At 32.2% G+C, this 127,320-nt stretch overlaps 6 protein-coding genes across 7 annotated transcripts in view; 2 read left to right on the top strand and 4 right to left on the bottom strand.

The window, feature by feature from the left end:
- The first annotated feature begins 4,338 nt into the window (after window positions 1–4,338).
- Window positions 4,339–11,375, top strand: LOC140051329 (phosphatidylinositol-glycan biosynthesis class W protein-like). The gene is made up of 9 exons (XM_072096511.1): window positions 4,339–4,482; window positions 6,261–6,434; window positions 6,895–7,022; window positions 7,564–7,822; window positions 8,064–8,229; window positions 8,734–8,984; window positions 9,570–9,711; window positions 9,968–10,058; window positions 10,615–11,375. Exons 2-9 carry the CDS (start codon window positions 6,265–6,267, stop codon window positions 10,851–10,853), a joined length of 1,446 nt encoding a protein of 481 aa, XP_071952612.1. The 5' UTR covers window positions 4,339–4,482; window positions 6,261–6,264; the 3' UTR covers window positions 10,854–11,375.
- A 3,442-nt stretch (window positions 11,376–14,817) lies between these two features.
- LOC140051307 (alpha-N-acetyl-neuraminyl-2,3-beta-galactosyl-1,3-N-acetyl-galactosaminide alpha-2,6-sialyltransferase-like) lies at window positions 14,818–22,408 on the bottom strand. The gene is made up of 6 exons (XM_072096476.1): window positions 22,317–22,408; window positions 21,422–21,482; window positions 20,505–20,708; window positions 19,951–20,375; window positions 18,149–18,256; window positions 14,818–16,890 (listed from the first exon to the last, which is right to left on the bottom strand). Exons 3-6 carry the CDS (start codon window positions 20,691–20,693, stop codon window positions 16,491–16,493), a joined length of 1,122 nt encoding a protein of 373 aa, XP_071952577.1. The 5' UTR covers window positions 20,694–20,708; window positions 21,422–21,482; window positions 22,317–22,408; the 3' UTR covers window positions 14,818–16,490.
- An 846-nt stretch (window positions 22,409–23,254) lies between these two features.
- Window positions 23,255–102,799, top strand: LOC140052379 (uncharacterized). 2 transcript variants are annotated; one of them, XM_072097966.1, is made up of 36 exons: window positions 23,255–23,354; window positions 30,190–30,331; window positions 33,165–33,297; window positions 34,776–34,904; window positions 41,600–41,829; window positions 47,485–47,594; window positions 49,177–49,437; window positions 57,790–57,972; window positions 59,326–60,561; window positions 65,066–65,292; window positions 68,260–68,573; window positions 72,256–72,433; window positions 78,572–78,791; window positions 80,815–81,011; window positions 81,671–81,897; window positions 82,651–82,806; window positions 84,865–85,098; window positions 86,926–88,740; window positions 89,343–89,542; window positions 90,547–90,685; window positions 91,088–92,451; window positions 93,099–93,393; window positions 93,581–93,644; window positions 94,046–94,276; window positions 94,516–94,655; window positions 94,984–95,267; window positions 95,380–95,533; window positions 95,924–96,144; window positions 96,346–96,513; window positions 96,904–97,171; window positions 97,536–97,588; window positions 97,868–98,526; window positions 98,787–98,939; window positions 99,652–99,927; window positions 100,051–100,244; window positions 100,679–102,799. In XM_072097966.1, exons 2-36 carry the CDS (start codon window positions 30,248–30,250, stop codon window positions 100,859–100,861), a joined length of 10,980 nt encoding a protein of 3,659 aa, XP_071954067.1. In that variant the 5' UTR covers window positions 23,255–23,354; window positions 30,190–30,247; the 3' UTR covers window positions 100,862–102,799. The 2 variants fall into 2 exon arrangements, with proteins under 2 accessions (XP_071954067.1, XP_071954068.1); XM_072097967.1 differs by lacking the exon at window positions 23,255–23,354 and adding an exon at window positions 25,922–26,201.
- LOC140052380 (uncharacterized) lies at window positions 72,789–76,046 on the bottom strand. Its single transcript, XM_072097969.1, has 2 exons — window positions 74,876–76,046; window positions 72,789–73,132 (listed from the first exon to the last, which is right to left on the bottom strand). The coding sequence occupies exon 1, from the start codon at window positions 75,892–75,894 to the stop codon at window positions 74,935–74,937; it is 960 nt and encodes a 319-aa protein (XP_071954070.1). The 5' UTR covers window positions 75,895–76,046; the 3' UTR covers window positions 72,789–73,132; window positions 74,876–74,934.
- Window positions 102,800–106,767: 3,968 nt separating the features above from the next.
- LOC140051569 (uncharacterized) lies at window positions 106,768–119,214 on the bottom strand. Its single transcript, XM_072096823.1, has 7 exons — window positions 119,032–119,214; window positions 117,451–117,565; window positions 115,061–116,382; window positions 114,510–114,588; window positions 112,190–112,485; window positions 111,465–111,590; window positions 106,768–110,092 (listed from the first exon to the last, which is right to left on the bottom strand). The coding sequence occupies exons 2-7, from the start codon at window positions 117,542–117,544 to the stop codon at window positions 110,048–110,050; spliced, it is 1,962 nt and encodes a 653-aa protein (XP_071952924.1). The 5' UTR covers window positions 117,545–117,565; window positions 119,032–119,214; the 3' UTR covers window positions 106,768–110,047.
- A 3,989-nt stretch (window positions 119,215–123,203) lies between these two features.
- Window positions 123,204–127,320, bottom strand: part of LOC140051136 (uncharacterized) — a 10,042-nt gene continuing 5,925 nt past the window's right edge. The window contains exon 2 of the mRNA XM_072096257.1: window positions 123,204–124,639. Coding sequence (XP_071952358.1) covers window positions 123,421–124,578 — 1,158 coding nt within the window. The 5' untranslated portion in view covers window positions 124,579–124,639 and the 3' untranslated portion in view covers window positions 123,204–123,420. The remainder of the gene's footprint in view (window positions 124,640–127,320) is intronic.

The following is a 127,320-nucleotide window of genomic DNA, read 5'->3' as shown; positions in this document are numbered from 1 at the left end:
TTTTTACTGTATATATATTCCCCGACAAAAAGTACCCGTGTTCCCCGACGGGGGGGCTAGGCTCCCCGACGAGGGGGCTAGCGCCCCCGTAGCCCCCCCGCTGGCGCCACCACTGCATTGTAAACAAAGTTTACTAAAAAATATAGGCCTAAATAGGCCATTTGGAATAAAAATAAAACTCTCATCTGCAGCGCACACACATCCACGCAGCCTGGCGCCGCCGATAGGAATTCTCTGTCCTCGTTTCGATAGATATATCTTTGACAACAGAGTCTATGAGGTAAACAAAGTTCTGAAATCAACGTTTGAAGGAAAATATATTGACAACTCAAATGCTTTTATCATGGGAAGTAAGTATGACACAAGAAAATTTACACAACACGGTCTCCATCTAAACCAACTAGGCACTGCTGCTCTTCTAAAAAGCATCAACAAGCAAATTGAAATACTGCCAACACGTAGAGTCACTGATAGTTCTTATGTTCATCAAGGAGCAAAATCCCGACGATGCCACTTCTGTGGGGAAACTGGACACAATGGAAGAGTTTGTCGACATGGCCATTCTATTGTCTGCTGGGACTGTAACACACCAGGACACAAATCAAAATACTGTGATATGAAATTCAACAGAAACTGAAAAGTAGGCGATGAAGAGAATGCCACAGATAATACAAACGATACGAACTCTTCTACAATCAACTCAGAAAATGAAATTGACTCTGTTAAGGATAATTTGCTTACAGATATTGGTAATGTATTTAATGGAAAAGGGCTTAATATTTTAGGTTTAAACATCGTTACCCTCCCTGGAAAATTTGATGAAATCAAATACTTAATGGAAAATAACAATGTTGACATTGTAGCTTTAAATGAAACACGTCTTGATAATACTATAAGCGACAATGAAATTAAGATTAATGGTTTTAATGTTGTTAGAAAGGATAGAAACCGAGAAGGAGGGGGTGTAGCAGTATATATAAGTCAAAACTGTTCTTTTAATTATGAAATTTTAGAAAATTTAATGAGTCCTAATCTTGAAGCAATTGTTATCAAATTAACTAAACCGAAGAGAAAACCTATTTTAATTATTGCATGGTATCGCCCACCTAATTCATGTACTGATACATTTGATGAATTTGAAAAAAATTCTTAAACAAATTGAAAGAGATAATACTGATAATGAAATTATTTTAATTGGGGACATAAACTGTGACCTTCTATCATCAACTCCATCTTACTATACTTTAAAATTAAAAGAATTAACAAATAACTATCACTTAACACAATTAATTTCTGAAGCTACGCGAATTACAGATCACTCTAGTACTTTAATTGATCATATTTATGTTTCATCGCCAGAAAAAATAACTAACAGTGGTGTACTTCATACTGGTCTTAGTGACCACTCCGCTATCTACATCAAATTTGGAAAAGCATACAAAGAGAAAAGTAACCATAGATTTAAAACAAATAGGAACTATAAACATTTTGATGAAAATAAATTTAAAACTGACTTACTTAATACAAATTGGGCTGAAATTAAGAATTATACTGATGTTGATGATGCTGTTGATTTCTTTCAAAAAACCTTTCTTAATATTGCAAATAAAAATGCACCCATTAAACGTAAAAGAGTTCGCCAAAAAAACAGTCCATGGCTAACTAAAAATGTAATACTTCTCATCAGAAAAAGAGATGCATTAAAAAGACGAATAAATAAGAAAAATAGGCTTCAGCTTTGGCCTGAATATAGAAAATTAAGAAATCAAGTAAATTATGAACTTCGAAAAAGTAAGAAGAACTATTTTTCTGAACAACTCAATACTAAAGATCAGAAAAAGATATGGGAAAATATTAAATTAATTATTCCTGGCAAAACTAAAAGCATGAATATAACAAGTATTAAAACCACAAATGATGAAGAAAATGATGAAGTAACTAATTCTAAAGATATTGCAAATGTATTAAATAAATATTTTGCCAATGTGGGTCCAACATTAGCTCAAAGTATTCAATCTACTAATCAACTTTCTAACTTTACTAATGATTTAAATAATACTAACGACAAATTAACTTTTAAATATGTTAATAAACAAGACATACATAAAATTCTTAACTCACTTTCATCAAAAAAAGCAACTGGAACTGATGAAATACCAGCTAATCTTCTAAAAATCGCTATTGACGAAATTGTTTACCCAATAACATATATAATTAATTTATCTTTAAAAAATTTAACTTTTCCAAAACAATGGAAAAGGGCCAAGATCTGCCCTCTTCATAAAGGTGGAAATAAAAATGAATGTAATAATTATAGGCCAATTTCAATTCTCCCAATATTATCTAAAGTTCTTGAAAAAGTTGTATTTGAACAAGTTTATGATTTCCTAAATCTAAACAAAATGCTATATGAAAATCAGTCTGGGTTTAGACCAGGCTACTCAACTACGACTGCATTGCTTAATATCACAGAGACCTGGCTAGAAGCCATTGACAAAGGAAATTATATTGGGTTAGTAATGATAGACTTGAAAAAGGCTTTTGATACAGTAAATCACAGTATTCTTATCAATAAACTAAGATCTTTCAATTTTCATTCAAATGTTATTCAGTGGTTTGAAAACTACCTGCAAAATCGTGTACATATAACCAATGTAAATGGTGATTCTTCTGATGAAAGTCACAGTATATGTGGAATTCCTCAGGGGTCCATCCTTGGACCATTAATGTTTCTCCTTTATGTTAATGACTTGCCTAATGCTGTAAATAAATGCTCTGTTTCTATGTATGCTGATGACACTGCCATATACTACACTTCCAATAATATTAATAACCTTACTGAAACAATAAATTCTGACTTATTGTGTCTTAAAAGATGGCTCATATGCAACAAACTTAGCCTAAATGTTAAAAAAACTGAATTTATGTTAATTGGAACGAGTCAGAGGTTAAGTAAACTATCTGACTTACAAGTCAACATTAACATAGATGGAGAACCAATCTCTCGTGTAAATAAATGTAAACACCTTGGTGTGATATTAGATAATAATCTTTCTTGGTGCTCACAAATCGATAATGTTAAATCTAAGGTTTTGCAGAGCTTGTACTACTTAAAAAAGACTAATAATATATTTCCAAAAGAAATTCAATGCAAACTATACAAATCACTTATGGCTCCTCATCTTGAGTATTGCCATGTTGTTTGGGGACGTTCAAATATAACTCAAAGTAAAACACTACAAGTTCTTCAAAATCGCGCAGCAAAAGTTATTACAAACAAATCTCAAACCGACTCTAGTACTCAAGCTCTACAAAGTCTAAATTGGATGAACTTAGATGAAAGATTATATATAAATGAAGCTATTGTTATGTTTAAGATTATGAATAACCTTGCACCTCCATATTTATTAAATAAGTTCAATATCAAAAACAATTACTATGATATTAGAACTAAGCCAAATTTAATTGTACCAAAACCAAACACAAACTACAAAAAACGTAGCTTATCATATAGAGGTGCCAAGGTTTGGAATGAGCTACATGAAGATATTAAAAATGTGAACTCTGTCTCTCTTTTTAAGAAACTGTTAACTGCTAATTTCATGTAGCTTTATTTAAATGTAGTGTATTATTTAATTTTATAGTTAGTAAGTGTATCCTTGTTTTATTTTATTGTAATTGTTTTATTATCTGCTTTTGTTTTTTTGCTTCTGTAATTGTTTTATTACTTGATTTGATATTTGCTTTTTACATTTATTTTTGTTGGTGTTTTCCTTTGAGCACGGTCTTACTGAAAAACAACTTTTAGTTGAGTTAAGTATCCGTGATTAAATAAAGCTTATTATTATTATTATTATTATTATACAACAGACGCGATATGAAAAAAAGTCCTTATACGATGACGTCACACACGTACCAGCACTCCATTGGCTGATTATGACGTAATGCCATTTTACCGTACCTTTAGTAAACAAAAGTTAGAATACGGTACCGTATCTTTAGCCACGGCGTAAACTTTACCTGTATTAATTGTCGTATTCAATTTAGACTTCCACCGTTGAGTACAGTTTTTCCGTTGAGTACTTCTTTAACGGAGTATTTTGAGCGTTGAGCTTTCGTTGTCAACGTTTTCTATTCGAATGACTTTTCTGTTGAGCACAAATTTACAATTCGAATGCAAAAAGTACTCAACGAAATCTTTACGTTGACAACGAAAGTTCCCAATCGAATACGACAAATATGTCTGTGTTTGTCGCCCTCTTTTCGTTTTTTACGACGCGCGACCGACGGTCGTCAAACTTCTGTGTGTGTGTTTGTGATTGTGTCCTCCATCATGCTTCTAGCAGCATACAGCAAAGATTGTATCGCCACGTAGCGGCGCTATATAATCTTTGCTTCTAGACCTTCTTTCTGGGTGACTACTTCTGCCGCTGCTGCTGGCCGGCTGGACCCGATCGTCTGTACATCTGCCACCTAGGCTAGGTAGGCCTATCTAATACTAATAGTCATATTCATAACCTTTCTTATGCACTTTTTACTCTAAGGGCATAGGCTAGGCCCTGCCTAGGCTAGCCTCTAGGCCTAGTTAGTAGCTAGTAGTATGCAGGCCTACTAACTAGGGCTAGCTAGGCTAGGGCCTACTAGGGCCTAGGCCTAGGCCTAGCTAGCTAGTAGGGCCTAAACCCTAGCCTAGCCTAGCTAGGCCCAGGGCCTATAGGCCTAGTAGGCCTCTAATAACTAATAAGTACTACTTTGTGATCGGGCGACTTTGCGATGGGGCGACTGTGCCGGGGCGACTTTGCGATGGGGCGACTATGTATTGGGCGACTTTGGTATGGGGCGACTTTGCGATGGGGCGACTTTGCGATGGGGCGACTTGACTGGAGCCCCCTACTACTACTACTCTAGGCTAACCCTAGACTAAGACCTAGCCTAGCTAGGCCCACCCAGGACCAGGTGTAGCTAGGAAGGAGATAGGCCTAAGAAGGGCCGGCTAGTAGTAGAATAGTTAGGACTTGGTAACCATGGTATTAAGAAAGGAAGACCGCTAGGCCTATAGGCTATAGTATACTATTAGGAAATATTTACAATACATGCACGATCAATTGTGACGATAGCCTCATTCAACCTTTTTTTTAGAGGACCTCAAAATAGTAGACATTAGTTAGCCAATAATCCAGATTATTAATTGTTAATTTTACCTTAAAAAACCACATCATGCATGATAGTCTTCAAACTATATACATATGTTATGCGCGATTTGAACGATTTGCGCAATTTGAAATTGCGCAAAAAATTCCTTGCGCAATTTCAAATTGCGCAAAGAATTCTTGCGCAATTTCAAATTGCGCACGGATTTTCTTGCGCAATATTAAATTGCGCAATCAACTTGCGCAATATAAAATTGCGCAAGAAAATCCTTGCGCAATTTCAAATTGCGCTGCAAAAATTGTCAAATTGCGCAGCAGAATTCTACCAGAATGTGTGCTAACGTCGACGATCGGTTAACAATAATAATAATTTATTCGAAACTAATAACTCAAAATGAAACATAATAAATGCGAAGATAACATGTGTATAATACACAACATAAATGGCATACACAATTAAATAATATTATCACTCATTGTAACTTAAAATAAATCAAAATAAATGTAAAAATAAACAAAATTAATGTAGTAATACACAACATAGTCTACCGCCACCAACGTTTAGACTTGCTATCAAAACATAGCCAGTAGTAGGCTAGAGTAGTATTAGCCGCCCGCCGTGCATGTGCCCGCCGGGAACACCACCTTTGTGGTCCTTTGTCGGGTCTTCGACGGTATGCTAACAATAACAATATTTTCACTACTACAAAAAATAAGGAAATGCGATATTATCTTTAATTTTGAATCATTCTTAGAAATTACTATAAAAATATGGGTGTGCATGATTTCACAATCTGTCGAAAAAAACCTTGCGCAATTTGCAGATTTGATTACTTGCGCAATTTAATACGTTGCTTGCGCAATTTGAAACAGATGTTTCAATTCAAATTGCGCAAGGAATTCTTTTGCGCAATTTTAAATTGCGCAAATCGTTCAAATCGCGCATAACACATACACTTCAGGCAGCTTATCCAGTTTATAATGTATCGGAATGATGATAAATATATATTATGTTTAATGTATCGAATGATGATAAAAATATATATTATGTTTAATGTATCGGAATGATGATAAAGACATCTATATTATGTTTGTTTACTCTAATTACAGAAAAATGGCAGATAAAGAAGAAAAGGAATTATTTTACAGTAACCTAATTGGTACAAGTGCAGTAGAAGTTGCTTCTCTGACACTTGTTGGTACATTGGTTGTATTTCTGAGGTCACAGTTGCAACCATGGCTCATTGTGACAAAACCTCCAACCAAAAAACACTCATGTTTTGTGTATGTATGATTTGGTCTTATTATCCATGTAACTTGTGTTGTAGTGCTACAGTACTCCATATTTAGTGTAAGTTGGTGACTAACTTGAATACATAATAATAAAATAGTGTGCTTTGTGTGCAACTGTTACTGTTGGATTGGAGGTAATATAATATTAATTGAATTTCAAAATTATAATGGTACAGGATTTGTGATGATGTGTATCTAAAGCTTTGTCTACACTATCCAACTTTATGTGACAATAAAATATTATGTCATATCACTACTACATATTTGGGCATATCACTAGCACCATATATTTGGGCACACAACCCTCCCCTGTAGACAGAGCTTTATCAGGAGTAGATCCCAAATATTATACCTGCCTTAGACACTATATTTCCTCTTTTTATTATAGGGGAGAGAGCCACCTCAATCTGCCTAAATGAAAAAAAATAAAATATATTTTTCTTGTTTACAGATTTGTTATAGATTTTCTTACTATGATCTTACCAATGGTTACGTGTTGTACCTATGGCAGTGATCATATACAACATGTATTGGTCTTGTTGTTAGTGGCTGCAATCACCTTGCACCTAATTCAACCTGGTAAGTGGGTCAAGCTGTCACAAACATATCCAGCCTTAAAAAATAATAGTAATCCAAATTTGCATTTCTATTTTGTAGTTACTCTACTACAGTTGAAGATTTTTAATTCAGCAACTTTTTTGTTTCAAACTTTGGTACTGTGGAAAATACAGCTGTTAAGAGTGTTTCACACCCTTTCCGGTGCTGGCAAATCAAATTGAACGTCAATGTTTCGTTTTCACGCCATTACACGCATATCAAATGGTGCATAACCGAGTGAAGTGTTGTAAAACGAAACATCAACATTTGATTTACCGGAATCATACCGGAACAGGTGTGAAAGACCCTTTAAACTTGTTTTCAACTAGGTGAATCTATTCCCACAAATACAAAAAATCCTGATCTCTGATTGGTCGAGCATTTTTTCGAATAATAAAAATATGCAAATTAACCAACTTTTTGATTTCCTTTAATTTTGTGGAAAACAGTCAACAGTACATCCTCTTTGTTGCATCACATTATGTGAATTAGAATAACTGCATTCATTATTTTATTTCCCCAGGAGATTTAAAACCATCAGTGCATTCATATTTAGAATCAAGTGTGTCGTCTGCCAAACTGCCATTTGTATCGTCTTTACGACTCTGCGTTCTTTTCTCAACAACTATCTCGATACTGGCCGTTGATTTTCACATATTTCCAAGGCGTTTCGCTAAAACAGAAACATTTGGCGTTAGTCTTATGGATGGTGGTGTCGGCATGTTTATATTCATTAATGGCTTGGTGTCTTCAGAAGCTAGAACTAAGCAATTGCCTTCTGGGTAAGATTATACTGTATTTTAAATACAAGAAATATAAATCCTATAGTTGTAATGTAAGAAAGTAGAGAGTGGAATATAAATCCTATAGTGGAATAATAATATTATTCAAATAGTTATAACAAGGAGTTAAATGTTTTTACTTCCATCTGTTTTATGAGTGATGTGATTTTCTTTGTTCTCCTTCAAGAGTCAAAATTAAAATGTTTTTTCATCAAACTTAAGAATAACTTTTTTCTTGTAGGTTGGTTAGCAAATTATCTAAAGTTCAAAGCAACATGATGACAAGCTTGCCTCTTCTGTTACTAGGGTTGATGCGATTATTGTCCGTGAGACTGGCTGATTATCATCAACATGTATCTGAGTATGGTGTCCATTGGAACTTCTTTCTTTCATTATTTTTTGTTAGGGTAAGTCAAATTTTATATTTGTAGTTTTTACAATTTTGCTTATTTACAGATTTCAGTTAAAACCTGAAGATATACAACAGTGATGTAGTGTTAGTAGTATGCCAACACATAACTGTCACACTAAAGCACTGTCTACACTCAAACTAGTTTGAAAAAAAAAGGGTGATATGCCCAAATATGGTAGTAATATATCCAAATATAGTAGAGATATACTGTACACAAATATCGTAGTGATATACACAAATATGGTAGTGATATGTCATCATGTCCATACATGAACACATCACATTTTTTGTCGCATAAAGCTTGATAGTGTAAACTGAGCTGAACTGTCCTGATGTTGACATATTAACGTGTCAACATATCTAATTCTATTGTGATGCTGTGTATAGTATTCATGTATTACATTATTTTTGTTCTCTTACAGTAATTTAATATGTAGTGTTTAGATAACCATTTGAAAACTATTATTTGAATGTCACACTTTTAACTTTGTTTTTGTAGATTATATCAAGTCTGTTGTTTGTAATTATACCCATCAGCTTTAGTGGAATGCTGTTGCTATTGGTAACTTTTACATATCAACATTTATTGACCAATTGCGGACTTCAAGAGTATATTTTAAATGGACCTGATGGTACAGGGAGCAGGATTGGTTGGATATCAGCCAATCGGGAAGGAATATTCTCATGCATAGGATTTACTTCAATCTACTTAGGAGGTGTATCTATTGGACGTTTACTTTTTAGGAAAAGGTACATTTATAAAAACACATGATAATGGTAATAATGTGTCTAACATGATATACACAGTTGTTTGCAGGGTGGCCATGTGTACTAATCCTAATGTTTAACTTCAAATCAGCAGGTCACTTTCTTTTAAATAATTATTATGCCTCCAGATTCCCAGTGCTGTATCTCCACACACTATCTATTTCCAAAGTATCATAGAAAATATTTGGTAGTACAGCATATCATTTATATCACATGTGGCGCCTGTATCATGTATACTACTAGATACATGTGAAACATATGTGATGTTGTATTACCAAATATTCCCAAGATACTTTGGCAATTCTCCAAACTGTATTTGTATTGTGATGTACTTGTGTTCAACTGTATACAGTTATTGGAGAATCTTTATAATAGCCTAAATAGTCTGCCCCATCCCTCTATCAGTTTACTGCATATTATCTATCATTGAGTAGGCTTACATAATAAATTCAAACAAATGTAATAACCTAAGATATAAAATACATTTCTTTGCTGTATTGTTGTACTCTTTTATAATACAATATCAACTACTAATCATTTGACAATCTTCTGAATTGTACCTTACAGCTGGTCATTCTCTGGCAGTGTTCGTTTACTTGGATGTCTCTGGGGTTTTACCATTCTCTTCTGGTGTATCTTGAATCAACTGCCATCTTATACTGGAGAGGTTTCTAGACGTTTAGGAAATGCATCCTACATTGTCTGGATTGTAAGTAAATATATGCACACAAATTTGTGTATTAAATGAACATTAAAAAATACCACAGCCTGTCTAGACACAAGCATATTACACTGTATATTACACTATATATTATACTTTTGCAGTTGGTAATATTTCATGCTACAGTTTCCAAAGTTCCATCTTGTCCCAGAATACATAAAGTCCAAAATCAGATTTAGCTCTTTCTATCAAACATTTCTTATTATTCTTAAGTTGACTAAATATTGTTTTCTTTTTGTTACAGCTTGCTCAAGGTGTATTTTCACTGGCAACGTTCCTTTTAGTAGATATTGTGCTTGCATGGCAACAAGATACTGCAACCAAATCAGATACAGGTAACCAACTGCCACTTAAAATAATCAGATCTCCACCTGAAAGATATGACTGTGTTTCTATCTAAAAAATCTCGACCTCAGTCACTGTTAGAGTAAAAATGATTGAAATTTGAGTTACAAAATCAAAGCGAAAATAAGAGTTAATTATACGCATTAGTGAAGACACTTTGATGTCTCAAGATGTTGGGAGGTTTCGACCAATGACCAACGTAGGGCAGATCAATCGATGTCATCGGTCGTTGCCTGGACCTAGAATCCATCAAACCTGTGTCAGAGTGAGAGGTGGGGAGTGAGGACACACACAATAGTATTCCTGCATGTGCACAATGTACAAACATGACATTTTGGTTGCAGTCGTCGCAAATTGATACCTCCCTCTCTAAAAAGCTCTGCAATTTTGGCTTTTTGCTTATTTTCTCCATTAAGATCCAGCCACTGATACCCACAGCATTGCCATTTTCTTAGTTAACTGCCTTTGAACTTAATTAATTAATTATATAAACAATTTATCTTTATTTTATATAAATTATTGTTTTCTATATTCTTATGGCTTTAGATATGTTCTTGCATCTGAAACACCCGGCAAATCAAAGTAATCTTTTACATGGAGTCAATGCTCATCAACTCCTCTTCTTCTTGCTTGGTAATCTTCTAACTGGACTGGTCAATTTGACCATCAACACGCTAACGGTCAGCAATTTGTTTTCATTTTTAATTATTGTTTTCTATATGGCATTGTTGTGCTCTGTGACAACTGTTATGCAATATAAAGGTATCAAGTTTAAATTCTTATGATAAATACACGGTTTTTCATATGTATATTTATACATTCTAATTTGGGGAAAATCACTAACAATCTTAAAATGATGGGGACTATGATGTACAAATTTAATTTATTTAATCAGTGCAAGAAAAGTGGGAGAAAGGAAATTTAAATTTTTATATTTTTGAGGTTAAGTATCTCACATTTTGCTGAACAACAAGAAGATATTTAGCCCTGTCTACACTATCAAACTTTATGTGACAAAAAAATGTGATGTACCCATATATGGACATGATGATGTCATATCAGAGCAATACCATATTTGGGCACATCACACTGTTATTGTCAAACTAGTTTGATAGTGTAGACAGAGCTCAAGAAGATTCTACTGAATAGTCACTATAAAATATTTACATTTTATTCTGAGTAAATGATTTATTATTTGTAATAATACAGTTTCATTCATGTTTCTATACTATATTATATATTTTGTATTTTTTATTTTCAATTTTATATGAATAAATTTCATAAAGTAGCAAAACAGGCGACTGTATTTTGGTGTGGAGCTGTGTTTTCATTGAAATAAGCTGTTGCATTTAACACCATAATGAGTTATGTTCCCCTAATCTGTATCCACTAAATCTTAACATCAATTCTTGCCTGCCACTCCTCAACTCTAGGATCAAAAACCACAATCTAACTTTGTATCATTATGTTATGGTCACAGGTACATTCGGTACATCATAAATACAAAATAAACACAAGAAGTATGTTTTAGTACTCTGGCCAACCCCTACTACTTTGTTGGGTCGGAAAGCGGCTATATTGTATAGAATACAGTTTACTTTAACTAGAATATAAGAGGATTTAAGAGTATAGTTCATTTGTAAGATGTTTCGATTCATGTTATTAGATATGCATGGATAAAGTGTAACTGGATCCTTCACAGCGTTCACATTTTAAACTTCCTATCATATTACATCCCAGAGGAATCCTTATTAGCTGTAGTCTAGCATAATGAGTACATTGATAAAAAGTACTTTTAATGTCCATCTGGCGGAGGAAGAGTGTCTGGTTACTCTATTTACTACCAGTTTGGTTTAATATAAAGTACTTACTTAAAATAAGCAATTTATATATTGATAAAAAGGATGGTATTATTATTAGCCTGGTAGAGTCTCTGTTATTAGCACCGATTAATACCAGGTTCATAAATGACATGAAGTACTTAAACATTTTAGAGGCACAGGATTGGTTGTTTGAATATGTGATTGCTTTTGTCTGTGTGGCATACTGCATGCCTAAATGTAGCTTATTGTGCTGCTGTATTGATGAAGGAGAGGTTTTATTATTAACAGGGAAGGATCACTGTTGATTAACTCTTATTACCAGGTTCATTCAGATTCAGATTCAGATTCAGATAATATTTATTTAGATAATAATGAATGAATATATACAAAATAGAAAAAAGATATTAAAGTGAACATAGATAAAGCAGTAATTGGTAGTCATTATTATCATGGATCCCTTCTAGAAGTTAAAAACTTGTCTCGTAGGGACCCATAACAAAACACATTACTAAAAAAATAAAATTAAATGCCTCTGTTGATACGAAAAAGAACCTACTTCAAAATGTGCAACCTTAGTATTGATGAGGAGTCTACTTGGTTTTATCATTAGTAGAGGAGAGCTTGTTTCTATTTATTACCTTTGGACTATAAACCGTAGGTCCAGTTTACACATCACTTTAAAGAACCTAGTACATCTTTCGAGACGACTGTAGTGTTACCCCGGTGTACTAGTATTCATACTACCACTGTCACACTCATCAAGAGAGGGCCCCGCTGTTTAGGGGCACCCTCTATAAATAAGATAAAATAAAATAAATATAAAAGACGTAAAAATGGTAATTGGTAATGATATAGATGGAATCTGACAATATGGACGTGTTTTTAAACAGTATAAAAGCTGTCTAAACGGATGATAATTGCAATTATCGCCATATAAACATATTGTATAACTGGCAAGCAACATTTGTACCCTACAGTACAGTTAATGATTTAGAAATTATACTGATGTCATTAAGAAACATAAACGTTAGGATAACAAATAGTGATTTATTGATAAATATATGGATTAACATTGTATGAAATATATCATGGCCTTCACTGGCAAAGTTTACTGAATGAAGCTAAATTCTTGTCTAAAATCTTGTCTAAAATCAATGCATGTTGATGCTTCAGCATTTAAAACTTATTGATTTTACAATTTTGTTGAATTAGTAAGCTTATGGTATAATACAGCCTATGGCTAATATCGTGAGTTATGTCTATTAATCAAATATATTTGATCTTTTGAATTGACTGTACCAAATATTTTGTAGCTGACAACTGCTGGGGAAAAGTCAATTATACTGAATTCAATTAGAAAGTTGATATGACATAGCACGAGTCATAATGAATGTTCGTCTCACTATTCATATCATGCTTTATGGTTATTTTGTATTCTGTATTCTAGCTATAGAAGATTCTTATTCTTACGTGCGTGTGTGTGACCCGTATTCGCATTATTGATCTGTGAAAGTAAAGAAAGGGAGGATGGACAGGGCATGGATGGGAGGGAGAGAGAAAGAGAGCAGGAAAGAGCATAAACTAACTTTTAATAACATAGACTAATACGTATAGTAACTGATCCGAAATTAATAATAGCAGAAACTAGTGGTTGTAGCAGTGCAGTATAACTGCTACTAATAATGAATGGATATAACCTAGCTTATACTGTGTCATGATATAGTAACAGGGTATGCATAATTGTAAATTAGTATTCATTTAATTTTCCTTTAGTAAAGTAAGGCAGATCTACTGAAAACACTTCTTTTTAAAGTTCCGTCTACAATATCAATATAGTTTGACAAAATAAATGTGATGTGCCCAAATATGGTAGTGACATGCCCAAATATGGTAGTGACATGCCCAAATATGGTAGTGATATGTCCAAATATGGTAGTGATATGACATCATCATGTCAATATATAGGCACATCATATTTTGTGGTCACATAAAGTTTGATAGTGAGCTTTAGGCATATGGAAGTGTAACAAACAATTAAAACGATTAAAAGATCGCGGATGTAATATTATCGTTTGAATCGATAATCATCTAAATTGCGGAACAGCATCTTCCGTCGTTTGCGAACCTCACGATTGGTTTACTACAAGATAGACAGCCAAGTAGGCTACAGTATAGTAATAAGGCATGTTATTATTATAGCCTGTTAAATGAGTATCGTAATCTACCACGCGCTGCAAACATGTTTTCTTTATCACCATGTGGTACTTCATCAAATGAAGTATATAATAGCTCTCTTAGTATACCATTCAGCTTGAGAGCCATACTTACCATTTATGCAACTGTACGAACGTGAGGGCCAGACCAGGGACGAGTGACATTACGTGTCATTTCATTCTTTCCTATGCCATACTTACCTTGTATGCAACTTTAAGAACGTGAGGGTGAGACATATCTTTGCTTTAGACGTTGGTCTACGTAGGTTATTACAGTAAATTGTGCAACTAATTATCAATCAATCAATTATCAATCAATCAATTATCAATCAATCAAGTTAACATTTATTTCTTTCAAATCTAAATAACAATAAAAAACATTTCTGTAAATTGACAAATAATTTACAGACTGGAAAAGAAAAATGTCTAAAAAATGGTAATAAATTAAATGAATTAATTACACGATATATAAACACAACCGACTTCTGTCGTACGCTATGGAGGAATTCCTCAATGTTATAACTACGTTGGAGAATTATGTACTGTTTAACATTTTATTTTTATTTTATTTCACATTTACACCCAACAAGGCCAATGTCTTAAACACAATATAAATATATTTTTAAAAAAACACAGAAACAACAAGAACAACAAGTCGAAAACAACAGACAGAAAGACAAAGGTTACGACGAATAAAAACGGTTAACATTTTAAATATTAACATAACATAACATTTTCTGTTCTTTGGATGATGACTTGGAGATAAAAGTCATTTCTGTGTGTACGAACGTTTTTACCGCATTATGCAGCCTAACATTATACGCCCCACCATACCGATGGTGTATATATTATTACATCTTTCATCACATTAATCAGAAGCAAAACCCGTCGATAGTAATACGGCAAGAAATGATACTTAATATCAAATAAAAAAGCAATTATCAGTCTAATTGTCCCTAGGCTGAAAACAATATATTGTTGAAATGCGATCTATCAAAATACTTTATTGATGAGTAAAGATCGATATTAATATTGACAAGGTCTTTTAATGTATTATGGATTTTAAAAATGTAATGTATGCCAACATTGATAGAAGATGGTATTGCAGATCGAGTACCGTAATGGCTTGAATGAAAACAAAAATAGCAGCTCAGAACAGTGGCTATGGGTGGAGAAGATTATGGCATCTGTAAATTGGTTTGCGATGAAAAGATTAGAAAGTTGAATTGATTTCAGTACCGTTTGATATTAATTAGAACATAGAAGAATTTGTTGGTGATAATAAGAAGGTTTTTAAAAGGTGCTTACAGTATGTTTGTATTTATACAGCTGTCTGTTTTAGCAACTATGTCTTAGTACCCCGATAGCATAATTTCTTAATGGGGGTTTTTATCTGAGAAAACACCGAAACTGATAAAACGCATCGCGTTTATTTTTGTTTCCTGTGCTTATTCAAGCCTTACTTAGACGTAATATTGATTAATAAGAAAGATCCTCCAACATTGTTAGCCTAATGATTTGTATCATAAGTAGACATACATACTTGTGTTGAATAAATAGTACACATATTATCACAGGCAATACAGATTTATAGAAAAATATCGGAGGATAGCTGGAATGTCATCACGTGACATTACTGTCGTGATACTTCTTTTCCCTGATTGATTCGCATAACATTACCATAACACACAATTTCGTCAAACAGATTCGTAGCTCTTTTATTTTATAAGATTGAGTTTGAGACAATACATAAAATTGACATTTATAATTATCTATTTTCCTGTAGTATTTCAGTATTTTGTACAAGAAAAGGCAAAACATTAAAATACTTATATGTACATTGATTGCATATTTCGCGAGACATTAATTTTATTTAAGTTATAAAACTCTGTCATTCACTAAAACGAAAATTCGTTGGTTTATTGATATCACAGTTATACAATATTTTTTGCTGATGATGATCACGCTATCTGTTGAATATTTATGCTTATTTTATCTTGAGATATATATAGTACAATTAATCTGACCAACTGCACATTGCATCATCATCATCATCATCATCATCATCATCATCTTTTTAAAAAATCCGAATTTTTAAATGATAATGGACCACGCATGTGCGACAGAAACCTGTAATGAGCCATTGATTACCTCACTATTCTCAATGGAATTCAATTCATTTTTGGGATCGATTAGATTAAATTGATACATCACAATGTCCATAGATACAAGTCATTTCTGTCGATGATGTATAACCAGGAAGATGTAAACATAATTGCATCTCCAAAGTTTGACAAATTAATTGATTAGCCAGACAAAAATCTCATAAAGAAAATATTAATAATTCAGTCATGCAAACATTGAATTTATACTTGATCCAACGTTATTAAAAGCAGCATATGCAAGCCATAAGGAATAAGAATGGTAAACAGAAGACGATAAGTATTACTTTCATTTGAAAAGCTCCTGATTGTGAAGTTATGTGCGCATGCGTATGCAAATTTGGTATTGTGCCTAGTTTGGAAAATCTCTGAAAATGTTTATAACGATAACGATACTTAGTTATAAAAGGAGTGTCTAATAAACTCGAAGATGTTCCGCTGATGTTCCAAAATGGATGATGGAAAGTAATAGGTGCTTGCTTGGCCCAGTTTTCGAAGATTGCCTTTTCAGTGATGAATAAATGGCCCCATGCTAAACTTTCCTCGCTTCGTTTGTAGTATTGACATTCTTTTCCGTCTTTTGGATTGTAATAATGATATAAAGTTGGATCGTTCATATGATTTCTGCAAGGAAACATAAAACAGGTCAGAATGTACTGGCACATTACATTACTTCCACTACATCGTTCCTCCATTTAATGACATATTACACAACATATAGATAATCAGTAGTAACTTATAATTCTTCTTTCCCGCATTTACCTGACCCTGATACCAATAATTGTGGTGGTCAAACAAATCAAGAAGTTAACTGAACAAATCAAGCAGTTAAATGAACAAATCAAGCAGTTAACTGAACAAATCAAGCAGTTAACTAATCACATGCAATTGAACAAATTAGAATACTTAGATGTTGATAAAAAAAAAACCAACATTATACGTTGTTCGTTTTTCTTGTAGAATTGGGCTTCTTCAACTAATGAGATTACGAAAATAACGACGTAATGCAACAAAACTCTACTTACTCTCGTTATTTGAAAATTATGTTAGTTTATGATAATTAGCCTTTTTACGATCTCTTTTGCAAACTACTTTAAGGCATTACGTTTGGATTTTGTATAATAAAGCTTGCTTCTAGGACGTAACGCAAGGACGTACGCGCAACGTGAGTAATCTGACCAATCACAAGCGATGGATTATTCGAACTGTCATTGGTCAAATCACTTGTGTTGCGCTTACGTCCTTGCGCTGCCTCCTTGTGGGAACAAAGCTTAATGACGGTATATGAAGGTCTCCTCAATAGGCCTACTTATACAGATTACACAAACGCAGCTAAACGTTCCGCTAAATGGTTATACTTTGATATAAGGTTTAAAGTCTAAAATTAATATGTTAGATTTTCTCATTCATCATCCTCACAGATCGCCCTAATTTATTATAATAACAATTAAAGTAGCAAAGTTCAAACTTCACAGGCTACGCCTTTCATCACCATATACTTGAACTCTTTCAAGACATTGAAGACTTTCCTTTTCAAACAAGTTTTTCATTAATTTAGATTATTGCCACTTCTCGTCTTTTTTAATTTATGTACAGCGCATTGAGAGCTTGCTTATATGCGCTATATAAGAATTAACTATTATTACTATTATTATATAAATCTTCAATTATTCTTATGATTTATAAAATTTAATTTTGATTCGCTTTAACTGTATTCTGTGTCTTTTATGTGTAAACTGACTTTGTGGTTGGGCCAACCGGCTCAGCTACAGTGATTAAGGTCACTTAGGTTGACCTTGGTCTCCCCAATTTCATTTTTTATGTATATATTGAAATAGACCGAATAAATAATGATATTAAAAACTGTAATAGCAATACGCACTGACAATGATGGTGTTCTAACATTCCATAGACAGCGATGTTCTTGCATGTTGCAATAGCCAGTAGCATCGTTAACCATCCTGTCGTAAACCACGTCTTTGCATTCTTCCTAAATGCATGAAAAAGAAGAAATGTGAATACATTTTATGAGCAAATTCATATTTTTAAACTGGATAAATCAACATTTATAGATTTTTAATAAAATGAATCAAAGTACGTGCTTATGCAATTTGAAATATGTTTAGATTTCATAAACTGTTTTTCTAAAAATGTTTAATCGTTTTACCTTAGGCGAATTCTCAATCAGTTAAGATAGACAAGTCGGATTGTATAAATCATGATTTTATTTCACTGTCAAGTTTTTTTTGCGTTTTGATGCAAAATCATTTGTGCATACATACAATAATAAATGGACATGATTAAGAGTAACGTACAGTATATATGTTTTTTATATTTGATGCTATTACCATGGAGTAAAGAATACTATTACCTAGATGCTGTTTTTTGTTTAACTATAGGTAATTCCCAATGTATGCAGTGAACAAGTCCAATTGTATAAATCAAAGTATACCATACAGTGATTTCTTTCTGTCGATTCCTTGTAAGTTCGAAAGTGTGTGACAATAATGATGCTCGTAAATGAACACGATTAAGAGAAGTTACTGCACGTGTGTAATATTTCGTGCTATTTGTTTGCAATCTCTTGACCATTGCAACATGATGTAGACATACAGCTAAACGAGTTTTATTGTCATTACGTGTATTATAAGACCTGTTCATACATAGGCCCTATCAGATTAATTGAAATAGCAGCTGATTCTCGGTGCTGTATCCGTTTCCGAGGTATCGTAGGAATTTTTGGTAATACAACATCCCATGTGTTTCTGAATCTGAATCTGGTAGCTACCGTACAAACGCCATCATATAGGCTATCACATACAGGTTACGCTCTCCCATGGGCCTAGCTAGTTGCAATTAAATTTTGTGGGCAAGCTTAGCGTAGCTTAGTTTCATGTATCTATAGTAGTAGGCTAACCCTTAACCTAACCTTACATGATACAGGCACCACATGTGATATAAATGAGATGCTGTACAAAATATTCCTATGAGACTTCGGAAATAGATAGTATGTGGAAGAACTACACAAATAGTATAATTTGTATGTTTATGTGAATGTGACGCAATCTTACTTACTTACAATCTTTGCATTCGGTGTTGAACGTGCATTAACAACGTCTTTTCGTTAGTATTATTTGTAGGTATTACATCATTTATAAATGGAATTCCATATATAGGCCTAACGGTAGATACGAGAACCCGATAGTTTAGGTTAAAGAAAATCATGCATTTACATTACACTAATAATTCATGGAGCGACAAATGCTTTTTCCACAGAGTATGACCTGTTTACGACGGACCATTAAGCCGATGTTATGTCTTAAACGCATTTATACCGTAATGTATTGACGTGTCTGTATCCGTTGACTAAGTACGAAACAGGCTTTGGTTTTGTATAATAATTAATCTATTCGTATTCTAAAATCTCCGAAAACGGAACTGACAGACAGTTTTTCAAGAAATTCATTTAAAAAATAAATCATACTGGATTATAAAGAAAACACTAACAATTCATAATATAAAATCATTTTAATAAATTTAATTTAAAACAATTTTATTTTTATTGTGTTTCTTTTTATTCATAAATATTACATTCATATTTTAGACCTGTTACTTTTGTGTTTACACAATGTCGGAATCTCTGGTTCATACAAAATAAATAAAAGGTGTATTATTGAAACTTACCTTGTTATACCTGTTTCTTTTTTAAATATAAGCTCAGCCTTTTGCATTGACTCCAATGTAGGAACATAAAAAGATATACTAGGATACATCTTTGATAATATTCGTGTTGCTTTATAATGAGGATTTGAAGTTTTATTCACATGTGTCATGTATAACCATGCCACGATTAAGTGTTTCGTTTTTGTTTTTGGAACTCTAAAAAATTCCTCTAAAATGGCGGGCATGGATTGTAGTTTCTTCAGGTTGGCGTGTCCAATAACCCGGATGGTAGTCTTTGAACCGACATCTTGTTCAAAACCTTTGGTTGGTGACGTGTTCATTCGTATCACACATTCGGTTTCATCAATTTCACGTCCTGCTCCTGTTTTCAAAAGTCGTCCAGAATTAGAAATGATAGCACATTTGTTACATCTTAATGCAAACATCTAAAACAAGAAATATATTAAAACGATAATTATTATTATTATCACTAGGATCGTGGAAGAAGTCTGGCGATGGTGCAATTTATGAAAAGGACAAACAAAACAAAAATGTCTGTTTACAATTTACCGTACCTCTTCCTGATCAATTGTTACATATTTATCAATGCCTTCCAATTTTTGAATTTTTTGTTTGTTTTCTTGCCGTAGATTTGCTTTAACTGGTACTGGTGAACCTAATTGCTTTCCGTATCTGTTAATGTAGTAAAACGTGAAACACGTACATAGTGCTCCTACTGTCAATAGGATATAGAATCGTCTCATTCTCGACAATTATCCCTGAAATTAAACAAAAATATTTAGTAATTTACATATATTCAACGTACAGTAAGCTTGCTTTCTCTGACATTTCCTTACGTCCAGTACAGAACAGTACACGTCTACATCCTCCTCATTATTAGTGATAGGGATGTCCCATCCAAAACGATTGACTTCGCTTTAGGAGTCCCCCGGGTCTAAAATGTGTGATGTATGTGTTATTGTTTTTATTGTAAAATCCGCAATAATTTGGATTGAATATTTTTTTCTGTAATTCGGTATAGGCTTTAAATAATAATGTGTTTGTTTATTGAAAGAATCCTCAGCCTTATACCTGCAGTTTGGTTGCATATTATCTTAGGAAACAATATTTTATATCACACGATTTTCAGTGACACTTTATTGACAAGTTATGAAAAAAATGATTATTCTGATGAACGCAATTACAGATGATGTTATTGATACTTTGTAAGAGATGAAATTAATATCTGTATCATCACTCAAAGTCTGACGGCAAAACGTAGTTCCCTTTGGCGGAAAGTAATTTTGCGTGCAAGTAAAATAATTGATGTGAACACAGAGAAAAATTATCACATAATTCAACATGTTAAAAGTGCTGCTGGATGGTAGAGATGTTTAGACTATAGCTACTGCGTACGAATAATGTTTGAACATCTTGTCATCCATTATCAATGTCTCGTTAATATTTCGTTTAAATAAAAGTTATTACTTACTTGCTCACACTCAAAAACACATGTCTAAGGGTAAGGCTTCCATCTTTATAATCTATTAGGCCTAAATTATTTATAGAAAATGTAGAAAAAGGACAAGAAGTTAAAAGACAAATATCTGATCCGTTTCATAAATACCATTCATAAATAAATTAAAAATACGTATTTAAACAACTATTATGTTAGGTCAGTCCTCGTTTTGAAAATAAATCGGCCCTTAAATAAATAGAAAACAAAATTAATTGTGTCCATTTATTTTATCATTAACACATAATGATACATGTGATTTTATAAGCTACCTTACATACTGCAGGTAGCAACTATTTTGTACCATTTAAAGATCAACAGATTCTCGGAATTTGAGAGGTTACAGAGGAAGTTTTCATATGCAAATTTTGAAATGAAATTGAAATCTTTTTCTTATTTAACAAATAAAATAGATATTAGTTTATTGTCTATTATTTATAACACAAATAGGCCTATCGACATAATAACAAACTCTGTGAATGGTACAGCAGGACTGTCTGATGACATTACATGTATCCTTCTTATCTTTCGTCGAGATATTAATCATGAAAGGATTAATAGCATCGCACATCAAAGAAATATGATCTAACTAACCCTTTAATCATGAATATCTTTCTTTTCAAATGTTTAGGTATCGTAATGTTCTCACTTTCTTTCCAGTAGTTTCAGACAACATAGTATCACCAGCACTCCTCACGGTAACGCATTTCATTTTCCTTAATGTAATTTTGTTATGTCCTTGCCCGTGTATTCTTACAATAGTATACTTTGAATGATAATACTATTATTCATTATAAACACGTCGAATGATCACGATTCCTTCTTGATGAAATGGTATGTAAGATTTACGAAATAAGTATCATCTACTTACCTACAATTACCAAAGCGAACATCATCAGTATTATTATTATTAATATCCAAACAACGTCGTATAGGTTCACTGTCTCTCATTTATTTCCTCAGTCGCCATGCAATACTGTAAGGTCTAGCATTTATTAATGATAATACATGGAAACAGTCATACAGACTGACACAAACGGGAGGGCGCTAACATGACTTGAAATAATCAGATTGATGGTTTAATGTTCAGACAAAATGGCGGACATAGAGCGTAGCCTAAATAAAACACTGCACTCAGTCCATTTACAGTTAACAAATGTATTCATAAATTAATATAAGTATTAAAATAATGATATTCATTCCTAAATTGTTCAAACGCAAGATTGGTATTTCACAAACGCACCCAGCAGAGACATTTGTAAACTCGACAAGAACATTCTATTTGACCATCCTCCAATTTAATAAATGCTTCCTTTTGTTTTTTGTTGGGAAAACTATAAGTAACCAACCAAATAAAATGATATTTCACTTACTTAATTATTATGCTGTATATTGTTTTAAATGATTGATATAAGAATGTATTTTCGGTTAAGCGCGTTTGGCTGTTAAAACCTAAAGAGGTTTAAGCCCACCAGATAAACTACGATACAGATTTTGTGTTTCATTTTTAAAACTTCGTAATCACTATTGAATTCCAAACAAATATCATAATTAAAAAGATTGTCTCTGTAGCACAATTAGTTAGAGCGTTCTCCTATTAACCGAAAGGTAATGGTTCAAATCCACCTAGTCATGTTTTGCCATTTAGTTCAAATAATGTGAGAGGGCAAAAAAAAAATACGTTTCCATCATATCTGGAAAAAAAAAGTTTCCTGAATCATTAATGTAGAGAGGGCGTTCTACGTTGAAATAACTCGAGCGACTCGGCGGCAAACAATTCCTCTAGTTGAATTCTTTTGATGTAAACGTAAACACAGAGAGCGAAGACAAAAAGTGTGATCGTTTTTGTCTATAAATGTGCTACTACTATTGTTTTAGAAATTGTGTTGGTTATCGATTGCACTATTAGGTAACATTTATAATATTTAGTAGCCTAATCTTTAAATAATTTATATTTAGAATCACTAGGCAGGCATCACAAGCTAGCATATGGCACCAGATCCCACTCTCTCACACCACCAACAACAAGGGCGCTAACAACAAGTAGACAGGCATGTCGAAGTATCACGGCCTAGGCCTAGGGTAAACTTCTGTAAAAGTAATGTATCCTAGTCTCATTCTTAATTTAACCATTAAGATGATATGAAGTAAACAAATAAATTAAATCAACATCAATAATGTATTATATGCTATATAAGCCTAGTACTAGTAGTAGTACTCTAGCCTAGCTAGGCCTAGCTAGAGGCCTAGAGTACTGTATTTATATATGTAATGATAAATCTCAAATTCTTTTTTATTTTAATATTAATAAGATACCCAGTTTGTGGTGTTATTATTGACTTCCTTGTACAGTCGTCTGCTTCTGCTGCACAATAACAACATTATTCAGATGCAAATAAATATCTAGGTGAGATTTTTACTCTTCTCTTTACAATACTATAGGCCTATGTCATTTTGTCAACATACTGATGATGCCATTTTCCTTTGTAATTGGAGAATTAGAGTGAGAAAGGTAATTATTTTTTCTGATAAATGTTTTGATGTTGTTTTTTTATTTTTAATTCAACAGATTACATAAAAAATGATAAATATATTATGTTTATTGGTAGAATTTAAACGAGGCAATAATCTATAGAAACAAAAATACAGAACAGGATACTGTACAATTATTTGTACAATTAATTTAGCTTTTCAAAGTTTAATTAAACATCCTATTTAATTGGATCACATGTATTCACAATCTATTCTGCATCTTTTCTCATATATAAAAAAAAACCTGATACGTATTACTCAAATTATACAATAGAATGTATTACAGGGATTCACATGCCTTAGAACACAATACGATGCCACATGCCTTAGAACGTGATACGATGTCACATGCCTTAGGACACGATACGATGTCACACCATGCCTTAGAACGTGATACGATGTCACACCATGCCTTAGAACACAATACGATGTCACATGCCTTAGGACATGATACGATGTCACACCATGCCTTAGAACACAATACGATGTCACATGCCTTAGGACATGATACGATGTCACACCATGCCTTAGAACACAATATGATGTCACATGCCTTAGGACATGATACGATGTCACACCATGCCTTAGAACACAATACGATGTCACATGCCTTAGGACATGATACGATGTCACACCATGCCTTAGAACACAATACGATGTCACATGCCTTAGGACACGATACGATGTCACACCATGCCTTAGAACACAATACGATGTCACATGCCTTTAGGACACGATTCGATGTCACACCATGCCTTAGAACATGATACGATGTCACATGTCTATTTAACCAATTTCATAGAGGATGATATAAATATATTATCTTACAATTTGACTTTTTAAATTGTGATTAGTTTCATTATTCATTAGTTATCATTAAAGAGAGCCCTCTGGAGTCCAAGTAGACAGCATAGCAGGTAAGTTTTTGCCTCGAAAGCTTACGTCTATTCTTGACTTATAGTTACCATAACAACCAGACTCAAAAGGTCAAGAGTAAACTTGTTTACAGGAAGTCTACCAATTAATGAAAAAGTTTGATTAAGTAAATCATGATTTAGAAGAAACATCTAGTAAAATTGTTATTTTAAAATTAGTAAAATTATTATTTAATTTTTTTTTATGTTCTCTGATTAAAAATATCCCTATATAAATTTTACAAATTGTAAACAACAATATATCAGGCTCAGGGCTGAGTTCAATATACATTTTTTTTTTAATCGTGAAAAACATTTCATAGGTGTGTTCAGATTCAATCATATTCTATCTAATATCTCTTGATCTGATGCAACAGTTTGTTGCTTAAATTAATACAAATAAAAAGACCCAGTAAAATAATATTGGAAAACAAATACAAGAAAATATCCTAATTAGCATCATGCATAATGCATACTTGTGGTTTGAAATCTTTGTTTACTTTCGATCGTGAAGATTTTCCAGACTAAATGTAATCAAAATAATTTACCTGTTAATTACGTAAACTTGTTGTTTTTGCCTCGAATTTTCGACTTAAAGTGAATAACTATAATATTACTTTGATATGGCTAATTTAAATTTAGAATATTTTATTTTTCATTTTTTGTGTTTCAAGGGACAATACATTTTTAAGACAAATAAAAAGACCCAGTAAAATAATATTGGAAAAAAAATATTAGAAGCAAAAACACTATAAAATCAAACTAGCTAATAAAAGTTGGAATATTAGTAGCAATTAAATATTATTTTAGTAAATTGATAATTGTTAATTAATATTATATAATTGACATGATAATAAGTACTTCAGTTGAGACTGAAGGTCAACAGGAAGGAGATGTAATTATGAGATTGATGATCAGAAACCGCAAGTAAATAATAAGCTTTTAAAATAGAACATTTACATACAAGTTTCATTGTTTAATAGTTGCTGAAAATGATTGGTTTAAATCTGTAAAATTGTTGCAAGTGAATATCGTCGTCAGGCTCATGTGAGTCATCTTTACTGTTTGAAATTGAGGTGTCTTATCATTGGTTGAAAGAGTTTAACATGTGCAGCAGCAATATTTAGGCAGTATTTACGTATTTGTGAATCCATAGGAGGAAATGTGGTTAAAACGGTTAGATTGAGTTTTGGGTACAGTGGTGAAGTCGGTCTTTGTGATAATCAGTCACGCTCAATATATCATTTTAATATATTAGGATACTAAGCATTCTGGGATATTTAATCATACATTTGGATTCTTTTCTTCAAGTAAGTATTTTTTTTTTATTTAACAAATTCTTTTATGTAATATTTGCAATATCGTTATATAATATAAATCCAAATTACTTAAAAAATGACAATGCTGTGGGTATCAGTGGCTGGATCTCAATGGATACAAAATAAAATAAGCAAAAAGCTAAATCAAAATGATAAAAGTAAAACAGCCAGAAAAATTAGCAATTAGCAACATCGTTTATATATTTTTTTAAATTTAACATTTTTTCCATTTTAATATTGGTAATTTACACTTTTATATTAACACCAAATAATATAAAATGATAAAATTGTTCCCCAAAACATAAACAAATAAAAATGAATAAAAATTAAAATCAAACTTTAGGCCATTCAATATTTTTACTAACAAATATTACAAAACTAATGATTTAATAAACAGAACTTAAATTTAACCAGAAAACAGTGATGTCCAGTTCCAGATACTGTAGTTTTCTCAGGTAAATAAATAATAATAATAATTTCTAAATCCATCTTGTTGTCAAAGTGAATAATGTGACATTAAATTAACATATTCTTCAACAAAAAAATGTTAAAGGGGAGGCGACAATATTTTAAAACCTAATCACATAATTAGAAGTAAAGTGTTATTCAAATTTGTAATACGTAAAAATCAAATATTTAAAGAAAACAGTGTTATGTATCAGTTATCAGTGTATCACTATATTTTGTGTTTGAACAATTTTTTCTTGTAAATATTTCTACATGATGCACCAACAAGCTTCTAGTTGGAACACTTCAAAATACACAATTTATTCTCATTTTTTTATGACTCAGTTCAATTTGAAGAACAATACACATAAAAATGGAGTTAAAATAAATAAATGGTATAAAACTGCAATAAAAAGCAGAAAGTGTAAGTTCAAATTTAAAAAAAATACAGTCATCTCATATAGATTATAGTAAAATACGTTTAAAAATGTATAAAAATACATTGAAAATTGAATATATACAATACAAAAAAAAAAATATCTTTATTATTAAGCTAAAGTTAATTGAGTGGCAGGAAGGCTTGTCTGTTTAACTGCTTCCTGGGTAGGGCACTGAATCGACATAGTGTCTGTCCACACATATATGAATTATCAATTGTTAACTAGCCAGAGCACTGTATCGACATAGTGTCTGTCCACACAGTAATTATCAATTGTTAACTAGCCAGAGCACTGTATCGACATAGTGTCTGTCCACACAGTAATTACCAGTTGGATGTATGGGGGTACAGTAGGCTGTAGAATAGTGTAAATTGGTCTAAAGTTATTGAGTTTTCATATTGTATGTGATATTATTACATCCATATTTTAATAATAACAGTTTAGGTTGAAAACTATATCCATATCCTATTAAATACTAAATTCACAACCAAACTCTAACAAGGTAATTTTATCTATTAATGTTGAGCATATTTTCTATTGAAAATCTAGATAAGAATAGATACAACAATAACCCGAGGCTCTGTTGTTTAGCCAACCATACTTAGTATTTATTTTGGTGTAATTGGCTGAATACTGCGCCGTGTTGTTCTGACATTTAATAATAAAACAATATTTACATTACAAAATTGTCCATAATTATACAATATTAAGGTAGGCCTCAGTATTTCAGTGTCATTATTGTGATGATACTTCAAGTTGCTGTAGGAATGAAAACTCAATTTTTTAAATATTAGCAGTAATTTTAGATTCAAATCTGGAGCCATGTATTTGTAATCTACGGTAATTAGATTTTCAAAGGTTCCGGAACTTCCTCGATTCTTGTTATTACAACAAAATATTAATTAAATTAGATTAAAAAACGTTAAACAGCTATGTTTTAAAATTCATAACCTCTTGAGACTTTGTTTTGGGGTCAAAATCGACCATGCCTGCAGGATATTGTTTTTTTTTTTTAATTTCAATCATCTTTAAAGAGGTTTAAACCCTTCAAGAAATCCATCCATACTTAATTACAGAAAAAAAAAAAGTGTTTAGTATACAATTAAATGCTAGTTGTTGCCGAACAAACATAGAAAATATTATTAAAGAATAAAATCATTTGGTTCCGAATATAATTAACTGGAAAATTATTACTTCTTAGTTGAACCAAAAAAATACATACATCAAAAAGGTGTTTATACCAATTGTGTATGTGTGTATGTATTTTTTTGTTTCAACAAAAAAGTAATAATTTTCCAGTTAGTGTAGAAAGTAGTTTTTAACTGTATACCATTGGTTTTATTCGTATACATATTTTATTACTAGTAGTAAAGGGTAAAATGTGTAACCCTCTCATTTTTGAGCTTGTAATGTAAGCAATTGTAGGTCCTACAGGTACTTTCAGTTCTTTCATTAAAATTACGCTCTCATTATAAAACGTGATGTTTTGTTTGAATCAGTGTACTTATAGGCATTTCTCCTGTCATGTAACAATGTGTACTCAATTAAGGTATGTATCCATACAATGTAAGCATTTATCTCTAAGTATCTCTACTAATCGGAACACTCTGATTACGTTTTTCACTGTCAAGCATGATTCAATATAAGATGATAGGTGAAAGCTGTTAGTACCCAAGTAGTCCTTTTGTGCAACATCACAGTACACATATCGAACATTTTACAAAAGGGTAGAGTAGTATAAGGTAAGAACTAATTACCCCATCCCCTCTGTTTTCTAAAGCTCTGTCTAAAACTAGTTTGACAAAAAAAGTTTGATGTGCCCAAATATTGGAGTGTATGCTTAAATATGGTAGTGATATGACGCCATCATATCCATATATCACATTTGTTTGTCACATAAAGTTTGATAGTGTAGATAGAGCTTTAAACACAGGATTTATTGATTATTTGAAATGAAATCTGTATACCTAATATGCTTAGTACAAAATCTGAAAGCGTAGAAAGCATTCATTTGAAAAAAAGCCCACATTGTTTAAATTTTGCAATTACCGTATTACATTTAAAAACAGTTCATTGTTTTTTAAAGGTAAAATTAAAATAACTACTACTGTATATTATTAAAAATTATATAACAAAAAAAATTGCAAAATGTTGAGTCTTCATTGAAACAGCACATACCACATTACATTATTGAAATGACATCATATTTTAGCCTAAGATTGGATTTATTGCTGTAATTTATTCACATTGATTCTGTTTTGTGATGCTTTCTGATACAGATGTTTGGTATAGTAGTTGTTGTTTTTAAACATGTAATACTGTTTAACTTGGGTATTTCCCTACAATGTTTCTAGTTTATAGAATAATAATTTCCTTAAGAAGCAGAACTCTGACTAATTTTTCTTGTAAAAAAAATAACCAAAAAATAGTCATGTCTTCATATTTTAATACTTCCTACTGTTTTGTTATTTTTTCTGTAATTTTAAGTTTTTTTTCGTCTTAGTCTTTGTAAACTTTTTTGGCTGTCTTAAATATTTCAGTGTAATAAATAAAAAATACATTTTGAATTTAAATAATTATTATTTTCAAATTTACCTTTTGATACTATAATTGAACTGGTACAATAAAAAAAAAATGGTAATTACAAGTTAATAATATTGGCAGCTAACAGACAATATCAGCTAGATCGCACTTTTATTGATAGTATGTAACTTTTTTGAATTATTTGAGGACATTAGTAACTCGATCAGGAAGAAATGTTTGTGACTATATCTAGCACATCCTTCATTGAAACAGAATTTCCTTCAATTAGTCGCCAAAGTATTTTTGAAAACAGTACATTGGGTAGTACATTTTTAATAATAAGTAAAGTTTCTATTCATAAAGGTTATATTGAAAATAGCTATTCTAAGTACCGTATGTATGATAAAGTGAATGTCCAGTGTTGATTTGATGTCCAAAAGTTCAAAAGTTCAGACACTTGTCTTCAACCCTCTTTCCAAACCCCACTCTCTAAAATATTGATTGATTAATTGACACCAATATGACAATGGGAATGTACCTAATTAAATTTTCAATTTTATATTTTACAGGATATAATGAATGTAATGAGAAAGTTTTCCAATTATAAACCATAGAAAATGTAGCAGTATGAAGCTTGAGCTTAAAGTAGAACACTGCATTGATATTAAGAGGAAGAAACCATGGCCTGAGATTAAGTGGCTAGGTGATAAGGTAAGGTACCATGGCCTCAGATTAAGCAATCTAATAACAGGAATGCTGAGCTCCGGAGATCAAAAGGTGTATCTGTGGCTGCGACACAATCAGTTCCACACTCCTTAACGTCGCAAGGAATACGTACATAATACAGTACTGTTGGTATTTGTCGCAGCCAGACATAAGATCAAAGGACTGTTATGAGTTCCTATCTTGGCAAGGTGAGCTCAGTGTCCTGTTGTTAGATTGCCTTTAAATTATATGGCTAGGTGAGAAGGTAAACTACAAACATATATTGACAAGTTGCCGTGGAAACAGACTTATATAGTAATGTACGCAATATTTAAATTTTGTACTGTTACTTAATACAGTACTGTATGTGTACTATTACTATTGTATGTTTTTATAATTCAAATTTAAACAAGAATAAAATTATTTTGCATTAAAATATTACTGAAGTTTCATACTTTTCATAAATTAATCATTGCATCATGGGTAAATGGTGGTACCATTGCAAAACCTAGTAGTAGCAACCTTAAATTCATAATTAAATTGAAATTATGATTGTGATGCATCATAACAATTTACGATGAACTCTAGATTACTTGGCAGTGAGTTGTAGCTTAAATTTCACCTAATCGTTACAAAATCTACAAAGCTTACACCATTCCTATCAATTATGTTTACAATGTTAATACAAGATTGACTGATGATAGACACACAGCTCTTATTAGTGAAATCAATCTGTTTTTTGTTAATTATGTTTCATTTTAATGTTTTTGTTTGGTTCACATAAGGGTTCAGTTATTTGTTTAAGGGTAAAATTCTTGAACAAATTGAAACTTAGATTGTAAGATAGTGGTGTGTAAGTGTGTTACCCCTCAGGTTGACTGCAATGTCCTATTTCTCAAGTAGGTACGCTTCGTCCCGCAGGATTATCTGACAGGGTAAAATCATAAACAAAATCCTCAGATTTTGTGTTTCAAATTTTCTTTAAAGATCTTTGTTGTAGTTCATCTTAATTTTCAATTTGTATAAGAGTTCGTTAAAATAAAGTAGATATCCAACAGAGAGAGATTGAGAGACACATTAATAATAATACCTTTCACATTAAATATTAGAAAAGCTGGAAAGATGCCATCATTCACATCAATTCTGTTCAATTCATTAACATCAATAAAAAAAAAGTTACCGTACTTCCAAAGTGTCACTATGGATGATAAATTCATTCATTTCATTTCAGCTCCTCCTCCTATGTAGGCTTTTGCCTGTCAGTGGTGCTAGCCTCTTTCTCCAACTTTGTCTTATTCTCAGTTCTTGTAATTTGGCCATGTTATTTCTATATAGATATCTTTTATCCATTTAAAAAATAAATTTTTTGCCGAGGGTGAGCTCCTAATGAACATGTTTAGAGTAAAAATTGACCTAATGAAGTGTCAATGGTGTATACTCTCTGGTGTGTGTCCGTTTCCGGAGTTTGAAGAGTTGGGTTCATTCAACTCCAAAGTTGTTCAATTCACACCAAACAAACACTGGTGTTGACATCCAGGTGTGTGCACCCTCTGAAATGTTGCGAGTCAATGTGAAAGGGAGTATAGAATAAAAGGCCCCTAAATGAATGTATGTGGACATATGCTAAGTGTCGAAATACACACCGGGGGTACTAAAGTATGATGGTTTGTCAGGATTCAATATTTATCAAGTACAGTATGTTATTATTGACTTCCATACATACTTATGTGTTGTGCGTGTCTGTGTGTTGTGTCTTTAAATTTAAGCATATAATACAAATATTAAGCAAACTTATTTAGCACAAGGGTTCTTAACCCTTTGTAGACGACGGGTACATTTCTACCCCTATGGTACTTGCAGGAAATACAATAACCTTAAACCTCTGGGATATGAATTTACACAGAAGGTAATTTAGTCATTGCATGAGTTGATCGTAAGTTTGTTTTGTGATTGAGAAGGAGGAACATTATGTCCCAAGTTAATACTTAATATTAGACATAATTATGACTTAATAATCAATATAATGCTTCGTAATGCTGATTAACATTTTTCATATTGTAAATCATAAAAAAGTTTAAAATATTTGTGAAGTGCGTAGATAAGAATTGAATTCTTGTTCTCAGTTGTTCAATGTCTAATTCTGTTCTTCTATTATAATAAATTACATATTTCGCTTTTAATATCCTGTGTGTTTGTGCTCTATTGCCATTGTTTGGTCTTGAAGTTCAACTTTCATTTGTGACCACTGCTCTCATAATTAGTAAATTTTATGTTCTTTAATTTGTGCTAAGCTTAGTTAATCTGAAATTACTTAAGTAATTATATAAATGTTATTTTATTAAAATCTGTATTTTCATATAATAACAATAATAATTAATAATTGTCTTTTGTATAGCGCTTACCAAAATAAATTTTCTCTAAAGTGCTACGTCCACAAGGCTCAAACTAGGTGGAAATTACGTCATTTCATATGCTATGCGAAAGAGATGGGTTTTCAGCAACTGTTTGAAGATATCAATAGAAAAAAGTGAAAGATTGGAAATTTGGTTCCCATCCTTAACTTGATTAGAATGATGATTCTAAAAATACATTCTTCAAATTCAGTGTTTGATCATTGTTTTTCATGATCATTACCTACCGCTTAGTTTCAGTGCTACATTTTCGCAACAATGTGAAGAGGTCGCTGATGCAATTGAAAAAGTTTACAAATCAGCAAAGTTTGATGCCTTCACATAATAATAATGTGATAAACTACAATAATAAAATCAGACTTAAAAATGCACATACAATATCTTTTGAAATACTAGTAAGTTTATTAAAAGTTGTGTTTTCTTTCTAGTGTGAAGATGTGTTTGTACTTGATGGGCAGCGAGCCAGTACGTTATTCCTCAAGAACGGTGAGACAAGGAAGAAGATACCAAAGCTACAACCACAGCTAGATAATACAACTGCCATCGCAACATCCAGAAATGGTAATATTGAATCCTTTTATTAAAAATGTTCAGTTGAAATGTGAACTACACACTAACATTTTCTATTATCACTACTTTGAAGGGAAATATTTGTGACAGACAGTAATGATCAAAAAGATGATATAATCCTATTTATCTTTACCCTTCCCTTTGCCACTGACCCCTTCAATTAACTTTCTTCTTGTGATGAGCTCTTTAGTTAGAATTGTCGCCTTTCTGCCGGAAGCTTGTTATATGACCAGTTGCAGAGTGAAACTTGGCAAGAAACTATTGATCTGAATCTATCAATTAATCGCTATAGAATTTTGTATTTTTTATTCATTCGTTGTACTCTACATAAAATAACATTAATCGCTTACAGAATTCTGTCCTTTTTATTCATTCGTTGTACTCTACATAAAATAACATTAATCGCTACAGAATTCTGTCTTTTTTATTCATTCGTTGTACTCTACATAAAATAACATTAATCGCTACAGAATTCTGTCCTTTTTATTCATTCGTTGTACTCTACATAAAATAACATTAATCGCTACAGAATTCTGTCTTTTTTATTCATTCGTTGTACTCTACATAAAATAACATTAATTGCTACAGAATTCTGTCTTTTTTATTCATTTGTTGTACTCTACATAAAATAACATTAATCGCTACAGAATTCTGTCTTTTTTATTCATTTGTTGTACTCTACATAAAATAACATTAATCGCTACAGAATTCTGTCCTTTTTATTCATTCGTTGTACTCTACATAAAATAACATTAATCGCTACAGAATTCTGTCTTTTTTATTCATTCGTTGTACTCTACATAAAATAACATTAATCGCTACAGAATTCTGTCATTTTTATTCATTTATTGTGAACGCTACAGTACTTGACATCACATAACTCAAGTGAGAATTCTGCGGTCGATTCTACTGCGGTCAATCCTACTGCAGTCAATCCTACTGCTGTCAATCCTACTGCGGTCAACCCTGCTGTGGTCAATCCTGCTGCTGTCAATCCTACTGCAGTCAATCCTACTGCGGTCAACCCTACTGCAGTCAATCCTACTGCGGTCAATCCTATTGCAGATTTATGTGTTGTTATCTCACAACACTTAATCATCTATTGGGAATACCCGTGTAATATTTGTTGTTTTGGGAAATGCATTTATTAATAAGATTAATAGAATTTCTATAACTTCTGTTGCAATACCTTTATGGAACTTTCGGTTTCATGTTTTGTTTTTATGGTTACTGTAAAATTAGCTATTTAATTATCATTTAATTAGAAGGTTTAAAATAAATATGGAAAACATGTCAACCTCGCACTACAGTGATAAAACAACACTCCAAGAGGTCGTAAATCCGCCCTTACTTGACTCAAATAAAATTTACACAGAAAAGAAACATTTTTTAACTACATATTAAAGAATAGTTCTATGGGCCTAGATATTTTTTTGGCTAAAATTGTTGAATATATTATTGCTTTACAGGAGCATTTCTGGTGGGTCTGCAGAAAAAAGGTAGCCTCTTTCTTTGGCATAAAGACACAGAGTTGTTACGGTACATATCTGGTGTTCCTGATGTGTTCTCCAGTGCTTTGGTTTCTGTGGCAGACAAAGGTAAAGTCTTAAGAATCAATGTATGTCAGAATAATTGATAAGGCTCAGCATAATATGTAGAATATTAATCTATATTATCTATACAACCTGTTTAACGCCCTCCATCCCAAAATGTATGATCCTCCGCTATTGATAACTTGATTGAGAAAACACAGTACAATAGTACCTGTGCCTTACAGTTTAATCTCAATACAATATTTGACATAATTCTTGCCAGCCTTTTTCTTGGGATCCTGCCAAATTGTATAATATCGACAATTAGCTTTACACTGTTTTAATTAAATTAATTAATTACATTAATTGTGGACATGTGCTTATTTTAAAAATATATGTAAGCTAAAATGATTATGATATTATAGTTAAATAGTTAAAACTTGACTTAATTATTTTCAACATTTGTTTTGCAACATTTTATTTATATTCGGTAATTCTATTCATTCAATCTTAAAACGTTGAATTGTAGTATTTGTACAAAATTTATTACTAATAGGCAAATTAAATATATCAAAACCTTACAAATTATTACACAGATGTCTAAGAAGTTTAGATTTAAAGACAATTTCTGCTTCAAGCATGTTCTAATAATCTTTTGTTCTTTCAATTCCAAAATTAAGGGCCAGTTTCTATTCTATTTCAATGATTTATTCTTATTTTAAAGTTTACTATTGAAATGTTTTTCGTATTTCAATTATAATCTTACATGTATCACACAGTACACAACTTGTACTTGTATTTCAATTTTTGAATCTATTAACAAATTGAAATTGAAGTTATATTATGAAAACTAAACAAAATGCGAAACTTAAAGTATATTTATCAAATAAATACCCTTGGCCCTATAAGATCAATCTGAAATATATGACAGAAGATATTAACAGGTAATTATAATTTGACAGCTTTTTAAAATTATATAATTTAAGGCCTTGAAAATAGTGTTACCTTATCAATTGTCTTTGTCAATCTGATTTTGAATTAATAAACGCTGACATGCAGTCGACACGGTGATTTCAAAAGTGGCAAAACCTGGCATAACAAATGCTTATTTCAAAAGTACTGAAACCTGACAATCATAATGCTCTGTATACAGTATCAAACTAGTTTTAACAAAAAGTGCCCAAATATGGTAGTGATATGCTCAAATATTGTATTGATATGACATCATCATGTCCATATATGGGCACATCATGTAAAGTTTGATAAGTGTAGACAGAGCTTAAGAAACGATTATTTCAAAGGTGCTAAAACCAACAGTCATGACCAATCATTTTATGCTGGTACAGTTTGGATAGTGTCAATCATTTTGGAAATCTGTTAAGCCGTTTCATGCATGTTGTTTTCCTGCCAAGATAGGTACCACAGTTTACAAAAGACAGTGCAGTATATGTATACAAATCCAGAAGTTATTGTCTATGTATAGTTTTCATTCAATTACTTGCCAAGTTTCTGAAATGCCATTCTGTTTTAAAGGTGTTAAGATAAGCATAGTATTAGGTCATACTTCCCAGCCTGAAATCCAATCCTTGTAGTTTTCTTATCATTTTACCGTTTTATAATTCAATTCTTATCCGGTATATTATAAATTGGGATCAATTCTTTCTGATTTGAAATGATTTGACCATTATGTTGCATAATCTTTCTGACCTGCCTAAGTCTAGACACTTACTTTCGGTCATTTTTTTAAACGATAAATTATCAACTTCATTCTTGTACCTATTTTTATTAAATACTTTCATTCTTTACCACTGTTTTTTTCACCAGTTTCCTGACATTTTTTAAACCTCAAGGTAATTGGAAGTTGTGATGCCTGAAGGAGTGCTTATTGCAACATTACTTATTCACAAATAATTTATTTAAATATATAAATGACCATGTGATAAAACCTAAATGTTCAAGATGTATAATACCACCATGAATAATTCACTACAATCTCCTTGCTTTTACCAATTCAATTCTAATTAATGCTCTTATTAAGCTCTGTCTACACTATCAAGTTGGATAAAAAAAAGTGTAAACACAGCTAATAACAGTACACTTTTTAGGTATTACTCATGTATCATGATCATCATCAAATATTGTAATATTTCTTATTGTAGTAATATAAAGTAAAGAAATGGGTATGCTTTGTTACGTGCTGAAAGTCTCTGCCTGTTAGACATCCACTCACACATTAAGTCTCAGCGATTTAGTTTCACAAGGGATTTTATATTCAAACCAGGGTTGTATGACTCAACTCAAGCCTATGAAGTAAGAGGCAAGTGAGGTATCGCTCCCAATAAAAACAAATGCTACTGCTAAGTTCAAATTGACTCATCTATCGTGCCCTGAGGATTTATGTCGTGTATAATGGAGCATTTTTCCATTTTTATCTTATTATAATTGAGATAGTTTATTAAAAAAAACATGGAGAGCTAAACACAAATGTAGAATGTAGACACAGTATGGAATAGCAAATGCCTCAAGCTGTACAGTAGAAATAAAGGCAACAGATTGAACACTTGACTGAGTCACTAGAGAGTCAAAACAATCTTCTTTTGAAGTTGCTTGTTAGTAAAATTGCTATAGTATAATGTATCCAAAATCAACCGGCTCAGCTACAGTGATTAAGTTCCCTTAGGTTGACCCTCGTCGCCCCAATTTCATTTTTTTTTGTTATGTATATACTGAAATAGACCGAATAAATAATAAAATGAAATGAAAATGTAAAAATAAAAATGTAATCTAAAATTAATTTTGCAAGCTCATCAGGGAGAACTCAGTAGTGATAGAGACAATAAATTAAATAAAATATTCACTTGTGTCCGCTTTACTAAATCACAAAAATAATAAAGGAAATGTTGCCTGTAGATTCCATAGATAAGAAATTAATACAATTGATTACCTTGCCATATATTACACACACAAGCACATTTAAATGTCAGATAGTAATGATATTCATGTGTCCTAAATTTTGCAAACTCACTCCTCTACCTTCAAAAGGGAAATTTTACATCCTCGAAACAGAAAAAGAAACCGGAGGTCTGTATCATTTTCGGATTTAGAAAATGTATAGAGAATATCTGTACCTTAATAGTTGGTATGGATCTGTAATTCAATGGCTGCTTTCTTGTGCTTTTTGTTCAGGATTCCGTTCTGATAATTGTTGCTAAGTTTTTTGGAATGTTATAAAATACCACTTCAAATATTACTTTATTTTTAAACGGTTTATTTTTCCCTTGTACAGTGCCTTTCGGTTAAGAACTTCTGCATGCTTTGAATTTTCATATAGTTGTTAAATTTATTTTCTGTGTTAGTTCAGTTTTTCTTCCACTGAATATGAAGTTTATAATTGTACCATTATAACTTAAAGACGATTTCTTTAGTGTGTTTGGCACTAACGATAAGACTACCATGAAAGACGTATAGTAAAAGCGACAATATCAATCTTTATAAACTACAGTTCATTGACAAATACTTATTAATATATTGACTGATTAAAACGATTGATTGATTGATTGATTGATTCAATGAACTTTACACATAACGCTAATTCTTAAACAATGCAAGTTACTAATGTGGAGATTCAAGTCTATTGTAAGAGGTTTTTTTCCCCAAGATATTCTGCAGTAATTGCATTACTTACATCAGAGAAGACGTCAAAGGAAATGTATGTCCAATGTGGTCGGCATTTTATAAAGTTGCGGAAGCACATGTTATTTACGGACCACTTCAATTTTACATGTTCACCATAATTTGGGAAGATTAGAGGTCACGTGGGAATATTTCAGGTTACATATGAAGATTAGTTGATGTAAAGGTGTCTAGGTGTATAGCCACTCATCAAGCTAATATTTTAGTTTACATTATTTTAATAATGAAAACAATTTTGGAATTCTTAGAAGTTTGTAAAGAAAAGAATAATGCATCTTGTTTTATGTGAATTTTATTAGTAATTGAATCTAATTCTAAGTGAATGCTGTGTTTTGTGGATATTTATTTCTGTGTTATTAATTATTAATATAGCAATATATTAACTTTGAAAAAAAATGCAGAGCCACCAAAAAATAATAGTAAGAAAATAATTAAAGACAGATGAAGAGCAGAAAATTGATGTCAGTCAGTAGTTGATCATGTGACTCTCGTCCAAGCAGACTGCAATTTGTCCATCAATAATTACTTGAAAAAGAAACTAGCGCCGTGTGTCATGCTCATTATGTCTCATAAATTTAATTTGATATTAATTGGTACTTTGTATCAAACTGTGAATCTAAATGTGTTTTCTATTTTAATCCATTACTTTCCAGTTTGCCCTACTAACTGTAATTTGATTATTTTAGCCCACTTTCCAAGAGCATCTTCTTTAAAAGCACTGCAATCATTCTTCTAGTATCTACTATCACTATTTTTATTTACTTTGAGTGAAATATATAATGAAAAGGTTTCTTAAACCAAACATTTACTGTATTGAAAAGACTTGGCTCTATTATGTAGAAATCATAAATTATCTTTTCCTCTTTCTGAATTTCCTGAGGTGAAGTGGTGCTGCCTGTAAAGTATCTTATTTATTTATTCCTTTCAGTGAAACATAAAAAGAGAGCACTGAGGAGGAGAGAAGAAGAAGAAGAAGAAGAAGAGCTGTCAAAGACAACTATCGCCAAAGGGCGTGTCTCTCCAACTCCAGAAACAATACAAACTAAATGAAATAAAAAATATCTCTCTTTGGTCACTGCTATACTGTTTATTTTAAGATAACTGACAATTGAGCATTGAATTGTTTCTTGTGCTCTTTTAAAGTACTTTTAATTCATCTTTCTGATTAAAACTCCTGTTTCTGGCCGCCTCCTTTCAGTCCATCAATCAATGTTTCAAACATATTGCCATTTTGTCGCCAGGCATTTTCCTCTAAAGAGATCATCCTTTTCTGTCATGTTTCAATTCATTTGAAATAATCTTCATTATTCTTCTATTCACTACTATTATACAAAGTTACTTTATTTATGTTTCTTCCATACTATGTTACCTTCACCGTTTCCAGATTATTGGCCTTTATATAACAAATGTGCTTTTTTTTTTATTTGCAATTCCCTACCCCCATTCTTTCTAATTTAAAGTCTGTACATGCTGCCAATGGCAATTGCGAATCAGTACAATGCCAACAACTGCCTATTAAACCGGTTACTTATTTCCTTAACTCAATTATTGTTTTTTTCTTCAGTATACCTCAATTTCAGTCATCATTAGTTGGATAGCTCATTATTTAATATTTGTCATACCTTTCAGCATACATCTTGCTAGCATAGCACTATGCTTGATTTGCTTTGACAAATAACAGACCATTCTGAAACTATAAGCAACAGTTATTAAGGAAGTGTATTAATCAGGTAGCGATTATTTGGCCCTCCTCAGTGCCTTTGTTAGATGCTCGGTAGAATGCTTTCAGTTTGTGATTGCATGATTCTTCTATTTTACACCTACTCATTTAAATTGAGCAGACACCCCTAAGTCCTCTATTACTGTACTACTAGTCTATTTCAATTTTTGGAATTTAGTAAATCTTAGACCTGTGGTATACTCCTCCAATTCCTACAATAAAATATGGTACTATAGTTCTATTGGAGGTCTGTTTTCAAATTTGACCTCCCAGAGTCTTAGCAATTTGATTTTATTTCTCAATCATACTTTAGGTGGTAGTCTTTTCTGTGATCTATGCATCTATGCATCTAACATTTATTATTCTGAAAGAATCATAAATATCAAATAATACACAAATATGAAATTAACTATATCCATGGTGTCAAGTATTTTCTTTTACAAAAATTGTGGTACTATAAATCTATACTGTTACGCAGTTCAAATATACGTACTTTACTACATGAAATATATTCTTTTGACACATTTGTTCATTTAAATGTCTGCCAACAGGAAGGAAATTAGTTTACCGATAATCATCGATAATTAATGTCGATTTGAATATCCCACTGGTGTGTGCGTAGTGTTTTCGTAAGCAGGCGTTGTAATTCTTTCTTTTGTCATGCTTGCTGATAGTTACTGTACTTTAACAGTAATTGTAATACAGTAACATATTAATGGTTGTTTTCATTTTGAAGGTTAATATTGTAAAGGTTCATTAATGAAAAAACTATTCATCATTGCTAGTATAAATATACAAGTATAAGGCAAAAAATAACACACATTGCAAATTAATAAATTATAAGTCTATGAGGAGAGGTGACCGTGACAGACTTGGGAGTTTTTATGTCTTCCTTTGACCAAATGATACCTTTGTTGTTGTTTTTCTATTTGTTATGTAAATGTACATACTACTGTATGTTGATGTTTGCTGATTTTGGTCAAATTATTAAATTATAAGTCTATGAGGAGAGGTGACCATGACCGATTTGTGAGTTTTTATGTCTGATACATTTTTTTTGTTTTTCTATTTTGTGAATTTGATTTTGTCAAAATTGAATTGACTTGAATACTGGGTGGTAAGAAAATAACAATTTGTATTATAAATTGGTTTATGAATAGTTTCTATGGATTCACCAACACAGTAGTCATATAAATACTAGTTGGCTTTCACCATGAATGATTCCAAAAGGAAACATACTGCAACCTACTTTAGTAGTGTTTATTCTCCATGCAAACCTTTGAATGTATATAAAACACAGTGATTATAACATTTTAATCATTAATATTTCTTCATTTTTTCTTTATAGGTGGTGCCATTAAACCAATCCTATTCATATCCAACGATGCTTGTCAAGTCTTACTTGTGGTTGGGTATTCAACTATTTACCTATGGGAAATGAAACACCCATCATCACTCTTCCACTCCAAAGATGCCTTCCTGCAAGGCAAATGGACGTGTATATCAACTGGAGATGCCAAGTTGCCATTGCCATCAAGTAAAGATGTGGTACTTGATGCTGTCTTCTTCAATGATCTGGTATGTACTATGTGCCAGTCATTTTATTCATTCATTTACTGAATCCAGTCTGACATTCATTTACATACATATCAATTCATCATTTCATTCATTCTTTATCATTTTGTTTTCTTCTTCTTCTGTCATGTCATTTTCCCTTCATTCTGCTTTTTTCTTCATTCTCCATTCTTTCTGCACTCTTATTCATTCACTTTTGTTCCTTTACTTTTAAGTTCATTTATTTTCTCCAAATTAATATAAACTTTTTTTTATTTATTTTGAGCTTCAAAATAGCACATGACTTTGAAAAAATTCTAATAATTTAGCCTTTTGATCATTGACCGATAAAATTCAATATGTCAAAATTGAACTGGTCATTTAATAAGTCGAATTAACGTCATTTCTTTATACTGTGTAATCATTATTGACTAATTGTGTGAAACTGCACTTTTTGTACCTGATTTGTATCCTATAAACAGTAAATGCCAGAATGTTGTACCCCCTAGTGACTTCAGGTTAAATATTTCCTTTTTTTTGCAGACACCCTCCTAAAAGAGTAAGGGTTAAAAGTTTGCTAATTTTCAATTTTTTTTCCCGAATGTCAGGAAAGTAATTTGAGCTTTAATGTGACCTTGTCTGAATCAAGTCGTGTTGTGAAAGTACAAATTGACGGCAGAATGTTGCACACACGTTTGCGTGGGCCTTTTTATTTGATAATGAAATTTAGACAAAGGATAAACATTTATTGAAATAATGTTGCAATTTATCTCTTACTTATAAATGTTGATAACTTATATAGTCTACATTTATTAATAAAAACTCTTTAGAATTTATTCCACATCAATATTGAAATATAGATGCATTTGAACACCATTAAACTTGTCAATGATATGAAATATATGCTATTTTATTGAATTATCAATTAGTATTGATACAGATATGTGTAAATCCTTTGTTTTTATATCATTTTTTTGTCCCTTAATGAGTGTAAATGTAAACTATGTCATTAATTATCATTGATACGTGTTTGGTTTCATTTTGTCTTGTTTCCTATGAGACACCCCACAGGACTAACAATTGGGGAAAATCATGCTAAAAATACAGACAAAATGTCTGATCTCCATATTAAAATGTCAACCATTTTAAGATAACATTTAGGTCATGTTGGTTGGTGGTAGTAGAAGCTACCACTTTGTTATTTTTCCATACTGGAGTTGCACAATTTGGTTAATTTTGGTAAAAATGGTTCTGTTTATGATAGAGCATATCTATTGAGTTAATTAGTAATATTTTATTTCCATTAGCTCATTTGAATGATGTCGTAGAACACAGTATGACATGTAATGGTTTGTTAGAAGATTATAAATTATTATAAATTTGTTGATAGTTTTTGAGATATTGAGAGGTTCATGTTTGGAAAAAAAATTACATCCAATTTGTGGAACTTGCGGAAAAAAATCACTGTTTGCCAAACATAATAAATACAATTTTGGCATCTAAAATGTATTTACTATTTGTTTATTGCATATTCTGTACCTTTAGCTATCTTTAGTACATCTTTTAATCACTTTTACTTTGATTATTCAACATGATCCTCTTTGAAGAAGATTAAGCTTTTAATTTGTTTTCTTGTTGTTACACACATAAAGTAATCCAATATAATGAACATGTTTTGATAATCATATCATATCATGTTTAATACTTGGCTTAACATGTACTTAATTGTGTGCTTAACATGTACTTTAAGTGTGCTTATGTACTTTAAGTGTGCTTAATAATAAAAAAACAATACATTAATCTACATTTATAATCATTTATTTATTTTAAATAAATAAAACAGAGTACATTGACTTAATTAATTTAATTTCTATATGTACAGTAGATACTTGAAAATCAGTAAGTTAAATAAATTTTTCCTAAAAAAAAAAAAAAGTATTATTACCCTTTACCAGATCATAGAATCTTAACTAGTAAAACTAATATCAGAAAATATTTTTGTTATTGAATTAAATAATACACTCTAAATTGCTCTTATGAAACTCATATCTCTACCCTGGAGAAATATAATATTAGAAATTCACCATCCTACTAAGATGTTATAAGCCGTGTTCCTGTCAGTTAATTAAATTCAGCTTTAAGCTTGTATTCCGCTGTATCTACAACAGCAAAAATATTTAATTTATATTCTAAAAAAGGTTGGATTTTATCAACTTTTAATAAGAAAATGATGTGTATGCTTAAAGGTTGTAAAGTAGAAATCCCATGTTGTCATTTGTATAAACCCTTGTTATTTATTTCTTTCCAATATTTATTTATATCTTAATCAAACATTTTCAGAGAACATTTACAACTCCTGAAACAAATTCTCTGTCATTTTGTATTAAATATATTAAGGATAAGGTCCAATATAAAATTAAATACTAAAAAGATTAGTTTTTTAAATGTTTCGTTTCATTTATCTCTTCATTTTAAAGTTTATGTGTTTATTTAAAAGCTGAAAGTATAAAAGTGTTTTCTTATCAACATAAAATAACAACCAAATACATAAAGTACACAAGTTATGATTTGATTTATTTTTTGTGATTAAATCTACAATTTGTAAATTTTCTTTTTTTTTTTTCAAATTTTTTTTTTTCAATTTTTAAATGGAAAAGTGGAATGACTTTGAATTAAAAATATATCTTGTTCTTTGCAGTGTTGTTAATGTTAAATCAGTTTTTTTTTTAAATAATATTCTTTTATAGGGAATATGTAACATTACTGTTTGGGTTACATGCTTTTTATTGTTTAGCTCTGTCTATCAAACTTTATGTGACAAAAAAAATGTGATGTGCCCCTATATGGTAATGAGATGTCATTATGGGCACATCAATTTTTTTTGTCACATAAAGTTTGATAGTGTAGACAGAGCTTAAGTAATGGGAATAAGAACTGTTTTTATATGTAAGGAATTAAGTGGCAATATATTTTGCTGGACATAATTTCTCATGAACGCTCATTTAGAGATACTTACAAGTTCACTAGACAACCAAGCCTAGAGGGCACTCTTAATATTATGATTTCAACGATTACTTTGATTGGATATTAGTATTATAGTTGTTGTACGGTACAACAAAGAAAGAATGGTAGAAGGAGAGGGTATATATATATAATATTCTTGTCTACACTGCAGATTTAAACATTCTTTTTATATTTAAATTTTATGGGAATGTTTTCAATGTAGTTAAAGTTTCTCACATGATAATTTACCAAATGTTGAAATGAAAGGGTCAGTTATGACAGACTTGACCTCACTTTCTAACATTATGAAATTATATCATAACTGTCAGTTGTCGAGAACATTACAGAACATGACGTGTAATTGAGAACGTCTTTGATGTTAATGTTAGCATGTTCAAACCACCTGCTCTATTAGGTCATCCTCTTATCAATTTTGAACATTCTCTCTGATTTAATCATTTTTGCTAAAGTCTGTGTGATTTTATTGTCATCATTGATGATATTTTATTACCTTATTTAGTCCTAAAGTCACGCTTCTCTCATTTGCCCTTTCCAGTAGATCAAAAGATCTACCATACTTAATTATATTTAGGTATACATTTTAAATATGAATAACAATGACTGGAGTTATTGAACAAGATTCATTGAATGTCAATCAATGTTCTATTATGTCTATCAATGTTTGTGCTTTATATAGTACTGTGGCATCTTGAATACATACATAGTCTTTCCTTGTTTACACCTTGATGGTCTTTTTCTCCTCCATGTTCATACTAGGCTCACTATAGTATAATAACAACAACTTTATTTAATTACAGCAACACTTGTTCACCTCAATGGCATCATACACAAATTAAATTAACAACTTAACAAGAAGAGTTTAAAATAAAACTGAAAATCCTAAATTACAATTAGAATTTTGTAAAATAAAAAAAAAATCCCTAAATCTATTCCTTTAGGTATTATTTTGTTTATTATACAATAATAATCTGTAACAATAAAAAGCAAACAGTATTTTTAACAATTCTTTCAGCTCTGTCTACGCTACCAAAATGTATGTGACAACAAAATGTGATGTGCCCATATATGGACATGGTGATGTCATATCATTACCATATTTGGACACATCACACCTTTTTTGTCAAACTAGTTTGATTGATAGTAAGTATAGACAGAGCTTAACACAAATCTAAAAAAAGACAAATCAAAATACTCAAGATTCTTCATTTGCTGGTTTGTCATTTATTAGTAATTTCCAGAGACAAAAATTAAACAACTTATCAACCTAATATTACGTAAGTTAATTTTATCCTACCCGTGAAGCAGATTAAAACATAATTGAATATCCTTCCTATATGTTTGTAGGACGGTCTTGAAATGTCTTATACATATTATTCACTTCATTCATTTAAAAAAAAATTATATTATTAGACTGCTTTTACTTTTACACTTTTAGAAAATAATAAATTTAACAAATCATTAGATTAGGCTCTTTTTATATAAATAATGTATCACTTTTTAATATTTGAGTTATTCAAATTCAGAATAGTGTGATTTTACTATACATTTAATTTATTTTATTTCATCAAAACCAATAGAAACATTGGGATTGGCAAGGCCAAGTTCCTTTTCCTACTCTTAATGAATACTGTACATGTTTCATATCTTTCATATTTCAAGAATATTATTAATTTCAATAATGGCAAAATAACAATAATTATTATAATAATTACAAGTATACACATTAAAATACTCAACTATAATACACAAGAGGAAGTATGTCAAAATGTTCCCTCAACATAGTTAGCCGGTCTGGGTAAGAAGTCTGCCTTGAAACTTTAAAACTATCTATTTTTGAGTGACATTGACAATTTACTTTATAATTCAAAATTGATTTTATCCTATAACCTTGAGTTTTAGCATTTCAACTCAGTAAAATAAATTTGAAAGTACATAAATGTCCTTTGCTTGGGATTTCATTCATTTGAAACTGACTGAGTTGAGATATTTGTCTAACTGTAGCAAATGTAATCTTGTGCATACACACCTATAAGCCGCATTATGTCATTCCCAATTTAAAATGAACACTTTCTTTAGAAGTAATAAAAATGGTCAACAGTGGCTCTCTTAAGTAGAAGTATAAACGGAACTAAATTTCTCTTCTTTTCACCTTTTAATTAAGACGAATGGTCTCTGCTGTCCAGTAAATAAAGAAAGTGAAAATCTGACAATTATAATATTTCCACTACTCAACTCTATCAGTTGGTTGATATATTTTTTAACTGTTTTGTCACTTTATTTATTTATTCATTTTGTCTTTATACTGAATAACAGTAGAGAACATTATAATATATATATAATAAAAATAATTCTAAAACAACTTAAAATAATTTATATTATGTATATACACACATCTACAAAACATACAGTATATATACAAAATGGAAGGAATTCAAGGCAAAAGATACTTAATACTTAATCACTAATATTTTGGATTGAATTTTTAAAAGTTTTGTCATAGATTTTGTTGTTGTGTCATTTGAAAGTTTGTTCCATAATTTGGTTAATCTTCGATATACAAAAGTCATTTTACTTTGTGTATTTTTTAGTTACAAAACATAATCACAGTTATTTTAATTTAGTTAATTTAATCTCTGTTTATTTTCTGTATTTCAGGTTCTTGGTAAATGCTGCTTGTGTAGTTTTGTCTTTAATTCTGCAAGTTGTATCCAAGTGTCTGTCCTTCTTCTCAGATGGCTAAACCAATCAAACGTGTTCAATTCCAGGTACAGGTATTACCATTCAAATCACATTATTCCAAATCATTTACCAACAATTAATGAAAATCATAAGTCATTACGCGATAATTTCCCGAAAGATCATAAAATCAAAACGGTACTGGGTTTTAGTCTACAAGCATTCCTGATCCCAGCTAGTCATCCATTCATAGAAGCACTGATGATTAGTAAAAGTATATCTGGTGGTGACTATAGAATATACCGGAGACATGACTATTCTGATAAGTATTACATTATTAAATTAATATTTTAATTAATTTCCCTATAAAATGTCTGCACATTTGTTTAAGGTCATTATTAGGTCAGTGCTGTCATGCTCCATTGATCATCACCTTCCACATTTTGTTTGAGTTAACAACAATATTTTTCTTCGTTTTAAACATATTATTTTAATTTCATAAAAATCTTTTATTAGACTTTTCTTTGACAACAAAATTAGGCCCATGTGGGCATGATGATGTCATATCACTACCACTTTTGGGCACTTCACATTTTTTTTGTCAAACTAGTTTCATGTGTAATTCTGCACAAAGCTTAATTTCCTTTTTTATAGTTAAAAATGATTCTTAATTAATATAGAACATTCCAACATTTCCTTTTGACTCTTTATTTTGAACAATAAATTGTTTAACAATAAAGAATTTAATGCAAAATTGATTAAATATGGATATAAAACAGATGTCAAATTTCTAGTTTTTATCTAAAAAGATAATGCACAGTGTTTTAGTAAGATTTATAAACTGTTGTTTCAGTATAAATTTAATCAGAGACAAAGTAGAGCACAGTTGTCAATTGGCATAATTTCATGGGAATGATATAGCCCTCTCTGTTACCTCACAAGGAAGGCAATGTAATCACTGTTGTCATATTGCAGGAACCATACACTGATATATCACCAGTATGTTGATTACGCACTTTCATTAGGAAGTCTGTTGAACAAGGCTTTTAGGCAAAGTTTAGGCTGATCATGTAAACTATGGTATATTCACTACCACATGTTTGGTTTGTGTATTGTGGCGACGCTTTGTCTACCATAGTACAAACAGCTTTTCTATTGCACGCTACACATTATTGTTTTAATTAAATTATTACATAACGCGATATTATATTACTTATGGAGATTACAAAGAAAAGGTGTAGTGTTGACAAACATTAACTTCCTTCATTGTAGTACCAACTTGGAATCAGTTAACTTTCAGTTCAACTATTATGATATTATTTGTATATTATAATAAAACTGGCAGTTTAGTCATTATTTATTGAAGTTTAAAAGATACCCTAGGCCTAGTAATATTACATATTAGTTCAATTTTAACACACTTTGCCTGGTAAAATCACCAATTATATAGTATACAGTGAATTGACAAGAACTAAAAATCTATGTTATCATTATGAGGCTTAATATTCCACACTATTTCCAAAGCTAAGAGATTTTATGCATTTAAATATTAAAGGACAGAACAATGGTAACCACTAGCTACACTAACATTACTGTTATTATTTAAATTGAATATTACCGTACAAAATTGATAAACGTGTTAACTAAAAAAATATCTTGTTTTATCTATAGTGCTCTATCATATTCAGCTGAATGGACATCACTAAACACACCATTGTCTAGCCTCAGCTCATCTTGTAGCACCATGCCACAACGAGGAGCCTTCGTAGCAAGACACACCAACGATGGTTCAACGCTTGCTGTCGCTATAAACCAACAAATACCGCAGAATTCAAAGATGATGTTTATGTCCACAATGACATCTACAGCTGTTATCTCAGATATGAAGAGTTGTGGGTGCAAAAGCAAGAAGTCTCCTTCTATGTTAGCAAGGTATGTATAACTCAACTGCCTATAATATAACAGTGTTCACAACTAACACACACACATGTAAGTTAATTTAAAACAGAATCAAATTTTCCTTTCAAATCAACCGATGTCTTGGTGTGTATCACCAAATTTTGATATAGTTTTGTCCATAAATAAAACTCCCTGTACTGTGTTCTTTTTATAAAGTTTGTACAATTTGTATTAATTTTATCTATGATACATTTTGTTTTACACGTTAAATTGCTTTTTAATTGCTAGCCAGCTAATTTTTAGTTTCATTTCAACACTATTTAAAGGATATGTAAGTGCAAATTTATTGTGACATGTACAGTAACATTTAAAAGTGTAAGCAAGAAGCTTTAACATTGGGACCACCACCGGTGTCAAATTAGCTAAGATTTTGTTGGTGATTTCAAAGGTCAAATCAGTATTTGGGAAAAGTAGTGCTTTAATGGGAAGTCAGGTTGAGGCATTTAAAAAACAGGACCTAGTGTCAAAGGTCAACTGAGCTTCTAAAGCCCAACTCAGCGTCGGACAAGATGTACTGTAAGTTCGGATACCATTTGTATGAGCAATGAGTCGTTGGTTGACAGTTTTTATATCTTGTAGATATTATAAAAGTTTAACATTGTAAGAAGCAATGAGACTAGTCAAATCATGCATCAGGTTGAAACTGCAGAGACAGGTTACATTAAGGTCTTTCAAGAAAGATCGTAAGATAAGGTACAAAGGGGAATAGTTTTTTGAGTGCTTACATTGATATGTGATTACGGTACTTGAAATTGACACGTAAGGTGACACCAGAGGAAGGTAGGACTGCGCCGTTATTCCTAAATCTGCCACTATACAACAGATTTGTTGGTTGTGCACTACATGATATAGCTTTCCAACTGAGGGTGAATATGGGTCTATCAACTTGCAGATTAAAAGTAAAACAGATATGTGATGACCTCTCCGAAATAAAAGGTTAATTTAAATTCAATGCAAATCATTAAATCCCAGGATAAATTGTTTTTATTTGAAATTTATTATCTAATTTAATCTGTAAACTTGTTTTTTCACCATTAAAAAATAATAATAAATGTTTTAGAAGTAAACACATTCACAAACAATTAATGTTTTCTTCAATATGTCAATATAAAAAATATAACAATACAAGACACAATAAGAACATAACGCATAAGTAGCAATGAATTCAATATCATCATCACTTTAAATTCATTTCTTTCTTTCATATTTTCTTTTATTGAATTTTGCTTTAATCATCGGGAAACATGCTTGAATTAACTTGGTTTGGAATATTTTGATGAAATAATTTCATAGTTATAAAGTAAGAAGCCAATGCACTATATATAAATATAGGTTTTTATATTTAATATAATTATGTATACCATACATCTAGGTTGTCTGCATTTGTTGATCATACCTTTAGTATAATTTTATTTGAAGTGAGTCATACATCCCTGGAGATGGATATTCATTGCTACAGAATTCAGTCATTTAAATTATGATAAAATATATCTCAACATTTGTATAGTGATCTTTGTATTGGAGGTCTTGTATATATATACAAGACCTCCACAGAGTCTGTCTTGCTTTCGTGATAAGGGAATTCTGAATGAAATTGTTGTTTCAGTCTGACTCGAAACATAGTAGATAGTAGATATTGCAGCAGCCTCCAGGAACATAACATTATCACCCCAGTTGTTGAAACTAATGTATACACTTAATACAGTCTTTCCTGGGGGAGTATTGCTGCTGCTATACTTATAATAATTGAATTTAAGTTTATCTCATGGGTGTTAACTTATCCTCCAAGCGGGTTTTGCCAAGCTACCAAGTAAGACAATGATGTACATACATTTAATAGTACAGTTTAACAAAAAAAAAGCATTTACAATATGGTGTAACATTGCATGATACAGTTCAATTGTCTCTTTCCGTTTGTCCTTGATTCTGCTCAATCCAGGGCTCTATTATCAATTACCAAGAGGGGTACACATCAGGGGTGGGTTTCAAAATGTAGATTATATTTCAAGAGTGGTCATTTCTTACTAGAGAAGTTTTTTTTTTCATCCTCTACTAGTAATTCTGTACTGGTTTATCATGTGCTTAGTGTTTTTACATTGTAACTTCCATTTACAAGTTTTACAAAAATTTCTAATTAACATATCTTTGCAACAATTAAAGCTCATTCAGACGTACTCAAATCATGTTTGAGAATGAATGATAATATGTTCACGCTTCTGTTTAAATAGAAAGTTGATATTTTCACATTTATTTGATGATTTCAGTTTGTCTGTTAATCTCTTGATCAGATTATCTGCCCCTTTCAGCCCCCATATTAGTGCCTCTGAGTGAATTTAATTCATTTTTTGGAATTACACAATTACCAATATAATCTATGAGATATAAAAGAGGTACAGATAGATGCACGGTATTCAGTGATGCACAGTGAAACGTGGAAAATACAAGGAAAGGGTTTCCGTCAATAAATTTCTTGGTGATCTCTCAGGAAGGAACCATTAGAGAGTAGGGATTTAAAAATTAATGAAAGAGCTGTAGATGCCAACCCTATCGATAAATTTTAAATCTGTATAGCAAGAAAGGAGTGAGAGAATGTAATTTATCAATGTTTTATATCAATGAATTTTAGATCATTGTCTAGGTTTAAGTACAGCTTTCCTTGTCACACTAATTTGTAATGTGTTGTTACTTGCTTTTTTGGAAACCATTTGTTGAGAATATTTACCCACCAACAACACTGTTGTGATTTCAACAGTTTTTATTCTTAATAATACTAATAACATTTCTATCTAATGCATTTGAATTAGTGAGAAACAAATTTATGATACCAAAAATTCCCAATAATATCTATGTTTATACCGGCAATAAAACATCATAAGCTTAGAAACGTTTTATAACAACTTAAGTATACTACGTATGTTGTAGGGTAGGGGTTAATGCTGGTTTGTATTTTGTACATTAAACATAGTTAATAACATTTTATTTTAAACTAATAATTGTTGTTTTGTCAGTTTTGACACAAAGTTCATAGCGTACTATGATAGACGTTTGTTGCTGGCTGTACTTGAAAGAACACTCCAACATTTTATGTTGGTTGCGATTATATAAAAGAAATAATGTAGAATTGTCAACAAAAGAGATGATTCAAATTTGGTAAAGCAGAAGAAGCCGAGTAATTGTGAAAGTTAACAACATTGATTTGACGACTACTGTAATTCACTATCATAGTGACATTTACGATGTTAAATCAGTTGTTTCAAATCTGCCGCAGTGAAAGTAACGTTTAAACTCTCTTTAACAAGCAAATGACGTTAATTAGCACCCCTGATAAAATGTTAACAAAAAATGCATGTTTTTTTACTTGGAATAATCTATTATTTTTTAGAGAAATAATAGTTGTTTTAGTAATTATCTGTTTGCAAATGTGTCACAGTCAGCTTTGTCATTTGTTTTGATTTCACATTTTAAATTTTGCTCTTTTTTTAAATTAATATTAAATTCGGTATATTTCCAAGCCCAAATTACCTTAACCAATTTTGTTTTTCCCCTAAAATACTGAATATTTGATAGTTACATTAACAAGATAAATATCATTTTGAAAGAGTTCTTAAATATAGTTTTAAAAGAGCTTAAAACATTAAAGAAATCTTTTTAGGTACAACCACTGAAATTAAGATTATAGTACTTCATGATTGGTCAATAAAGATTAATTATGATTGGTCAATACTTTAGGATTAGTATGATTAGTCATAATGATTGGTCAGAACTTTATTATCTATTCATTCATTATTTACTTCAGAAAACACTGTATCCATAAAAAAATACATTAGAAAAATGAGAAAGTACTATTCGAAATATATTTATGATATATTATTATTTGATTGATCATGTAATGATGTTTATATACAGTAGCCGTACATAATTCCTGATGATGACACAATTAAGGTTAGATCATTTGTATACTTGGTGGGAGTACTACTCATACTTAAGCTCTGTCAGACTCTGCGCTATCAAACTTTATGTTACAAAAAAGTGACATGAAGATGTCAACCATATTTGGGCATATCACTACCATATTTGGGCACATCACACTTTTTTTATCAAACTAGTTTGATGATAGTGTAGACAGAGCTTTACACTTAGCAGATTTCTTACTTTTCCTAAAGCAGTTAGTTTTACTTTAGTAGCAACATGTAGAAATGCATAAGTTTAGAATAGTATGTGTTTATTAAATTTGAAATCAGAAATAAATATTTAAACTACCTTTACTCACAATTATTTTAATGATTTATTTTGTTTATATTCTCACAGCTTTGTTCCGAATTGAACGAAGCTGTAGAGTTTCACTTCTGACGTTCATATAAAAAATGAAAGTTGAGGGGAATACAAAAGGATAAGATAGTTTGTAGATTTGTCCAAGAGGAGTTCTTCCTTCACTAGTCATCAACCCCCTTATGTATCAACTTACTATCTTAATAGATAAATTAATGGGATGGGTTGGTAAACGCATCTTCAACACCTCAAGGGATATAATAAACATGCTACTACATGTTGAAATGTCAAGTTTTGTTATCAAATTTGAATGTCATCCCTTTGAACAGTACTCTAATAAGTCTCTATAGTGTGATCCAACAGACGTATGCCTGACAGATCCAGCGGCAACGCCCTGTTGAAAGTTGTCTGTTTTTATGTAAGGTTAAATCACTTTACTTGTTTCTACTAGCCCAATTCACACTCAATATTAATTCTTTATCAACAAAATGTTTGTGACAGCATGTTTTACACCAGAGAACAAACTTAAGATATTCGATTTAGATTGCAAAGTACTCTGGGAATTTGGGATGCTAAAGATTATTATAATAACACTGAAAATATTTGTTTTCAGACACTAAGAATTGTTTTAGTCAACCTATCTTTGCCTGCTCTTGATAGATTTTTGTCTAAATGGTTGTATTAAACACGCTTTTTGTATAAATGTATGTGTCTTTTCATCAAACCTGTTGATGTCATTCAATCTGTCAGTCATTGTCAGTTTCAACACACCTGTTCAGTTATCTAGTTTCTTTACCTAGAATATGTTTTCTATTACATTTATAGTGAAAACGTCGGTATAAATTCCCATATTCCTTCGTCTGTTCAACCATCTTTCTTCTTCTGTAACACCACCATTTTCTATTTCTAGCAGTGAAAATCATTTTATGTTAACGCAACTTAGTTCAAGTTTTGTAGTGGAGCTATCTTGGTGGTTAACCCGTTGCCTTCCAATCCCAAGGTCCAAAGTTCAATCCTGACCTAGTGCCAGGTTTGCAACTCACGAATCTTTTAACTCCACTCCCTAAGCTTCAAATGTGGTTTATTTGCATGATAAATTATAAAATAGTTTATCCATCCTGTAATTGGTGAGTTAATCATTGTTGCATGCATATGTAATTCAAAAATAAAAAAAGCAATGGTCTTTATTTTCTGAGATATATCATTATCATCAAATAATTAGATTAACTCATTTCATCAAAAGGTCATATTATTATTTATAACAAAAATCAGCAACACTATTAACATTGCATTTTCACTCATTTTATTATTTTTATTATTATTATTATTATTATTATTATTATACTAACATTTTTTCATAATACACAAATCCATAAATATGGCATTGCAGTGTCTTTTGAAAATTCTCATTCCTGAGGACGATCAAAGCATATTGATCCAAACATTGAGAAACTGAACAGTTAGAACTAATAGACGTGGTGACCGCAAACTTTATATCAGCAATCCTTTGAAAATGCCATCAAACTTTATTGCCTGCCATTTATGAGATACTTTTCCAGACTTGAGACATACATTCACTAAAAACATCTGCAAATACAGAAACTGTTGTTAAAATACAGGTGCATTAATACAACAACAGTATAGAAATGTGTAATGCAGACGATGAATAATAATTCATTTCTATGATTCATGTATCCCCTAGGCTTTCCACTCAGCTACTCCCCTGTAATAAAACATCAAGAAATCATGTATTTATTTCCCAAATTCTTCCAAGTTAATTTAATATTTTTTGAAATGTCATTATTTTGTGCTAACTTGTTTTTTGATGATTTCCATGGCATTTTTTTAACATTATACTTTCATTTTATCCATATATAGTTACTTTCTTAGAGTGTGATAGAAAAAAATACCGTGCTAATGTTTCACACACAAGTTCACAACTGTGTATCCCATTGTAACAGCTGCGAGTTGCTTCACAACCTGTGGGTAGATGTTAGTACAATTCCCGCCTGTTTTTAAAAGATGATATTGTAGGATAGAAGACTACTTTCTGTGATATTTAGTAATCCTAAAGGAGTTTCTATTCTGGGATGTTTAATGTGTACAAATATGATGGCAGTGTAGCAGATGATTTGTTTTATTATTGTACATAAGCATTCTCAATATTAACTTAAAACGTACTAAGTTGCAAGAGTTTGGCACTCAAATGTTGGCCCCTGTAGTAGTACTTATCTAAAGCAATCAATCTAAGTAAAACTCTATTTAATTAGAATAGTCAGTTGTATCTGAAATATTTTCTTAAATTTTCTCAGACGAAATGTAGTTTTTTTTATTTTAAATGATTGAGTCCCTTGATATATTCCTGATATTGAGACAGCAGGAAAGTTTGAGTCAACATTAAAAAAAACTATTGCAGAATGAGACCTGGATATGTAAATACTCATTTTTAATGCAGACAGACCTGGATATGCAAATACTCATCTTTCACTGCAGACAGACCTGAATATACAAATACTCATGTTTGCAGATTGGCCTGGATATGCAAATACTCATCTTTTACTGCAGACAGACCTGGATACGCAAATACTCATTTTTCAAACTACAGTACTGCAATGAGACTGGAATATGTGGTTTCAATATTTTTATTTTTTTAAACCCTTGTTTTTTTCAGTGTTGACAGATATTTGTTTGGAATTTGTTTTCTTGATATAAAAAATGACAAGTTTGGAAATCAGTTTAAATTATGGTTTATACATGATATTTCAGAATTTTATGAGACCTTTTACAGGAAATTCCATATTCTCAATAAATGTGTATGGTGACCTAGAAAGGAAGCAATTAGAATATGTAGGTCAATATTTCAAAGGTGATTCAATTACAGATTTGTAGATATCACAGATTTATTGTTGATAAGTCTTTGCTAAATTATCAGAACAATGTCTATCTTTAAGTTTACCTGATCAGCGAGATTTATTCATTAGGAATTTGATTAATTTCTTTTGATTAGGTTTTGATGATCAAGGTTGAAAGAGTTTTGACGCCAAACTTTGTTGCATTTTGAAAGCAATTGAACTAATCTACTGTATCCATACTAACATACCTAACTCTGCAACGCTATCAACAGTATGAAACCGTCTTATTTCAATCTGTTTTGTATATACTACTTCTTGTGATGTTACTTTATTGCATTTCATTTCCTCGTTGTAATTACTGTTTTCTTTCCAATTTACACCCTATGATCCACCATGGACCTTCTTTTACCCCTGAGTAAAGATAACATGATACAACTGATCTGTCTCAAGACCTTCATGTAATCATATCCGTGAACGAATTTAATTTGTGTTTCGTTTCTCCCAAAATACTACCTCTACCCCTTCAGTTTGCGTATTCGTTCCCGTGAGCCTACCAGGTTGATACATACCTCTGAATGATCGTTTCCTGTTTTTTTAACAAATTATATGCTTAGTCAGGCTATAAGTACATTATGTACCCCTTTTAGATCTCCCATAGGCTCTTGGTAGCATAGTCTGGTGTGTCTGATGTGTGTAAACAGGGTAGCTAGTGTAACTGTTGTACATAACTATTGACATGTTCTTCCTGTTTAGTAGACGATGGCAATGGGTTATGAAAGATCCCCTTCAGTTTTACCCAAAAACTCATCCTCGCTATCTTGTTCCCATCTGCTGTTTTGACGAATGTCTTGAATAACATTGAAAAAGTACATGTTGTGGGCTTTCGATTTTCTTTCCTTTTGGATCACCAAGCACCCTTCTGTGACTGTGGTATTGGAAGTATAAACCTGATTTTTTAAATAAGTATTATATGTACATTAGTTTAAGTATCTTTGAGCTGCACAAACTATGATATTTAGATATTTGAAATTGCTATTTTCTGTATTTTTACCCTCAACTTATATTACTAGAATTATTTTAAAATTTTAAGTAAAAAAAAAATAAAAAGCTTCTGTACTAATTTTAATTTTTCTTATTTGTTTTATTATATTATTATTCATTACAATGTTAAATCAACTTTTTATTATATATCTTTTGTTTGTAGATCATATCGCATCGGTAGCATGGAATGGACGCCAGATTCTCTGTTTCTTGTGTGCTTCACCCTAAGAGGTTCTTTGTGTATGTTTTCACGACTTGGTGATCTGTTAGTCTTACAAGCAGAAGGATGTTCTGTTGAGTTGGGACCAGCATATTTTTTACCGTTTCACCCTGTGGTCACAATAAGGTGAGGTTGTTCAATGTGTTTTTTTAGTGCAAAATCATCCTACATACATGTCTAGATCTATATCTGAAATTAAACGTTTTTACTTTTAATGACATAATGAGTTGGAAAAGTGAAATATTCGGATAATTTATGAAAGTACAGTATAGTAAAAAAGATGCAGTGCGCGCTCCACAAATTGAAACCTATTGAATTGAAAAAATCAAACAATAGAGGGTGCTTTTATAAATAATCTTAGACGTTGATATCTAAAGCTACTTTCAAGATGTGACGTGTTTTGTGTAAATGTAAGAAGTAACATATAGATTCTATATTTTTGTTCACCGCTTAACATTTACCGTATACTTACCATATACTGCTTGTCTGTGTAAATTGGACCATATGGCAATGAATTTTTGCAGGAAAAAAGAAGATGACACAAAATATCTGGAGACATAGCCAGTATAATACATGTTTTTGAGTTCACTGTTAGCAACATACAATGTACCATGCAGCCATTTACTGATGTAACATATTGTGACTGTCTCTAATGTCTGTACAGTCATTACTATATTACAGTTTTTAGTTAAATCTGAAAGAGAAATGATAATTGTATGGGTTTATGAACTATGACTATTACATGACTGATTCACTGTAGACATCTAAGATATAAGTAATAACATATGCAATATTATGAAATTATTTTAAAGATTAGAAATTACTTTTTAATCATTATGATGATTGAAATTAGTTACAGATACAGCAATATTTTTATCAAATGCTATCGACGTTTAACTGGCGTTAAAACAGTCCCACCTGAACAATTTTTCTAGGGTGTGTTCAACTAATTGCTATATTTGTCATGACAACGCCAAGACGAGAGTAAACTGCAGACTTATGTGACATGTATAATGTGTGTGTGAGTTTAGTCGGTCCGTTGATTGGCATTTTCGATGAATTTATGTGAAATGTAAATCATCGGGGATGAGTTGGCAATCTGCCAGAAGCCTGTCCATTAATTATACCAGACGCGAGTTCTCCTACTTGTTTATTACATTGACTCAATTCTAGACCTCAAACTATTTTTCTTGACTAATTTTATTTCTCTATTGACTTCATCATAATTAATTTTGATGTTTATTTTTTCAAATAATTTAAATAATAACAAACCCAAAGAGTTTAATTTACCTTGAGATTTAAAACAATTCCCAAACCCAATAAAACTCTACGCCTTTTTACTATGTTTCTTTGTTATTTTATCTTGTTTTAATTTAAGGTGAGGTTAATGGGTTAAGGCTCTATGACTATAGCAGTTTTTATTATCATATATCTAATATACACACATTTAAAAAACAATCTTTATCAAAATCTTTTTAGGACAACAAATAATGCAGACAAGGAAAATTCAGACTTATCAGAAGGTGACCCGATGAAGCAGCGGTTTTCAGTGACCACACATCCTTCCAAACCAATGGTGTTGTGTTCAGATGGCTATCTTGTGACAGTGTTATCCTTACCAAAGGATCTAACATGTGAATCAACTATGGAACAGTACCTTACTGAGGCTCATCAAACGATCATTCGACTAAACTCGCAATGGAAGCTTGGTTTAAACATAAATACACTTGAACTTAAGAAAGCCTCTAAGCAGCCTGAGATGCTAATAAGTCCTAACCAGAACAATTCGCACCCTTTCCCATCTTTAAAAAGAGCAGCTTTGTTTGGTTTCCGTAAACCAGACACATTAAACCTTACTCCAGAAGCAATAGATGAGAAGAGTGCTTTAACAGCAAGCAGCGATTTCTCAGATTATAGCAGGCAGTTTGCATCGGCAAATGAGGGTAAAATATTTTTTGGGACCATGGATAGTATCGATGGCAAACTTGATTCAACTACTGACTTGAATGAGTTACTAGTACTGGTTAAAAAGGCTCATCGTGCAATACTATCAGCTTGGGGTCTTGGCGTATCAATCACTGATAAATGGTCGGTAACTTTTGAATCTTTAATGCAACACACGGCTCAATTAATTATTCTTCTCACACAAGTTCTGATGAAATGTGATGGAAACCTTCTAAGGGCAGATTCAACCAACATGAACAGCGAGTTTTCAAAGTTTGCCAAACGCTATCCTCGTATATTCCGAGTTCTCCTTTTGTTTAGATGTACAATGACTTTACTTTACTGGGACACATTGCATAAAAACCTTCTTCCACATGTTTTGAAAATAATACATGAAGTGTTACAAAGTTTATTAGCAAGTAATAGCGGTAAAAAAAAACACATAAAAGCATTTGCTTGTTTATATCGGTTGTTACACTATTCTGAATCTAAACTGAACTCAATATACTCATACACAAGAGTTGTACAACCAAGTTTCGACTTTCCTCATCTTGAAAGAAAGTTCTACGAAAGTGATGTCATGGAATCTGCCGTCTTCCAGAGTTTAACAGGACACCAAGATGTGGAACGGGTTGTACCAGCAGCCAGACTGAAAGCCATTGCAACGATTCAAGAAATCTTAGATCAAACTAAATCATTACGCGGGTCGTTGACACGCTCAATGTGGCATTCTGGAACCAAAGTTCCATGTAGACATCTTCCAGCTAAAAGGTTAGTTGTAAATAGTCTTTTAGTTATGCAAGTATTTGGTTTTTAAGTTCTGGTTAGTACAATGTAAAAACACGCTGATTTGGAGTTTTCAATGATTTTGAAAAATAAAAATACAATACAAAACATGGACAAAGAACAAGAAAAAAACAACACTAAATAGAAAAAAAAGAACAAGAAAAATCAACACACACAACAAGGCAGAAACAGGATTCCTATAAAGCGAACTGAATCACTATCTAGTAGGTCTCTCCCGTATGATATAGTTATTAAATGTATTATTTAAATACGGCAATATACCTCACAAAGTCAAGATCACAAATATGTGAATATTATCTACGGTACTTGTTTAAAACAATATCATGTATAGATTAGCGATAAACAATTAATGAAGACTTCTTGTCTTCTCTTTTTAAACTATACTTTTAAGTACAAATTGATAGCATACATTTAACTGTTCAAGGTAACTTTTCCCATTGTTATTGAAGATTGTCAGCCTGTATTTAGTCTTCTTGTCTCCCTAATTGCTGTAAAAACATTCACAAATTTGAAGCCTAGCATGAGCTCAGCAAAAATATAATTGTTTATTACTTATGTAAGTATTAGTATCATCCTGCACTTAATATTTACTGTGTTAGTGCACAATGTCTGTATACAGGGGCGGATCCAGGGGTAGTGCTAAATGTCTTGACAACTATTCTTGACAGAATATGATTTATTTATTTATTTTTATTTTTTCTCACATTGCTTTTTTTTTCTATTATCTTTTCTTTTTGTATATGTTTTTGAAAAAAAAAATGTCAATTGATATACAGATAGTTGTCGTCTTATTGAATGCTTAATATTTCCTGGCAGGCGTTTAATTATTTGTCTGAATATGCTAAGCTTGAATCACGTATCAATACATACAGACATGAATGGGCCCTCAATAATTTATTCTATACTATGAATGTTACACACAAATACCGAATGGATCGGCAAAATGCATGTATTCATGTCCACTCCACGCAGTACACTAGGTGCTATCAACTGGTTGTGGTATGATTCTACACCATGGGTATTCTAGCTCCAGCTAGCCCATATAACAGCTACCCCAGACAACTACCAAACATTAAAACTATTAAAACCTTAACTTGTCCATTTATTATTATTTTTAGATTATTATATTGAGGGACATACGAATATCTATATGATTTTCCTTTTACAGTACTAAATTTTTTAATTTTTTATTGTAAAATATTTTATTTAAAATAAAATATTCTTACTGCCCGGTGATATACTGTACTGAAGTTTAATTAATTAATTTAAAACGATAAGATGAAGAAATTTGTGAGAATTATTATATATATATTTATACCAAATATAGTATTATGATATCCACCTACATTCAAATTCAAGCAGAAATGTTTATATTTCACATTTTGTATGTCATGTCAGAATTTGTGTTTTATCTGTCAATATCATTCTCCTGAAAATGATTTTGCATTTGTTGTGTGTTTGTCGTTTGTATTATTAAGACAGTGAAATAATTCAGTATTGATAGAGTCCTTGGCAATGTGCCTATTATAATAAGTAATAATAAAGTAAAGATGAATTAACTTTAATGACAGCACTTAGTATCAATGTGGTTTACAACCTTTAGGAACGATGTGCCTCTTATTAGTCACTCCCTGGCAGTACTGGTCACCAGTTGTCCATTGTTTAAATTAAATATTTTGGACAATATAATTTAACAATTTGATTTGATTGATTTATTTGACAGCAAATGATTCACTATATTTACGATTGCTTACATTTTCTCCAGGCCATGTTAACTAAATTGTTTCTCAGTTTTTACAATTAATTTTGTACTTCAATTTTTTACAATTATTTTGCCTGATTTTCAGTACCTTAAAGATATATTGTCCCCCCGAAAAACAATTTTTTTTAAATTTTTTTGTTGAATATGCTATTTTAATGTCACATAATAGTTATCCACTTTTTTGAATGGCAAAAAAATTTACTTGAAAAACTGTAATTTAACAAAAAATAGTCAAATTGGCTGCCAGCCAATGGGTTTTTGGTTGAATTTAACATTTTTATTTTGATGTTATAAGTGAAAACATTTTTTCGTTTTTTTTTCATATGGAAGCTGTGTATTGAAAGTTTGATTTTATTAATCTTCATTTTTCATGTTTTTGGGGGGAAAATACATCATTAATATTTGAAAACTTAAATTTCAGTCTAATAATAATCTTAATAATTGGCAGCCTTGACATGCGTACATTAATGTATGACCATGATCATGTGATATATTGAAATGTCATGCTCTTAATTGCACTATAAAAGGATTTCAATTTATGCATAATTATAGAATTTTCATAATAGTTCAATTAATGGATGGAAGATTAGTGAATGTTGCTGAGACTTGCCTAAAGATAAGAATCTATTCAAGGTCTGCTATCATGAATGAAGAATGATTGATCATTCATACATACACTTATAGATTTTATAATGATTTTAAAGGGATAATATTTAAGTTTTCTCAACATGTTGGCAGATCACCATCAACAATTAAAACAATAATTGCTGTGTGCATCACCTTCCGTTCTTGTATTATTTCTTATATTATCATTGCTTCAGTTCTTTTAATTAAATAATACCTCTGGGTTAAAATTTTCTATTATTGTGAAATAGAAACCTTTGCAGCGTCATTTATGTATCTGTCACTTATTTTGCGACAGCAGCGAGCCAGAGTGCAGAGAGAGGTTATTCCATGATACTCGTTCTACTTCTCCTGTTTGGGTTATTGTTAAGCTCTGTCTACACTATCAAACTTTATGTGATGTACCCGTATATCGACATGATTATGTCATATCACTACCATATTTAAGCATAACCACTTCCATATTTAAGCATACCACTACCATATTTGGGCACATCACACTTTTTTTGTCAAAGTTGTTTGATAGTGTAGACAAAGCTTTAATAATAATTTTGTTTATATTTCATAATAAAAAAAATAGAAATGTTAAACACGAAGCTACACAATTTAAAAGTCAGAAATTAGGCTTTTGTATGAATCAGAAATAAAACATTTAGTATTTACTGATTAATTCAAAGTTATTTCTCAAGAAATATTGTTCATACATCACTATATATAAATGCATAACAGAAAACATCAGTATCTACAGTTCATGCAACTGTTTTTTATTTTATTTTTTTAAATAAGACAGAAACATCACATTTCATCAAATAAAGTTTGTTTATATCATTTATTGATGTAAAATACACAGCACAGTACCATGCACTTCTTGGTTTTCAGGTCACTACTTGCACGAAAGGTTCAAACAGATCTCGTGCCAAAATATAATTTTTAAAAAAAAGAATGTCAATCGATATTAAAAAGAGCAATAAGACGACAAGAAATAGGAAAATCATTAAATATAATTTTTTTGTATTAAAATGTTCGTAGAAATTGACTCAATCTTTGCAGGTGTCATTTCGGGATATCACCTATTACTTCTAAGTGCCAGTAATTTACCCTTTACCATTCACAAGTAATTTAATAGTGGATAAAATAAAACCAGATCACCTTTTTAAACAGGTGGGCGTGCACATGGAGCTTTGAACTGAGCCAAATTATCTGGATAATTATTGGCTAACTTTCAGACATGTAGATAACATGGTTTATTCTGTACCATGCACAGTAGTGACGTTCCGTATCCCTAAAAAAAAAGAAGATAATGCGAAATATAAATGGATTGAATTTCCAGTAGCAATTGTTTAGGTACGTCACAGGAAGACATTCAATCATTATTAGAAGTAATCTGTACATGATTCATATAAAATTCAAACCACATACATCTATTTATTTATTAATTACAATTTTTAACACAAGAATGATGTTTTTAATTATTTTTGTTATCATTGATACTGCTAATTCAAGCCAATAAATACAATATAAATATTCATTGCTTTAATTGTAAAAATGGATGGGAGAAAAAAAATGGGCTATTGTTAGAACTGTTAATGTAGAAAACGCCAGCTAAAGTCAAAACAACCGTTAATGTAGAAAACGCCAGCTAAAGTCAAAACAACCCTTAATATACAACCATCCACCGCTCCGTTCTACATTAGCTGGTGTTGATTTTTATTTACTACATAAGGTGTTGGTGTTTCTACATTAGCTGGAGGTTTTACTACATAAGCGGTGGATTGTTTTACATTAACGGTTGTATCAACATTAGCGGTTGTATCAACATTAGCGGTTGTATCAACATTAGCGGTTGTATCAACATTAGCGGTTGTAACAGCTATGAACACTTTTCCTTACAAAGGTAACTTCATTTTAGTTAGTTAACAATGTAAAATTTAAATCATTTATTACTAAAGAATTTAATAGTACACATCTTCATACTAAAACAACCCTGCTCAGGTTCATATAGTATTCTTAAATTATATAATTCCAACCTTCATAATGCCAATTTTTTCATTGTAATTTGGTTTTATTTTTGTTTGTCTTCAGGTTGATAATATCTTGGAAACTTTTGCATCAAAAGCTGGCAAGTTTTTACTCTGAATTATCCAGTCAAGCAAAGCAGAGTCCAGCAGGCAGCAAGCCTCATAAACAGCTTCACAAGTTATGCATTCTTCTTAGCTTCACACAGACGAACCTAGCTAAGCTTGGCTGCATGATACCTGTCATTTACAATAAGAAACGGTCTGAACCAAGAAGAAAGATCTTTCTTAGAGGTACGTACTCTGTCCCTCAAGGGTGGGGTTTTCACCATCGGCTTAAGTATTAATTGCTGAAGCGTTTCATATAACAGATTTGGCTCATTGCCATGATATTGGGGTGACATATCTAGTTTTTCAACAAGAAGTCACACTTCCAAGTTGAAGATATTGAATGAATTGGAAAATCTTGCAGAATCATTTTGCAAAAAATCATGTATGCACTACAGTCATCATAATTTTATGTGTTGGTTTATGACAGATAACACTTTTCAAATTAAAACATAAAAAACACTTGAAAGAGAAATCATGCATATGCATTTTAAAACTGTCAAAAGCGATTAAAATTGCTATCCAATCATAAAAGGTTGATTTTATCTTGTCTTTTTTTTTCAATTTTCTTTACAGCCCTTGAAATAAGCTTTCATAATATTGTTAGTAACTATTACCCAATCACAGCCCTTGAAATAAGCTTTCATAATATTGTTAGTAACTATTACCCAATCACAGCCCTTGAAATAAGCTTTCATAATATTGTTAGTAACTATTACCCAATCACAACCTTTATTTTAGATCTGCCAACTCTTCATTTTATAATCTGTCTACCAATCATGTTCCATGTCTTTAAGACCTGTCAAATGTTTTTTCAAGCTGTCAACCAATCGAATCACTTCTTGGTAAATCATAAGGCTGTCAATGTAGTTCCCCAAAGTATTTCAATCCAAATCTTTCAACTCATGATCACAGTTGAAACAAACATCTTGTATTGATCTTTAAGTAGCTGCTGAATATGGCTGTCATTAGTCATGGAATCTACAGAAATAGTTTGAGTTTTCTTGATTGAATACTGCCTCACCCATTATAAGATTAACGTGTAAAGATAAAGTAATTGGTGGACTAAAATAAGACTAATTGAAAAATCTTTGATAATGTGGGTGGAATCAATTGTTTATTCATATAATGCAATCAAATTATTTTACATAAAAATCGTTTATCTTCATTCAATGTTACTTTTATTTTGCTTAAATCTATCAAAACAATTGACATTTCTTAAGTCTCCTAAATTCAATTTACAATTTGTTTTATTTATTCATCACTTTATAAAGTTTTTATTTCAAATTCAGTTTTATTTTCACGATTGGAACCTGCCCATATCACTGTCACAAGCGCCACTTGACGCACTCACGAGAGTGTGGATATTAACATCACATGTTATTATAGCAATTCAATCATTCTCATAAACTCTTAATCTGCAATCTAAACATACAAGTAATGTTTTCGTTTGATTCTGTTGAAGATAAGGAGATCCCAATTTAATGGTTTCATTTCATCCGTTGATGTTGACAAATGTCTGGCATTCCTAAGTAATGGTAGTACTTATTCCTTAATCTAAGGATTCCTGGTTTTATAGTATGAGCTATTCCAATCTCTTCATCTGTTTGTGATGACAGTTTACGGTGTGTTGCTTTGCCACTTGAGCGCCACCACGCCCTTCGGATCATTTCCTATTTCGTTATTGCTAGCGCCATCAACCTTGACCCACCTGCCTTTTTTTTACATTTAATGACTCAGAAGTTTCATTTTGACTTCTGAGTTTGTTTGATATTCCTTAATGTATACTGCTTATATTTAGCTATCTTATTGATCCAGTTTCATATGATGGCAGGTCATGCTGGTTGGTTATGTATACTGCTTTATATTTAGCTATCTCATTGATCCAGTTTCACATGATGGCAGGTCATGCTGGTTGGGTGGAGTTGACCAAGGCTAGCCCAATATTCTTCCAAAGTTCTTCCACTTGTATTTTAAGGCTTCTGCCAGTTTAATTGCAACCACAATGAGAAACCACTTTATTACTGCCTCGCAACTTTCAGTCAGACATCATAAGCTTTTTTTTGTCGCTCACAAAGGGATTCTTTTTCTTTAAAAAAAAATTAACTGCAATGGATAGAATAGTTTAGTTCCAAGAAAAAAAAAATTAATTTAGAGATAGAATAAATGGTCATTGGTTCCAAATTCCAGGGTCATTGGGTCAAATCCTGACTTGGTCTCACTGTACCAGGATTTTTGTCATGCCATGTACCACTTTCTCATACAAGTATAGACTTGTTTCCCATCATGCAATTGGTGAGACATGTGTTTGCTGTTGGATACATGTTTTAAAAACAAACAAAAAACATTGTTTCTTAAATTTAGCAATGCAGCAAATTGAAACACTGAGATATGAATAACTGTAAAATATTCTAAACATGTGTGCATTGTGTTTTCATTCAAAGTTTGTCATAATAACCACCTCACCTGACAAACCCAGTCATTCTATATTTAACTTGCCTCGTTTGTAAGATGCATTCACCTGTTTAAAATTCCTACTGGAAAACTATATTTTTAAATAGTATTCAGTTTTCCTTTCTTAAAATAGCAGTATTAATCAATCACATTGTTGTTCAGTTGTCAGTATTGTACATTTCATTGTTACTTCTGTCTTTGAGGAGGAAATTAATATTACATAACTTATTTACAGTTTTATATCAAGGAAGATTGAAAATACAATTTCACTATTCTCTGGTTTTACAAACTTGGTGCTATACTCATCAATGGTGAGGGATGTTATTCCTTTCAATCCTCTTAATCTCCTGTACCTTCTCTTTTCTTTGACTGTGAGACACTAATCACTACACATCAATAAGGTTTATCACAAATAGCGTGCGCGACACATGCTGGGAAGGATTTGGGAGCAAATATCTTGGCCCTGTACATACATGATATTTGTTTGTATGTACACGTTGTGACGTTTGCCCCAGACCCTTCGCATTGTGCAATGACGTTCCTTGCAGAATCAAGCTATTTGTGATAAACCTTCCTCACCAACCTGCTAAAGTAAACATAAACATAATTTAAACATAATTTAATATAGAAAATGAATTTGTTTGTGTGAACATACTTTATATATTGTTATTGACAAATATTTGTGTTGATATTTTGCAGGTTGTGAATCACTTTTGTTTGCAAAAGCATCAAATGCCATTGATCTTTGGCACACATCTTACATCCGAACACAAGCCTTCACACTACCTGACAGACAGCCTGCTACAAACACATCACGACATTCTGTAGCCTCAGACTCTCTGTTAGCCATCCTCTACACACACATCTTAAACCTAGACCTAGTTTCTGCTATAGAGATGATAGATTCATTGATAGAATGCTACAGCCTAGATGAGAATTCTGTAGATGCAACCGTGCCCAAACTAACAAGAGCCCATGTTTCATTCTTGTTTACTTTAATGGGAGGTAAACGGGTAAGTTCATGTCTAAAGCCTTGTTCACACGATGCACTTAAATTGTGACAACTTTACCCAAGGTCATTGGTACTTTTAGTTTTACCATTCAGTGTATAACCAATATTCAACCGTGGAGGAGTTTATTCAAGTGGTATTGGACTTTTAGTAACAGTTCTAATGGGCAAAATTGGTCAGTAAGACTACAGTAACTCTTGAGCTTGGTTAATCTAACTGTGGGGGAATTGTAGCCAGCTTTTTTAATTTTTAACCAAATTAAATCCAGTGTGATCGAGGCTTATAAGGTGACATTATCTTTTACATAATTGAAACATAATAATAATTTGAACTGGTTGCTGCTGAGATTATTAGACATTAGTAGGATGAATGGTTGCATACATATTCTTAATGATTCTGCTATGTTCTGCAAATGAATGTAGGTCTGGTAAATCTTGTTTTGGATTCATTTGTTTAATTTAAAATAAATTATAAAAAAACCAAGAATATTAATGAAACAGAATATTAATCATGAAACATGCACGGAATATTTATGAAACAAACAGGCATAATATGATGCTATGATTACTGAACATGATGTAATGTTTGGGAAATTACAATCTAATTATAAAAATAGATTGCTCATCATTTCAAAATTTCACATCAATTTATTTGTTTAAATAATATTTTTATTACAAATTAAACTGTGAACCTCTTGTTAGACATTTAAAACAAAACAAAAAAATAAACAAAACACTTCATATATTATGATTTCAATAAACAAGCCAAACCAGCTCAATGGAAAAAATGACTGTACCCCTAGTTTTTTAAACATCATGATTCAAAATCTTGGACTCTACCCCCAAGTTTAATGTTTTAAACATCATGATTCAAAATCTTAGACTGTACCTCCTAGTTTAATGTTTTAGACATCATGATTCAAAAGCCTTAGACTGTACCCCCTAGTTTAATCAGCAACTACAGTAGTTACTGCCATACTGTGATAATTTTTAACTTTAATTCTTTCAGTTCATTACAGTTATATATTTAGTTGTGATGCCTTGTTACCTTGGGGCGGTTACCTTCGTGTCTCTTCCTCCTCGAAAGCCATTAGGCAAACTTCCTGATTAAATAATTTTTCTGTTCAAATTTTGGAAAAAATAGCAATGTGGAAATTGAGAATTTTAATGTGAGGAACTTGTTCATTACTGATATTTGTTTTTCATAATCAAATCACTTATTTTAAATGTTAATTATGTGTCCATATAAGCATTTATTTTATAATTATCATAAATGATAACACATGACATTTCCATACTGTATCATTATCATTTAGACTTACCTTTTAATTTCCGACTTAAGTGTAATTTACATCAATAGTTTCTTTAGTTTTAAATGTCATTTAAACAGAAACTCTCAAGAATACTTTAAATGTGTGAAAATAAAATTGGTGAAAATGTATAAATTATGTTTTCACAGAATTTAACAAATATTTTCTCTCCAATGTGCAAGAAAAATATTCCCAACTACAGACAAATGGGAGCAGAATTTGAAGTGTTTAATCCATCTTAATTAACCCTAGTTATTGTTATTTCCTTTGTTTAATTATCAATTTATTATTATGATTATAATCATTATTAAAATTTGACATTCATAACAACCTCTGGATTATAGCTTTAAATTTAAACTTTGTTGACATTTTTTTTGCAGAGTTTTTCCTGTTGTATACCCCCTTGTGATTGTCTGTTTCACGATTGTTCAATTTAATTTTCTGTTTAATAATGAATACTTCAATTACTTAAATAAAACATTAGTGTTACATGATAATCATTCTAATATTGTAATTAAGATACAGTAGAAAAGGTATAAAGGGAATACCTAAGTGTTCCCTTAAAATGGATGGTCCTTGAATAGAGGTTGTTCGTAGTGTTAAAACAAAAGTCTGCTTGATTTCACAGAACCTGTCCCCTGAATAGAGGTATCCCAAAGGATGGTTCTACAGTATCTGACTATCTTAAGCTCTGTCTACACTAGCAAACTTTTTTGTGTGATGTGCATAAATATGGTAGTGATATCCCCAAAATATGGTAGTGATATGACATCATCGTGTCCATGGACACATCACATTTTTTTGTCACAAGTTTGATAGTGTAGACGGAGCTTAAGAAAATAAATGATGAATAATATAAGCTTAAATTTCTACATTATTCCCTCTTGAATAAAGACTTATTATAATCAACACTTTCAATTGCACCAGCTCTGTCATTAAGTTCTCTCTACAGCACTGCACCTGTTGCTTTTTACTGACCTATATACTGTGTTAATTATAGACATGTGACCAATGCAAATTCTTTGTTCTTATACTATAATTGTCATAATAATCTTAATGACAATTTACACTTGTGATTTCTATAGTTAGGTCATATAGCTTGCAAACAGCAATGTCATGTAACGTACAATGTTATAACACATAACTTTGTAAGACTTCATGCTAAAAATTTACGACAAAGACAGAATGACTGTGTGGGTGTGGTAGGCCATGTGAGGTGCAAGAGATGCACTTTTAATTTTTTGAAATGTGCACAGTGAGAGACTGAAACTTTGTGGTATGGCCCCAGGACCCACAAAACACATAGCTATGCATTTTGCATACAAATAAATTTGACTATATTATGACATTAAGATGTTTAAAAAAGGCTAAACAAATGAACAATATCGTGATTATTCTTTAGTTATGCTTTAATAATGCACCAAACAATACACAAAAAAGTGTAATGGATTCTTGTGAATGCATTTTCTTACTTTTTAGTCGCGTGGAAGCAACTCTATAGTTCACTATGTCGGTCGGTCGGTCTGTCTGTCGGTCTGTCGGTCTGTCTGTCGGTCTGTCTGTCTGTCGGTCCGGTATCACTATGCGTTTTATCGCTTTCTGACCTTATCTTGATATCAGTTTAATCTAGCTAGGTCAATTTTTCAGAGTATATTCCTTATGGCCAGGAATCAATGTGGTTATGTTTTCACGGTGCGCAATAAAAAATTACGCGGTCTACGCACGATTTAACGAAATCACGTTTGTAATCATATCTTCACAACCATGAATCACAATTAAATAAAATTTGGTACTCATAAATTTCAGGGCATAAATCATCATATGGCAATACAATTACGTGCGTAGCGCATGTAACGCATGCGTACGCGCGCTTAACATTTTCAAAATTTATTTTCGATGAAATAAGAGTACATTTCAGGCAATTTTAAGCGTTTACAAAATTGCCATGAGTGCGCATATTTTTGCGAGCGCATTGCGCGTTAAATGTTATTGCGCACTCTTTTTGCCCGATTTCTGTTTTCTTGACTTACTTTTCAACTCGAAATTACGTTATACGAGCACGTCGAAAGTGACAGGCTACGCACGTGTAAATTAAAAAAAAATAAATGTTTTTAAACATTTCAACATTTTTAAACATGTTCAGTAATTTCGGTCAGTATAGTTCACTATGTCGGTCGGTCGGTCTCTCTGTCTGTCTGTCTGTCGGTCTGTCTGTCGGTCCGGTATCACTATGCATTGTAGCACGCGACTTAATGGCTGTTGGCCTTGTTTAATATAAGTTTCAATTTGTTGTAAATGTAATAGTTGGTATGTTTTGTTTGTTACACATTTTAAAGTTTAGTCTTGTTTAATTTATTTATATTGTTTTCTTGTCAGGTTGATGACTCCACTAGTCCACCTGTCTTACCCTGTGTCCTAGAACCAGCAGCTAAGATCGCAGTGTCAAATTTTGCACGTTTTATGGCTATGTACTTCTGCAATCAAACTTTGTATGTGTACTCTCCTTACAATCCTCAACCGTTTCCAAGATTGGGTTTAGTTGAAGACATTACAGGTACGTATACATTTGTACACAGCCTGGGTAGGCCTGGTATTCACACTCACTTCCAAGATTGGGTTTAGACATTACAGGTATTTTCACTACCTCATCATAAAAGTAAGTAAGTTTCATCGAATGGAAAAATGTCATAAAAAAATTGACAGAAGAATGTGTATATTTTAATATTTTATACTTTTCTGTCTGTTTCTACTTTATCGTTCGTTTTTGCTTTTTTTGTTGTATCTCCATTGAGATCCAGCCACTGATACCCACAGCATTGTCATTTTTTCAGTATTTTGCCTATGGATTTAAGATATAAATATGTATAGCTTTTAAAATGTTGATTAGACATTATATCAACATGGGTAAATTTGATTACTGAGGCAAAATACAAGTCACTAACATAACTTTTGCGTAATATATGAAATTGAAAAGGAAACCAGTAATTATATCAATCAATATTATGAATAACCTAATCATAAGTAATGATGCGTTATGGTTGCCCGCTGATGCCAGGCTGGGAGTGCTGGCCTAGATGCCTTGTGGCGATGTGAGTAAGACGCATAATGGCTCCAGAAAAGGAAGCAGCATGCTAGCCATTGTGTGTTTAGTACAAAAAAGTAGGAAAATTACCTCTAAATATAATAACAATCATGTAGCCATAGCTATCTGATCTTCATATATTAATTTGCGTGGATAAACCTCACCGTCAATCTAGCTTAACAAAAAAAATGAGGTAATGATATGCTCAAATATGGTAGTGTTATGACATCATCATGTCCATATATCTCGTTCATTGTTTTAAATATTATGTCAATCACTTTTTAACCTTATTTTTTGCAATTTTCTCTGAGAAAATAAAATTTAATGATTTTTTTCACTGAATTTCCTTGGCACATTATTATTTGTGCGCCATTTGGTGGCAGCACACGACAAGAATGGACCCTTAGGGGAGTAGAAAGTTGTGGTATTGTCCAAACTTGTGTGCAATTCATCCCAGTAGGCTGCAAGTCACAGGTTATCCCCATTTACATTTACATAGTGTGTGGATACAAACTAGTGTTTGCGCCACATCATACAGTATATTTCTTTGTTAATAAAAGGAACAAGAACATTTTTTCAAGATTTCCAAAACATTACATTACTTTTCACTCTTTAGTAAAATGTATTGATAAAGTAAATTGCTAAAGTATGTATTTATTTATACGCACTGAAAGCCATTAAATCATAATTTGATTATGACTTCCAACATGTATACAAATTATTTATAAATATTCAACTTGTTAAAGAAGGAATATATTTGCCTTCATGTAATTTTCATCTGAATATAACTTGATAAACAATTTAACGTAGCTTCTCCTTGAAACTGTTTGTATGTTTGCCAATTCTAAAATTATCACCGGTTGCAATAATAATAATAAATTTGGATTGTTGAAGATAACCAGAGATGACAACTGTTTGTATCAATCAAGACATTGACATCTTTCCATTCAAAATATCCGTTTTATTGTGTAGCAAAATTATTGCAAAATTTAATGTAATTCATATCTATAAACTATTTTGAATTACCTTTCAAACAATGCGTGGATTTATAATAGTTATTTTCTTATTTCCTAAAGGATGTGATCAAAATAGGGGTATATCTTTTGGAAGTTTTCAATTATTTTACACCACTCAATTCATTTTTAATGTGATCATTAGTTTTCTGTTTATAAAGCCTTGTCTGCACTATCAAACTTTATGTAAAAAAATTTGGACAAGATGTCACTTCCATATTTGGGCACATCAGAACTTGAGGCTTTAACTGATAACTCACGACCATGTTATGTACAATGAAACAAAGCAGTTCATCAACAACTACTTCTCGATTAGCATCATGATCACTAATGTTAGGCGTTTCTTGGAGTTTAGCCGAACTGCTGTCAAGTGACAACATAGAAAACCGTAGTTTGTTTTGTGCATTTTTCCTATTTCGAAAAATAGTTGACACACATTAGGTGAGAAGGGGATATATGCTTAATATGATGACACAGTTGAATACAACGAATTAGTGGTAAACAATAGTGAGGCAAAGAGACACATGAATTCCGTAACTATACTATTGTCTTCAGATTTTTTAACTTTAAAACTTCATTAATTGCATGAAAAACACCATTGATAAATGTCTTACTGTTTTTACTCCTACTTAATAATAATAAAATAATTACTCTTTGAAATGTCACATATAAATTTATTTTGTATTTAAATTTACAGTTATTTATTATTATTATCATCGTCGTCATTGCATTATTATATTATAACTTTCTTTAAACATGATAGCTTGTTTCACCATTATTTGGTGCTATTCTACAAGGCTGTGTTAACATTATAATTGTTAATATTATTAAGTAAAACTACTAAGCCTACAGTACAAATGGGTATACACAAAATTTACAAATAATTACAACAAATAAATACCAAAATGAAGTTAAAACCATTACTTTAAAGCAGTAAATTCACCCTTGTAAAATATTTCACTATATCCGCAAAAATTTAAACACCTCAACAACAGACACACATAAGATGACAGCCAGAATAATCGATCCAATCACAATTGCTATAGTAATATTATTTTTATTTTTGTCATTTGGCGTAGGCATATCAAGGCATTGTAATTCAATGGTATGGGTATCTTTACCAACAGAATTGTTAGCTTCAAACTGAATCATTATACCATTGTCATAGTCTGTCAGTTCTTGTTTATATGAAAAGATATAAATCCCTTGACTTTCCATGGGAATCAATACAGCTTCACTGCAGATTGTGCTTATTACTGATTTGCTGTTACGCCAACAGGTTACGGACACATCGTTTAACATAAGAAGTGGGTTAGACATCACATTTAACTGTATTTTTAAATGATCCCCAATATTATATTCTATTCCATTGAGCATAAACTGAAACTGTGGTTTATAATGTACAGTGAGTGGTGGAGTTTCACAAGTCAACTTATCTTGAAGAAGGTGGTGTGATAGGCCTACTCCAAAGCGACACTTGTTCATGTTGCGTGTTACCTTTGAAGTAACAGTAGTCACGTCATGAAGGTTGTATATGTTCATTACATGATCTCCTGTGACACTCGATATCCATATTTCAACCCTCGGGTTTGGAATGTCACCAATATGGGCTGTGTAGTTTAGCGTGACTGTTTTGCCTTCTACTAAAACAGGTTCATCAATATTGCATAGTATCTTTGGATCATCGGGCAATTCATATACTTCGATATATATTGTCACCAAATCAGATGAAGCATCTGATTCTGTTCTTCCAGTTTTCTGAATCTGTTTGCAAATGTATATGCCTGCATCAAATTGTCTAACTTTTTTTATAACCAGACGATAATTGCATGTCTGGTCATAATATTCAAGCTTGTATAAACTGCTGAATTTTTCCATAATATTTTTGTTTAAACTGATTTCAGTCTCTGCATTTTGCATATGGTCCCCATAATACCAAACAATATCATAGCCTTCTTTCTCAACATTGCAATTTAGCTCAACGTTTTCAGTTCCAAAAAGTAATTGCAATTTCTGTTGTGGGTAAAACTGTGTTTTAGCAACAAAACTCCAAAATAGGCATAGTATTATGTAGAAGTAAGCTGTCTTTCCAATGGAACCCATGATACGACAAAGGCCTATAGACTAACTAGCTAAATTAGAAGTCTATTAGAGCATGACATGAACGTCCAATATAAAATTATATTTATTTGGGTTATATGTTTTTTCTTGAATGTGCATTACAATTCAATGATATTAACAGACATTGATCTAAACTGTTTATGAACAAGCTCATAATTGAGCAATTCAATATCACTATCGTGTGTAACAAAAGATACCATGACAATATTGCCTACATAAATTTACAAAATGCATACATTTCAATCAATTCAAAATATCTGTTTTATCAGCAAACAATCAACATTCAATGGCATGCATTCCAATAAACTATTTTTAATTTTCCTTCCAAACAATATCTTTATATTACTAGTCTAGGACCTGTGTCAGATTTGTATGCATTTAATTTAGGAGAGAATATCTCAACTGTTATAGGATAATTTGACCCAACGAACAACAAGGGATATGTGCCAAATTCGCTATACGGGGTGAATATGCCCAAAATCGAGGTCAAAGGTTAAAAATGTGTGGTTCTTATATCTCAAAACCACTTGTACAGATTTGTTTTTGGTGTCAAATTGTTCAGAATATACAACAACAACTAGCGAAAGAATGACCGCAACTGCTTTTACTGACCTTTGAAATAAAAATGAACAAAAAACACATTATTCTTTAAAATGTCAATGGACAAACTGTATGGTATCAAATGAAAGCATATACAATATGCCACCCACTGCTACCCAACTTGTATTGAAAATGTTCAATTATGTTATGTATAAAAATAAGCTAATTTTTGGAAAATGTGCATAATTTGATTACTTTTATACAAAAAATGAATATTTTGTAGCGTAATTGTTGTTTATTTATATAATATTAAATGATTTGAGTTGGAAGAACTATTTGGTATCAAATGAAAGCCCATAAAATATTCTATCCATTGTCACCTAACTTGTATTAAAAAAATCTGTAATTATGATGCTAATTTTGTGAAAAATGTAATAACTTATGAACGAATACGAATTATTGATGATTGAATTGGAGCACAAAAGGCCTACCTTCCTTTTATCATTGGATATGAATGTTTTGTAATGCCTGGCGCCATCCACTTAACTTTTTTCACAACTCTAAATACTTCTTTATAAATACAAATGGCACACTACAAAAAGACTGGTGTCGTCAGACTAGAACGTATGTTATTATGAACTCATTTTGATCAGGCAATCCACTTTACAACAAAAGTTAAATTGTGAAGGATTAGTGTATATAGGCCTTTTTTGTTTTTATTGTTTTGATAAGCGATTTTGTGAGCAAATTCAGGTTTACAATCGCAGTTAGAGGCGTAGGCTGGATGCTGTGTACATGCGGAACTAACACTACCCCCACCTTCCTGGCTGACTCTTCCTCCTGGTGCTGATCTGTAAAAACATTTTTTAAAATAGAGTTGCCAGGTCCTTATTTTGGTTTATTTTGTATATGAAATCAATATTTTGATGTGACATATCAAATGAAAGCCAATCAAATATGCTATCCAATTGCTTGTATTGAAAGCCCTTAATTATAAAGCTATTGTTATATTTTATTAACTAAAATTGACAGCAATTGTCGTATTCAATTGGGAACTTTTGTTGTCAACGTAAAGATTCGTTGAGTACTTTTTGTATTCGAATTGTAAATTTGTGCTCAACAGAAAGTCATTCGAATAGAAAACGTTGACAACGAAAGCTGTTTCGTTAAGAACAATCTCCACGCTCAAAATACTCCGTTAAAGAAGTACTCAACGGAAAAACTGTACTCAACGGTGAAAGTCTAAATCGAATACGACAATTGAGTATATTGTATACAGTTAGTGTAAATATATTTTGGTTTATTATAAATTGAATTCTAGTTTTTCTATTTGGTATCAAACCCCATAAAATATGCTATCTTGTACATACAGATTATCTAATATGTATTGAAAATGAATCACTTTTATATAGAAAAATATGCATATTTTAATAAACTCTAGAATTATATAGCATAATTAAACCAAAATAAATTTACACTACTTTACTGTATATTCATTTTAGTTATTTTCAAAAAAGTTAGTGTCATAATTAAAGATTTTCAATACATATTGGGTAGCAATGGATAGCATATTTTATGGGCTTTTATTTTTATACCAAATATTTCATTACAACGCTAACATTATTTAAACCAAAATAAATTTACACTAAATTATACTCATTTTTGTCTAAAATTAATATGCACATTTTCCAAAAATTATCCTCACATAATTAAAGATTTTCAATACAAGTTTGGTAGAAATGGAAAGCATATTTTATGTGCTTTCCTCTGACACCAAATATTTCTTCCAGACATTTGAATTATTTAATATAAATAAACCAAAATAAATTTACACTACTATCTGTCATACTCAAAATATTCATATTTTTCAAAAAAATTAGCATCATAATTACAAATTTTTACTAATTTCTGGATGCTTGATGGTCATGTTTTGCAGGTAGAAGGGTGATAGCAGTGTACCATGAGCAGATCTCTAGTGCCATAAGGAAGTCAGATTTGTCTGACATTTTGACAGTTAATTTGACATTGGAACTACTTCTGGTCTGTGGTCTTCACTTAGAGGCTACTTGGTTTGCTAAACAACTTGGAGACTGGAAGAGTAGTTTGGTTCTAGCTGTTATTGCTAAAGAACATTATGAGGCTCTACCAAAACAAAGGTAATTTTTTTTAGTTATACAGTCAACTCTCCCAATACCGGACTCTCTGAAAACCAGAAACTCTCCCAATACCAGACTTTTTTTGAGGACCAAAAGGTCCCAAATTTATATTTACCATTAAAAACACATTCCGAATACCAGACTTTCCGGAAAACCAGACTTATTTGGCCGGCCCAAAGGTGTCCGGTATTGGGAGAGTTGACTGTATATTCTTTTTATAAAGTGTAACGTCTACAAGACTTCTCCCAGCCCATACTGAGCACACTGGGATACGAACCTTGTTTTAATTTTCGATTTAGTGAGTGTAATACTACACGGAGAGTAACATCTTGCCTAATTCAAATAAGACAAAGTTTTTACAATTATTTATTCCATATCAATATGTAAGTGATAATATACAATGTAGTGTGAGCTGTAGCTTGGTGGTTAACTTGCTTGCCTTCCAATGCCAAGGTCCAGGGACCTAGTGCCAGGATTATAACTCAGGACTCTTTTAACTCCACTCCCTAAGCCTCAAATAAAACTTAGTTCCTCATAAGCACAATAAACTATAAAATAGTTTATCCATCCTGTAATTGGCATGTTTGTTGGATGCTTATGAATTAAAAACAATAATAAATATAATTTAATGTTTTTAAAATTCTTCAGTATCTTCCGATAATTGTTCAGTTTTGCCATTTTATGATTCAGTTCCTGATAGACTGTAGTAAAGCTTTATAATAACCGGATGTACATTTGATATTTTAATATTTAACTATATAATGCTATGTTAAGTATATGCATGCACGGCATGGTATTAAAATATATATTGCAGTGAGGGGTGCTGAGTTGTCACTTAAATAGCCTGATATTTAATTATTTACAGAGAGAGTTGTAGGCCATTCATTGGTTTAAGTTCCGTTTAAGCCATCTCATAGACTCTCCACCTGTTACAGGCTTCCTTTCCTAATTTCTGCTACAGTAGGCCTGGCTAAAGACCTGTTCATCTGCTTTGTATATAACACTGTACAAATCTTGCAATAACCTTGGAGACTTCACTGGGGGTTCCTTAGGGAATCAAATATAGTCCCTAGAGTGTTCTTGTTTAATTGATGATAAATATTACAACTGCACCAATCAAGCCACCCACACCATGCTTTACAGTGCAATATTTGCAGCGTACTCAATTGAATATACATCTCTCATTGTGTGATGTACATTCTTTTTCCAATACATTGATTGATTTCAATCATGGTGGAAAAAATAAATTATTTCAATACAAAACAATGTATGTATGAGGTAGAATTCGTCCTTTAATGTGCAATACCACTCAATGTCGGAAATTATTTGTCCACAACTCTATTCATGTTTCCGACTCAACATTTCAAAGCTAGTTTGTTTACTACTGTATATAGTTTTAATGTATTGTATTGATATTTTTAATGTTTTATATATTGTATGTGTTTTTAAGCATTAAAGGAAAACCAATTTCATGTTCGCCTGGTTGTGTTCATGACAATAAAGACTTATCTTATCTTATCTTATCTTATATTTATTACCAAATTAATAATACATTACAAAATTAATATTGTGACCTAAATGGAACACTAATTTCAGTTTCTGAAATGAGTGTTATTAACCCTTGCGGTTATCCCATGTAGACCATGTTTCTCTTTCAAGGGTACGAGAACATGCTTACAGGCGTTAAAGCTAACCTGATAACCTAGGTAAATTTACCCTTCTAATTAAGTTCTGTCTACAATTTCAAACTAGCTTGACAAAAAAAATGTGATGTGCCCATCTAAGGTAGTGATATGCCCAAAAATGGTAGTGTTATAACATCATCATGTCCATATATGGGCACATCACATTTTTTTGTTACATAAGATTTGAGTGTAGACAGAGCTTTATAAAGTATAACTTATGATGCTCGCTTGTCACTGTAAAGAATATATAAAATAATATATTAACTGGGTTTATGTTAAGGATCAAACTGTAGAAAAATAGGGGTAACCATTTATGTACAATTTTTCTTGTTTTTTAGCAACAAAAACATGCCTCCTTTAGCAGAGCTTCACCCACTGTCAATAGTAAAGGACAACCTCTTGCATATCATCCATCAGTCACAGTATACAGCACCACAGCAGCAGCAGCACAATGCTTCCAACAACCACAAGACACAGTTCAAAATGTCTCCAATGAGGCTCCTGCTCACGCCAGTAAAGAAGTCTTTGTCTATAGGTATTTTGATTTAACTCTTACTTGTGTCATCATAATGTTATATAAATTCTCTATATTGCAACATATTGCAATCCGGTACAGTCATCATATCAATAAAAACCAGAGGTTTAGACAGCTAAAACATTTCTTTACAGTATCCCTGCTCTAACCCACTTTTTAGTAAAATACAGAATTCTTGTTGGTTTTCTTTTATTTTTATTTTATTATTATGTCTAAAATATACATTGTACATTTTTTAACATGGTAACTAATAAACAGCTGCAACTTTTATAATAATAATAATAATATCCTGGATTAATATAGCGCCTAATGTTGTGTCCATATGGAAACATACTCCCATAATGCAGCTAGTAATCAGCGCTAAGTTGTGTCTTGATCTAACCGGGTTCCCATTAATACACCTGGGTGGAGAGAGGCAAACGTAAGTAAAGTATCTTGCCTATGGATACAAGCAATGTGGCGAGAGTTCAGATTCAGATTCAGATAACATTTATTCAGATAATAATGAATGAACATATACAAAATTGAAAATAGATATTAAAGTGAACATAGATAAAATAGTAATTGGTAGTCATTATTATCATGGATCCCTTCTAGAAGTTAAAAACTTGTCTCGCAACCTCAATTAACCAGAGTTAATGTTCTTGTTACTACTTCAGCATCCTTGACAGAATCCGACAAAGCATTACATGAGCAGTTATCAAGAAGCATAAAAGAGATTCTGACTGCTGCCACCGTAGCAAAGCTTGATGTCACTCCATGGCTTCTTTGTCAACTCATGAAAAAGTGCCTAGAAATGGTTGCTAAGTTTGATCGTTTGGTACCTGATGATTTCTATCTACCGGCACCACCTTATTTCTGCCCTCAGCCATCACTTGGAATTGAGGTAAAAAAAATAAACAGACTTTAGGTCATCTAGAAAAAGTTTGTCTAGAGAAATGGTTTCAGACTATATTGTATTCTCAAGATTGAGTAGTCCCACCTAAGAACAAACTGGATATAACATTTCCAGCATAGAATACAAAAAAAACTATATTTTGAGTATGAAAAAACTATGAAATTTGAACTTCATATCTGACCTTTAATCTTGAATTATAAACAGACACATTTAGATGTAAAGATAAGGAGACAACAGCTGATATTCGTGTTCAATTTTAGTTTATTTCAATCTTGACATGTGCTCATTTTCATCAAAAAGGCTAACTTTTGGTTTTCTATTTATTTGTGTTTTTTGCAATTTAATAGATGCATACTATATATAATATTAACTTGTCACAAAAAAGATCACAAAACTCTGTTTCTTAGCTATGTCTACACTATGAAACTTTATGTGACTCAACATAAAGTTGACAAAAAAATGCCCATATATGCCCACGATGATGTCATATCATTACCATATTTGGGCACATAACACTTTTTTTGTCAATTTGCGTAGACCAGGTTTTATCTATTTGTCACATAATGTTTTCCTAATGTATCCAAAACTTTTTTTCATTATATTTTAATGTAAAATCTTTGGTTGGTCTAGTTTTCTAAAATAACAATTCTGGTTTTGCAATTTGCAAAAGTCTCTGCTATTTTGAGAGTTGCATTCAACCATTGAAAAATAAGCAATAAGCAATAACATTTGTTCTTGCAGGTGACTTATTGTGAGGAGGTGCAGGAGGAGTATGAGTTACGACGTGAGACTTCAGATATCATCCAACTCATCCTACTAGTTCTAAGTTCATCCAACTGCACTATGCCATGTGCACGTTGGTATGTACAAGAACTTATGAACGCTCAAGAAAAGCTGGTAAGTGCTGCCATTTAAACTTTCATGAAAATTATCTTTGTGATCCATGTTACTGTATTTGCCTGTAAATATTCATTTTTTTTCTTTTTTTATTGTTATAAATAAAATCAATACACGATATATGCCACCTGGTACAAAACTTTATAACCGTAACTTTTACATACATTTTTATATTTTATTTGTATTTTTATTTTTATTTTTTTTAAATGTATGGGATGAATAAAGTTTACTTTGACTTTGATTTGACTTTGATATATATTTATGTGAGTAGGAGTTGGGACTGTTTAGTACAATGGTATGATGGCAACTTCACATGTCTTTTTCGCAACAATTAGACTGACCACAATGTAAACCCTAAGGCAATAAGTTGGTGAGATTTGAACTTGCTGATATACAGATTTATAATTTCATTTAATAAGTACAGAGGTCAGTTTAATTTCTAGGGATGCTTCTATTGGTACAGTATTATAACTGGCTTTTTTTTGACATGGTTCAAATTGGTCCAAGGTGATCCAGAGACTAAACAATAAATTCAGAGATGAACTCTAGGTTATATTTTACAATTTCCAGATCACTTTTAACCAAGTTGATGTGACTCTGCAAAACAGAAACCACCGAACACCACATATATAGAAAGTTTGCAAAATTGCAACAAAAATAGACTCTGAAATAATTATTAACGCAAATGTTTTTGTAGATTTATTCACCATGGGTATTTTGTGTTCCTGTTAGAAGTGTTAGGTTAGTCAGGGGTATCTAAATAAAACTCATATTAAAGCTAGTATTTTAGTTCTGGAGTTTAATTCATGATATGACGTTCACAAAGTTTGTGTATTTTCTTTGCATATCTTTCTAAAAAATTCACAAGTTTAAAAATACTTAATTAAATTAGTAATTACTGGTAATAATAGAAATTAGATTTACCAAATTCATGCCATCTGAATGGTTGATGCTTCTAATTCTATTTCTAATTGGTCAATTGTCTCTATTGTCCCTTGTCCTTTATATTGTCTCTATTGTCCCTTGTCCTTTATCTATATATAAATTTAGCTCAATCAGGGAAGAGTTAAAACTTACATTTAATTTAACTCTTCCCTGGCTCAATTCTGAAATAGGCCTGCACAATTCAAACACTTGTGTATGGATCTCCTTCTTGGATGCCTACCCTATCTGTCTTATAGGTTCTAATAGTTCACATCCTAATGGTTAAATGTGTAAATAAAATGTGTGAAACTTATTGGGTTTTACTTTTAGAATCCATAGAAAAATACAAGATATACTTAAGTTGAAGTTTGTTTCATTTTTCACGAGTATTTACCTGACACATGAATATAGTCTGCCCCTCCCAACAGGAAACACTTAAAATCATGCTAGTATCACAGATTACATTTACCGCATTTAATATTCTCAAAGGTTTCACTACAATTAATAGAGATACTTAAACGTAAAATAGTCATAATATTATTCTATCATGAGACTTACTCAGGAAGTTGTTTAAGGAGTGGACATTGGTGTTGAAAACATTAAGTTGACACCCAAGGTTGATATTCATGTTTTAGCTGCCATTTTAAAACTTATTCAAACACAAAAGTTTCACTTTTCCAAATCCATAGAGGTATTTGTGCCAATATTCATCTTATTGGCGTTTATCACGTTGGTTCTTTCTTGATACATGACAAGGTCTATGACATTAAAGGTTGATTTTGTCTGCTTTTCTGTCATCTATAATAACATTAAAATGAAAGTTTACTTTCAAAATTACTGAACTTGATACACAAGTAAATGTAGAACTTTGACTTGAAAGTGGATGAAGTTTAACAACATTTTATTGACATTTTTATACTAGTTGCCTTATATGGTCTTAAAATCATAAGTACCTTGTTTGAGTTTTTCTTGAGATTAGCAAGATTTCAGTTAGCATTTATCCAAATAGTTATGACTGTTGGTAACTTCTATTTTGTATCATTTTAGATACTTACCATTAATTGTAAAATGCATATCTCTCTGTATGTACAGTTATACAGTTATATTTGATTTTGTTTCCCTTTTTTGTCTTAGATTGATCAGAATCTAAACACGACCTTTGACTTCCCTGCAATGCTAGCCTCTTACACAGCATGTCAAGTTGATTTGAAAGAAGTGCTTGTGAATTCTGGTGGGAGATCTACTAAGTTACTACTACAATGCTTCCGAGATATTTGTACTATTGTGTGGATGCTTAACATCAGAGATAAGTTGACAATGGCAGTGAGAAAATATCAAAAAATCCAAGACAATCAATGTTCCTCTTTGGTAAGTAATTAATGTATCAAAATTGAGATTGACATCATAATGGTGGAATGTAACTTGTATGATATACATAGCAAGTATATTAAATCACATGGTCGAATACAATCCCCCACACCCTAATTTAAGCAAAATATAAACAAAAGACAGGTCATAAAGTATAAGGTATATTGTTTATATTAACCTCTTTTTAAATCTGCCTTGAAAACTCATCTTTTTCTTTCAAATTGAGCTCTCTCAGCCTTTGATCACTTATTGCTGGAATTGGGGCATTACAAATTTTTATTATTATTATTACTGTGATATTTTTTGCTGTAAAAATTATTGTTAACTAGATGGTACGCTCGCTTCGCTCGCGTACCATCTAGGTCGTGCCCACAGATGGTTCTCGAATACATAATAATTTCAGCGTTAAAAAAACTGGCAATTTCAAATGTGCGTACCGCAGGACAATAATACATGTCGTTTACAGGAACGAATAAATAGACACTGTGATTTATGTACTGTAAAATTAGTACCCTGGGAATTACTTCCGAAAGAGAAACTTGTCACAAAATGAGACCAATTGTTTAAGTCAAATTTAAACAAACTTAAATTGTGTTTTGTATGTAACATTTGGGTTGAGGGATGGGGAAGAGGATGGGTGCAAAGAGGAACAATTTTTAAATATATTCTTTACCCTGCATTTATTAACGAAATATTAATTGTTTTCATGTTTTACAAATAATATACCACTAAACACAGTAAAACATTGCGATTTAATACTTTGTTGAAACTATCACCGTCATAGTCGATTGAAATAGTACAGCACATGTAATGATACATCACTACGACGTATATATGTTTATATAATGTAAAACAATTTGTGAAAACCACCTCTATTCGGGGAAAATCATAAATTCGATTTAATCGTCAATAAATATTAAATTATCTAACTCAACTTAATTAGTAGGCCTAATGGTTTTACATTGTTTCTTAGAGCAAATTCTAAGTTGGTTCCTACCCTACCCACCCCCTACCCACCAAAGTTGTTCTGCGTTTAGGGCATGTGATGTACCGTAGGCCTATCCTCTACTGGTTTTACTACGCTACTCATGCCAGTGAGGGAAGGGTGATGATGTGGGTGGTTTAACTGCAATAATAAAGATGTGTACATAATATACGGCGAGTGAAAACGCTAGCTCATTATCCATTTAAACAAAATTTATATCCAACCTCTGCAGCACAGATTGAAAAAAAAAATGGATCAAATTTCTGTTATGAGTATACAGTACCTGTACTTGCCTTTACGACGCCTGAGGGAATAGACACTTGTGGAACAGAGATTGGAATGTTCCATTCATCGCAAATCAATACATTTGTATAAACGTATATTAAATCTATCAAAATAGTATTTTTTAAAGAAAATCGGCCTGTCTTCAACATTATGATGCTATACTCGAGCTGTTCAACCGGTTTTCAGCCATTAAAAACAATTATCGTAGGAGGAGATAGGAAAATGCGAAGCATCCTCGTATTATTGTCTGCGGGTATTTTTCAAGACGGACATCCATTAGACAGTGTATACCACGATCGAAAAACACCCCTATTTGGGGCAAATCGTTGAACCTAAATTCGTTTTAATCGTCAATAACTAATTATCGAACTCAATTTAATTAGTAAACAGGGTTACATCAGGTGGTTAAAATCAGTACCGAAAGTACGAACCAACTTTATATACCATCGAGTAAACATTCTAGAAATAACGCGCGATTTACCGAATTTTGCCCTTACGTAAATTTATATATAGATTCTGTGTAAAATCATCATCAATAAATACTTTTTATTTTCCAGAATACATCCACTACTGCTCAAAAGTCAGCACACACTGTTTTGCAAGACATTATACAATGGGCAAAGTACCTACATTCCTTCTCTTTCTTTCTAAACATTGAAGTTGAGGTTCAAGACATTCTCTTAACTGCAGTCTCTAATCTGCCTCCTACGAAAGACGTAGCAGCAGTTCTGGGAGAGGTCTTCTACAGTTCAAAGATTGTGTTGCCTGCAGTAGAAGAGAAATTCCAAAGAGTCATGTCAAAACTAAAGAAGAAGAAAGAAAAGGTGGAAGAAACTACCAACAAAAAGGAATCAAACACTGTGACATTAGAACCTTTGTATGTTTATTATCGGAAGCAATGCTTGAAGCAAAAGAGAGTGATGATAAGCAAGACAAAAGTCTTAGGATCCATAGAAGAACAAATCCTTGGGGTTTACTGTACGCCATTTATAAGACAAAGTTCATCATTTGTAAAAGAAACTCCATCAAACAATGGAACTTCTATTGAAAAACAATTATCAAGGTCTTCTACGTATAAAGTTGGAGCACGCAGTTTTGAAACTAGTAAAACATTTCTTGATTTCCTGGAGACATTCTTCCTGGTAGCATTTGGAAAATTTGATAAAGCCATGAGCCAAGGCATCAAGAGAACAGATAAAATTCCACTTTTAAAGAGTTTCTCAGATGAGATTAGAGAACATGAGCTTAGCACTCTGGCATTTGCAGTTCCAAAACCTGAGTATTGTGTTGAACTTAGTGAAGCTACGTTGTTACGAAGTCAAAGTTTTGAAAACATGTCAAAGAGTTTTACTCTAACAAGGAATCAGGAAACTGATGGTTGTATGCCAAGTAAAATGAAGGGTTTATTTAGAAGTAAAAGAAGCTATTACTTCAAGAAGAATATCCCACCTTCTGTGCAACTGTTATCAGTAAAATACAAAATGGTAGATTTTGAAGATTCAGAGAAGGAAAAAAGACCATTGAGCAGACTTAGCCAAAAGCTTCCATCAGGAAAAAAGGTCGATCAAAGTTTTGATGATATCCGAGCTCTATCGAGAGTTTCTTCGCTTAGCTCTGGTCGAGTATCAAGATCATCATTTGCAAAATTATTCTCTTCAAGGGGTTCACATATGCTTGTGCTTGATCAGAGTAAACCTTTTGGTGATGTAAGCATCATACCTGGTGCTATGTTTACGGAGATCGTTCAAGTCCAGCAATGGATGACCAGATGGGCAAGTAAGCGTCTACCATTTGATATCCATAGTTCATCAGAGAATACTGAAAAAGTTATAAGTAGAGTAGACCTTCCACAGCAACTTCTGATTAACTGTATTTGGCTCAACAAAAATTGGTACAGTCTAGAAAAAACTAGTCACCCGATCAAAGAAGCTGGAATAAGGAATAGACGTCAAGGTGTTTCTTTAAGACCTCGTCTTGATGAAGAAAAATCAACAACTGATGTTCTTGATAGAAGTAAATCAATGATGAATTTTAGGAAGAAAAATTCCAAGATATCGCAATCATTAGAAATACCAAGTCAAGCGGAAGCGCAGAAACCAGTAACAGACGCAAAAGAATCTAAAACTGACGACAAAAAGAAGAAGAAGAAATTAAAAAAGGTTTACAAGAAGTCATCAAAATCATTAGACATTTACCCAGTTACATCGGTAGTGGCAGAGGGCGCTAAAAGACAAATTGAAAAAGATAAAGCGTTGGAAAAAAAACAGATACAGATTAGTAGTGATAGTGATGATATGCAAGAAGAGGACCTCAAGAAAAAGAAATCTCTTACAAAACAACAGAAGCGAGAATCATTAAAAGAATCACTTACGGTATATTTTATGTTTTATTTCATTATTTTTTTTTAAATCACTTTTCCAATACTATACACCTTCAAACATATGGCATGCACATGAAATCTATGAAAGGAGGCAACGACAAAGTAAAACATGTGTGCCTCACTCACTAAAGGTACACATCCATAAAATAAACATTGATAAATCAATTTTTAGTGAAACCAATAAAGTCAATCAATCAGAAATATCACACTTTATGATTTCAGAATAATCTTGAATTCAAAAGACTTACAATAGATGAAATTGTTTGCATTATTAATCGTTTGCTATGTTTTATATATATATATATATATTTTATCTGTATTTTATTGTTAACCGTTTTTGATGTTGTATTGTTTTATGTTTCAAACCTGTTAGTGGCGGTATTTATCGCTGTTGGTTTTGATTGAATAAAATAAAATAAAATAAAAATAATTATTTAAAAAAATAGTTAGTATTTTTTTCAAATCAAACTGACACATACCAGCCCATGTGGAATGGATAAGTGTCTGCAAATTAAGAGTAGAGTTTTGTGGTTAAGATTTGGGTATAGCAAGCAGTTCTCCTTTTGTTATTCATCCATTTTTGTTGATTTTTAGGTCAAAGATGTAGAAACTAATGTTAATGAAAGACAAGATGACAATCATAACATTTTGTATCGACGATCACCCGTCACCGGTGCCGTCCATACTCTGACTGCTACGCACTACTACCATAGCGGGGAAGATTCTGACAGCTCATTCACATCGCTAGAAGAAAAGGATGTCACTAAGTCATTCTCAGAAGCTGACTTAAGTCCGTAAGTAGCTGCTATTACTCAACTTCTGAACCATTGTTTAAAAAACTTAATATCTTAAAAGTAATAGATTTACATAGACAACAAATACTTACTTTTATGTTCCAATATGTTAAAGGTCAACTTCCATTCTCTATAATATCATTATTTAAAAAACCAAAGACTGTCCATAGTTATTATCTTAAGAACTCAAATTTACTTTATGTTCCTTTTGTAAGACTTAGCAAAAGCCAATTTTTTATTACAGTTCATGGACCTAAATTATGGAATAACTTAAAAGAGAATCTAAAAAAATGTGAAAATGCAAAAATATTCAGACATCAAATTAAGTTTAATTATTTGGAAAATTATCATTCATAAATATACTATTATTATTATGCCAATTTTACCTAATTTGTACACATTTTTATTTGTATTTATGTTTTGTTGGGTCTTTCTGAGACAGGCCTTTGCCTCTAAGTCTGATCCAAATTAATGAAATCATTATTTGTTTATATTGTTTACATTGTTTAAGTTTTCATTAATTGAATAAATGTGAAATGAAATGAAATGAAATGTTACATAACTGAACCTGTGGGGTTTCAATATTCAAATTCAAATTTTATTCGCCTCCCTTAGGAGAAACATATAAAAACTGTACAATAAAACACATAAAAATGAAGATTCACACAAATCAAAAAATTAAAATTGTTTTAACAAGTTATATAAAGTGTCAAAATCATTATGAAAAAGAGCAGACTTAACGCTGTCACAGATACAATGATAGAATTTTCTATTTACTTTAATATCAAATAAGCATTTATTTCACTTTTCAAATACAAACAAATTTTTTTATTTCTAAATATTACAAGTTTTATAAATGAAAGAAGGCCAAAACACTTGTGTTGAAACACTTAAACAAAGTGCTCTTCTGTTATCAGAATAGATTATTTAATTTCATCACAATACCAATTATAATAATAATAAATAAACTATACTACATTAATGATTGTTTGTCATACCTTTAGACTGTATGCAATTGAAAGAAAGCACAGTATACCACAGTCACCATTAGTGTCGCCATGTGCCACTATGTCACGTCAACTGTCAGAATCATCCATAGGATTCAAGAAACTTGTCAGAATTGAACTTAAGAAGTTGCTTGAGGTAAGATGATTGTTAGAGATAGACACTCACTGCTGATACTGCTGATTAAGCATTGAAGTATTTCCTCAATCAACTGGTTTTAAATCTAAATTGGTTATTAATTTAACTTTTATATGTTTTTTAAGTGTTACAAGAAAAAAACTTGTTTTCATATAAATTAGCTAGTCAAACAATGTTCATAAATTAAATTTAAATTGTACATTGGTGTATTCAACGTAGCACTCTAATTTTATCAAATTATATTTCTATTTTAATATTATTATTAGCATTATTGTTTATTACAGTACTATGTAGACTAGTATGTGTTTTATACATATGATAGATAGTCATGGAGAAATTTAAGTTAAGTTGACTATATTTCAGTTTTTTGTGTTGTCTAAGGTAGTTTATTAACTTTTTCAGGCTCAACACAAGAACAATATGGAAATGCTAGACACAAGCACTTCACCTGAACACCATCCTTTACTAGCATACACTGAAGCAAAGCAAAGTAAAGAAGAAGAAAAATTACAAAGAGGCGGTGGTCGTGTTTTTAACACACCTGCTAGTAGAAGTGTCAAAGCAGTGCTTGCCCGAAGGACTACTAGCCCAAGCTTACCGAGTAGTCCAGAGTCCCTACCAGACTACCAGACCAAAAATGGTACTCTAACAAACGCAAGTAGTAAAACATTAAGTAAGCGCTTCCTGACCCGATGTCAATCATCAGAAAAGAACAAAGCTTTATCAGCTCCGACCTCTCCTTCTGGTGGTGTTAATCGTAATCACAATGCAGTCCATTCACCAGAGGAAACAGACACACAGCAGTCAAGTTCTTTAGAAGATGAAGTGTTTTCTTTCGTTGTTGATGAATCTGAGCAAGTGCCTCGATATCAACGAGATTCACGTGGTCGACCTCTTCCTCAATCAGGTCACAGAAGTCCATCACAAGACGCTGATTCTTTGGTTAATAACCAGGTTGTAAAAGAATCTGTATTAAAAAGTGAAGAGCTTATTGGTAAACATGAAGTAGACGGTCTTGGAGGTATAGAGCATTCTGAACATGAAGAAGCTGTGAGACACAATGAAGTTAAAGGATGGCCTCTACTGTCGTTTGACAATCCTAAAAGCCATACAATTTTCTCAGACCACCAAAACCTGCACAATATTCCTAACAATCCACATGCATCCATGCCATTTTTCTTAGATCAGCCTCGTAATATTCATCTTCCACCAGTTGCTCCAAAACGTACATGGGCTCCACAGAGTATTGAGAGAGATTCTGGAATCAACAGCGAGTACGTTGAAGGATTTCCACTTTTGAAATTTAACGATGATTCAAATTATGAGCTCGAAAAACATTCTAAAGAACAGTATTGGCAAAAGGAGGAACTGAAATTTGATTTTGAACCAATAGAAGAAAACGAGGTGTATGGTAGCATCTGGGTTCCACCTCTTTTACATCTGGATCGATCAACAGAATACCATCAGCCCAACGTTAGTGAATTTCCTCATCAAAAACAGAAGAACAAAAAACTAGTGTCAAATGGCTATGGGTATGTCCCACCTCTTCTACACTTGGACAACACGCTAGACGAGTACGATAGTAATTTATCTAAATATCTCAAAACTTTCTGGGCCAAAGAAAAGAATGTACACAGTCTGAAAGTGAAGCTTAGAGGAGAGCAGCCGTATGAAATAGACCCACTCAAACAACCTCAACCTGATAAAGTATCAATGCCACTACTAAGGCTTCCAACAAAGATGACCTCTGATGACAGTCATTCCAGGTACTCTATTTTGCCATCTTTAAGTGTATTAATGTTATATCAATTTATGCATGGTTGATTTTGCCAATGCAATGATCACACAATAGTCATTCAAAAACTAATTGACATTGGAGTGAGATTATCCATAATACCTGTGGTGTGCCCCAGGACACAAATCTGGGGCCAGTCTTATCTGTGGTCCTTACCAATAATCCTAGTTTAGGATGCTATAGAAGATGGAACTATGTGGATGATGTTACTATAAGTTGTGAGAAAAAAGTTGTATTGACAAACATTTAATGTTTTAATGTTTTTATAGAAAGCATCCCACTTCAAGGTTATATCCTCCTATACTAATAGACTTAATATTCCTTTAAATGGAAATGCACCTTAGAAATCCAGCTAGTTAACTTAAATTATATTTCTTCCAAAACAGTCCCACTCTGCTCTGGACCTCATAATCTATTTTTATTAGTTATTTTAATTTTAAATAAATAAATGTTAACTTTTAGTTAAACCAGTTGACAAGTACTTACTTTAAGTACTTGTCAACTGGTTTAACTAAAAGTTAACATTTATTTATTTAATATCCATTGAACCCAGATGACAGAGAGAATTTTAATTTTATATATGTTCAAAATGAATTTTTTCTTGACGTTTATGTTTAGACGGCGACGCAGGAGACATCACAGAGATTCATCCGTAAATCATCAAGATGCTTCGTCCAGTCGGCTGTCATCAAGCAGTAGTGAACTTATAAAAGAATCCGAATCTAAACCAAAGTCACAGAAACAAAAACGCAGAAAGTTACCTAAAGAACCATCAAAGAAATCTAAAGCAATTGATAAAAGGAAAAAACATAAAGAAAAGAAAACAAAGATGGAGGATGATGATGAGGAGGAAGATTTGACACCAGTTGTGATAACTGAAACACGCAAGAGTAGTGAAACAATACCTTCTGAGGTAAATTATCAGAACAGCAATATTTAATTTTTTTTTTTTCCCTTTTTTAAAATGTACTGCAATGTAGCAATTTATGAAATAGAAATGCATTAGATATTCTAAGAAATTCCTGAATGTTGTTTTTTTTATTTAGTTTCACAAAAGTTAAATAAATATAATATTCACAATTTGTATTACATTTTAATAGGAATCTGAATTCCAACCAAAAGATACTGTAAAGAAAATAAAGTCACAGATGATACATGAGAAAGGTAGGAGTAGATTTCAAGTTTATTCATTTGTGTTGATAGGTGTTTAGAATAAAGCTAAAAATAAAATGTATAACAGGTTGATTCCAGAATGAAATCAAATGTGAAGCTCCCAAACCAGTACTTTTAAATGCCCAGATAATCATGTTTTATACTTTACATCAATCAATTCTAACTAACAAATTAGTACAACATGTATACATGAACAAAAAATGTAATGAAGGAAGAATAAAGTCTGAAGTTCTGTCTACACTATCAAAATTTATGCCCATATATGGACACGATGACATCATATCAGTACCATATTTGGCCACATTTGGACTGAGCTTAAGCACATTTTAAGAAGATGTTAGTTAGACAATAAAACAATAAAAGAAAACATTTTATATTTCTTTGTATATCAGATTCCTATGACGACATATTGAAAGGAAGACAGGAATCCCGTTTTCCATCATCAGCTGAAGTTCATCTGAAAGCGGTTAGGGGTCTGCAAGCAAAACCTGTAGAAAGAGTTGATGTTGCAACCATGGCAACAGAAATGAAGAATGCTGGGACATCAATTGATCTTGATAAGGTCAAGCAACCAGATGATGAGGAAAACATACTGGTTCTTGATAAAGATGGAACAGAAATTAGTATGTAACAAATTATACAGTTTTTTATTGCAGCATTTTAAATATTTGTTGTGCATAACAGTCACAGATAATATAAAACAAACAGAAAGAACAAAAAAAATGCTAAAACATTTGCATAGTTAATATCTATTTAACACAATTACTTCTCTGTGTGAATGCCCTTTTACTTCTCTGTGTGAATGCCCTTTTACTTGACTCTCTTTTTCATCTGTCCTTTTTCATCATTATTTTCTTTTTAGATGATGCCATATCAGCATACACAACTGCTAAGACTGGTCTTGACAATGCTGGCAAGATACTTGCTCCTGATATCTTCTTTAAACTTCGCTTTGAACGAGATTCTCAAAATCAAGCAACAATCACAGATCCTGATACAGAAGTAAGAATTGTAGAGTTTTTAAAAAAGAAGTCATGTTATCCTTCAGCTTCTGTGATGTTTGTATTTTTTTCCTTGTGTGTGTGTTGTGTACACAGACATATAAATCACTACTGGAATAAAACATTTGCACATTTACATACAACTATTTTAACTTCTTTTATGTTATCAATATATAGAGAGAGATAAACTCTAAAACTCTGGTAATACAGCTATGCTAAAGTGAATACAAAGTTGTTCAAAGTTCAACTGTTAAAATTGTGAATATTTTAATGAATATTCATAAGCAAATAAATAGAATGTGAATAATAAATGATTCTTCTATATTCAGGCTCCCCCACCAGGAAGAAATTATATAAGTGTAGTAGACCTAGAGGGCAGTAGATTATTAGATGATATTCCGCAAGCAGAAAATACACAAGTGCATATTTCTCCTGGAGAAGTGAAGCCTAGATCTCCAAGTCCTTCCATTGCATCTATGCATTACAATGCCTTAAGGAACCGGGAAGTTGAGCCTGGCTTAGCATCGCCATGTGAGGTGCCGGATGAGGATAAACCTGCTGGACCAGACCCGCTCACTAAGGAACTATTGGCTGCTAGAAGAAGAATAAAAGTGTAAGCAGAACTATTTTAATTAATTAACAATTAGGATAAGTAGGGAGTTGTTACAACTCCCTTGGATAAGATTGTTACTATTATTTTACTTTTGTTTGTGTTGTTATTTCAGAGAACATTTTTCAAGAATAAAAGCAATCAGTGATGAAGAGAGAGAAGGTTACAAAAAGAGGATGAATATACAGCTGATGGAGATGGATGAACAACTGAAAGTGATTGATGAAATGAGTAAACAGATGGAGCAAGAATTACAAGGAACTAATAAAGTAAGTAACAGGCTTTTAGCACAATCAAAAAATACATGTTTTAACCTTTTTATGTTTGTATTTCACCCTTTTTGTGTGGTACTGTTTTTTTTTTACCCATTCGATCATATTTTATTATTATGTTTTATAATTAAATTGAATTTTAATTTAATTTAAAGTCAGATATCTTAATTCTCACTGTTTAAGTATATAATTTTGTGGTTTAGTATGATGATCATAACACCTCATGTTCTCTGTCTACTTTTTATTTCAGTAACGCATCACCTCAATAATGTGATTAGGATTATCTTCACATGCATTTCTTTCTATAATGTTTGGTTTTTTGTATGTTTTCGGTGTTCCTATTCAGTTACGTCTTTATGAATGTGTTCATGTTTATTTTTTTTGCAGCTGATGAAGAATGTTGAAAATATGACAGACTTTTTAGCACCAAATATTGAGAAACGAACAACTATAGTTGTGGATAAACCAGAGAAGGGAGTGGAGATGTTACAAGTAAGCAGTTTTGACAAGAAAGAAGAGAAACAATCAACATCTGTAGATGAAAAAGTTAAAGAGGGGAAAAATGAAAGCATATTGGATGAGGAAAGTGACAAGTCAGATGCAAACAGGTTTGTATATGTATATTTATCTTTCCATATTTATGGCATAACAAATTTCTTCCAATCAAAATATTGTTTTATTGCTGGACATCATGAAACCTTTAAATCTGGAAGAAATATGAGTACAGTATCAACATAGTTATTTTTATTTCACATCATTTGACATTGTTATTATTGTATGAATAATTATTGTATGGTTCTATTTACTAGTCTAACGGATATGAGTACTAACGATGGTGACAACACTTTAGGAATATTGGGCATAACTGGAGTAAGTGACATCATTGCAGAGGTCATAGCCGATGGTGACCTGGATGCCACTGACCTGGGAATTACTAAGAGACAACAGGAAGCTGCAAGACAAAAGGTCTTAAAGCAGTAAGTATTGCAAGAGTAAACGATATAAAGATACCATAATTCCTTTTATATAAGTTTAGTAGTATTTAAAAGAGAACATGCAGATTATGCTTCGGTTTTAATCCTATTTCATTTCCTCGTAGGAGGACCTCTTATTGCAAAAACACAAATACCTCCTTTTCATTACAGTAGACATCTTTGTAATGTAATAACAATATCACCCAACTTAACTCTAAAACAAAATGTTTTTCAAACAGTCCAAACTATAATCAGGCAAACGTAACACAAGTTTTCTGTAACATAAGTTATATTTAATCAATAGCGTGCAACACCAACTGAAGGTTTACTGAATTCACATCTCGATTCATTAATTTATATTGATAAAACAAAACTTTTTTTTTTTTATTTCAGAAAAACAAAGTTTGAGGAGATTGACGATTTGGATTTTACAAGTTTAAATTCCCAGCAAATTAGAGAGCTGCTAAAAACACCAGGAGATGAAGAAGAAGACCAAGAAGCATGGCCATCATCAGTACAACCATCAAAGAGAACTCAACAACAACAAAAGGAATTAAAAAAATGGACAAAAAAGAAAAGAGAAAAAGCTTTTGACGAATATCGCAGCAAGCTTGGTGAATTAAGAGAAGCAGAGAAAACACCATTTAAAACAAAACACACTGTAAGATTACTTCAGTAGATTTAATTAAAATAGCAACATTTATTTTCAATTTTATCATGCCAGGTTTGCAAATGAAAACAAAAATACATTTTTTTGCACTTTTGCAATTATTCGCTTTTATTACGTAATGTTTTTTAATATAATATATTAAATATCCAATCTGCAGACAGTACTGTTTTGATCTTATTAGATCTCGTCAGTGCAGCTCTGGTTTTGAAATGAAATGTACCGCAGAACTGGCACAATATATAGGCTGAGCCAGGTATGCGGAACATGGTACACTGATTATGAACACAAAGAGTGCACAAACTCAACAAGTGTGCTTTACAAAATGCTAATAGTATTATATTTTTTTCTTCTACAGTCCACTTTAAAGGAGTTGAAGAAGACAGAATTGGAAAGAGAGAACAAGAGAAAGTAAGTAAACTTTATCGTTTGCTAATTTATGTTAAACAATCAAAACACCACATTGTATTTGTTATTATTATTATTCTTTATTTGGTCCAATATAAAAAAATACATCAGAAATTTCTTTTATATACACTGCAGAGATAATAAAAATATACATACAAAATACAAATCTATATAAAATCACAAATATCAAAAGTCTACAATCCAGGTGTTCTCTCCATGAGTTAGCGTTGGACAAATTTGTTAAAGGTAACAATATTATTTATTTTATTTATTTATTTTCAGAACCAAAGAAGAGGAAGATTATGATGATAGAGTAAAACATGCAAAGAGTTTGATGGACCAATTATTTACACAACAATCACAAGTGAAAGAAGTGACTAAAAACTCACCAGAGTCTAACGTAAAGAAAGTGCCACCTAAGACACTTGCTAAGCCAGTCAGAGCAACGTCAAAGCTACAAACCAAAAAGACGCATAAAACATATAAAAATGTTGAATCGGAGGAAAATGATAAACGTAGCTCTAAAATTGACCCGCAGCATTACATGAAGCTTCGTGAAAGCTTTGAAAGAGGTGTGCCACTCCAAAGATCAAGTGAGAGAAAGCCATCTCTCCAGATGATACTGGAGAGAAAGATGTTGAAAGAATTAGGGAAAGTTAGCGATCCAAGTAGCTCGAGTGATGATCAAGATGTCAAAGAAACCGATAAAGAAAACGAAAAACAACCTGTTGCTCCAGTCATGTATAAACCAAAGCCGTTTACTGCATTGGTCAAAGTTCAAAGGCCATCAGTCACCAGGAAAGGACATGTCGTGCCAAGAACGGCAAAGACATATACAGAGATGTTGCAGAATCTGAAGAAAGACAGTACTGCAGTAAAGAAAGAAAGTAAAATGCCAGCAAATAATGGTCATAGTTTGAAAGGACAACAGAGGTTGTATGGTGAGGGCAGCAAACATTATATTAATGTTAATTTATGGTTTATTCTCATGAAAAGTTTAGCCTTTTTTTCAGAAAAACTTAATTATCTTAATAAATACTTGCTTGGATTTTGTCAATTTTTTCGTCTTCAAAAAATTACTAAATAATTGTTGGGAAGAGAATTTTTTGTATTAAATTAATAGACAGGACCTGCATGAAATATGACATCCCAAGTCAAGTTAACATTTATTTGTTAGATTCTGATTTTGTTGACCATCCAGGTACGAAGCGACTTCCAGGAATGTCAAAGGTGAATGAGAGACGGTCTCCAAGATATCCTAAGCCATACACCAAAAGGTTACAAGACATGAAGGAGAGGTCAAATAGACCGACAGGCATGAGAACACGCACACCCATCAAACCTCGTCCTGCAGGTTAGTATTTGCCTTTGTTTTTTATTACAATTGTTTGTTTGTTTTATCTTTATACTGGGTGACCTCTTCAGTCAATGACTGATCTCCCAGAGGGCCCAGTTGGTGATCAGTGGCTGTGACGTACTAATACACCGGGGTAACCCCCTACTCATCTCGAAAGATGTACTAGGTTCTTTAAAGTGCACACGAGCAAGTTGTGTACACTGGACCTACGGTTTATAGTCCTTATCCGAGAAGACTCGTTCTACCACCAGAACCATGGAGTGAGTGAGCCTCGAACCCCTGCCGATGTTATGGCTACGTGATTACGGTTCCACTGTCTTAACCGCTCGGCCACTCACTCCACAATTCAAATGTAATATATTTATTACAATTCAAATGTACTTATATCTATTTTGCTATATTTTAAAATATATTCTACATTAATAAGTAAGGGTGTATAGCACAATGTGTTGGATGTTGGAATACTGATTATGAGATCAAGAGTTCAAGTCCATCGCTCGTGCATTGCTTGTGTCCTTAGCCAAGACACTTATGTTTGCCTCTCTCCACCCAAGTGTACAAATGAATATCTGGTACGGTCAAAGTACAATTGCGCTAAGGCTGCATTGTGGAAGTATTTTTCCATTCATTTTTGGTCCAAAAATAACGGGGGTAATAATGTGAAGTGTTATATAAGAATGACATGTTATTATGTTATTATTATTAATAGGTTTAGCTGAAACTGTAACGCTTGAAACAAGAAAACAACAAGTAGAAAGACGAGGCCTAAAAGCAGAGAGCAAACCAAGATCATCAACACCTTACACAGAAAGATTGGCTCAACTATCTATGTCTGGTACTTTTAGACCAAGAGAATCTGTTGTGAGTCCTCAGCCTAGGTTGGGATTACCATATAAACCAAAAGAGAACTTGGGATCTACATATGTCAACCGGTTGAAACTGTCAAATGAAGGGGCTACCACAAGCCATTACCAAGCAGTATATGGTATGATCATGGTTTTTTTTACATTTAAAGTACATTATTTGTTAGTGTGCTATCACACTTGTTTCATTGGAAAATATTTATGAAACTTGACATGAATTAAGTATATTGCATTCTATTTCTCAGAACCTGTACCAAAAGGAACTTATAAGGCTTACAAAGCAGCCCCTCTGCGGACACCATCTTCTCGTCATCATCCCTATTTAGAGCAGAGAACACCTGACTTTGATGACCAATCAGTGAGTGAGGGTAGTCCATGGACCCTATCTGACAGTATCAGAAATATTCTTGGTGATGACAATGACGATAGCATGGCTGGGGCAAGTATTATTACAATATATTTGTTTACCCTTTTAAATCTACCAGCATTTTAATTTAGCAAATAAGTAGCTGTATCTATAATTTGTACAGTATCTAGTATCTGCCTCAGACGTATTGGCCATTGCCTTTCTTCTGGTCAAGGCAGGCACTGGACGATATTGAGAATGTTAGGACCAATCAAGGTGCAATCCTGGTTTTAGTTCCATCCATCATTCAAATGAATGTAACACTAGTATTGACATTTTCGTTCCTGTCAGATGTCAGCAATATAAACATGGTCAAATTCTGTGATACAGTTAGTTGAGAATCTGGTGATAGTCTATGGCAGTTCATTCATTGCTTTATTGCACCTTCTGTAGAATCCACATCCATACCACTTTTAAGAATGACTTATTGTTGTAACCCATTTCAATCTGTAATTTTTTTCCTTCAGATTTTAACGAGTGGTTATCCATCAGATGATGACCTTGCTGGCCTTTACCTGGATGATGAGTTCAGTGACTACACCACTTCTGTCAACATCAGAGAACTTGAAGAAATTGCGTCTGTTAATAGTGGAAGCTTTGTCAGTATTGAGTGGGATGCCATCGACAAAATGATTGCAGATGTCAAGTAAACTTTGTTCTGAAATTACATATTTTTCATACAAACAAGTGTTCATGTTTCGATGCTGTCAGCACGAATTATTGGTTTAATAAGTACAATGTTGTCAATGATATGCTCTTGCTGAGTGGAGTAACAGCTATGAGCGCTCACTGGAAAACCCAGGAGCCCTAGAGCATGAGCAGTCCAATGCAACTACCCAACATTGGAGGGCTCCTTAGGAGTGCTAAACCAGGGGCCCTTAGAGCATGAGCAGTCCAATGCAACTACCCAGCATTGGAGGGTTCCTTAAGAGTGCTAAACCAGGGGCCCAGAGCATGAGCAGTCCAACTGGAACTAACCCAGCATTGGAGGGCTTCTTAGGAGTGCTAAACCAGGGGCCCAGAGCATGAGCAGTCCAACTGGAACTAACCCAGCATTGGAGGGCTTCTTAGGAGTGCTAAACCAGGGGCCCAGAGCATGAGCAGTCCAACTGGAACTAACCCAGCATTGGAGGGCTTCTTAGGAGTGCTAAACCAGGGGCCCAGAGCATGAGCAGTCCAATGCAACATTCCAGCATTGGAGGGCTTTTTAGGAGTGCTAAACCAGGGGCCTCTGTCCACAGTGATAGGCCACTACACAATACTAATTCTGATACTGAAGGATTACTATTATTTGTAAAATAGCACTAACTTTACTTCAGTGTTATTACTATTTGATAAGTTATGTTTCTTGATACACATAATAATAATAATAATAAATCTTGTAAAACCAAAACCTACAGTATGCAAGGTATTACTAATAATTCTATGCAAACAGCAATCTGTAGTGGTACGGTAGTTGTTGCAGAATTTACTTAATATTGATTCATTTATGCCATTTTTATATTTTTTATTAGGTTGATTTGTATTATATTTTTAATTTAAGCATGTAGATTTCATTTAATTCATTTATTTGTTTGACAAACAACGTCTTGGGCTTCTAAAGAGTGAATACAGCTTTATAACTCGCAAGCCACAAGTCCCAGCAATAGATTGTTATATAGATGCGTTATTCTTTGATATAGCTCCGTGTATAAAAAATCTGTTGGTTATAACATTTAAACAATTATAATAACCCTACTTGTATTATTTTTGGACAGCGGTCAAGCAGAACGAGCATTAACTTTTACTGATATTTTATTTGTATTTTATAATACACGCAGGATCTACCCTTTAAACACAGAGCTACCTTCTATCAGGGAAAAGTTAAATTACTTAATTAATTATTAATTAGTAATTTAACTCTTCCCTGCTTCTATTTACTGTATTTACTGTATCATTCCATAATTGTAAAAAATGTAAATTTGCAATATTTATGCATCAAAGAAGAAGTAATGATATTATAATTAATTATATTTTGTTTTATCAATTTCTGATTACAATTGATTACTATCAATATTATTATTTTGAAATGTCAAGCAGGATAGAAAATGTTTTCATGTTTTAGTAACAGTAACATGTCATTATATTCAGAATGCATTAACAATTAGCTTTTGTTAAACCTTAATTAAGGGGTGTGATTATATACTTGAGCATGGGATGGTAATAATAGTTATTTTATTTAAATGATATTAAACAAACAAGTATATTAATTACCACATAATATAAGACTATATCTACATTTAGATTTATTTTCATCCAAAAATTATGATCCACCATTAAGAATTGGTCCAATTTAATGTTATGTTCAAGAATGGATCGTTCTGTAATAGTATGTTTATTTAGCAGCTTGTAAATTAGGTTAAGCAAGCAGCTAAAATAGCTGAGTGCATATTCAGTTTGTTTTATATATTTGTTGTAATATACACAGTACGTATAAACACTTTGGTGCTAATTTGAATTTCATACATTTGCATTGTAATTAGAAATTGAATGTAATATAACATATATTTTGAAATGATCTGTATATTTGTATTGTACATAATATTAATTGCTGCAATAAAACATATCCATATTTCTCAACTATTTCTGTATTTCAATCACCATACTGTTAGTAAAAATGGCCGATTTTCGACCCTTTTATTTTTTGACATAAATGGTTACTATTGCATAATAAACATGCGCAGAGACGAATAATGGGTTCTGCGCATGTCAATTGTGCTATAGTAACCAGTTTTATCGAAAAATAAAACGGTCGAAAATTTGCCATTTTTTTAAAAATCCCTGTACTATACTACAGGGAAATTTTCGAAAAATTGCCGATTTTCGACTCTTTTATTTTTTCACATAAATGGTTAGTATTGCATAATAAACATGCGCAGAGACGAATAATGGGTTCTGCGCATGTCAATTGTGCTATAGTAACCAGTTTTATTGAAAAATAAAAAGGTCGAAAATTTGCCATTTTTTGAAAAATCCCTGTACTATACTACAGGGAAATTTTCGAAAAATTGCCGATTTTCGACTCTTTTATTTTTTCACATAAATGGTTAGTATTGCATAATAAACATACGCAGAGACGAATAATGGGTTCTGCGCATGTCAATTGTGCTATAGTAACCAGTTTTATCGAAAAATAAAAAGGTCAAAAATTTGCCATTTTTTTAAAAATCCCTGTACTATAGTACAGGGAAATTTTCGAAAAATTGCTGATTTTCGACCCTTTTATTTTTTGACATAAATGGTTACTATTGCATAATAAACATGCGCAGAGACGAATAATGGGTTCTGCGCATGTCAATTGTGCTATAGTAACCAGTTTTATCGAAAAATAAAACGGTCGAAAATTTGCCATTTTTTTAAAAATCCCTGTACTATACTACAGGGAAATTTTCGAAAAATTGCCGATTTTCGACTCTTTTATTTTTTCACATAAATGGTTAGTATTGCATAATAAACATGCGCAGAGACGAATAATGGGTTCTGCGCATGTCAATTGTGCTATAGTAACCAGTTTTATTGAAAAATAAAAAGGTCGAAAATTTGCCATTTTTTGAAAAATCCCTGTACTATACTACAGGGAAATTTTCGAAAAATTGCCGATTTTCGACTCTTTTATTTTTTCACATAAATGGTTAGTATTGCATAATAAACATACGCAGAGACGAATAATGGGTTCTGCGCATGTCAATTGTGCTATAGTAACCAGTTTTATCGAAAAATAAAAAGGTCAAAAATTTGCCATTTTTTTAAAAATCCCTGTACTATAGTACAGGGAAATTTTTGAAAAATGGCCGATTTTCGACCCTTTTATTTTTTGACATAAATGGTTACTATTGGATAATAAACATGCGCAGAGACGAATAATGGGTTCTGCACATGTCAATTGTGCTATAGTAACCAGTTTTGACATAAATGGTTACTATAGCATAATAAACATGCGCAGAGGCGAATAATGGGTTCTGCGCATGTCAATTGTGCTATAGTAACCAGTTTTATCGAAAAATAAAAAGGTCGAAAATTTGCAATTTTTTGAAAAATCCCTGTACTATATATAGTACAGGTAAATTTTCGAAAAATTGCCGATTTTCGACCCTTTTATTTTTTGACATAAATGGTTACTATTGCATAATAAACATGCGCAGAGGCGAATAATGGGTTCTGCGCATGTCAATTGTGCTATAGTAACCAGTTTTATCGAAAAATAAAAAGGTTGAAAATTTGCCATTTTGTGAAAAATCCCTGTACTATAGTACAGGGAAATTTTCGAAAAATTGCTGATTTTCGACCCTTTTATTTTTTGACATAAATGGTTACTATTGCATAATAAACATGTGAAGAGACGAATAATGGGTTCTGTGCATGTCAATTGTGCTATAGTAACCAGTTTTGACATTCATGGTTACTATAGCATAATAAACATGCGCAGAGGCGAATAATGGGTTCTGCGCATGTCAATTGTGCTATAGTAACCAGTTTTATCGAAAAATAAAAAGGTCGAAAATTTGCCATTTTTTGAAAAATCCCTGTACAGGGAAATTTTTGAAAAATGGCCGATTTTCGACCCTTTTATTTTTTGACATAAATGGTTACTATTGGATAATAAACATGCACAGAGACGAATAATGGGTTCTGCACATGTCAATTGTGCTATAGTAACCAGTTTTTACATTAATGGTTACTATAGCATAATAAACATGCGCAGAGGCGAATAATGGGTTCTGCGCATGTCAATTGTGCTATAGTAACCAGTTTTATCGAAAAATAAAAAGGTCGAAAATTTGCCATTTTTTTAAAAATCCCTGTACTATACTACAGAGAAATTTTCGAAAAATTGCCGATTTTCGACTCTTTTATTTTTTCACATAAATGGTTAGTATTGCATAATAAACATGCACAGAGACGAATAATGGGTTCTGCGCATGTCAATTGTGCTATAGTAACCAGTTTTATTGAAAAATATAAAGGTCGAAAATTTGCCATTTTTTGAAAAATCCCTGTACTATACTACAGGGAAATTTTCGAAAAATTGCCAATTTTCGACTCTTTTATTTTTTCACATAAATGGTTAGTATTGCATAATAAACATGCGCAGAGACGAATAATGGGTTCTGCGCATGTCAATTGTGCTATAGTAACCAGTTTTATCGAAAAATAAAAAGGTCGAAAATTTGCCATTTTTTAAAAAATCCCTGTACTATAGTACAGGGAAATTTTTGAAAAATGGCCGATTTTTGACCCTTTTATTTTTTGACATAAATGGTTACTATTGGATAATAAACATGCGCAGAGACGAATAATGGGTTCTGCACATGTCAATTGTGCTATAGTAACCAGTTTTGACATAAATGGTTACTATAGCATAATACACATGCGCAGAGGCGAATAATGGGTTCTGCGCATGTCAATTGTGCTATAGTAACCAGTTTTATTGAAAAATAAAAAGGTCCAAAATTTGCCATTTTTTGAAAAATCCCTGTACTATACTACAGGGAAATTTTCGAAAAATGGCCGATTTTCGACCCTTTTATATTTTGACATAAATGGTTACTATTGCATAATAAACATGCGCAGAGACGAATAATGGGTTCTAACTATAGTTGTTTGAAATTGTTTTTCATGTTTCTTGTATTTTTACTTTAGTTTTAAGTATTAATTTAAGAGGGAGAATATTCAATAATAATATCATTACGGTGTTCACATAGTCTATCTCCGGGGTATTTAATTCTAAATATTCCAGAAATAAAATTAATATTCTAATAATAACTAAACAAGTTTAAGTGAGTATTGAATAAGTGAGTATTGAATAAAATAATTATTGATAATCATTCGTAGGGCAGTACCAAATTATTTTATGTTTAAAACAACAACATTACACAGCTTGCTGTGCAATTAACACCATTTTTGTGCACTTGAATGGGTTTCCTATGATAATAGGTGTTAATATGTCATTTGAGTGTGTCTTTCATGGCATTTTTAGTTGAGTTAGTCTTTGGTGACGTCTTTGGTGACAATAGTAACACACACTTGTAATTGAGTGATATTTTGATTTTTAAATTTCATATTTCTAGTTAAAATTTTGAATATCTGAATATTCTACAAGGTGTATCATTCCCTAAATAGCCCAAAAAGCTAAAAAAGTGATTTTTGAAAAATGTGTCAGTTTAGTCGTTCTTTCATGACAGGGCAGTATAGCACAGGGATTTTTTCATAAAATGCCCAAAATATGAACTTTTCAAAATTCAATTATTATGCAATAATATTGCTACATATGCGTATGTATTGCGTTATCATCATCTTATAGAGTCATAGTATTACAGTTTAATGTTAAAAAAATAAAAGGGTCAAAATTTGGCCCTTTTTTTCGAAAAATATCAATGTAAGTGTAATATTGTATGTACTTTGGTAAATTGCCAACTTTTTTCATTAATATTGCTATGTATATTATTTAACATCATCTTATAGGCACTGTAGTATTTTGATTTACGGTATATTTGACAAACACATCATACATGTACTGTAGGGTCTACTTGCTGTAATAACATACATTTATTGTTCTGCAATTATTCATTTCATTGATGCCATTGTACAACTTTATTTACATATTGTTTTAAAATCATTTTCTTAGCATCTTTCAGTTAATCAAAGAAAAGTTGTACTTTTGATACAATAAACACAACAATTTGTTGAAATAAACATTCTTCTAATCTTAACCTTAACCTTAATCTTAACCATACCTTAATAACTTTTCTTTTTCTGGTACCTTATACCACCACTAATCAAGCCGCTTTATTTCTTTATGTCACGCCACTGCTTCACAGTGTAAACATAATTTACACAGTACAGCATTTTGATAGGGCTACACTATGTTATATATCACAGTACAGCATTTTGATAGGGCTACACTATGTTATATATCACAGTACAGCATTTTGATAGGGCTACACTATGTTATATATCACAGTACAGCATTTTGATAGGGCTACACTATGTTATATATCACAGTACAGCATTTTGATAGGGCTACACTATGTTATATATCACAGTACAGCATTTTGATAGGGCTACACTATGTTATATATCACAGTAATATCAAACATATGCTTACTTTAGATACACAATGTACATATATACACTACAGTGCTCAATAAATGTATCAATACGTCACCAACATACTATGTTATAACATCATATTAAATGGCTGGTGTAATATGAAATATCTAAAAAAATGTTTCCATCTTGAAAATCAATCCTTAAATGAAATTACTACAATCAGTACATACACTTTGTTTAGTCTTTTTCCTTTTTTCATGTGTTTCTAAATAAATAAATTAGAAATACCATATCATTTAAATTCATTTTAAACAATATTTTCAATTCAAATAGTAATAATACTCAATTATCGTTATCAAAAGATATATTTTTCCTTTGACAGTACAAGTACATGATAAAATAACTAAATATGAATGTATAATTAATAATAGATTAAATATAGTATTGATTTTTTCAATAACACAGTGATTGAGGAGAGAGTTGACATTTGATAATAAACAGGCTCGGGATGTATAATTATGATTGGGTGTAACCCACTACGCCACCAGGGGATAGGTTAGCATTGTGACAAAATGTTACAGTTTTAATGCCGCATATAGTGACAGAATCGAGGGTGACCTGAATTAGCAAGGGATTGTGTAGTAATTAAAAGGGAAGAAATAAAATACACATGGAGAATATCAAACCCACTGACAACAAACCAATATCACTGACAAGATATCAGAGGGAGACATAGGTACTTTAAATTATGGTAGACCCTCCCTGGGTACACACACTCTCTTGGGGAAGACTCATTAAATGTTAGCATAGACACCTGGGACGTAGGTCCTTGAACGGGGGTACTAGATTTCCCAAGGGATACAAGTCTGACAACAGTAGTAAAACTTGAACTTGTATACAATCATCCTAAATAATGTGTTAATTAAATACAAACCCTTCCTTTGGGTACAGTGGCTACAGACTACGTACCTCCTGGAATAGATACCCTTGGCCTCAGCTTCCTCACACTAATTTAGTTCTTTACAGGAGCTACCACCTATGTATATTAAACATTGAACCTTGTATATAGTTGAGGCTTTTGAACACCTTGTAAATGAAGCTTTCAGTAAGATGTAGACCCCTCCCAAACAACAGGTTTGCTGTTGAGTTAGTTTGAGGTTAGAGCAGCCACAAGCAATGTGCAGAAGGCCAGGAATACTAGGTGGACACACATTGAATAGCCAGCCAGGCAACAGATGCAGGGTTGCTGAAACACAAACCAAACAGCAGCATCAGACTAGCATTAACCTCTATTACTAGTAATAGTGATGATATAACAGCTAATACAACTGCATGCACCTGTTATTGCATTATATATTTCGAAGTTACAGTAAGGAAAAATCACTTTTTAGATACTTTTATTTTTAAAATAGAAAGGCCTAAAAAAATGGGTCAAATAAGAAGTAGATTTGACAAGGCTTGTATTAACCAGGTCAACATTATATCAATAAATCTATTCTATTCCAAACAGAAACAAAATGATCATTGAAAAGGTGGATATTATGATTAAAGTTCAAATTAAATAATCATAAGACAACATACAAGTTAACACAATAATCTACACTTTACTTTCTGTAAATGCAACTTGTAATTCCAAACCCTAAGCAAGGTCAATGCCCTTATAAAAGATTAATTAATAAATAAAATAATTAACAAATCTTAAATAAATTGACTCTTTAATTTTCCAAAGTGATTAATACAATTCCAAGGTAGGATTTATAATAAAGGATAACATTATTTTGCATGTTAATGTGTAATAATGCCAACAAGGTCCAATTTCAGATTTTCATTCTTTTAAATCTCTCTGGAGAATTATAAAGTCACTGAAAATCTTCCCCCGGGAATGTTTAATCATTAAAAGTTATCTACTAATTAATATCTCTTATCTCGGTTCCTGAGCAAAGGACTAACATAGGTTACGTTAATTTATAGGATTAATATGCTTAAAGGTGCTACGATACCAGGACACAACATGCCATAATGCTCTAACCACATACCTTGCCTACAAGAATATGTCAATTCATTGTGACTAGGTAGGCTTACACAGCATTGCCGTGGGTGTGAGGAACTGTTGTATCTGTATCAACTTATTACTAATACTAATTGTATTTTACTGTACATTTGATCTTATTCATTGTTTAGTCAACAAAAATGTTTTTCAAAGTTAATAGGTACTGTACATCAGAATAATCAATCAGAATATTAAATAATTACAATAAAGTACAACATTTTGTCTTACAACATCATAGATTGTGTTGGATGCTCTGTAACACCATATTTGTGTTGTCTACTTATGAAATATTATTTGAAGTGTCACTATATAAATATTACCGTGTTGTAATACTATTACAGCAACATTTTCAGTAAATTTAACAGTTTTGTGACTACACTGATAGTGTATATATGTACATAGCAGACAAATATACGATAATCAAACCAAATTATTATTATATTAATGATATAAATATTGATATCAAAACTGTAATATGACACTGTTTACAACAACAGGTGAAGTTTGTCAGTAGTCGGATAGTACCAGTAACGCTACAGGAAGGATCTGTTAACAGTCCATGGTCAGCGAAGTGGTCAGCTTGGTGGTGTTGCACGCCAGGATGCTCCACTTAATCAATCATGTCCTCTTCAGGGTCACTCACCTACCATATACACTGGTCAAGCCTTCTTATTTTAGTATATGTAGACAGCAAGACTCACAATGCAGGCATAATGTAGGCAATGTTGTCCAATATTGAAACCTGAAAGATATTTAAAAACACAGTTAATTTGATATGATCAATAATTCAAACATTGTTTAAATAGACTTAGCAACTTTATGGAAAATGTACTATAATAAACCTCCTACAAGAAAATCTAATAAAAATATCACAGGAAAGAATATTTTTTAATTGTTTGTGAATTGGCCTGAACTTAAACGTACAGTATGGTAGGACAACATTGATTGTTTCGGTATTTGATAATATTATCAAAGATGATGACCAAATGATTGATGCAGGGCGAATCTTGAAAAATGCGTAACAAGATCACTGAAGCATAACAAAACAATATTTTATTATAGTTAACAAGACATTCAACTTAAAGAACCTATTGAAAGTTAAAAATAGTAACAAACGGCAGACACAAATATTTGTTAAAAAAGTGTGAATGACCGCTAGGGTAACCGCGAGTACCTCAGAAAAATGCCGAAAGCATTTTAAAACATCTGGATTGGTAAGAATGAAAGGTAAATTGCCGACATAACAAGCTTAGTAAACACTGGATGCTATAGAAGGCTGTCAAATCTAATTTAAATTCTGCTTCATCTACTATGCCTCTCTTGAATGCAGGCTTTCATTCTTCTTTGCCAAGATTGTATCATCAACTCTTACCCTCCCCACTTAGTTATCTAATTTGTTATTTAATTCCTTCATAGTGTACTTAAGTAGTTTGCTTGCTTAGATATTGAAAGTCGAAAACCTTTTACAATAAATAAATGACTTCAAATTTCCTTAAAAATAATTAATATTTATAAATTCTAATGTTTGACAATAACTCTTTGTTGTAATTTTTATTTTAATCGTTTTAACAGTAATTTACAGAGCCTATGGCGTTTCTTGCAATCTGCATTTTTTATAGTTTTTTAACAGCATTTTCAATATAAATAGTATTTTAACTTTGCCTTTTGATGTATTTGTCTATGTTGTTTCATTGTTTTAATTATGCCAAGCAAAACAAATTTCCATTTTAAAGTGGACCCATAACATTTCTTGTATCTTGAATAAAAATAAAAACCAGAAAATATATAGGCTGGTCCAATAGTGGCCAGTATTGGGAGAATTAGAACAAACCAACTACAGTAGCTGTAATGAAACTATAAACTTTTACATATAGTTCATACTGGTAGGGATCTTACAAAATAGAAATTGATATTTGCAAATAAAGATATCCTGCTTAATCTCTGTCTACACTATCAAACTTTATGTGACAAAAAAGTGTGATGTGTAAAATATGGTAGTGATGCTGTATGCCGAAATATGGTAGTGATATGACATCATCATGTCCTTATGGGCACATCACATAAAGTTTGATAATGTAGACAGAGCGTTAGAATGCATTAATGGTAGTGCTTACATGTGTGTCCTTTCTGCAGCCTCTTAGTTCAGGTACTTGTGATGTAAGGCATAGCAGTGGGCCTAGTGCACATATGGTGGAATCCAGGAGTACAGACAGGCTGCCTTGAACTTCCATTTGTGTATTCTGCAAGAATAACATTTAAGTTGCAAGCCCACAGTAGTGCCAATAAAGTGCTAACTAACGCTCTGTCTACACTACTAGTTTGACAAAGGAAGTGTGATGCGCCCAAATATAGTAGTGATATGCCTAAATTTGGTAGTGATATGACAACATCATGTCCATATATGGGCACAAAACATTTGTTATCACATAAAGTTTGCTAGTGTAGACAGAGCTTTACATACGTTCACAAATAATGAGGAATTCCACCTGCCATTATGGCAAACTAGAGGATATACAGGTCAACACGAAAATAAACCACAAATGATTCTTAAATTTCCTTTTTATATTGAGGTTTTAAGTTTTTAAAGTTCACTTTTTTTTTTAAATTTTAAATTGCAGATCCACATACTGTACATAATCAAATTTAAAATTTAAAATAAAAATAGGTAACCTTTTCTTGTGTGATTTGTCTGTTTTGTTGTGTTTTTTTAAAAAGTAATGTCTTCTTAAGATAAATGCACAATAGTTTTATCAGTATCATAATTATCATATACGGTATGCAAAATATTTCATGTAATTTATAATATTTTTAGAACCTTTGGAGTAACATTTTAAGGTACCTGATGTTCTTGAAGTTTTTGTCCAACATTACTAAGCGACTCGCCTAATAACAACAAGTGCGCTGCGACATCAACAGGATCTGTGTTGGGTGGGTTAATTCGGACACTGCTTTTAGATCTAGGCAGGCTGACACTAAACCTTCCTTCTCTCACTTGCTTAGTACTGCTTGTTGAACTTCTTCTGCGGTTACTCAAATGCGTACCTGCGAGGCGATGCCATTCTACCTTTTCTTTGTCTGTTAACTTTTGCCAGAGGGCACCAAGCATTTGGCTGATCGTTCCGAAATCTGCTGCATCTGTAAATAAAATTCATTAAATATTACTATTATTAGTGTAATTTTCTAAAGGCAAATTACTAAAAAAAATGACAATGCTGAGGGTGGCTACTGTAGATCTCAATGGAGATACAAAAACAGTACAGCAAAACGACGAGCATCAAAAAGTGCAAATCTTTCAGAAAAAAAACCCAACAGTATTCCTTTGTCAGATGTGTAGTATAATATTTCAATTGTTAATTAATATTTTGATGATGTCAATCAAATATAATTTAATGCATGACAAATCAGCATGCTTGTTTCTGGGAAGGAGAAGGGAACTATAAATATTATTAGGTGATGATAATTTAGTAGCCTTCATTGAAGGTGATGATATAATGTAGCAGCCTTCGTTTGTGGCCACTTTCCTTATTGACAACCTTGACAAACTATCCAATACAGGCCACTTTCTTTAACCAATCTAAAAACTTTAACATAGAACCACAAACTTCCCCTAAACTTGAATCATTATAGAAGTCTTAGGCATATTAAAAATTCCATGTAGTGTACACCTAATGTTGATTGAACTCTAAAGCTTTTTGACAAAAAATGTAATGTGCCCATATATTATGGACATAATGATGTCATATTACTACCATATTTAAGCATATCACTACCATATTTAAGCATATCACTACCATATTTGGGCACATCACACTTCTTTATTACACTTTTAGTGTAGACAGAGCTTTACATTACTGTAGGTAAAAAATTTGATCAAAAACTTAAATACTACAAGTAATTCCAAGTTTAAACATATTTAACATGTACAGTATTATTGAAATTTAATTTGCCAAAGACATTTGAAACAGAGCAAAACATTAAAGTTATTATTTCATGGGAACAAATAAAGACATTAATTTTTTATAGTAGACATTAAGTTTAAATTGAAACCGATTATAAAACTCATTGTGTGGTATGAAATTAAGTTTGTGCTCATCTTGTTTATGTTGGTTTAATTTAATGGGTTCCTGATATCAACATCTTTATAACTTGTACACTTCCTGTGATTGTACTCTCTTCTAACAGTGTCTTACCCCACATGGCACCTTATCATACCATTTTACATATATTTTAATTTGTTACTACTGTAGGAGTACCAATAGTAAATTAAGCACTGTCCTATCAGATAGGTGGTTTAATATAAAACTGAGTGACCATTTGCTCATATATTTAGCTAAAAGACGCATCTGCTGTCAGCTGCCTTTGGAAATTTGTAAGGTTATTGTTTAGCTCCTATAGATACCCACATTACTGAGAACACCTGTGAGTAATGTGCCTGCAGGTCTGTGCACCTTAAATTGCTGGTAAACGGAAGCAGTGATGTGGGTTCCATTGGTCTGTTTTCATTCCAATTTTTTTTTAAATTCGTCGTTGTTTTTAGTTTCAAGGTTTGTCTTTTTTATGGCTTTAACAAGCGCTTTGGGCACTTTGTGGATATAGGCGCTTTATAAATCTTATAAATTTCCGAAACTGTTTCAAGAAACAGTTCATACTAAAAAGAACTTCCACAAAATACAGTAGTAGTAATAAATTGAATAACCTAACCGTCTTCCGATCGGTATCTTGTCATCGTCATCCTACTGTAAGTAGACCCCTAAACTAATAATAGGTATCATTTAACAATCATAGTCAAGTAGATCCCTAACATAAGATAATAGACTGTGTTCTAATTCAACTATTTAAAATTGACAGAACAAATATGAAACCACAATTAAATTCAATTTGCTGTAGAAAGCTGATAGTACAGTGCCCTTCAGAAGGTTCAAGGAAAAACCAGACTTTAAAGTAAAGACAGAAAAAAAAACTGTTTAACTGAGATATTCTGAGCACATACAAGTATTAAAAAACATTGTGAACTACGGTACAGTTGGTTAAGAATACATCATCTCAGTATTAATTAACAGACAGACAGACGGAATACACAAATGGTAAACACACAAAAACCACAAAGACGACCAAATAAACACAGACCATGTAAGATGATGGTATGTTTGTTGTCTTACCTATGTTTGGATTATCAATCATAAGTTGCTTCCTGTAATGTTTGCACCACATTTGGTAAGCTGATAAAGGTTTCTTCACCTGAAATGATAATAGCAGTTTAAAGACTAAAATGATACTGAACTGCAAATGGTAATCCCAGAGAGATGTAAATCATCTCCCTGGTAATACAGACGAATGTGTATGTTTAGAGCAGTGTTAAACCAGCCCTCAAAATTAAAGCAATAAATCCAGTTGTGATAATAATAAGTACAAGTGTACAAACCATCCAATAGTGGAGTTTTGGATAACTACTCATATATGACTAGTGTTGGATTTGAACTTGTGATCAGTAATTCTTAGACACTTTACCTATGTTTGCCTCTCTCCACCCACCACATGTGTACAACTGGTAAGGTAAATACGTATTACTGTCTGCAACATTCTGGGAGTAATGTTTACAAAGATGTTTTTTATCCTAAATATATCCACGGAAATAATACAGTAGAAGCGCTAGAGGTTTTGTGCATTAAGTGCCAATATCGATGTGTTATTATCAATAATTGTCAATTACCTTTACTTTAGCCTTGGCATCCCCTTTCGGGGATAAATTTTTCTTTGCTTTAGCCTGAATTTTTTTCAATTCTTTTTTCACTTCAGTTTCATTCATTATTTTACTGCCAGTGCTTGTGCTAGGCCTTGGAATGTCTCCTTGCACTCCTTTCAGAGACTCTGGCAGCATGAGGTTAGGAGGTGGTCCATACAGTTTAGACTTTATCTTCACTCCACCAGATGTTTTAATGCCTGTGCTTTTGAATTTTGGTCGTTTCGGTTTATTATGCTTGTGACGTTTTTTTTCACGATGTCTTTCATGTCGCTCCCTTCGTTCACGTCTTTCTTTTTCTTTCCTTCTCCTCAATTTCTCAAGCTTTTTCAATTTGCTGTGACTCTTAAGTTTCAGTTCTTTAATAGGAGCTTCTACTTGTACAAGTGGTTGCTCCAAATCTAACGCCATGTCGATATCATTTAAAACTGACTCATCAATGGTCAATTCAATAGGCTCTGGGGCAGCAGGTGTTTTGGATTTTTCTTTACTTTTCTTTTTCTTCTTTTTATGACTGCTAGAATGTTTATGACTACCATGATCTCCCAGTATAATCTGCAAACCACTTGACTTATCATCTGAAACGGATGATGTTGATAATTTAGATTTTTTACTTTTACTTTTCTCACTCGTATTAAGTTCATAATTAACTTTGTTTAATTCCTGTATTTGTTGAGAATCAATATCTAAATGTTTCCTTTTCTTGTTTTCAGTTTTCTTGAGTAGTATAGGTTCTATTGATTCTTGACCAGAGAACTCACTAATTGATAGCTCACCGTCCTGCCTAACTATCCTTGTTTTGATGGGTTCTTTCTTTCTCTTTTCAGATTTATGTTTAGATGAGCAGCTAGCAGAATCATCTACTAACTCTTCAGTAGATTTATCGGAATGTTTAGGTGATAAAATTAGTTTTAATTTGATTCCACTATCAGCATCTTGCTTGATCATAATGCTACGATCTGGAGATGTATCAATTTCCAGACGAGGTTTCTGACTTTTCTTAGAGGCTCTTTTAGCAATGGTTATCTCGCTTTCTGGGCATTTTAACACCGGTTTAATCTTTATTTTTGGAGGCATACGTTCTCTATCTGAGGAACTGTCTTGGCTGGTTAAATTACCATCACTGCCACCTTTGCTTCGTTTCCTCTTTTGTGTTACAGACTCGGTCGCAGCTCCCTCCGCAGCCACTACATCTTTCTCCTTTTTGATGGACGATACAAGCAATTTAGCAGACTTGCGGCGATTTCTTGCTGGTCTTGTTAACAAGTTTGATTCAAATTGAAATGATTCTTCTACAAATAAACACAAATATATTAAATAATAATTATGTAACTGTATATTAGGGCGCGTTTATACAACACGCTATTACACGCATATTCTACACGCCTACGAGAAGTGTGTTGTATAACAACAAAGAGATTCCGTGTAATGAGATTTTAATTGCAAAAAAGGCTACTTGGCTGAATCCTAAAATTTGGTGGATTCCCGGTCGCCGTTACCGTGTTGGAAGTGTCCTCAGGGTATATTTTGACCTCTCGTTAAAACAGGTCGTAATATCAATCATGTCATGCGACGTCTAACAAGATTGGGCCCATTTATTGCTGCTTCGCTGCCAGCAATCATCCTCCTACCACGTCTTACGCCTAGCCTGGTAGGGCCAACTCGTAGTGGTAGTAGGCCTCTATAGACTATCGTTTCCCACTCCAAACAGAATAAAAAATAACATCGCAAAAATGGAATCTTCTTCCATAGTGTATAGATGAAACAATGAAACCCTTAAAATAACTTTTATTAATTTAAATGAACCGAGAACAAAATAAACAACAATGCAAACGTGAACGAATACAATAATGAAAATGGTAAAAACCGCGCGAATACATCGGACAGCGAGGAGGCGACGATGATTTGTTGACAACAACCCAGCCAACAATTCAATTCAAGCGATCAACGATTTGACCTTTTATCCTAGCATGCACTGCGTGTTGATGAAACTTCCGGTACAACACGGTATCGTGATTTCTAGTATAACAGCAAACGTTAAGGTGGGTTGACCTCGGTCCGAACAACACGCTAAAAATTTAAGCCGTGTTCAAATTTAGGGTGTTGTATAAACACGACCTTAGTGTGCAAGTCCATTAAAAAGTTAGATTCATGTTCAAGGAGGATCAGTAAGTTAGATTAGTAAGTTAGATTCATGTTCAAGGAGGATCAGTAAGTTGCTTGGGTGTTTTCTATCATTTAGGATCAGAATACTGTATTTAAACCTTATTGAGAAACTACAGTACTATAGGCATGCAATTGTTACAGTATTGTATCTGTGGTTTGAAATAACCATAAACAAAACAAAAAGGTTACAGTACCTGCTGAAGATCCTTCATCAGGCTCCTCTTTTACACTTTTCAATTCCAATTCTGCTGCTTCTGATGTTCGCTTTCGCTTATTTCGTGTCGACATGGTAATTGTTGTTACCAAAGTCTGAGAGAAAATTTAACGTACTTAAACTTACAATCTTTACAAATCGTACTGTGGTCCCAGTTTTATGGCTAAATTAGGGATTTTCTTGAGCAATTTGAATCAAAATACTTCCAAATTGCGTAGAAAATGTTGAACTGCGCAAAGTATCAGTATTAATAATTACGCCGTGGCTAAAGATACGGTACCGTATCCTAACTTCTGTCTACTAAAGGTACGGTAAAATTGCATTACGTCATAATCAGCCAATAGGGTGCTGGTACGCGTGTGACGTCATCGTATAAGGACTTTGGATTTTTTTTTCACATCGCGTCTGTAGAGAATGCCTATCGACGGAGAAAAAATAGACCTAGCAATGTTGAATCCAGAATCGTCGATGCTGTAGTAATAGAGCAAGATCATGGGTTGGTGGACGTTACATAAAGCGTTTTAAAACATGCACTCAATCTCAAATATTATTTCATTATACAGTCAGTACAACATTATACACTACACTACATTAGAAATATGTTGATCGCCAAATTAGAAGTAAAGGAATTATAATTCAATGATTGGAAATTGTGTTGCGTCAAAGAATATATATTCTTTGGTTGCGTCGAGTTCATTCGTCCATAGTTAATAGTATGAGAGTTTTATTTTTATTCCAAATGGCCTATTTAGGCCTATATTTTTTAATAAACTTTGTTTACAGATGGTGACCATAAACAAAAAGCAAATGCGGACAATAAAGGGGCCCTCAAATACTGTACTATGATTTAGACAATAGGCCTAGCCCAGGTCTTAATTAATTAGTCACAGAAATCAGCGCACACATGCAGCTGTCCCCAGCCTGGCAAACAAACTCATACCAAGGCTATAGGTTATAGCATGGTTACAGTACGTAGTAGGCGCCTCTTTTGAAATGGTAAATTTCTGTATTCTAGAATTAAAATTAACATGCTTTGGCCTATCAATTAACAGACGTAGGCCTAGGCCACATTTAGTTTTTGTCACACGACGGGGATATTTTATAATAGCGCTAAATAATTAAGCATAAAGCCGGTTGATCACTGTTTTTTATTTCGCGATATGAAAAAAAAATCCCAAGTCCTTATTATACGATGACGTCACACACGTACCAGCACCCCCATTCCATTGGCTGATTATGACGTAATGCAATTTTACCGTACCTTTAGCAAACGGAAGTTCGGATACGGTACCGTATCTTTAGCCACAGCGTAATAATTCTAGAGTAGGCCTGATTTAGTTAGCAGACCGACATAGGCCTTGGCCTACTAGGCACTGGCTGGTACTACTACTAGCCTAGTAGGTCTGCTGGCTAGCCTACCTATTTAGGTAGGCTACTAGACCTCCGCCGGCCCTAACTAGTAGTCTAGCTAGGCTAACTAAAGCTTGCCTAGGAATCTAAGAAATATATAGGCAATACAATGAATCTATAGCATGCACAACAAATGTATATATCATCTCACCTTATTAACAGAGTTTTTTCTTTAAAGGATGTATGAGTTTAAGCCTAGCTAATTAAAATTTGGATCATCGCGCGAACTCTCAAGAAAACGAAATCCGCCATTAATCGACGACCCAAACCAAAAAGCTATCGAGAAAGAATGATGGGAAGGAAATGCGCCACCAACGATAACAGTTAAATGAAAAAAGTTTCAGTGAACAAAATTAATTTCAAACAAAAATTGATAATTGAATACAAAATAATAAAACAACAACATTACCGTAAACATGGTACAGTGAGTAATGAGATAAACAAACCTTCAAAATTGTCTTTATAATTATAAAATGTTAAGGTGAAACAGCAAAATACTCAAGTCAATTATAATAAAGACCGATAGTCCTAAATAGACTAGGACCCATGTCTTCATTTAGAATGAGTAAACTCAAAAAATGTCCTGATTGGCTAAAGAGGAATTAGTGCCTCATAGGCAGGACATGAGTCCAATTGCAATGTAAAGGATATAGAACGTTAGGTTAAGTTCAGCACACCTTTTACATTTTTTAGACCATCGACCCCACCTATTTAAAAAACAGTTTTGGTAATGCGGCTAGAAGGGGAGAGAGCAACCAATTTCAGTTTGACGGTGCTTTATTGGTTGGAGCATATCGGCGGAAATGGTTAGCTACGTTGAACTTAGACCAATAAAATAGAAAACGCATCGAAAGAAAATAAGTCAGGATATAGGGCTAGTAATAGTATGTTTAAAAAGGTCCTGACCTTGTAATTAATGTGTATCATTAGAATGATTAACATTCAACATAAACATCTTCTCCTCTTAGATCAGTATGTTCTATTACGTTGTTGAAACTCACTGCAATATATTTTAACTACTAAGTTATTAAGTTAACTAAGTTGAGTAAGTTACTGCTTTAATTTAATTTAATTAATTAATTCATGCTAAAATTATTAGAAGAACTGCATGGTCACATTTATTAAATATATTAATAATATATTCCATACAGACCTATTATTATTATTGTTTCTTAATTTTTCAATTAGAACAAATGTGTTCCATTGTGCATTGGTGATTCCGAATAAAGTATTTAAAATGATCTCGTCTCTATCTATGAAAACTGTTGGTTTAGGTTCAAAACTTGAAGAATTGTAACAGTAACAGTAACGAAAGACAAATTATTATTATATCAAAATTTATAAATTAAGCGTCAATTCAAAGACCGAGGTACAAAATCAAAGGCGCTGGGCATGTTAGTGGTCGAAAAAATGAGTTTTGAGCAATTTTTTAAATAAGGCAACAGAAGAGCAGTGTTTAATTTGTGGGGGGAGTGAATTCCAGAGTGTGGGTGCAGCAAAAGAAAACGATCTATGACCAAAGGTTTTAGTGGCTATGCGTGGAACAGAGAGTAAAAAATCATCAGATGATCTAAGAGTCCGTCCAGGAACATAAAAGGTGATTAATTGACGGATGTAAGCAGGTTGGTTGAAAAGAAGTGCTTTAAAAGTAAGGAGCAAGATTTTAAATTTGATTCGATTGTCAATGGGGAGCCAGTGAAGTTCTCGAAGAACAGGTGAAATGTGAGAGCGACGGTTAGTGAACGTAATGATACGAGCAGCCGAGTTCTGTAGTCGTTGAAGACGATTAATTTGAAAATTCGGAAGGGCATAGAACAGAGAATTGCAATAATCCAGACGAGAAGTGATAAAACCATGAATGACAAATTGATCAAGAACTCCGCGTAGAGGTAATTTGACTTTTTTTCTCATAAGAATAATTATGTACTTAATTGTCATTTAAACCAGGGTCATAACTAGCTTACATGACCCTGAATATATATTATTTTCTAAATTAACAGTTTCTATCAATTGGTGGTCAATTTATCGGACCACTATCCACCTGTTGTATTAATTTGCAACCGGCGTATGTAACTTCCGAGTTTAATACAATCGATTTGTTCCCATGCTAATAGGTATCTGACAGTAAACAGTGAAATCATTAAGTTCTCCTCGGCTTTGTCATGGTAATTGTCCTTGGTCATAGTAGACTATACGGGGGTTTGAGCATTGGAGAAGGTGGGGGTACGGTCTGACGGGTTGAAGTTATTTTGGGCAGATGTAGATGGGTGCTGGCGAATTGAAGCGATAAAGTCGTAAATTCGTCACATTCAATTTTATCATTCGTGATGTGGGCGTCAACATAAGGAGTATGCACACGCCGTTTTTCATTAATTATGAATCAAATAATATTTTCCATATGTTATTATATTTCACTTTAACCCGTTGACCTGTGTTTCCTCGCGTCAATCATCACTGACCAGCAACACCACTCACTCACCATCCACCCTTCCATTTCCATCCACTAGTAGGCCTATCAATTAACAAAACAACTTTTCAAAATTGTTTTTAACTCAAAATAATGAAACTAAGTCAACTGTTATTCTATAGTTCTTTTTATTAATTTCAATATGTACAAAAAATACAGATCTTTACAAGTGAGTACATCCCATACAATTATGTTAAAAGGCCAAAACCTCTAATTGCCATATAATATTAGCAATAAACATAGCACGTTGTATTTCACATGATGGAAATAATATAGTTTACGCATGTTTTCTACCAATTCAAAGGTTTGTTTTCGTAATATTGAAGATCTTTAATTGATATTACCAATTCCTGTTCTTTGATTAACTTCACCTGAACGTATGAAAAACTCGAGCGTGTGACGTGCCAACCAGTAGAAACGTCACCTATCATTCATATCTTTACGACGGACCCTGTCCGAATCATTAATATATATCTTGATTTTCATTTTTTATCTTTTTTTTACAAAAATATTGGATATCTTATCTTAATTCTTAAATAAATTGTATTGTATTTTACAACACTTGTAGGCGAGAGTTCTATGGTTAAATTACAGGGAGGAATGAGTAGCATGGGTTTGTTGGTCAAAACAATACAAGAGTGATAACCAATACAGAAAGAATTTCCATTAGCTATGAATAGGACTAGATAAATAACAGTCAATAATTAATTATAAAAAACATCTTAAAAACAATATTTGGAACGATTATTTGTATTTAAATTTTCTCTTTTGTTTTGATCGGGTCAAAATTGAATAATAATAATAGTCTACATAAAAAGTGTAATTACTTTGTTATTGTTTAGCTAATGTTGTATTGTTTTACCCATTCGATGTTTAAAGACAGCAACCTTGGCAAGATTTAGTGGATCTTAATGTACAGTTCCTGTTAATTTACATGTCGACGATGAACAATAAGTGTGACGCCTTTAAAAAAAATATCAAATCGACTCTACTAATATCTACTCTCAAGACAAGTTTCATCCATTCGACGTAACGTAAAAACGCAACGAGACTATATTATGTATTATTAAAGTACCAACCAGCAATATTACTGCAGAAAATGTGAAACATTAATTATAGTCTGGGTATACTAATGTTTTAATATTATAACTATAATAAGTTAAACAATCTGATCGTAGGTGATTAAATTAAAATCCCCAATTTATTGGCATTGACATAGAATCTATTGACATAAATTTATTGAACAGTAAATCGGACAACAAAAAGGTTATAAGTTTGTCTTGGTGTTAGTGAACCGGGAAATTCGTTGTTCTAGGCTATTGCTTCCTGTATAAAATGTCTTAACTTAAAATACTAACCAATCAAATCACTTACTGCGGATTTCAATGTAATCTATAACGCGGTGAATCTATGCTTAAGCACTAAAACTATCTGATCATGAACTTTCTATTGACATGAACACTTTATACTGGTTGCGGCCAGTAACCCACCTAAACAGAAAAAAATATCAAGCCATAAAAGTGTTCCATCGATGAACCACCTCTGAAATACTTCAGAACCGGTTCTAAATGTTTGTGGAAAATTGATTTCAAAGCAATAGTTAGCCTAGATAAATGTGAAAATTTGAAGTATACCTTTTAAAATTATTTGTTTTCTGCTGAATTTGTTAACAGTCTCAATTTATATTGATCAATATTTGTATCAGATAAAACTCAGTTTTATTAACAAGAAAAAATATTAAAATTTATTACGTAATTTGGATAGAACCAGCCTATCTTCCAAAATTTCAATCTTTACATTATATAAAAGTAACAAATTTTTGGTGATTGGAATTTTCAATCAAGAAATTTTGTGTAAAAAATATACAAAACATAAATAATTGTAATAGAATATTAAAATATCTTTTGATACGTGTGAATTTGTATTTGGCACACCTTTACAACCCAAACACCTGTTTACTTTTTGATGTGTTAAGACAATTACTTCCGTGTTAAAGGTCTTAATGATACCGTGTCATTATTGTATACACGTTGAGGATAGTTTAATGTCGACACTTCAAAAAGCTAGACTCATTCAATTACTTATTCCACTTGCAGGTGAATACCAAACTGGACTTGATCTTCCGCTCGTGACGCCATTTTCGTCACTATAATAACCGTTTGCGCTCTCACAAATACTTCCCGCGCTTCCGCATAAACTTTCAACGTCGCAGCCTCCTGGAGTTGTTTGACCGCATTCACCAAAACCACTTGTACTTTCAGAAGAACTTCGTTCTCGTTTATGCCTTGTGACACGACTTACATAGGTTCGTCCAGCTGCATTTACGCTGTATTTACCACCAGTTTTTGGTTTTACATCTTCCGTGCTCTCAGCAACACTTCGTCCTATTCTGCCCACACATACTTTTCGTACTTTTTCTTCTGGATGTTCTTCTTGGTCATCACGTAACTGAATTAAAAAGTCTATGTACCTTATTGCAAGACGTAAAATTTCATTTTTACTCATCTTCTTATCTACGGGATGTGTTGGTAGGAGTTTTCGAAGTTCTGTAAAAGCGGAGTTGACGTTTTGTTGTCTCCATCGTTCACGACTATTGGTAAACACTCGACGTTGAACTTTAGGTGGAGACGGACGGTCTAGCATACCTTTAGGAAAAGAGCGACCGGCAAAGAAAACTCCAGTCTTTTGTGAATTGCCAGGAAATAGGGGACTTTGAAGCTCTGAGAAACCATGCGCTGTCATTGTTGGGTTGACGACAGCAGGGTGTGACCAAGTTACTTGAGGACTTATTGGTGCTTTGTGCATTTCTGGATGATCTATCGGCAGAGACAGTAAATTTGCAATAGAGGCTACACGCGATGCGTTTTTAATCGAAAACTTCTGGTCTAACACTGTATTATGTTTTTCACATTGATCTTTGGTCAAAATGTTATTATTTAAATTCATATTAAAAATATCATTTGGGTTCAAAGCTGCTTCAATAAGTTGTTTTGTTGTTGTTTTACTATCAAATGGCGATAATGGTGATACATTGTCCAAATGTTCAGGACTCAAAAGTTCCCTGCCAGGTGAAATGGTTCCGGCTTCCAGTACGTCACTTGGCGATTTACACATCATTTTAACACTAGTGTGAAGACTTAAGTTTACTGGTTGGTGTTGCTCTCTTGGAATTTCCACTCGTGGAACTGCCACTGTTGGACCTTGTGTTACATCAGGTGATCCGAGGCCCATGCTGATAAAAGGTGAAGAAACACAAACAGCCAGTGTTTACAGTATTCCTTGAAGAAAGTTCCTGTAAAAACAAATAAAATGTGTTAACTTGTAATCAAACATTGCAGTGCATACTAATAATAAAAAATTGTAATCACATGTATAAACATATTTATTGAAATTGAATACATTTATGACAGACAGAATTTAATAACGCCCTCTTACTATATCCAATTTCTACAGATGTTAGTCTGGAAAATCTCTCCTTTTCTCTTATCAAGCGGAAGCCACCGTTGTAATCGAATCAAATGACTGCTCGCAATTTCTTATTTATATGTAAACTTTGCAATATTTCATATCCTTGTTACCCCCTTGGGCCAACCTGGTGCGAAATAATTAAGATAACAATCACCCCTCTCTTCAGTAAACCCCAATTTGTGAGCATGTTGCGACGTTTAGGAACTATTTAATCATTTTGAAAGCTGCGCTTTCCCGTCTCTCATTCAAGCTGCTGCCAAGGTAGTCCCATATCATACAAATACTTGTATCAAAATATATGTTTGAGGGGAATTTCGATTTAATATTATTTAAAGGATATGAATAGATATGAATATGAAACTAACATAATGAGAAACATATTCTAATCTTTTACTTATATTATCATACTATTTACCATCTATAAGATAAATATTCGTTCTTTTATTAGGGTTCCCAATGCAAAGGACTACGAAAGGATTATAATATAATATAGATTGTAATAGGAGGAGGTACTGTATCATCGCCAGTGGTATCGGTAGTTTAGTTAGCAACTCTCTGTCGATATTTGAATTGTAATAATTAATTGTTGTCGTCAGTAGTGATATAATGAAGTTGGCTACCAATCCAAGTGTCCTGGGTTTAAGTTCTTTCATATGTCAGGATTTTTTCTAATAACAATTTTCAACTCATTCCAAAATAATAAGACTTTGTTTTTGTAGAGCATCTTGTGTATAAATAGTTTGTCTTGTGGATTGCCACCTTTATAAGAAGGATAGTGACTGAATTCGCTTATGGTTATCCTTGGCAATTTGACTAAATATATTTTTAAAAAAAAGAAAAAAAAAAAAGATGCAAACCTAATCATTGTTTATGTCAATTTAAATAATAAGTTAATCCCTAAATTACATTCAATCATCTTTCTTCTCGATACATTAAAATTAGGTCAGTTGTGGGGAGATTTCTTTTTTTTTTCTTAGTCTGAAATCTGAATTGATTAATAGGCATATTATCAGTGTACGACACACTAGTTTCACTTTGGTTATCTTTGATTGCTGCATTACGGGATGACCCAGGCTTCTAATGGCCGTGGAAAATCCACAATTCTAGTGTGTGTCTATTACGGAATAGTTACCACAGCTTATAATTATTATATTTACTCGTTACCATTTATATTTTAGCTATTACGAAATAGAAACTACTTGCTTCTCAATCCTACAGGTAGGTGTGGCCAAAAAGCTGAAGACAATATGTCTAAGTAATTAAAGGGTTTATTTATTTTAGATATTTCACTTCAGGAAATATGAAATAGAAACGAATAATTTGCGACTCAATTCTTGTTTTTGCGAAAGACAATGAATATTAAAATAACTTTTTGAATTTGATAGTAAACATTATACAGTAATAGTATATGATTTAGCAAACATAACGAGCAAATTGTGATTTCCTCAATTTCCTGATTGTAATTAGTAGAGACATAATATGCCTTATGAAACAAAAGAGTCGACCATTTTAAAAGACGGTTTACAGGCCAAACCGGTATCTTAAGATGTTATGTTTGTTTTAACGTCTTAATGAAAGAGAAGATGGGCCTAAAGCATGGAGGAACTACACACCTTCCTAAAAAATAAGCAAAGCATATGCCTTGCCTGAATAGGGAAACAAACACACTAGTAGCTTTGTACCTGCATTGAGTTACTCGTTTAATTCCTTTTCCTGATTTCTATTTTAAGAAAACCTTCTTATTCCGGTTTGATAGTTTATGGTATTTTTTATTATTCTAAAATAAGCAGGTATGTTTTTAAAAAACTAAAATAGTAGGCTATTGTAAAGCCTGAATGTGCTCAAACCAAAATCAAAACCGCTTAAATGGCAAAACGTGCCTCTTCAAACATTCTGTTTACACGTTTATGGTCTTAATGTATTATGCCTAAGACAATGCTAATCCATTCCGATTGCTATCATGGACCTATACGTACATTATTAACAAATTTGCTATATTAGGCATAATTATTAATAAAGAATGAGTGGACATAATTAACCTGAGAGGTATTATTTTCTAAAATCATAACTAATTTTTTTTGGTTACATCTTTTTATTTTATTTATTTATTTATTACCATCTTTACCGAGGGTAGCCTATCCAGTTCCTAATAGAACTGATCATTCAGGGCCCTCAATAAAACATACATACAGTAAAAACACATAAAATATTAAATATTCAAATGTTCTGGGGATTAAAAAAAATATTGAATTCCGAGTATATCATTTGTATAAACATTACATTATACATACGAATGTTCGTGATTTTAAAAACTAAACATGTATTAACTCATCTTTGCCAATGTAGGTCTCCTAAATATTAATGAACAATTTCGATGAACTTTCGTTCCTGCTTAAGGCATATTCTCACAGGTCAATTTATTATCTAAAGCCACATTATCAATTATCTTATAATATATATATTATTAAAAGATAATCTAAATTTCATGAAATAAATTAACAAATG

Source organism: Antedon mediterranea, chromosome 6 (assembly GCF_964355755.1).
Source record: "Antedon mediterranea chromosome 6, ecAntMedi1.1, whole genome shotgun sequence".
NCBI classification, from domain to species: domain Eukaryota; kingdom Metazoa; phylum Echinodermata; class Crinoidea; order Comatulida; family Antedonidae; genus Antedon; species Antedon mediterranea.
This window is presented reverse-complemented; position numbering and strand designations above follow the sequence as displayed.

What these genes read in the sequence shown, in the direction of transcription:
- LOC140051329 (XM_072096511.1), top strand. Translation starts at nt 6,265, where the DNA reads ATGGCAGATAAAGAAGAAAAGGAATTATTTTACAGTAACCTAATTGGT. An exon ending in CTTGCACCTAATTCAACCTG is followed by an intron (nt 7,023 to 7,563) that starts GTAAGTGGGTCA and finishes TTATTTCCCCAG; the next exon opens with GAGATTTAAAACCATCAGTG. An exon ending in TTTCATTATTTTTTGTTAGG is followed by an intron (nt 8,230 to 8,733) that starts GTAAGTCAAATT and finishes TTGTTTTTGTAG; the next exon opens with ATTATATCAAGTCTGTTGTT.
- LOC140051307 (XM_072096476.1), bottom strand. Translation starts at nt 20,693, where the DNA reads ATGAGACGATTCTATATCCTATTGACAGTAGGAGCACTATGTACGTGT. An exon ending in TAACAATTGATCAGGAAGAG is followed by an intron (nt 20,376 to 20,504) that starts GTACGGTAAATT and finishes TTCTTGTTTTAG; the next exon opens with ATGTTTGCATTAAGATGTAA. An exon ending in AAAGAAACAGGTATAACAAG is followed by an intron (nt 18,257 to 19,950) that starts GTAAGTTTCAAT and finishes TCATGCATTTAG; the next exon opens with GAAGAATGCAAAGACGTGGT.
- LOC140052379 (XM_072097966.1), top strand. Translation starts at nt 30,248, where the DNA reads ATGAAGCTTGAGCTTAAAGTAGAACACTGCATTGATATTAAGAGGAAG. An exon ending in AACTTAAGAAGTTGCTTGAG is followed by an intron (nt 90,686 to 91,087) that starts GTAAGATGATTG and finishes TAACTTTTTCAG; the next exon opens with GCTCAACACAAGAACAATAT. An exon ending in CATCAAACCTCGTCCTGCAG is followed by an intron (nt 98,940 to 99,651) that starts GTTAGTATTTGC and finishes TATTATTAATAG; the next exon opens with GTTTAGCTGAAACTGTAACG.
- LOC140052380 (XM_072097969.1), bottom strand. Translation starts at nt 75,894, where the DNA reads ATGCAAAATGCAGAGACTGAAATCAGTTTAAACAAAAATATTATGGAA.
- LOC140051569 (XM_072096823.1), bottom strand. Translation starts at nt 117,544, where the DNA reads ATGTCGACACGAAATAAGCGAAAGCGAACATCAGAAGCAGCAGAATTG. An exon ending in ATGCCAAGGCTAAAGTAAAG is followed by an intron (nt 114,589 to 115,060) that starts GTAATTGACAAT and finishes TTATCATTTCAG; the next exon opens with GTGAAGAAACCTTTATCAGC. An exon ending in GATTGATAATCCAAACATAG is followed by an intron (nt 112,486 to 114,509) that starts GTAAGACAACAA and finishes TTTTATTTACAG; the next exon opens with ATGCAGCAGATTTCGGAACG.